Source organism: Quercus lobata, chromosome 8, assembly GCF_001633185.2.
Source record: "Quercus lobata isolate SW786 chromosome 8, ValleyOak3.0 Primary Assembly, whole genome shotgun sequence".
Taxonomy (NCBI): Eukaryota; Viridiplantae; Streptophyta; class Magnoliopsida; order Fagales; family Fagaceae; genus Quercus; species Quercus lobata.
In genome coordinates, this window is record NC_044911.1 from 65247539 (window position 1) to 65384573 (window position 137035).

The 137035-nt window shown below is 37.0% G+C and overlaps 7 protein-coding genes across 32 annotated transcripts; 3 read left to right on the top strand and 4 right to left on the bottom strand.

Annotated features, from left to right (window-relative positions):
- The first annotated feature begins 19980 nt into the window (after positions 1–19980).
- On the top strand, positions 19981–25263 carry LOC115957709 (autophagy-related protein 18c). Its single transcript, XM_031076023.1, has 5 exons — positions 19981–20300; positions 21181–21973; positions 22638–22896; positions 23635–23758; positions 24952–25263. Exons 2-5 carry the CDS (start codon positions 21215–21217, stop codon positions 25061–25063), a joined length of 1254 nt encoding a protein of 417 aa, XP_030931883.1. The 5' UTR covers positions 19981–20300; positions 21181–21214; the 3' UTR covers positions 25064–25263.
- A 2141-nt stretch (positions 25264–27404) lies between these two features.
- Positions 27405–30067, bottom strand: LOC115957862 (quinone oxidoreductase-like protein 2 homolog). Its single transcript, XM_031076202.1, has 3 exons — positions 29197–30067; positions 28905–29048; positions 27405–28048 (listed from the first exon to the last, which is right to left on the bottom strand). Exons 1-3 carry the CDS (start codon positions 30004–30006, stop codon positions 27953–27955), a joined length of 1050 nt encoding a protein of 349 aa, XP_030932062.1. The 5' UTR covers positions 30007–30067; the 3' UTR covers positions 27405–27952.
- Positions 30068–51441: 21374 nt separating this feature from the next.
- Positions 51442–55874, top strand: LOC115955690. The gene is made up of 6 exons (XM_031073938.1): positions 51442–51722; positions 51939–52395; positions 52899–53238; positions 54353–54451; positions 54570–54690; positions 55392–55874. Exons 1-6 carry the CDS (start codon positions 51524–51526, stop codon positions 55604–55606), a joined length of 1431 nt encoding a protein of 476 aa, XP_030929798.1. The 5' UTR covers positions 51442–51523; the 3' UTR covers positions 55607–55874.
- Positions 55875–57287: 1413 nt separating this feature from the next.
- Positions 57288–59833, top strand: LOC115955691 (GABA transporter 1-like). Its single transcript, XM_031073939.1, has 4 exons — positions 57288–57569; positions 57695–57825; positions 58383–58598; positions 59310–59833. Exons 1-4 carry the CDS (start codon positions 57437–57439, stop codon positions 59553–59555), a joined length of 726 nt encoding a protein of 241 aa, XP_030929799.1. The 5' UTR covers positions 57288–57436; the 3' UTR covers positions 59556–59833.
- An 11068-nt stretch (positions 59834–70901) lies between these two features.
- Positions 70902–80406, bottom strand: LOC115955338 (actin cytoskeleton-regulatory complex protein PAN1). Of its 22 annotated transcripts, XR_004084115.1 has the most exons (5): positions 79963–80361; positions 79504–79569; positions 78107–78161; positions 76679–76744; positions 76052–76442 (listed from the first exon to the last, which is right to left on the bottom strand). XR_004084115.1 is itself a non-coding variant. In XM_031073436.1 (4 exons), exons 3-4 carry the CDS (start codon positions 72127–72129, stop codon positions 71040–71042), a joined length of 981 nt encoding a protein of 326 aa, XP_030929296.1. In that variant the 5' UTR covers positions 72130–72216; positions 79504–79569; positions 79963–80366; the 3' UTR covers positions 70902–71039. The 22 variants fall into 22 exon arrangements, 3 of the variants coding, with proteins under 3 accessions (XP_030929296.1, XP_030929297.1, XP_030929298.1); XM_031073436.1 differs by lacking the exons at positions 76052–76442; positions 76679–76744; positions 78107–78161 and adding exons at positions 70902–71533; positions 71643–72216 and having other exon boundaries at positions 79963–80366; XM_031073437.1 differs by lacking the exons at positions 76052–76442; positions 76679–76744; positions 78107–78161 and adding exons at positions 70902–71533; positions 71643–72198 and having other exon boundaries at positions 79963–80365.
- Positions 80407–96887: 16481 nt separating this feature from the next.
- On the bottom strand, positions 96888–100554 carry LOC115958031. Its single transcript, XM_031076394.1, has 4 exons — positions 99917–100554; positions 98813–98871; positions 98395–98451; positions 96888–97397 (listed from the first exon to the last, which is right to left on the bottom strand). Exons 1-4 carry the CDS (start codon positions 100490–100492, stop codon positions 97217–97219), a joined length of 873 nt encoding a protein of 290 aa, XP_030932254.1. The 5' UTR covers positions 100493–100554; the 3' UTR covers positions 96888–97216.
- Positions 100555–115239: 14685 nt separating this feature from the next.
- On the bottom strand, positions 115240–119441 carry LOC115955018 (cytochrome P450 714A1-like). 5 transcript variants are annotated; one of them, XM_031073043.1, is made up of 6 exons: positions 119027–119441; positions 117656–117721; positions 117328–117554; positions 116675–116925; positions 116033–116390; positions 115240–115873 (listed from the first exon to the last, which is right to left on the bottom strand). In XM_031073043.1, the coding sequence occupies exons 1-6, from the start codon at positions 119343–119345 to the stop codon at positions 115448–115450; spliced, it is 1647 nt and encodes a 548-aa protein (XP_030928903.1). In that variant the 5' UTR covers positions 119346–119441; the 3' UTR covers positions 115240–115447. The 5 variants fall into 5 exon arrangements, with proteins under 5 accessions (XP_030928903.1, XP_030928901.1, XP_030928902.1 ...); XM_031073041.1 differs by having other exon boundaries at positions 116006–116390; positions 119027–119439; XM_031073042.1 differs by having other exon boundaries at positions 116006–116384; positions 119027–119437.
- Between the last annotated feature and the right edge of the window lie 17594 nt (positions 119442–137035).

A 137035-nucleotide genomic window follows, 5' to 3' on the forward strand; every position in this document is an offset into this window, starting at 1 on the left:
GTCATTTTTTCTTTTTTTGGGGTAAGCACTATAAAAAAAGGTTTTTTTTTTTTTTGAGTGAAAGTTTTAACTTATAACGTTCGCTCTTGATAATAACATTTTATCATCAGACCAAAAAATCAATTTGTTTTTGGTTTAAGCAAAGATAAAATTCCAAATCTCTTATTCATTCATCAAATATTTTACCCGTTAAGATCAAAAAGATTAATTTAGTTGGCATAACAATCAAGGTATTGATTTTCACCCATATGAAACTAATCTACCCCTATCAAATAAGTGTGTGAATTGTAATTGTTTTTTTAATCCAAAAAAAAAAGTGTGTGATTGATATAAGCTTATTTTGGTGAGATAAAAATAAATTGAGTGGGACAATATTATAACTAAAAAAAAAAAGACTTTAAAAAATTATACCTAAACAAATAAGTGGACTTCCTAATTTATAACTCAAGTAGAAATTAGAAAGCATTAAAAAGACATTTATTAGCACACCCATGAGTTTATGTTCTCTACTAATCCTTACTCATTTACCAGAAAGAACATTTATTAATGGTCAAAGTTAACTTAACCCACACCACATAGCTAGCACATCCAACATTATTTACCTTCTGTGTCAGCTGGTGTGAAAGTGAGAACCGCTGTTAGTGTTTCCCAGTCTCATTTTTCTTTGCATCGTCATCATCTGCTGACACAAAAGCAAAACCTCCATCTCTGTCCCCACGCCACACTCTCTCTCTTTCTCTCTCTCCCCCCTTTGTTAGATTTGCTGAGATCTCAGAGTCGTTTTCTCTCTCTGATTCTCATGGCAACAATGACTCATCAATCTTCCTCTCCATAACCCAAAAGAAAAGAAAAAAAAAAAGAAAAAGAAAAGTCCCTCTCCCTCCCTCATTCTGTGCAAGTACCTTTGCTTCTTTACTAATATCAAATCGTATTTTTCTTCCACACGTCGGTTCTTTCCGTTTCACAGGGCAATGAAGTGATTGTTAGGGTTTAAACAAGAGATTTAGGGTTTTAAGTTATACATGGAGGAGGCACCGGATCGCTTGTAGTACATATGAATCTTTGCAAGTTTGCAGCTAAGTTGAATCATCATTCTTTCTATATATATATATATATATATTTCTTCCAATTATTTATGTTGGGTGGGGAGCCAGGGGAATTCACGGATATTTTCCTCTTTTTTTTCCTTTTTAATATTTTATTTATTTATTACTTGTTGGATATCTTCTTCCTGATGTAATTGATTGATCTGGGTTCAACAGAAAATGGGTGGGTTTCTATATTTGTTAAAGAATCACAAACTCCCTCCCCCCCCCCCCCCTCTAATATTGTTTCTCCTTTTTCTTCGGATATTTGAACCAGTAGGTGTGCTTAGAGAGATTAGTATTCTTTGGATTTTTTTTTTTTTTTTTTTTTTTTTTTTTGAGAAAGTTCTTTGGATGTTTTAATTATAGTGCCTGTTGAGGTTAGTATCTTATAATAGATACATAGATAAAGAAGATTTTGTGGATGTTTGAATTTTCTATGCTTAAATTAATTAAGATTTTAATCTCTCTGCCGATTATTATAAATAAATTGAAAAATTATTTTAACCTAAGAATTTACCATCGAAAAATAAAATGTTGATATTGTGTGTCTGTTGAGCTATTCTGATGTAATAAACAAGTTATTAATTTAAAAATATTCTATTTTCTAGTCGGTCTAAGATTTGTAACATGTAATAACTCTAACACTAAGTTCTATTATTAGTTTCTAATTAAGTAAATGCAATTGATTATGACGAAATCTTTTGAAAATGATTAGGTTCCATAGGTACGGCTCAACCTGGATGAGGATCATATATTTACAATAATTTTTCCTTTCTTTTCTTAATTTTCTGTGTGTGTGTTTACAATGCAAGAGTAGTTATTTTTCTCAGTCTGAACTAATTCTCAAGAAACTTTTAGATAGTCAAAAGCTTCAATTAACGAAATGTAGCTAATAATTTAATATCTTTTTTCAATGAAAATTTGAAAATTTACTTTGGTTTTGGCAGTTTATTTGTAGGGGACTGGTGGCCTGCAGTTGAATGAGTGCGTGGATATGATAATGATATTGTTGTTAGAATTAGAAAGAGCTTCAATTAGTATTACTACTCCTAGTCCTAGTCCTATATATAAAAATATGCATGGAGAAAGTGAGCGAGAAGGAGCTTCCTTCAGCCCACTCATGGATGGGATTAAGGGGTCGTTAAAATAACTGCCGTCTCATTCATTCAAACACTCAGTAGAAAAAAAGCTCGATTTGTGTTTCTACTGTGATTGCGTGAATGATGCGGGAGATATTTTGAATCCCTCCTTCTCTGTGCTTGGACTGAAGGGAGCTCCTTTTCCTCCATTTATTTATGTTACACAAAGCAATATCCTTTACTGTATAATAATATTGGTCTACTTGCTTTTTTTGGACATAATAATGTTTGTCGTAGTAATTATAAGTATACAGCTGCATAATATTGTAAGTATTAAAGAGACATCTACTTTTTCAGTTTCATGTCATCATCAACTTCCTCAGGTTTTTTCTCAAGGGTCAACTTCCTCAGGGGTTTAGCCATATTAATATTATTGTTATTGTTGTATAGTAGTATTAACTGAATAACTCTTTGCCACTTGACTTTCAATGGATGAGCTAGTACTTTCATCTTTGACATGCATGTGTACTTGCTTGCTGGTTACCCTCTTGGTACTTTTTGCTTCATAGGAAATTAAAAACATAAAATCGAACATGGTGTATGGGCATTGGAAAATTTCTCTCATCCATGATAAAAAATATCTGACAATGTCATTTTACATTTGCTGCGTTTTTAATTAAAAAAAAAAATGGTGAACCTTTTATGCAGCAGTTGATAATGACGGTGGAGGGGGTTCTCATCGAGTGAATGCTTCTCTCTCTGGAATCTGGATTGTCCCGTTCAGTCTTTGACAGGCTCTCCTTCTCTTTTACCTAACAAGGAAAAGTAAAGTAGCAAACTGTTTGACAGGCAGGCTCTCCCTCTCCTTTCATTTTACCTGACAGGGAAAAGTAAAACTCTTTGATTATGATAGCTAGCTAGGTCCCTGTCCTCTTATTTTACCTGATAAATAAGCAAAAGTGAACTTTGTATTGGGCTTCCGCATTTTATGCAGTTCTTCTAAGTCATCTCTTTAACTTTCTTTCTCAGTCTTAGTTTTCTTTTCGAAATAAGCTTTTTCTCTGATGCGAGTATTACTAACACTAAAAACTACAAATAAGTACAGAGTTACTGCCTGCATTTTGAACGCATACCCCGTGTGTTTTAGCGTTTTCTTATTGCTTAATAACATTGCAATTTATTTGCCACACTATTTTTTATACACCCAAAAAAGTAGTGTTTTGCATATCCCATAATCCATATATTGCAATAAGGATGCAGCATATTAATTAATTTAAGCACCATGCATATATACGCCATGCCCATGCACCTAGCTTAGCTAGCTAGGTCCAAGTTTGATAGAATGGTGCATAAACGTAGTAGTGTTATTGGTGGACTCAAGCGAGAATGACATTGTTTTATTCATAACTTTTATTATCATTGTGAAAAATGTTTTTGTCCCTCTACTATTGTTCATATTTTAAAATGAAAGTACAGTGAGGAGAGTGACAGCAGGGAGGTGCTCGTTATATATTAGACTGCCACTCATGTCATCGATCACCGCCGATCCCCTTTTTGAGATGAACATATATATCTATATATATATATATATATATATATATGAAGGAGCAGATGTAGTGTTATTAAACAACAGCAAAGTATAACACTACTTAAGCATAGGGCTGCTAACAAACAACTCAACGACACTCACTCTCCACCTATATTTTCTAATTTTAAATTTTCTGTTCTTGATACGGTAAAATTGCTGCTAACTACTTTTAAAATGAAGTACTTGCAACTTGCAACCTGCAACATGTGTGAGTATATATATGTCTGCTAGTACACGTACATGTGTGCTTTATAATGTTTATTTTTAGATCTCGCATCCTTTTTGTGTTCATCAAGAGAGCGAGTACGGTTGAGTACATATTTTATTTCATTTGGAAATTGTGCCAATTGACTGATTAAAAAATTTCACTTAATTGATAAACTCATAAAAGTTCTCGTTCCCTTTGAACTTGATAATAAATTATCTTTATCACACTATCATGGTACAGGTATGTGTTGAACCTTTGAAACTGGGCGGTGAGGGTGGTTGGTGTTATTAATTGGTCATGCTAAATATAGGAAGAGGGGACCTCCTCCTCCTCCTCGGTTGAGTTTTCCTGTTTTGGAAATAAGGATAAATTGTTTGAATAATTGAATGAATGGAGAAGAAAGAAAGAAACAAGAAACTATAGGGGACTGTGACTGTGACTGTGACTGTATGCTCAAAATTATATGGGACTGGGATCTTAATTTCCTTGGTATGCTATCTATCTATATATGCACTGTGGTCCCCTTTGGAAACCAGATCAAATGACGCCAGTTGCTGTTATTTGTTTATCCACATCACACACTACATTGAGTTTTCTCCTACAATAACTACTAGCTTTGATTGTGTCAAATGGACAGTACTCTTTGTTTTTGTTTGTTTGTTTTTTTATTTTTATAAAATATTTATACACTCTTTTCGTTTTTTCTCTTTTCATCACATGACACCTTATAAGAACATTAAAATTATTAATATTATTTTATCCAAGTAAAATTTTATCATCAAAATTTCGATAAATTATTAAATTAAAATACAAAATGCACTCCTTAAATTTGAGATAATTTTTAATTTAAAATCTAAAGATTCGAATTTTTATTTATTTTGCTCTTTAATGTTTGTATCCGTTTTTAATATCATCGTTCTATTCCTGTTAATGCCATGGCTATTAATGCTAGGTTCAAGGGGAGAATCCTGCCCGCCGGGGGGATTATCAGAATCAAATCATTATGGTACTGAATTGATTTAAGGGCTTGCACGATCTATTGGCTTGGCTACCAATGTTATAACTATAAGTGATAGACTTTCACTTTGTTTACAACTACAACTTCATTCTGTTGAAATAGAACTACATGCTTCTCTCATCGTAATTTTTCTTACTCAATATATGCTTTAGCCACTCTAATTCCTTATCTCCTATTTTTGATGATTGCAAGGATCTACTCTGCAGGATCCCTCAAACAAGGGCGAAGCATTACTTCAGGGAGGCTAACTAATAGTTGAACAATTGCTTTGTCAACTGGCAAGGAGAGGAACGAAACTTAAGGAAGACTTTGTTCTTTTTTATTACCCTCATTTCAATGTTCTTTTGCTTTTAAAACAAGATGCCATGGGTGTTGTATAATCTGTAGGCATTACTCTAGCCATGCCAATACTCCAATTTCCTTGCTTACTTTTCTATACAATAATGGTGGAGCCACATGTAGACCCCCGTCCCCCTCAAACACATTTTTGTTAAACCATGAACAGTATCTATAAAGACACATAGACTCATGAATCTATACATTTCGATCGGAAAATAATTAATAGAAAAATATCTCTTGGCCCCCTCAATTTATATATATATCATAAATAATTAAATTCTTGTTACTGTAAGCATATTTATAGATAATACCCAAACAAATTAAGTCATAATTCTCCGAAAATATAAATATATGTCAATTGATTATATAGATAGCATAAGTGCTTTTTTTTTTTTTTTTTTTTTAATGTAAAATATAATAATATCCTCCGAGGCTCCAATTATCCACTTCTTATATCATTTAGTTTTCAATTGTTTTGATAATGTGTCTATGATTTATAATTAAGTTAAGCACAATCTTATCCACTGTACATTAGAAAGTTGTTTTAAAAAAGTGTCATGATATTCATGTGGCTTATAAATCATAAAATACATGACATGTGATTCGAGGATATATATATATATATATATATATGTAAAATAATTTGAAGATTTTTTTTTTTTTTTTGTTTTTTTGTTTTGAGGATACAAGAATTGTTTATATGTTTTATGTTTATGATTTGAAAATTTTTAGATGTAAAAGAATATTATAAATGCAAGTGTGTGTGTGTATATATATATATATATATAGAGAGAGAGAGAGAGAGAGAGAGAGGTTTATAACCTCACTTTACAATATACCCAATATCAAATATTCTATTTTTTTATCACTTAATTTAAAATAATATAAACAATTCATTAAAATAATAAAGGAAGAGAGAGAATTTGAGTTTTTTAATTGAAAGAAGAGATATAATTTAAAAAAAAAATATTGTATTATATTTTTAACAACTTGCTACAGTCACCTGTTATTGATACTAGTTTACTGTAGTTATAAAAAATTTAGTTTTAACTTCTTCAATAACACATGATTTTTTGGTTCTTTAGTGGTAAAATAGTTTTTTTTTTTTTTTTGTTGCTAAAATACAATCACTATTGTAAATGTTTTTATTATTTTTGTTAAGTTTTTGACTTGGATAATTGCTATTTGGGTGATAGTAGATACAATTATCGAGGAAAAGAAAGACCTAAAATTTTGAAAAGAGGGCCCAACTAAAAAATAAAATATCTAATAACTAAAAAATAAATATATTTGGACTTAGTGGAGGCCCGGGCCCCACCTGGGTTCGTCCCTGCCTAATATACGATGAATGACTAAATATTTCATATTAATTTCAACTTTCAATGACTAATATTTCATATTAGTTTCAACTTTCGAGTATTACACAAAAACGCCACAATGTATCTCAAAAAAAAAAAAAAAAAAAAAAAAAAAAAAAAAAAAAAAAAACAATGTGTACATACACACATATGTTTGAGTGCATGTGCATACATGTGTAAATTGTCTCATTGTTGCCAAGTTCTAGCTTTGCTACTGGCTACATTAATTGGCACCCTGACCAAGCGGTACACGGGAAAACCTTACTAACTAAGATGCTAACTTGCCTACCTACACTAATCACCAAATGAGATGACGGTATCTCAAACCATTTCTTTCTTCATGACCTTCCTTTGTTCCAGTTCGGAGTTGTGGGTAATATTTCATTACATATGCCCACCATGCAAACATCTTTATCCTACTCATTGATTTCATCTTCCATATTGCCTGGAACAGATTCTTCATCACTTCATTGTTGAAGCTCTTAGCCTAACTTTTCCATTTTTCGCCCATTGCCATCTTGTAGGCATTCTTGACTGTGAAGGTACCACATATGTTCACAATCCATATCAGTTTGTCCCCTGGAAAGTGTTGGGCATACTGTTACGTTTTCTATGAGCTCAACCTTATGGGGGAAGAAGGTGGTGTCAATGAGATTCTATCCCAACTGCTATCATCCTCAATGATTGGGTCTTCTACACAGGCTTCAACCTCCAAGTAGTGGTGGAACCAAAAATTTCATAACTTCTTTTGCCCCACAACTTATTAAAGCGGTAAATTGTGATTATTACAATATGACCACTTTTACATTAGTTAGTTGTCAAGTTTGTAAAACTATTTAGTAAACTAGCATCTAGAGGCTTAGGAACTTGAGTTCAACTATGAAACTCGGGCCTTAGAGACTCAAGTTCTCTCTTCTTCAGATCCATGTTTCAGTTCTCTCTCTTCTTCCTGCTTCTTCAGATCCACGTCTCCTTCTTCATCTTCTTCCTTCAAATCCATGTTCCGGCTTCTTCTTCTTCTTCTTCTTGTACCTACCTTGGAACTCAAGTCTTAAAAGCTCGAGTTTTGTCATTGAACTTGATTCTCAAAGACTTGAGATGCTAGTTTACAAAATTATTTCAAAAACTTAACAACTAATGAAATTGTTAGAAAATTGATACTAAATGCCAAAAAAACTCAAAAAAAAAAAAAAAGTAGCGTCTTTGATGAAAACTAATGTGATTTTATCAATTAAGAAATTGTGGAAAAAATTTATAAATCAGGGTTTTGAAAATACACATGCAATTGAACCTATATAATACTAATGATTAAATTTGCTTCAAATGACCTAGCCAAAAAAAAAAAAAAAATTTAAGGCTTTGTTTGGGAGTTCATAAGGGAATGAAATGGAATCGAATGGAATAATCATAAGGGAATGGAGTAGAATGTATTTAAGCAAGGGAAATGAATGAAATGAAATTAAGTAACCTTGATTGAATGTTTTAAAATAAAAGAATGGAAATAAATGAAAATGAATGAATTATACGTAATCTTATTTTGGAGTAACATAGAGAAAATGTAATGCTTGCCTTATAAGCATTGAGCCTAAGGAAGGGTGTACCAATCATGTGGACACCCGATGTGGGATTGAACAAATCCGTGAGGGTCACTCCTAAACCCAAAGCAGACAATTCTTTCTTGGGGTAGATTCGTTCCTTACACAATTACTATTAGACCACTATTTAAAAATAAATGGTTGAATATATAGGGGTATTTTAGGAGTTTTAGTAAAATATTCATTAAATCTAATTTCATTCCCTTCCATTCCTTCCAATTTTGGGGAATGAAAATTTGAGATTTTAAGAAAATAGAAATGAATGAGTATTCCTTTATAGGGAATGGACTTTTCATTTTTTCCATTAAAACTCCTAAACAAGAGAAGGGAAGAATATTCTAAAATTATTATTTTTATTCATTTCTGTGGGGACTAGGGTCCAAAATAGTGTATTGGGCCTTGGGCCTTGTCCGAGGACACTAATAAGTCCGAGGAGGGAAACATGGCTTAGATGATCTACGTTACAAATCTCATCAATGGGAGACAAAGGGAAGAAGGTCCGAGGAGGAACTCCTCCTCGGACACGACAAACGCAGACCAAGTGTATACTCAAGCAGTTGAAGTGCACCCCCTAAACACGTGAGAGGGAAGAAAATTCAAAATATCTAAGGAAAAGCTGCCACCACCACATTAAATGCACTGCAGCTACTTTTCTGGCCGCATTAATGTGGAGAAGACCCCTGAACAATGTTGTCTTGGCTGCCGCAATTCACAAAAGGCTGAAAGGAGTGTCTGATGGGGTGGGTACTCAAGTGGGGATTCAGGTGATCAACAAGTGTAAGGTCCAGATAATCAGGAAGAACCTATATAATGTGGAAGAGCCCCCATGAAGCAAGGGGGAGAAAGAGAGTGAGAGAGAATACTGTAGTATGCTAAACAATCCTAATATCGTGATTTATATATGTACGTCAAATTCTGGTCTCCTCAAACAGAAGGTTTTCAGGTCATAATAGCTTTTATTTGTATTTGATTGACTCTTAACTCCATGCTAGTCATTGTCCAACTCATCTAGACCTTGTTCTTTGACCCATACTCTACAAAATTCATTGTATTGGGCTTATTGGACCAGGATTCCACATGTTTGGGCTTGGGCTCCAAACTTTGTCCCTACAATTGGCGCCATCTGTGGAAAAGAACTCGTGTGTTAGTGAGTACGACGGTTAAACATGGTAGGGTCAGGTCCACACGAAGAAAACCCATGCCAAACAGATCCCCAGTGAACATAACCCATAGGGCCTCAACGGTAGAGTAATCTTCTTGACCCTAAGCAAAATCGGGGCAATGAAAGGAATCGAGAAGGGAGTGTGCATACTACCCAGACGAACCAAAGCCATTCCCAAGTAGGCAGTCGCATATCCCAAAGACAAAATAACCGTCAGGCCATGCAACGAGAGATAGACGACTTGAAAAAGAGATTGTGCCATGCACAGCAAAGGCGGTCCCCTTCCAGCTCCGACATATCCTCTAATGAGGAGAAGGACGTCAGTTACAGGCGGAGATCAAGAACTCCCCCAAGCAAAACCTTCTCTTATGAAGAAGAGCAGCGTTGTGGACGGAGACACAAGAGCCCATCTGGTAAGGGCCTGGGTAATGATGCCATGAATAAAGCTTTGGATCAGTTTCTAAGTCACCCTTCACACACAAGATAGAAGGGGCTAGACTACCTCGGCGTTTCCACCAACCTACATTCGCCATTTATAATGGCCGAACGGACCCTGTGGAGCATGTGAGCCAGTTTAACCAAAGAATGGCCATCCATTCTCGAAACGAGACTTTAATGTGCAAGGTTTTCCCATCTAGCCTAGGACCCGTGGTGATGAGGTGGTTCAACAGTTTGAAAACGGACTCCATAGATTCCTACAAGCAGCTCACCCAAGCTTTTGGCTCTCGTTTCATTACGAACAGTAGGGTTCCTCTGCCTCTGAGTTCTTTGTTGTCACTATCCATATGCAAAGGAGAAACTTTAAAAGCATACTTGGACAGATATTGGGAAATGTACAACGAGATGGACGGTAACTATGACGACGTCGCCATCAGTACGTTTAAAAGTGGTCTCCCTACCGAGCATGATTTGAGGAAATCCCTGACTGGTAAGCCTGTTACTAGCGTTCGTTAACTTATGGACTGGATTGACAAATACAAAAGGATGGAAGAGGACCAACTACAAGGGAAAGGAAAGGAGAAGATCATCCCTCACAAGAGGAATGATTTTAGGTCAGAACGATACAACAATAACCATCCGAGGAGAGATTTCGCAAGGCAATCTGGATCAGCCAACACACAGATGGTTAATGCCATATTCAGAGAATCGGTACAACAGGTTTTGGAGAAAGTCTAGAATGAGCCATTCTTCAAGTGGCTGAATAAGATGGCCGGAGACTCCTTAAAGCGCAACCAGAGTTTGTATTATCAGTACCACTAAGACCACGGACATACTACCGAAGATTGCAGGAACCTATGGAACCACCTGGATCAGTTGGTTCGAGAAGGGAAATTGCGGCACCTTTTACATCCTTCCAGTGGTCATCTAGGTTAGACAAACCAAGAACCCCAGAGAGACATATCTTTAAGACCTCCCATGGGCACGATAAATGTCATACTTGCCGCTCCAAGAAGAACCATCTCTTTTCCCTCTAGAGTAATGTTTGTGGTTTGGCTCTCCACCAAGGACAACGATCGAAAATCCAAAAGGTCTAAGAAGGGAGCCTCACCTGTGCTGGGATTCTCGGACGAGGATAAGATTGGAACCATCCAACCCCACGACGATGCTCTAGTAGTTACACTCAGAATTGGGGGGGTTTGACGTGAAGAAAGTACTGGTAGATCAAAGCAGTGCTGTGGAAGTAATGTACCTTGATCTATATAGGGGGCTGAACCTAAAGCCTGAAGACCTAACGACGTATGATTCCCCTTTGGTGAGTTTCGAAGGGAAAATTGTTACACCAAGGGGATAGATCAGACTGCCCATACAAACCGGTTCAGACGTGGTGGAGGTGGATTTCATTATGGTCGATGCCTATTCGCCGTACACAGCCATAGTGGCTAGACCTTGGCTCCACGCCTTGGGAGCCATTTCTTCTACACTTCACCAGAAGGTGAAATACCCATCGGAGGGCTGAGTTGAGGAGATTGTAGGAAATCAGGCCATGGCTAGACAATGCATGGTGGCTGCCATCTCATGCCAATCCAATGTAGAGTCCTCAGCCTCTATAAGAAAGAACTTATAGCAATCAACCACCTCGACAATACCCGTTGGTGAGCCAGCTGAGGAAGTGAAATGCGAAAGTTTAGAAAGGGTTATTGTTGACGACGATCCAGAGAAATTCTTTCAAGTTGGCTTAGAACTACCCCTCCTAGAGAAAGAAGAATTGATTGGGTTTCTTAGAGAAAATGTTGACGTGTTTGCATGGGACGCCTACGAGGCCCCAGGGGTTGATCCGAGTTTCATTTTGCACTACCTGAACGTTAACCCATCCTCCATTCTCAAAAAGCAACCACCCCGACGCCCGTCAAAAGAGCATGCCAACACTATTAGGGACGAAGTAAGAAAGGTAAAAAAGGCAGGGGCTATCAAAGAAGTCTTCTACCCCGAATGGTTGGTGAATACAGTGGTAGTAAAAAAGAAGAGTGGGAAGTGGTGAGTTTGCGTAGATTTCACAGATTTGAACAAGGCATGCCCAAAAGACCCGTTCCTAATACCTCAGATAGACCAATTGGTAGATGCAACTGTAGGCTATCCTCGAATGAGTTTCTTGGATGCCTTTCAAGGTTATCATCAAATACTACTAGCCCCGGGAGATCAAGAAAAAATAGCATTCATGACTCCTATTGGAAACTACCACTATAAAGTGATGCCTTTCGATTTGAAGAATGCAGGGTCTACCTACCAGAGGATGATGACTAGAATGTTTGAACTACAACTGGGTAAGAGTATTGAAGTCTACATAGACGACATGGTAGTAAAGAGTAAAGTGGTGTCCGAGCATGTGAGAGATCTCGGAGTCATTTTTGGCATCTTAAGAAAACACAAACTGCGTCTCAATGCCTCTTAGTGCTTATTTGGTGTCGGGTTTGGCAAATTTTTGGACTATATGGTAACTCACAGGGGAATTGAGGTGAACCCAGATTAGATCAAAGTGATTCACAATTTATAAGCTCCTCGGAACCCAAAAGAAATCCAGAAACTCACTGGAATGATCGTGGCTTTGAATCGGTTTATTTCCAGATTTGCGGATCGATGCCGGCCTTTCTACCTCCTAATGAACAAATGGAAAGGATTTGAGTGGTTCGAGGACTGCGCCGTAGCCTTCTAGCAATTTAAAGAGTACCTGTCGCGACCACCCATCATGTCTAGCCCTGAGGCCGACGAAGTTTTGTTCGCCTTCATCGCTGTGGCCCCTCACGTTGTGAGCTTGGTGTTAATACGGATTGACGATGGCATACGACGGCATACAACGGCCAGTTTACTATGTAAGTAAATTGTTACATGAGGCCGAGGTGCATTACTTACCATTGGAGAAGGCGATTCTGGCAGTAGTGCATGCTACATAGAAACTCCTTCACTACTTCCAGGCACACATGGTCGTTGTTCTAACTCAGCTTCCTCTCAGGTCGGTACTCTAGAGTGCCGATTACACAGGAAGAATTGCCATGTGGAGCATGCTTCTAGGGGCTTTCGATATTAAATACATGCCTCGGACCTCTGTCAAGGGCCAAGTCCTCGTCGATTTAATAGCCGAATTTGCTGAACCCCTAATAGAAGCAATAGCAAAGGAGGAAAAAATAGATGGAAAATTGGTTGGCACAATCTCTGCACAAGGAGCCTCACGTTGGAAAGTGTACGTTGATGGCGCGGCAAACCAAAGGGGATCCGGGGTAGGGTTGGTTCTAATATCCCCTGAGAAGATTACCATAGAAAAGTCATTGAGACTAGGATTCTCGGCTACAAACAATGAAGCCGAGTATGAAGCTTTATTGCAAGGAATGGCCACGGTGCAGAAAATGGGAGGGAAGGCATTAGAAGTGTTCTCGGATTCTAGATTGGTTGTAGGCCAGGTGAAGGGTGAGTTGGAAGCCAGAGATGTGAGAATGCAAGAATACGTTAGTCAAGTCAAGCGCTTGCAATCAGACTTTGAATTCTTCAACTTGACGCACGTCTCTAGAAGTGAGAACACACATGCGGATTCATTAGCCACTCTTGCCATGTCCTCGGAGCAGGGTTTACCTCGAATCATCCTCATTAAGGATTTGTACAAGGCAGACATAATCAAAAAGGACATGGTTCGAATCCATCAAGTCAGAGTGAGTCCAAGCTGGATGGATCCCATAGTGAGTTTTCTTAAGGATGATGTACTACCTAAAGAGAAATCAGAGGTCGAGAAAATACGAAGAAAAGCCCCTCGGTTCTGGCTGTCAGAGAATCACAAGCTGTACAAGCGCTCCTATTCTGGGCCATACCTACTACGCGTACACCCCGAAGCATCAGAGCTGTTACTTGAAGAATTGCATGAGGGAATTTGCGAAAGTCACATAGGAGGAAGATCGCTGGCACACAGAGCCCTCACTCAAGGATATTGGTGGCCGGGTATGCAGAAAGAGGCCTAAGAATATGTCAAGAAGTGCGACCAATGCCAGAGGTTTGCTCCAAATATCCATCAACCGGGAGGGGTCCTTAATCCCATCTCTAGTCCTTGGCCATTTGCTCAATGGGGCCTGGATATTGTAGGCCCTTTCCCTAAAACAGTAGGAAACAAGAGATACCTGATGGTCGGTACAGACTACTTCACCAAATGGGTCGAAGCTGAGCCCATGGCCAACATCAGGAACGTGGATGCAAAGAAATTCATCTGGAAGAACATCATTACATAATTCAGAATTCCTCATGCCCTTATCTTGGACAATGACCTTCAATTTGATAGTAAGACCTTTAGGAGATACTGCTGCGACCTGGGAATTATGAACTGATATTCCACTCCGGCCTACCCTCAAGGAAACGGGCAAGCCGAGACTGTAAATAAGGTCATAGTTAATGGGTTAAAGAAGAGATTGGATGATGTAAAGGGAAGATGGATGGAAGAGTTGCCACACGTCCTATGGACCTATCAGACTATGCCACGACGATCAATGGGAGAAACTCCCTTCTCTATGACTTACGGGGCCGAAGTTGTACTCCACCTGGAGACTAACTTTCCGACGTTGAAAACGGGCACCTTCACCCTAAGTAATAATGACGATCTGTTAGGAAGAAGTCTGGATTTAATTGAAGAAAAAAGAGAAAAGGCAATGATTCAATTGGCCTATTACCACCAGAAACTCAAATAGGGTATGATTCCAATGTAAAACTATGGCCACTAGTGCTAGGGGACCTGGTGCTAAGGAAAATTATGGGTAACGCCAAGAACCCATCTTGGGGGAAATTGGGACCCAACTGGGAAGGCCCATATCGCATCACTTCAGTAGCAGGAATATGTGCATATTATTTGGAAGACTTAGATGAGAAAGCTGTACCTCGCCCATGGAATGTAATTAACCTAAGAAGGTATTATTATTAATGAAAGCAGTTTTGCTTGCACTATATTTCATGGTAATTGTGCGTCGTACGATTCCCCACTATCTAAGTTTTAAACAGAACCTAAGTCCTGCATGGCTCTTCGGACCACAGGCTTAGACGAAATTAATAACTTATGGCATCTATCCAAGTTTTAAACAGAACCTAAGTCCTGCATGGCTCCTCGGACTACAGGCTTAGGGGAAATTAATAATTTATGGCATCTATCCAAGTTTTAAACAGAACCTAAGTCCTGCATGGTTCCTCGAACCACAGACTTAGGGGAAATTAATAACTTATAGCATCTATCCAAGTTTTAAACAGAACCTAAATCATGCATGGTTCCTCGGACCACAGATTTAGGGGAAATTAATAACTTATGGCATTTATCCAAGTTTTAAACAGAACCTAAGTCCTGCATGGCTTCTCGGACCGCATGCTTAGGGGAAATTAATAACTTATGGCATCTAAGTCCTGCATATCCACCTTCACTTCCTAAGATTCATTGCACAGTCCTACTCCTAACACTTAGTTATATTGGCAAAATGTTATTGTAAACTTTAACTGAAGGCACAATTACATTTACTCAGAACAATGCAATAAAATCCAAACAACATCAAGCAAAAGAACAAAGAATGAGAGAAAGAGCGCATTCAGATTAAGAAATGAAGATAATACAATACTATCGGATGAGAAGTCTTTGAAAACAAAAATAAAATACAACTCCTCTTCAAATTGATACAAAAAGAAAAAAGAGAAAAATCCTAGGGGCTAAGCCTCAGCAAGAGGATCTTCTTTTTGCTCTGGTTGAGAAAGAGGAACGTCCTTGGCTTTTGGGTCAACCCCATGACCCTCGGCCTCAGTAACTTTCTCCTTGGAGGGATCCTTTGATTTGGAAGAGGGTTTTTTCCCTTTGCCCTTGCCTTTGCCCTTCTCTCCCTCGGCATCCTCACCTTGGTCGGTGACCTGGCTAGAGCCCTTAGTAATTTCGGTTATTGGGATAGTATCAGGGATAGCCGCAGGTTGCTCAAAAGTTTCAGGGACATCAGCAGGGACCTCTCGGATCTCTGGAGGGTAGAAGACGTTCTTAGGTAGCCTTCAAGCAGAATCTGCAGGAACACCCGCAACGTTGAGAGCCTTATCCCACATAATGCTGCAGTAGTCCCTGCATAGTTCTGACAGTTCCTCGACAAGCCTTACTTGCGTCTCCTCCACTCCAAGTTGATAAGCAGCCCTCTTCTCGGCCTCGACTGCTTCCTTGGCTAGCTGGGCTTCCTCCTTAGCCTTTTGCAATGCGGCTTTGAGATCTAGGATGGCTTGCTTCTCGGTGGCAAGGTTGATCTCAGTCATGTGCAGCTTTTGGCGTTGGTCCTCAGCTTGTTTCTCAGCATTTTTCAGGCTAGCCTCAGCGCTCTTACGGCCTGATTTTGCCTCCTTAAACTTCTCAATCAACTCATGCTGTTCCTGCTTGATGGCCCCTAGCGTGTTCTCTATCTCGGCGCGAGAGAGAGTTTTAGCGTCGGCCAGCTTGCGAGCATCGCGATACCACTCCTCGACCATAAAAACCTGTTGAGTAATCTACCCAAAGATCACAAAACGACGTGAGTTAGAATAAAGTATGATTCAATAATTATGCCTGTAAAGGGATAAGTTGCCTTACCATCACAAGGTCCCTCTTCAGGGACAGGAAGAGTTCATTCTGCGAAAAACGCCTTTAAGCGTCCATGTCCCTAGGAAGGAGCATGGGCTGCTCCAAGGCTTCAGCAATGCTCGGCCTCTTTGGTATTCCCAGACCGAGGCATTCCAGGGAATTGGTGCCCCATCCACCTCGAGCCGAGGGCTCTAAGTACGCTGTGGCACACGCACTTCAGCCCTTTCCAGCTCATCGCGGCTCTCCACTGACGGGGCCCTTTTGTCCAAGGCTCTCATGTCACTTTTTGTTGTTTCGCACCATGGCGAGGACACACCTCGCCTTCCTTAAGCAAATCGACCGGCCTCTTCTTCTTCAAGTCAGGATTAGCTTTCAAACCGAGGTCGGTGGGGACCTATGGAGGGGCAGGAGGAAGGTTGGAGGGAGCTTGGGACTTAGTGGGCGCCTTTGCGATTGACCTTTTACCCCGAGCAGCCATAAGCTCCCTTAAGCTCTTGTTGCCCTTGTTCGAAGCCATGTTGTCTACCTTTTCGTCAGAGGAATCGTCTGGGCAGGCAATAACGAAGGGAGAAATGCAAATGGCAGAGTTTCTGTCTGGCTCACCCTCAGCGTCCGAGAGTTCAATCAGAGGAGCTTTTGGATTATCTTCTTCAAAATAGAACTCGTCTATCTCCTCCTCTAATGAAAGGCGAGATGACTCAATCCCCTCTTCAATAGATACTGCGGCTCTGGGATGGTCTTGTGGAGGCAGTTGTGCGGCTGGTGGGAGATTCTGGAGAATGGGCAAGGTAACCGGCGGAAGGTCCCTTCGAGCCAAGAATCCCGGCTTAGACACGTCAATCTGGGATAACCTTGAACTACCAGCTCTTATTAATTGGCCAACGTCTAGAAAAGCGTGGGATAGGGGCTCGTAACCCAAGATCAGGTGAGCGGCACACAATTGTCCGTCCTCATGGACAAAAATCTCTAATCTCAGGAGGTAGTTAAGGGCTTGAACGTTGGTGTGATTGAGCCGAGAAGTAACGTGGGCTTTTTTTGCAAAATAGTCGAGAAGGGAGTTATGGTCAGATCGCTAAAAAGATATTTTCTACAAAAAAAAAAAAAGAAAAAGAAAAATGAAAAATGAAATTCGAAATAAAAGGAGTAAAGCTAAAAGGTTAAATTCCCTTCCCAAGGGATTGATCCTAAAGATACCACACCTGGATCCCCTGCTCGAGTTGGACAATGAAGATCGTCGCTTCATTCCCCTGAGGCAATCAGGTAGTCATTCTTCATACCCTTATTAGACTTGGGAAGACAGGATATTAGCCTAACGACCTCGGATCGAGATTTAAGGTAGTACCCCGCGCTGGCAAGCTTGTGGCACTCGTACATGTGAACCACATCGTGCCATGTGAGACCTAAGCCCATTTGCTTATTCAGGGCATCTACGCAGCCCAAGACCCTAAATAGGTTGGGGGCACACTGATAAGGTGTTAACCTATGGTTAAGTAAGTAATCTCAGGTAATCCTATGCATGAGAAGCGTCATTCTTCCCTCTATGAAAGCGATCATGGGAATGACAACTTGACCCACATCTCTATCGGTCAGTACTCGGTTCGGAAGGCAATATTCTAAAACCACCCCCTGCGAAATACGGTACCTAGCTCTAAAAGCCTCCATAACGGCTGGTGTATCTACTAAACGCTTGAATTTACCCACCTAGATGAACTGAAGGGCCAAGGAGGAAGTTCGAGATGAAAATAGGGTAATATAAAGGAATGAGAACTTACGGGTATTCGTACAATAATCTTTGAAGCTTTCAGAGATCTTATCAAAGAAAAACTTCTTATAGGAAATGACTAAGAAACTCAAGAGGCTGGTGCGTTTTATGAAGACTGGGCACTGGAGTTCTCTGAAGTTCTTGGATATTCATAAAAAAGAAAGGCAAAAAGGGTTCCTTCAAGGCTTTATATAGCAGGAGAGGATGGAAAAGATTGCTCCTGCTCAAAATACTAGGAGGAATGCCAGCCGTTGGATCTGCACTTTGTTGTTGGATGTGGGGAACACAAAGCCGCCTAGAGCAATTAATAGCGCCTCGTAATCTACAACGCGTCAGAAGTAACCACTCCCACACATGTGAACCAAACTTAATTGGTCCTGTCTCTTAAAAAAAAATAATAATAAAACCCCGCTTTTCTCCTCGGATGGAAGGGAAAAATGGGAGTTTTGAGGGGCTATTGTGGGGGCTAGGGTCCAAATTAGTGTATTGGACCTTGGGCCTTATCCGAGGACACTAACAAGTCCGAGGAGGGAAACATGGCTTAGATGATCTACGTTACAAATCTCATCAATGGGAGACAAAGGGAAGAAGGTCCGAGGAGGAACTCCTCCTCAGACACGACAAACGCAGACCAAGTGTATACTCAAGCAGTTGAAGTGCACCCCCTGAACATATGAGAGGGAAGAAAACTCAAAATATCTTAGGAAAAGCTACTACCACCACAATTAAATGCACTGCAGCTACTTTTCTAACAGCATTAATGTGGAAAAGACTCCTGAACAGTGCTGCCTTAACTGCCACAACTCACAAAAGGTTGAAAGGGATGTTTGATGGGATGGGTACTCAAATGGGGATCCAGATGATCAACAAGTGTAAGGTCCAGATAATCGAGAATGACCTATATAATGTGGAAGAGCCCCCATGAAGCAAGGGGGAGAAAGAGAGTGAGAGAGAATAATGTAACATGCTAAACAATCCTAATATCGTGATTTATATATGTACGTCAAATTTTGGTCTCCTCGGATGGAAGGTTTTCAGGTCATAATAGCTTTTATTCGTGTTTGATTGACTCTTAACTCCATGCTAATCGTTGTCCAACTCATTTAGACCTAGTTTTTTGACCCATATTTTATAAAATTTATTGTATTGGGCTTACTAGATTAGGATTCCACATGTTTGGACTTGGGCTCCAAACTTTGTCTCTACAATTTCCATTCCATTTCATTCCCAAACAAGGGCTAAGTGGAAGGTAGGAGTTTTGATCCAAAATTTGATATTTAAGTAATGGGTGATAGCTATCCCAGAGAAATAATCTGTAAATACTACTAATATTAGAGTCCATATCTTCTATCTCACATTTTCTGCTCCACTATATACTCCACAAATAAAAACATGCTACATGTCCATCTAATTTATTAAATGCTAAATTTATGCCTTCTATTATTTCAATTTCCTAAAATAAATAAATAAATAACCCATCATATTTAGGTAATTGAAATAATAAAAGGCATAAATTTAGCATTTAATAAATTAGATGGACATGTGGCATATTTTTATTTGTGGAGTATATAGTGGAGCAGAAAGTGTGGGATAGAAGATTTGGACTCCTAATATTAATATATATATATATATATTTTTTGTGTGTGGAGAAAGAAGTATTTTTTTTAAAAAGGAAATATTATTTAGTAATGTAATGTAATATTCGGGGGGGGGGGGGGGAGAATGGAAAAGAAAAGGCAATACATAGTGCTAAAGGTGGGTTAGTTTAAAAAAAGAAAAGAGAGAGAGAGAGAGAGAGAGATTGGGTATCGTGTGGGAAGGAAGGAAGGAGAGAATTCAGTGGGAACAGGTGCATAATAAGAAAAAAAAGAAAAGAAAAGGCGGTCTCTGGTCTCTGAATCTGAATCTAATTGTAATTGAGATTTGAGAAGACGACAAGACAAGTGGTGCGGCGTCTCTCCCTCAAACTCAAACTCAAACTTAAAAGTATTTGTTTTTATTTTGTGTAATAATCTTCTTCAATCGGAGACGGAGAGGGATCGATCTGATCAGAAACGAAGGAAAAAAGGTATTTCCATTTCCTTTATTTAGAAAAAAAATTCATAACAATCAACACCACTTATTATTATTCCCTAATTTGCCTTCTCTTTCTAATGACTGTGAATCACTTCTTCATTCTTTATGGTATTTACGATCATTTGACTTTTTAACAATTTGGATCGCAATTAATTTTGAATAGGAGGATGATCTTTCTTCATTAGTTTTAGTGTCGCTGTGCTGTGTTTCTCTCATTTTCTTAATTCGATTCTTCGTATTTCTTCTTTCTTTGTATTCAATATCAGTATCAACTCAAACCCACATCTTCATTACTGCATTTGACTTATATGCATTTAATCTCTTCTTTTCGTTTGATATGATATCCCAAAAGCTGCTACCATTATTGTAGTAATTGTAATGTCAAGTTATCCAATTCCAGACCCACCTATGCTCTACTAAACAGACCAGTTTTTGTAGCATCTCTATTCGGGAGAGGGAGGGAGGATTTGTAATTTAATGATCCCAACAATGTGAATTAGACTCTGATTAAAAAGCATCCCATTGATGTTCACTATAGTCTATAGTTGATAATCAACAAGAACAATTTTACATAACAAATTAAAGGGATTGGGGCTTCACCAACCACGACTAAAAAAAGGTGATTCCGTTCATTTGTTGTCGTTACCTTTCATTGGTGGTAGTGGTAGGTTGCTTCAGATTTCATGTTTCTCCTCTTCACTTCTACTGCATGTTCTGATTATATACACACATCAATAGCATTGTGTACATTATAGCTTCTTTTTTTGTAACTTGTCTGATATTGCCAAGCCTGAGGGTTTCCCTCTTCCTATTCAGTTCCATAATCATTCAAGGCTTTGATTATCCATGGTTTCCTGCATTTATTCATTGCAGCTAGTACTTTGATAACTGTCCCTTCGTTGCACATGAGTTCAACAGTTTCAACATCTCGAGGATTACTTCCACCGGCAAGGATTGGCACCTGTGAAACCCCAAACGCCGGGCCTTCTGGATCTTTCAGCCAGCCTGAACTGGAGTTCAATCACACTGATGACACTGAGTTACTCTCTGTATCTTGGAATCAGGACTATGGTTGCTTTGCTGCTGGCACAAGCCGTGGTTTTCGTATCTATAACTGTGACCCTTTCAAGGAAACTTTTAGACGTGATTTGAAAAGCGGGGGTTTTAAAATTGTTGAGATGCTCTTCAGGTGCAACATTCTGGCACTTGTTGGTGGTGGAGCTAATTCCCAGTATCCACCAAATAAAGTTATGATTTGGGATGATCATCAGAGCCGGTGCATTGGTGAATTTGCATTTAGGTCTGAGGTTCGTGCTGTGAAATTAAGACGGGATCGGATCGTTGTTGTTCTTGAGCACAAGATTTATGTATACAACTTTATGGATCTGAAGCTTCTTCATCAGATTGAGACTCTGGCAAATCCTAGGGGTTTGTGCTGCCTCTCACACCATTCGAATGCATTTGTGTTGGCTTGCCCAGGTCTTCAAAGAGGACAGGTTCGAATTGAACATTTTGGGCTGAATATGACAAAATTAATTCAAGCTCATGATTCTCAGATTGCATGCCTCACCTTGACAATGGATGGGCTGCTTCTTGCAACTGCTAGTACAAAAGGCACTTTGATAAGACTATTTAACACAATGGATGGGAGTCGCTTACAAGAGGTAGCTTACCTGCTTATTGATTTTTGTATCATATATATATATATATATATATATATATATTTTTTTTTTAATTATTCTCTCAAGCTTATGCTACATGGTTTTAGGATGCAATCTTCAAACTTAATTTTTAACACCTCAGCATGGTATTGAATACTCAATAATTTGAAGGAAAAAAATTATTATTCATACTGTTCCTATATTCTGTCCCTAAATTAATGATTCTTGTGACTGATCATCGGGTTCATATTTAATTCCTTTTTTGCTCTAATTCTTTATAGTTTCTCATTCAGCATTTTCTCATAATCTCACTTTGAGCCATAATTTTTTAATTTCTTTTTGAACCGCTTACATCTTGCCATGGTGGCAATTAAAAAAATTAAATTAAATTTTGAGACCTAATAGATCAATGCCTGATTACCATGTAGTTCCAAAAAGGTGTAATGGCTTTTTTTGAGGATGTCTTCAGAAAGAGAGAGATTTTTTGAAACTCATTTATCTTGTTTATTACATTAGGCATTCTTGCATTGGTTACAGAATCTATAGGTCTTTACCTCACCTTTTTTATTAGTATAATTTATTTTATGTGTGGAAGATACAGTGCCCACTTTTGTTGGTCTTTCTTACATCCAATGCTTGCATGGTCTCATTTACTTCTTGCATGTAGGTACGTAGAGGAGGCAACAGAGCAGAAATTTATAGTATTGCGCTCTCTCCAAATGTCCAATGGTTGGCAGCATCAAGCGACAAAGGTACTGTTCATATATTTAGCCTCAGAGTTAGAGTGGTTGGGGAGGACTCATCTGCTCAGTCAAATGCTGCTCAAGGGCTAGCAATGTTGCAGCAGAATTCTTCAACTGCCCTAGATGCTCTTATTTCTCCAAATACTGGTGCCAACCCTGGGTCATCATTATCTTTTATGAGAGGTAAAGGAGGCTTCTCAATCAATAATCCAAAGACTTGGAATGTCTGCAATTAATCTTCCTGGAAATTTGCAACTTTTCACTAAGGATTTATGTGAGACAGAGTTGATTGTGAAAATTTTTATATACTCTTTGAGATAACTTGAACTTATCTGCTCTGAAATGTTAACATTTAGTGAAACATGAATATTATTATTAACTCTTATGGTTACTTTTTCATATGAAGTGCGTATTCTGAGCATGGCTTGGCTGAGCCTGTTATATGGTTACTCTTTTTGTATGAAACTCTTATGTTTAATTTTGTTTTCACAATGAAATGGTTACACTTCAAATATTAAACTAATAGTTCTGAATTTGTATCATCTCAAACTCAAATAATTCATGAAAACATTGTTTGAATATATAATGAAGAAATACTAAACAAAATAAAGTGTTAGGCTGTGCTAGGCCAGTCCATGCCAATGTACATCATGCCCAAGGCTAGCCCAAAACTTGACCAGCCTTTAAAAATGAGCCCAGCTCATCCTACAGGTCTCTTGGCCCAAGGGCTAATATTTCTGCCTGCACTGGGAGGCTTACCTTTGGGATCAGCTAAATACTGTGCTAGAAATTTAACCCACCCCAACTCATATCTCTGAACTTTTCTTGAGTGGTTTTCCTTGACATTGTGGAGTGGGAATGGTCTTATGGTGTTTTCTTCCTATACATCTAACCTATCTAAATTTTCTGATACTTTTCCAGGGGTTTTACCAAAATATTTCAGCTCAGAATGGTCATTTGCTCAGTTCCACTTGCCAGAAGACACACAATTCATTTCAGCGTTTGGATCTCAGAACACTGTTGTTATAGTTGGTATGGATGGGAGGTATGTAACTGTACTATTTGTTTATTTTTATATTGGGAATTTATACTTCTTTTTTGTGTGTAGAATTAGAGAGCATAATTCTAGTCTGATTTATTTAAGTGAATGAAATTTATATTTAAAATAATTTTTTTTTTTAAAAACCCATAAAACTGCCATTGAGCTCTTTGTTCAAATGACATCTGCTCCCTTTGTAAGAGCAAGGTGGAGAGTGAGGCCATGGGTTCAAGACCCCCAAGATCTGTGTGAATTACTAATGAAAAAGATTCTTAAAACTGATTCCTGTTTGGTCCTGATTTCTGGAGTTGTTTTGGATTAATTAGTTTTTATAGATTCAAAGATAAAGCAATATATCCAGCACTAAATCTTCTCTCAGCTCACCTGACTACTTCCTACTGTTTATGCTGATTGGGGAGGTAACCTTTTGTTGGAACTATTGACAAGTTATATTGTTGTCATTTTGTAGTAAATCTCTGACCTCTGTACCTAATTGCTTGTGTCTCATGATTCTCAACTAGTTCATTTTGTTTTTTATGTGGAGAAGCTCTTTCAGACGCTTAAAATTAATTCTTTCTAATGATGAGTCCTACATTTTTTTGATAAATTAATGACGAGTACTGCTTTTATTAGTAGCATGTAGCTCTGTGTATTTTGTTTGGAAATTGGAATATCTAGTCACCTATATAGTATACCATTTGGTTGGTGGATTTGGTATCAGCTCTATCCCTCAAAGTAGGGGACTAATGCAGCTTGAAGCAAGTGGCAGTGACCTTATGTAGTGATTGGGTGGCTGTGTATGTGGACTTGACTGTTTTTTTGTGTGTGTGTGTGTGTGTGTGTGTGTGTGTGGAACTTACTGCACATCCTCATGAAGCAAGCCAGTAATGTGTTGTCAAGTAAGAAGACTAATTAAGCATTTGCTTAGAACACATTTGAGTTATCATGTGCTTGATCATGCAAACCTCTCAATGTTCATTTGGATCTCTTGTGTCTGCAACCCCTAATGATATGCTTGAAAGGTCTGAAGTGAGCTACATGCCAATGAAAATTAATCCCTTGCAGATACCCATAGCCTAGGCTAAGATAAATCTGATATCGGGTAGCAATATCAGCAAAAATCGTACAGTAGTATTATTAATATGCTTCTCTCAGATTTGGACTATTAGTCTCTCTTACCCTTTTTCCCGCACTATCAGCTTCTACAGATGCAGCTTCGACCCAGTGCATGGAGGGGAGATGCTACAGCAGGAATATGTACGCTTTCTAAAAACTGAAAGAGGCCTGGATAGGGATGTACTGATAGCATGAGCAGTAAATTCTTCTCATCATGTGTAAAAATGAAGCTCGAATGTCTTGCTGTGTAAATTCATCTTAAGGCTATAGTGGTCTTCTTCACGGATGATGTATATATAGGTCTTATTACCGAGTGTCATGAAGATACAAATTCAGAAATATTGAAGTGTTCAATTATGAGCTAAAAGGGAAAAAAAATGTATTTGTCAATAATTAATTGGTCCTCACAAATTCATGTTGTATTTGATCTTGGTGTTTATGTACAATTTGATTTTGTTTTTTTAAATAGGGTAAAAAAATAAAATCAAAAAATTATTTGAGAACAATTTCAAATATATGCTTACATGCCCAATTAGGATGGTAAATATGTTGGTTCCGCATAGGGTTGTAAGCCAACCAAGTATGAAAAGTTCTAAATTGTTCATCAATAGATTAAATTATATATTCAAACTTGATTCATTTTCTTGTCAAACAAGTTCAAGCATAATCATGAGCTACTTGATTAATTTAATTTTTTTTCCCACTTATAATAAATATCACAATTAAAATTCTTTTACTCCTTTTCAAATTTATGCTAATAATTAAAAATTAAAGTATAGTTAAAATTATATTATTGAGTTTTTTTTTTTTTGGATAAAATTATTGAGTTAATTAGATGAAATGATTTTTATTTTATGAACTTATGAAAATCGCCATTTCTATATTGTTAAAATTTATATATATAGTCTTTACTACGATATGGAATATCTATATTATCAATAAATTATAAGTAATTATTTGATTTTTTTATGAACTTGTTTACAAATCGACACAGTATCAAGTTTATCTAAGTATATTTTCATATATATTTATAAATATATAATATTATATATTCTTAAATCAAACCTTGTGCTAGTGAGTTTGACTCATTTATTGGTAAAGCCTAAATTTGAGCTTGATGTTTAGGGGAATGGTTTTATGGTGTTTTCTTCCCATTATCCCACATATCTATTTCAGCTCAGAATGGCCATTTGCTCAATTCCACTTGCCAGAAGACAAAACCTTTTTGGATCTCAAAAAACAGGTTATTATAGTTGGTATGGATGGGAGGCATGTAACTATACTATCTACAGGTTATTATAGTTCGAGTTTACCTGTTACCCACACATCCGGTTAAGGCTTCCCACCCCTCTGGGGTGGATCTATAACCCAATTTTTACTTATCAAAAAAAAACTATACCATCTATTTATTCTTAAATTGACAATGTATATGTGGGGGCTCAAGAATGCAAAAGCTAAAAAGAACTAGTATGAGTCCTAATTTGCATAACTAATATATGGAGAATACGAGACGGAAATCCACAATAGAAGAATCAGATAAATGATCAAGGATAAAAGAGTTGAGTCATCACTAAAAACTAACAAGAACGGTGCTCCCGAGGGAGTTACAAGAATAAAACAAAGCTGAACTCTCCTAAAGAGCTCTTCTTACTTTCTCTCTCCTAGTTTTTATCTCAATATTTCTAGATCCCTTTCCCTGTTGATCCTCTCCCCCTTTTATAGCACCTCTCCTCCTCTAGTTGTCCTGTTCTCTAGCTAGATTTCTGGGGAGTGGCTTGTCCCATCAACACACCTTTCTGCCATTTTATGATCATTAGGGTAGGTTTTAGGGTTGTCCTCCTTGCTCAGGCCAATTAATCAGCAATTAATGCAGTTGATATTAGGTGAGGAGGGTCTTAAATGCAGAGGTGATGGATGCGTTGGGTTCTACGTTTTTCCTTACATGTTCTCATGGTAATTTGATGAAGTGAGACTATTTCGGTTAGACGGCAAGGTGTTCCTTGGTAGGGTTGTGCCTCTTAAGAACACGGGCTCCATCGGTGTCCAAGGCTTGGTCCTCATTTTGATCCTGTCAGACCCCAAGTTCCTTTAATTTCCCTCGGGCTTTAGGGTAGGTGTCCTACCGTGTAAGGAGCGCCATAACTTGACCTCTTGAGGTCAATGTCTTCGAGGTGTGCCTGCGTGCGTCCCCCACCAGTATACTTTTGTTTCTATGTAACAAAAGAGAACATAATTTTAGTATTGATTTATGTAAGTCAATTTTTGCCAACGACTTATTAGCAGTAGTGAATGAAATTGATGTAAAAAAAACAAAATTCTTAAAACTACAAATGAGCTATAATTCAAATGGCATCTCCTCCTCTTGTATGGGCAAGGTGGAGGGCAAGGCTAACCCTTGAGATCCATGTGCAAATACTAATGGAAAAAAAAAATTTAAATTGATTCCTATTTGATTGTGATTTTTGGAGTTGTTTTGGGCTAATTATATTCTATCATCACCCTTCAAATATAAGTAAACCCATCACTTATATTACAAAAAATAAAAATAAAAATAAAAATACAAGTCTTTAATAACATAAGAAAAATGTAATCTTGCGCTGATAATGTGACATAATTAATAATGAGACAACTTCTCTTTCTACACAAACCTCTCATCCCAGAGCATCACTGAGTGGACCGAACATGATCGATCAGACCAAAATGCTATGTTGATGTAAGTCAACAGAAGTGTAGCAACAATCAATACTTATATAGATTTCACACATTACCCCCACATTACCCCTCTATTTGCGCAATCACCAATTGGTTTGGAATGATTAGAAACCCAACTGAAGATGACTTTCCTATTTATAATATAATATTAAAAAAAAAAAAAAAAAAAAACGTAAGCCATTTATTTGCCCAAGACTTGCATGTTTATATTGATTTATATATTGTCAATAGGCCTTGGGTTTGTTTCTTCACGAAATTACAAAAGACACCATGTATTATTGGTCATAAGTTATGAAAAGGTAGAGTTTCTGACATTCAAGTGCCAAGGATAGCTCTCCATCTCCACACCATCCCTGCTGAATCTTGATCAAGTTAAAGCTTAGATCTGACATTACTCTTGTCATCAAGAACAAGCATCACCTTCCCAACCACTTTCCTATCTTTGATAGCAGAAAAGGCGAGGTTGGCCTGTAATGAACAAGAAATTTAGTTGATCAGAAGTTCAATCAACCAGTATACATTAATCGAAAATTAGATTGTCTAAACTTAACCAAGTGGATCCTTTTAAGCAATATATGCTAGCATGTTGCAGGATACAGCAGCTTGTTCAACTAAGCTGCTGAAGAGCTACTCCAAGGATGTGAAATCTAATTTTACTCCTTTTTGTTTTTTATTTTTTTTGGATTCATTTTAAGTGGGATGGGGGGATTCAAACCCATCGCCATTACTAAGAAGAAGAAGAAAGAAAGAAAGACAAGTATTATTGTATCATGATAATTTTATGAATTTGAAGCAACTGGTAAATTATGCTTGCAATAGGAAATGACTTTGTTCCAACTATTGAATCCTTCTCATGACACCCATTCTATACTTCTATGTGTTCACAATTTGGCCCTGGTTCCAAGGAAAGTTCATGAAATTGTATCGCACACACTTCAAGGATAACAACCAAGACAAAGGTTGAACATTTCAAAAAGCATTTCTTCTCTGTTCAGAATTGAAAAGAGAATCCAATTCACAGGATAAGCTCTAGAATAATATTAAATCAAAGGACACTTAATTAAAAGAGATCATAAGTGAATGAAAAATATTCCATCCTGAACCAAGTTATCTGGCCCAACGAATCTAATGAGGCTTGGTAAGGCAACCCACTCAACTGTAAAGCTTTGAGTTGATTAGCAACCTGATAGGCGAACCACACCTAAATTGGAGCTCTAAGTCCTAAAATGAATTTTAAGTTGTATTCATTTTTGGCCAACTCAACTCTACTCTACTCCCCCTCCCTCCCCTCTCAATCCAAACAGGCCATTAAGGATTTACTGACCTCAGACAGGTTGTAAGTATGAGAAATGTGGATGGTAATCAAGCCTCTTGCCATCCATGAGAGTAGCTCCCTAACAGAATCTTCAAGAACACGCGGTCGATGAATTTTGTAGCTACCCCAGTAAAGTCCATGCACTGTCCAATTCTGGTAGTTTAAGCAGGATGATGCATTATAAAATTTGATAATGAAACTATATATACATAAAATGCAGAGAATCCTTAAGCACTGAACAGAAATCAGAGCTATGGATAGGTGGAGATTAAAAACTAGTATTTAATTAATGGTTTGATACCTTGACGAGGGCGATGTTAGCAGGGATGACAGGGACCTCACCGCTAGCAAAGCCAATGACAAGAATGTGGGCACCCCAATTCAAAAGCCTCATGGTTTCTTTAGCAAGCTTGCCTCCCACTGGATCGTACAAAACATCAACCCCTTTGAGGTTTCTGGACTTGAGGAAGTCCTTCACACTTTGGGTAACCGTAACGTTTTGAGAGCTCAAGTCAACGACATGATCAGCAACACCCAATGACTTCAAGAAACGGACCTTTTCAGTACCCCTAGCGACGGCAATAACAATGGCTCCGCAAACCTTTCCAATCTGAAGAGCAGCAAGACCAACCCCTCCAGCGGCCCCAAGAACCAACAAGACCTGACCAGAGGAGAGCTGAGCCCTGTGGACAAGAGCCACATGTGAGGTTCCAAAGGCTACAGGAAGTGCACCAGCTCCCACCAAATCACACCCATCTGGAACGCGAAACAGTTGTGACTCCTCGGTAACGATGAACTGAGCATAGGAGCCAAGAGCCGCAAAGGAACAAACCGGGTCTCCCACTTTGAATTGGGAAACCTTGGGACCAACAGCATCGACTACTCCAGAATAATCGGATCCAGGGATGAAGGGCAGAGGAGGCTTCTCCTGATACATACCCTGTATCTGAAGGTAATTCGCATAGTTCAAGCTCGTCGCTTTCACCCTCACCCTCACCGCCGTTGGAGACTCAAATGCTGGGATTGCCTCCTCCTTGCTCAATACTATGGGCGATGATTCCCAATCTTTTGTCGTCGGATCACCCAATTTCCTCACCACTAGTGCTTCCATTTTTTCTTCTTCTTTCTTTCTCAAAAAATTCTCCTCTTTTTTCTTTGGCTTTTATTCATAAACAAAAAGATTAGATGACCCTTTTTTAGGTAACTCCAGCTGGAGTTCCTAAAATTCTATTTTCTATTTTCTATTTTCTATTTTCTAGGTTTTTATTTTTATTTCCTTCTCAAAAAAAAAAAATAAAAAAAGTTTTATTTTTTATTTTTTATTTTTTTGAAAATTATTTTCTAGATATTAGTTTTTTTTTTTTTTTTTTTTTTTTTTTCAAGGCGAAGAATTTAATCATTCATTGATATGTAAAGAGTCATAGTACAAAGCATCCGCAGTAGGCGTTGAAGTATCTTCAATCCAATACGTATCCTCAAATAAATTCCCAACATGTTTCGCTAATGGGTGAGCCACTATGTTTCCACATCTTTTTACCCAATTGAAGGACAATACTTGCATTCCTCTAAGGTTGCACTTGGTGTCATCATAAATATGGCCAAGCAGTGATCTGTTCTTCGTAGGAGCAGATAGAGCTCTCATAACATTCAGACGATCTCTTTCAATGATCAACCTAGAGAATTCAAAAGCTCTTCGACACGCCATGACCTTAGCCTCTTCACTACTGTGCGCATAGGGACCCTTAGCTGACATTCCCGCCATAACCTCACCATTTTAGTTCCTAATAATTGTTCCAAAACTCGAGCATTGCAGGTCTAAGAAAACAACAGCATCAAAATTTAGTTTATACTCCTCTAAAGGCGGAGCTCACCATACACATCTACTTCCTGGTGTGTTCGTAATCATTAGAGTATCTTGCGCTTTCTTATACTTATCAAGGAATTCTTTAGGCTCTCCTATTCAGCCAGCCCGGTTCCTTCAATTGTCCACCATGTACCATTGCATTTCTTTGGTTCCATATAATCCACGCTTGCACAAGAAAATGCTCTAGCTCTTCCCTCGGTAATCTGTTCATCAAGCACTTAAATAAATGCCTGAAATCAAGGCAATTCGTAGACCATTTTTGCAGCGAAGTTATGCTTCCAGCCCAGACATCCTGCGCAGCTCCGCATTCCCAAATAGTATGGATGGCAGTCTCGGCAATTCTTTTGTAGCAGTGGCACCTGTCATCAGCTAGTATTTTTCATTTTGCCAAGTTCACCTTGGTCGGAAGGATTTCATGGCAAGCTCTCCAACCAAAAACCTTTAACTTTCTAGGAACTTTCAATCTCCATAGTGCTTTCCACGTCTGCTACCCCTTTGCACTTCTTGAACTTTTTGCCCAATTCTTAGTTGTCACCACTTTCCTAGCAATGTGATAGCCTAATCAAATCGAATATGCACCATTTTTAGTGTGCAACTAGACCACTGAATCTGCTACCCTCCTTCAGCTTAATGGAATTCTGCAAATAGCATTTGCATCATCTCTATGAAAGCTCGCCATGATTATGTCTCGCCTCCAACAATGTAAATCTGGGTCTATAAGTTATGAAACCACCCATTCCTCCCCTTCCTCAGCCACCAGGTGCAGCACTTTATTAGGGGGATAATTTGGGATCCATTTATCCTTCCTTACCCGAATATCTTCACCATTCCCACTCTCCAACAACAACCACTCTTTAAAATTGGCATGGCAGCCATGATACTCCTCCATACAAAGGAACTGTTGGGAGGAATAGTTGCATCTAGCAATTGGCATCGAGGGATATACTTAAAAAATATACATTAAGATATATAGGATAATTTAAATATATATATGAGAAATGATATATTGAAATTTATTTTCTAGATATTAGTTTAGTTTTAGCGTCTCATTCTCATTTTATACATGAATATACTTAAATATTATTAATAGTCATTCTTATATATATTTTTTAGCTCTTTAAAAAGTCTTGTAAAAATATTATTAGGTAGAAAATATAAAATTGTCTATTTTTTAATTTTAAACTCTTTGGTTTTTGTACACCATAACTCACTTGGATGGATATTTATGATGTGGTCTCACATTTTGACTCTAAAATCTATATATATAATAATAGGTGAAGCTGAGAGAAACTTAAATTAAAATTTCAAATTAGAGTTCCAATTTTGTACCATGTGTCCTAAATTAATTATTTTTAAAGAGTTTTATTTCTTAATTTTAGAATCAAATGTGGGACCATATCATAAATAGTCATCCAAAATGTCTATTTTGGTTTTTGTACACCATAACTCACTTGGATGGATATTTATGATGTGGTCCCACATTTAACTCTAAAATCTATATGTATATGTGTAAATATATATATATATATATATATATATATTTATATATAATAGGTGAAACTGAGAGAAACTCAAATTAGAATTTCAAATTAGAGTTCCAATTTTGCGCCATGTATCCTAAATTACTTATTCTTAATGTATTTTATTTCTTAATTTTAGAATCAAATGTGAGACCATATCATAAATATTCATCCAAGTGAGTTATTAAGTAAAAAAACCAAAGAGTCTAGAATAAATGAATCATAAAAAAAAAGTGCTTCACAATAATTTAAAAAAAATGGACAATTTACATTTTATACCTAATACAAATTTTTTTAAAGAGTTAACAAAATATAAATATGACTATTAATAGTATTTAAATTATATATATAAGAATTATTGTTGAGGACCCTTTTTTTGCCCCACATGGCACTACTTTATTGGCAACCTACGCCACATCAACATATCATTGATTTTTTTGGTAAATCTCTTTAAAACCCAAAATAAGCTTATTTTAATGGATTAGACTCACATGGCCTACAAGATCCTTATTTCAAGAGGTAGATTCATGGTCCATATTTTCTCTTCATCAATTGGGATCATAACCCCACAACATCATCAACATCAACATATGGATTTGGCTCAAGCAATAAATCAAAGCTCACAGCCCATATTACCTCTCTTACGCTCATGGCAAGCGGCTTCTTCAACAAAAGCTCATATTTACGCCAAATAACAACAAAACCCAAGGTACATCATCTCATCTTTGGCTTATGATCCAAGCTCATGAGCCTCTTTGAGGAAATTTTGGGAGTCATGGTTTAGAGGGCCAAGAGGTATATTCAGTAAAGCTCCAACGGTTTAAAGTTAATAAAAGAAATATGTTGTTTGGCGTGTCTTCTCCAACTCCCTGAACTTTGATGAGTTCGTGTGTAGCGGGTGACATATGGTAAGCATCTCTTATCACATAACACTTAAAATAATAAAACTCCTCATTGCTCTTTTCCTAAAACTTAATATTCATCATATGACAAATACTCAATATCTCCAGTCATCTAAATGCTGAACAAATAACTATTCATTCAACCTTCAGATGTTCCTATACAAATTTAGAAACTTCATTATATTATTCTACATAAATCTATATTACTACTTTCAGCTAAAATCCAACTCAAACACATGGCCTAATTTGATTGGCTATCTTTAATCTCCATATATATATATATACAAAATATTCATGATATCTCTAATATCCAGTTGCTGTTTGCCACAATCAAACCATATATTTCTGCTAGCTGCTAGAGCAGAGTATTAAATGCTCTTCTTGCTCACCAAGATTAAGTCACAACACAATGAGACCTTAACTAAATCTCTAAAACTTCATTAACTTTCAACCAATCATTCTATTACTTACTAAAAATGTGTTGTAATAAAATCTTGGACCAAAAACACAAATACCGAAAAAAGGAAACATTTCCAGCAGGACTCCAGCAATGTGTTCAATACTTGACACCTGGCTGGAAGTGACATCATACTTTCATTTTCTCCTACTCTTTCTCCAGTAGCTCTTACCCAAAATAGTAAGAATACCTTAAAGCTAAACATACCTTTTTTGGCCAAATCTTAAGATGGATTTTATGAAGATTCTTTGCTGATTGGGACAGATTTTGGCTGAGATTCTTTGCTAAAATACCCCCTTAAACTCAGTTATAAATAGAACCCTTCATCAACACCCCAAGGGGACACCAATGGAGAAGAACTCTCTCATAAACTTCCCTATTCTTTCTCCCTCTAATTATTTTCTTAAACTCTTAATGAATTTTGAGCTTCTGAGTTTTTAGTTTCTAAATTAGGAACTAAACTCTTTAGCCCTTAGCTCATAAATGCCTTCATAAGCCCTCATCCATCCTCTAGCAGAAAATCCCAGCAGCATTACTAAACACACTACAACACCATTACTCTTCTCATACTTATTCTCTCACTCTCCATGTTCAGAAAATACATCTATCTTACTGCTCCTATCTCCAAATACCTAAACCCATCTCCATACTCTTCTTTTACAAAATCTTTTCTCTTGGAAAGCAACCTCTACAACTTTTCCAGCAGTTATAATCTTATATTTTTACTATCTTTAACCACCATACCTCTCATACTTCCATATATCATACATATTAGAAATACTAAATCTCACAAAACATCTATATCTTTTACCATCTCCACACTTCTCAAGAGGTATCAAACACTCATACTAAAAGCTCTTCTTATGGAAGGCATAAACTTCTTACTAAAGCCCTTCTCCTAGAAGGCACCAAGATCTTATATCAAAGCCTTTCTCATGGGAGACATAGATCTATCTTACATAAAGCCCTTCTCTTAGAAGGCACAAATCCATCTTACATAAAGCTCTTCTTTTAGAAGGCACAAATACTCCATACAAAAGCCCTTCTCATGGTAGACAACACTATTCATAACTTCACAACAACTAAAAGAGCATTGTCAAGGGGGAAACTCATTTAGTGCATGATAAGAGGGGCAAGCTTAACCAGCCCCTATACACAGCTGGACATAATCTCTCTCCCTCCAGTTACACCTATTTTTCTCCTTTAATCTTGAAGTAATCATGGCAAACTGTCTCTCTACCGCTAGAGTCATTCTACTGGAATTCTATCAAATCACTAATGCTACATAGTTGGAGCTACAAACCATACAAAGATAAGTGACTCTGCTTTCATATCTTTAAATTTACATCATTGAGTACATGATTACTTCACTTTTAAATACATATTACTTTATTTCAACTACTATTACAACTATTAATCAAAGCTATTATATCAAACACATATTACATATTTATTCAACCATTATCATGATTCTTAGATTTTGGCTTTAATGGTTTGGTAGGCTTAAAAGTACGTCGGTAGCCATTGGACCACATGACCCAATATTGAGTTCTGGACGCAACTCCCCAAACAAACCTGGGTCTAGCAAGGTTACCCCTCCAATGGACAACATGTGACCGATCAATTAAAAAAAGGCCTCCAAACAATTATATTATGCATCTTATTGTATATCTTTAAGTGTATCCATGCATATGCATGGGGTTACAAGCTAGTTAAGAAATAAAACTTTCTCTAAAAATTAATAATTTAGGACACATGACGCAAAATTGGATTTTAATTATACACACACACACACAAAAGAAGGGAGTCACCTAATACTAGATCCTTTGCAAACTGTAGACTAGCCAATAGTTTGTAATTCTATCATTTAGTATATAAAGAAAATAGCTCTTGTAATGTAATCTTATTCAATTAGCTTAATACAGAATTAGTTTTTCCACATTTTCTCTTAAAGTTTGTTACTATTTAAACTTGTTTCATAAGATAATTATCTCAACATGAGATAAAAGATCAAAGGACCTGGATAGTAGGTTGATTTTACACATTGTGATTGTGGGTCCATAACATATCGTGTCGAAGTAGGATAATGTTTCCTTTTAATTGTGTTGAGTCAATGTGCTATTGAAGTTTGTTATTTTAACATTTGTGTTTGAGTAATAAGAGTGTTTGTAGTTCTTGGTAGTAGTTTAGGAGAAGATTATGTGTGTTAGGTTCTAAGACTTTAGGAACTAATGTATTAGAATTTCAATTTGTAATGTGTTGGCAAACCATGATCAAAACATAGAGTCTAGGTTTAGGTTTTCTCAAAGTGTGTTTACTTGTAAAATTGGAATCGAGTGATTGCAGAAATTATTGGACTAAATCTGCAAGGCTCGATCGATCGAACCATGTGCAGATTTATTTTTATGCAGAAATTCCAATTCAGCCTAAGCCTGTTTGACGTGTAGGATTTTGTGTTTTACTCCAAGTATAAAAGAAAAAACCCTAACTATGTTTTAGAAGTCTTTTGAGAGTTGTGTGTTGAATCTTTTGTGAGATCTAGAAGTGTTTACCTTCGTACACACACATAGAGGTGTCAAGATCAAGATTCGTGTCAAGAACTTGATGATCTCTTCAGTTGCTGCACAAAGAACTTTAAAGAAGATCTGAAACCTTTGAGTGGAGTCTCAAAGTCACAAGTAGGAGAACTTGTGGTTGCAGTGGATCAAAGAAAGAAGTAGTCCGTGGACTCGGAGTTGTCTCGTGGTCGTGGTAGTAAGTTTTTTACTCGAGGTAGCAATAGAATGTTAGTGGTCTAAGTTCTATTATACAAATTTCAATTCTTTCATAGTGGATTTGCTTTTTACCTTGAGGATAGTTAGGTTAAATCCTCCTCAGGTTTTTTACCAGATTGGTTTTTTTGGGTCATCATATTATTATGTTCTTTATATTTTTCGCTGTTTTACATGATATGATTGTTATTGTTTTAACCTAGATTTGAATAATAAACCTAAATATTCACTCGGTTAATTAATTAGGTTAAACAATCTAGTTTACAGGGGTCTAAAAACATACAATGTGAAATGTGAGTCCTATGATTAGTAGTTGTTGAATGTAAGTGATTAGAGGCTCTTTTAATTTTTTTTGGGTAAAGTTTAATAATTTGTATCTATTATAATTTTAAATTTTTTTTTTATTTTTCAAAAAAATAAAAATGATAAACTTTAGAGATAAGCAGTAACTATAATTTCTTTTTTAAACGTGAAGGAAAAAAATCCTAAATTTTAGGAGTTTTCTTTTTGAATTCAAAATAAAAATTTGTTATTTGACATTTATGATCCTATTTCTAAATGAAGTTACCCTTCATCATCACACACGCAAAGTGCGTGCGATGAAGTTTTTTTTTTTTTTTGGTTTAGTGTCATAATTTTCTTTTCTTTTTTTAAAAATGAATAAATTTGTTTTAAAGATATGAATTAGTAGTAGAGTATTCTATTTTGTAGGCATTTTAAGTAGAGTTTGAGATATATTTTTATCGGGTTGTCCTCAAATTTTTTCCTTGTTAAACGTAAGGTTTAGGGGTATTTTTAAACCACATAAAAGTCCAGTCCAAAGATGGGAACTCTCTTATAAATAGTACTAACCTCTAAGCATGCGCATCTTCTCTTCTTCTTCTTCTTCTTCTTCTTCTTCTTTTTTTGTAAAGGTTAATAATTTGTATCTATTATAATTTAGAAATATATTTTTTTAATTTAAAAAAAAATGATAAACTTTAGAGTTAAGCAGTAATTGTAATTTCTTATAGAGGAGAGGAGATCAAGAAGCTGATGGACTTGGACAATTGCATGTGGAATCAGCGTTCTAAGACAGAGTGGTTGAGAAATGGCGATCAAAACATGAAGTATTTCCATTGCAGAGCAACAGAGAAAAATAAAAGAAAATTCATTTCAGGCCTAGAGAATAAACAAGGAGTTTGGATTGAGGAGGAACATTAGCTTGGGGATTTGTTGGTTAATTACTACACTTCCCTTTTCACCACGGTCTCTCCCACAGTTTTTGATGCAATGCTTAGTGGGGTGAAAATAAGAGTTACAGTAGCAATGAATGATGAGTTGATGAGACCCTTTGAAGCAGGGGAAGTACAGTTTGCTCTCAAGCAAATGGATGCAGAAACAGCTTCAGGCTCAAATGGTTTCCTTCCATTGTTCTATAAACAATATTGGGATAAGGTCGAAATGGAAGTCTTAGAGGCAGTGCTTACAGCTCTTAATTCAGGTACCATCCTTGCAAACCTCAACCATACTTTTCTAAATCTCATTCCAAAAGTACAGAGCCCACAACGAGTCACTGATTTTAGACCTATTAGCTTGAGCAATGTGCTGTATAAATTGATAGCAAAGGTTCTAGCAAATCGCTTGAAACCACTTCTTCCAAATCTGATCTCCGAGACCTAGAGTGCATTCATGTCAGAGAGACTTATCATTGACAACATTCTCATTGCTCATGAAACTCTGCACTAATTGAAATAAAAAAGATTGGGTAAGATGGGGTATATAGCTTTGAAGCTTGACATGAACAAAGTGTATGATCGCGTTGAATGGATTTACTTGGGGAAGATTATGCTTAAGATGGGCTTTAACCAGAGGTGGATTAACCTTATTTCTACCTGTATTCAATCAGTTACCTATGATCATACTAAATGGTCAACTTCATGGTTTCATCTCCCCCACTCGAGGTTTGCACCAAGGTGACCTTTTGTCGCCCTACTTATTCCTATTGGTCACAAAGGGGCTGCATGCTCCATTCTAGAGAGCTAAAGAAGATGGAGATATAAGGGGAGTTTCTCTATGTCCAGTTGGTCCACAGATCTCTTACTTGTTATTTGCCGACGATAGTTTGGTATTTTGCAAAGCCACCATTTCGGAGTGTGTGAAGATCCAAACAATCCTCCATTGTTATGAACAAGCTTTAGGTTAAAGAATCAATAGGGGAAAGACTAATCTTTTTTTCAGCTCAAATACACATGCTCAAACTCAAGCAGCTATTCAAAATTTTCTAGGCATCCCAGCAATTCAAAGGTACGAGCATTATTTGGGTCTTCCATCTCTGGTGGGTTAGGAAAAAAAGAAGTTTTTCAGTATCATAAAAGAGAGAATTTGGAAAAAGTTAAAGGGTTGGAAGGAAAAGCTTTTATCACAAGTTGGCCAGGAGATTCTAATCCAGGTAGTAGTTCAAGCAATTCCTACATACACCATGTCGTACTTTAAGCTACCAAAAGGGCTTATACATGACTTTGAAACACTTATTAGGAAATTCTGGTGGGGGTACAAAGGGGAACAAAGAAGAATTCATTGGGTTAGTTGGGAGAAACTATGCCTTCCCAAAGGTGAAGGAGGAATGGGTTTTCAAGAGTTGGGAAAATTTAATGATTCTTTGCTAGCAAAGCAAATCTGGAGGCTTAAAAACAATGAGGAATCTCTCTTTCACAAGGTTTTCAAAGCCAAGTTCTTTCTTGATTGTTCTATTTTGGATTGTGAAGCATACAACAAAGGGTCATACGCATGGAAAAGCCTTCTCCAGGCTAAACATGTTGTCAAATTGGGGGCAGTTTGGAGGGTGGGAAATGGTCAGGCTATTAAGATCAAGGGGGATAAATGACTTCCTAAGGTCTCAGGTTCTAGGATTGTATTTCCAGTTTCAGTTTTGCATCTTGATTCAAAGGTATGCGATTTGATTGATCATGAAAATCATACTTGGAAAAGAGAGCTGATTGCTTAGGAATTTCTGCCTCATGAAGCAAAAACCATTGTTGGACTACCTCTGAGTATTCAGGATGTATCTAATAAATTAGTGTGGTTACACTCTACTTAAGGGGACTATACATCTAGATCAACCTACCAACTGATGGCGAAGACGGAGAGAAGCTAGCAACCGAGTTGTTCATTAGGGGTGAGAAGTGGCAAGATGTGGAAGGGAATCTGGAATTTATAGGTCCCCCAAAAAGTTAAACACATGCTTTGGAGAGCAACAAATGAGGTCATCCCTACTCTTTATAATTTGATGTGTAGAAATGTCGTAAAATCTACGTATTGTCCAAATTGTAAAGATGCCTGTGAAGACACCATTCATGCTCTATGGGGTTGCCAGATGCTTGTTGTGATTTGGGGATCAAATGAGGAGTTGAAGAGATTGATCAAGTATAAATTTCATGCATTTGCAGATTTTTTGGAGTTGGTTTTTTTGATGAAGGACCGTATCGATGTTAATCTCCTAGCCATCACTCTTTGGCTTATCTGGAATAAAAGGACCAATGACAGAGTAGGCTCAACATTTTTGGACTTTCATTTGATCCAGGCAAAAGCTGAAATCCTCTTTCAAGATTTCCAATTTGCTCAAGAGAAAAAGAACAGAGTCTTCATAACCAATGGCAAAGTTGTTAGATGGATTCCTCCCATCTCCCTTTATTATAAACTCAACTTCGATGGGGCAGTTTTCAATGAGCAGGGAGTTGTAGGATTAGGTGTCATGATTCGAGATTGTTTTGGTTGTGTGATTGGAGCCTTATCAGAGCAAATTCCCATCCTAGTTTCTGCTGCTACAGTTGCAAGGGAGGTTAGTGTTTTCGATATTGAAATGGAAGGAGATGCAGAGGTCATTCTAAAAGTGCTCTTGGCAAGTGATGTGAGTCACCTTAAATATGGTCATGTCCTAAGTGATATCCTTGTATTAGTTGGTGAGTTTTGTTTTAGTTGTTTTTCACATATTAAGCGTGTTGGCAACTCAGTTGCCCATTTCCTTGCCAAAAATTCTAAATTTGGCAAATAAGCTGCAAGTGTGGATGAAATCTGTCCTTGAAGATATAGATCCACTTGTAATAAGGGATCATGTGTAATCTGTCCCATATTTTTTCAATAAATTTCTTTGGCCGACTAGGCCGGATTCTCCCAAAAAAAAAAAAAAAAAAAGATATCTAGAGTTACCGTTAGCTTAATTAATAGAATTTATTGTCTACAAATAAGAGAATAAATTGAAATTCTATGATATCTAAAAATGATAATAAGAAGGCTAAAATGTAAATTACACATTCTAAATTTGATTAAAATTCATTTTAGCTTTCTGACTTTACTTTTATTCAATTGAGTTCCTTAAATTTCAAATTTATTCAATTCAAGAGACATGGTACTTGTGATCTTCTATTTTTTTCTCCTTCATGTAGGAGTTTTCCTTCTCACGTAGTGTGAGCCTTACTTCCTATCTTTTTCTTCCTAAAATGTGGGAAGTCCAAGATTGTGACCACTCGAGAGTTTGCTTGACTAGATTGCAAGGAGACAGGCGCTAGCTTTCACCATGGAATCAGAGGTTCTCGAACGTATACAAAACATGAAGCTCACTACAGATGAAAACGTGGCTAAATCTCCGTAATCTTCGGGCTAGCATTAAAGTTTTCCTGATTCGACGATATTTCAGTTTCGAAATCCCATAACGCATTAGTTACGTCACCACAATTGGACACAGTTTATGTAGCGATTTCAAAATCAAAACCACATCAATCAAACACCATAACACCCTAGCCCCATAACGTCCCAATAATACAGCCACACCTAAACTTCCCAAATGCGCTAGTTTCAATCCAAAAACAATCAAAGAACCCAATAACTATCACTGAAAATCAATGCAACAACTTATTCTCGACTCCAATTAGCTATGACGCAAACCAAACACATCCCCAAACCCTAGACCCACCCTCATGTGACCAACCTAAAAAAAAAAAAAAAACACACACACACACACACGCGCGCGCGAAAAAAAATGACGCATTCCCCAACCACACCTAAAACTGAGTCCTCACAGGCTAGCATATTGAAACTGGGCACGAAGAGACAGAATGAGACCTACGATCATGGGAATGATGAAGAAAAGCGGTTTAAGATCATGGACAGCAAGATACAAACTGGATTATCAACAGTAGAGGCTGATGCTCAGCCCTGCTAAGCACAATGACCGTCCTAAGTTGGAACTGCTGGGGGCTTGGGAACTGCCGAGCGGTTGAAGTCGTTTCCGAATTGGTAAGGAAAAAACTCCCACAATTTTTTTCCTTATGGAAACAAAATTGTCTATTCTAGAGATGGAACTGATTAAAATGGAGTTGGGCTTTTTATGGTATGCTAGCTGTGTCTTGTGAAGGGTATAGGGGATATCACTACTTTGGAAGGCAGATGTGACTGTAGACACACAAACCTATTCACCAAACTATATTGATGTGAGCGTACAAGCACAGAACTCATCTCTATGGAGATTAACAGGGATGTATGGCCACCCTGACTTCAAATAAATCTTGTCCTCTGATGAAAAAAATGGGCGCAACATGAGACCAATGGCTCCAATGGTTGAATTCCGACACACTCTCCTCCATTGTGGATTGATTGACATGGGATTCAATGGCTATCGGATTCAATGCCTATTTGAGACTAAACAAGAAGAACTTACCACACTCATGGAATTAGGGTATGGGTAGAATGTGGAGAGGGTTCATGGAGTGAAAAAGGAGATAAATGAGGTTTTACACCATGAGGAGGTATTTTGGAGACAAAGGTTGAGATCCATATGGCTACTGGTGGGGGATAAAAATACAAAAATTTTCCACCAATGGGTGATCCAGCAGAGAAGAAAAAACAACATTGTGGGGTTATATGACAGGGACGGAGAGTGGCACACCGATGATGATAAAATAACCAGCATATCTGAGGAGTATTACAAGCAACTCTTTACATCTTCCACTCCATTGGATATGGATGACGTGATTGAATCAGTGTATCGGGTGGTGACGGAGGGTATGACACAATCTTTGACCTGCCCTTATATGGAGGAAGAAGTGAAAACCGCTCTTTTTCAGATGCACCCATCTAAATCACCGAGGCCTGATGGTATGTTGCCTTTTTTTAAAAAAAAAAATTGGCATATTTTTGGACATGATGTTACTACTGCTGTATTTTTTGTTTTACACTCATGGAGATACCTAAGAAAAATGAACTATACACATATTGTTCTTATCCCAAAAAAAAAAAAGATCCAGAATATATTATGGAATTTCGTCCAGTAGTTTGGAAAATGTTGTATCTCGAATTATTCCTAAGGTCCTTGCAAATAGGATAAAGCCCATCTTACCCAATGTAATATCTGACTCACAAAGTGCTTTCATGCCTGAATTATAAAAAATAGTACTACAGTGGCTTTTGAAATGATCTATCGTATGAGAAACAATAGAAAATGAAAGAAAGGCCACATGGCGGTCAAACTCGACATCAGCAAGGCATATGACAAAGTGGAGTGGGAGTTCCTCCAAAAGATAATGCTAAAAATTGGCCTACTCAAGCAATGGGCCAACCTAGCCATGGAAACTATGCGCATTGCATCATACTCGACCCTTATCAATGGAGAACCCAAAGGATTCATCACATCGACTTGTGGCATAAAACAAGGAGACCCTTTGTCTCCTTACCTATTCCTATTATGTGCAGAGGGTCTCTCCTCTCTCATCCATAGAGCCATGGAAAACCAACATTTGAAAGGTGTGTTGCCTTGTAATGGTGGGGTTAAGCTCTCACACTTATTATTTGTAGATGACAGCTTACTATTTTGTGAGGCAGCAACTACTAAATGCTGAACCACACTCTTTTTCAGCCCAAACACAAGACCACAGGTGAAGCTAGCCATTCAAAACATGCTGAGAGCACAAATCATGACCGATTGTGAGAGGTATCTTGGGTTACCTATGGTGGGAGGCAAATCAAAGGTGAGCACCTTCAGGCAGGCATAGGAGCGGGTAACAAAAAGAGTGATGGGATGGAAAGAAAAAAAAAATCTCAAAGGTAGGAAGAGAGGTGTTAATCAAGATGGTAGCACAAGCAATCCCAACCTACTCCATGAGCATGTTCAAAATATCGAAGAAGATTTGTGAAGACATAAACTTGGCATTAGAAAAACATCGGTGGGGTCAAACACAAGATGAGAAGAAAATTCATTAGATTAAATGGAGCAAGTTGTGTAATCTGAAGGATAGAGGAGGAATGGGATTTAAAGATGTCCATGCATTTAATCTCGCTATGCTAGCCAAACAAGCATGGCGACTGATCCAAGAAAACTACTTTTTTTTTTTTCTTAAGAATATACAAGGTGCGTTACTTTCATAATTGCTCATTTATGGAGGCAGATCTGGGGCACAACCCCTCATTTATGTGGAGAAGTTTGCTTGAGACTAAGGACCTGATTTGGGTAGCCATAGTTTGGAAGGTGGGTGATGGAAGGAGTATCAAGATTGATGACCATAGGTGGTTACCACACCCCCCACAATTCAGACCTGATGTAGATAAAAATATGAGGGTATGCGACCTCTTCAACCCAAACATAAGGCAGTGGCACTTGCAAATACTCCTCGATACCTTCAGGCCTACCACTGTGGCGAATATTCAACTTATCAATCTCGGTACAACAACTAGCTGTGATAAACTAGTATGGAAGGAGAATAAGAAGGGCCTCTTCTCAATCAAAACAGCGTATCAAGTAGCAAGCCGCATGAAGCAAGTAGAACAGGTGAAGCATTCTTCAGCACGGGTGGACAAGATGTGGAACCGTATATGGCAGCTACATGTACCTCCAAAGGTCAGGAACTTTGTCTGGCGAGCGTGCTTTGATATACTCCCAACCCACACGAACCTATGCTGAAGGAAGGTCCCACTGGACCCAACCTGTGAAGTATGCCAGTAGCACGACGAGACAACGACTCATGCTCTTTGGGGATGCCCTATGTCCATGAATGTAGGGGCAATAGTGGTGGGGAAACTACAGAAACAAAGCTCATCTGTAGAGGATATTTATATCTTGGTGTGAGAACTGATGACTGTGCTTTTGACAAAAGAACTAGAAGTGTGGGCTATAGTATCCTGGTCTATCTGGAATGCACGAAATAGGTACCACTTCGACAAAAAACAAACCCACCCTAGCGACATTCTATGAGGAGCAATGAATTTGCTGTAAGTAGGGTTGTCCACGGGTCGGGTCGGGTCGGGTTTGGGCCTGACTCGGACTCGGCCCGACTGGATCGGGTTACCAAAATTGCAACTCGCAACTGACCCGATATATGGGTCAGACCTGGCGGTTCTGGTCATTGGTTAATTGGGTCAGATTGGTCGGTTTGGCGGGTTTGGGCTTCGATTTGGGCTGAATTTGTGATTTTGCATAAATTTTTTTTAACTCAATTTTTGACAAGCCTTTTGGGCCCAAATTAATGGGCTTACTTTTAATAATATTTATATATTTTTGAACCATTATATATATCATATAGGCCTCTTTTCACATCCTTTATTTCAAATTGGGCCTTCAAGCTCAGCTTGTATGCCATTAAACAACTTTTAATCTTTTGGGCCTCCAAGCCTTATCAGTAAAAATTTAATGTTTCTAGCTCACATCTAATGACAACAAATACAGTAAATAACACAAAAAAACTTGGGCAATTAGCAAGCACATAAAAACACATAATCTCTTTCTAACCACCTGTTAAAACCACACAATACAAGAAAGAAATTTTTTTCAAAATGCCCTTAGCATTAAGACCTGGGCAGTAACTTAAAAATCCAAAAACAAATCAAGAAAGTCTAATAAGCACAAAAGCACATCTCAACCTATTAAACCTGCCAAGTTATGCCAACCATTCCATACATGTAACACAACTTACACAAACCAGCAAACAAATTCTAACAAATAATTCAATCACAACCCCACCACAAGTATGGCAACAAAAGATAACAAGAGCATCTTGCAATATTTCCATAGAGCCAGAGAAGACAGAAAGTTAGTTACTGCAAGTGTTAAGGCAGTAAACTACCAAGGCAGTAGCTAGTTATAATTAGTTACAATTATGAAATACCTAAGTATTTCCAAAAAAATAGCTTTTCTAAAGCATTAAAGAGCAACTACTCTATAGTTTTGTCCATGAATAATAAAAAAGAAAACCTATAAACTTAATAAGACTTCTTTCCTATAAGCAAGAGTTAACAAGTTAGAAAAGCACTATTGTCCAAAAGAACTTCCAATATGTATCCAAAAATCTGCCTCCTATACAAAAAGTGTCCTTCCTCTTACAAGAAAAAGGGCAAAAAGAGATTTATCAACAAAAATATAAGGACAAGACCAAAAAATACAGAATAGTAATAACCAAAAAAAATAGAGAGGGCAGAACCAAACTCAATAGAAACAACAGTAAGGGCAGAAACTTACCCAGTTAGTGATTAGTCATCAACACTAATTGGGATACCTTTGCTTGAGCTTGAACTTCCACCACCTGCTGCTGCTTGACGTATAACTAGAAAAGAGAAAGAAATGAAGGCTATTAGATTAAATTTCATTTGCATGACACATTTAATAGCACTTAATAGACAAAAAGTTTGGAAGTTAACATATTACCTAAATCATGAAATTCATCTTCCAAGACCTCTACCTCATCCTTTGATTTGCGAAAAAAAATTGGAACCAAGGCTTGAAGCCAATCTTGTGCACAAACAAGATTTTGAACCATGAGTGGAGAAAGTGAACTCCAAAATGGATCAAGTATGCGTCCTTCGGTACTAAACCCTGACTCAGAAGCAACAGTAGAAACAGGTACAGCTAGCACATCCCTAGCCAATTTGGACAGCACTTGATACCTATTTGAATTGGCCTTCCACCACCCCAATATCTCAAATTTCACATCCCCCCTTCTACTTTCACAATTTTCATCCAAATATTTGTCAATCTCATTGCTACACTCTATGGACTGCTCAGCCTCTAAGAAACAGTCAAACCTAGAATTAACCAACGCATATGGATCGCTACAGCCAATTGACTCACCTTCTATGTGTGTCCTCTCACTCCCACTAGGTACTTGTACATTTGGTGAATCAACACGAGAGTAATAATCATACAACTTGACCAAGGAACCCCTCACCAATTCAACCATCACATCAGCCACTTCATTCCCATAAATTTCAAAAAAACAAAACTTCAAAAACCTCAACTTCTTTCTTGGATCAAGAACCACATCCACATACAAGAGATGATTCATTTTATCCCCTTTCCCCCAATACTTATCAAACTTAGATTCCATTTTAATTGCCATGTTTTTCAAGAGGTGGTTTTGAGATTTACTTAAATGGGAAATATTCTCTTGAATGACAAACATCTCATCAAAAAATGTGTTTGCAGTAACATACAAAGAACCTGAAAATTTTTTCGTTGCATTGTAAAAAAGTTTCAAAAAACCCACAAATGTCCTACAATTTTGGAAATCAATACCACTAGGAGATCCCATACCACCACTATTCTCCTTGTTCATAAAGTATGAAGAATAACTATCATCCTCATAGTCCATTCGTATGAACACTTTCTCAATTTTTGTGCGGTTTCTAACATGAGGTAGGTAGAGTTCCACCTAGTTAGTACATCTAGACAAAGAAGAGACTTAGACTCAATACCTAATCTCTCCACAAAACCCACAAAAGTTTGATTCCTATTTGGTGAGGACTTCACATACCTCACAACTTCACGCACCTTAGCAATGGATGCATCAATTTCTCTCATACCATCCCCTACAATCAGAATTAGGATATGTGCACAACACCTCATGTGTAAGAACTCATGTTCTAAAATAGTCCCCTCCCAATCTTTAGTTACATTTTCCAAAAACTTAATGGTGGCACCATTTGAGCTAGCATTGTCCACTGTTAAAGTGAATATGCCATTAATACCCCACTCACGCAAACACATCTCAATCTTTCTCCCTATAGTCTCCCCCTTATGGTCTTCAACTTGACAAAAATTCAAAATTCTCTTATGCAACTTCCAATCATCATCAATAAAATGTCCTGTAAGGGACATATAACACAGATTTTGAATACTAATCCATGTGTCCGTAGTAAGACACATACTACGACCCTTCAAGGCCCCTCTTAGTTTTCTCTCTCAACACCATAAATGCCAATCACATCCCTAGCCACAGTTTGACGAGATGGGATATCCCTAATTTGCAACTTAGGTTGTAAGGTTGTCGAATATCTTTGAAACCCATACCCTTCAACAAACCTAAAAGGCAACTCATCTATTATAACCATTTCAACGAGTGCCTTCCTAGAAGCCTCAACAGTAAAGGCTGTTGATACAAGCTGAAACCCTTCCTCCCCATCCTTTTTAGGTTCAAACGCTAAAGTTCGTTGCCCTTTAAGTGTAACTCTATTGGGGTTCTTAACACAAACTGGCGTATGATTCAATAAATTAGCAGTACTATGCCCTTTACTATCAGCTAGATAAGTTTTTTGACAATAATTGCAAACAGCCTTAAAATGACCCTTACCAATATCTACTTTTTCAAAATTTTCCCAAGCAATAAACTTTTTCCTATTATTACACACCTTGCCTTTATCTTTAGGTGGAAGTGGGGGAACCTCAGCATTAGTTGGAGTGGCAGTAGGTACAGCTTGGGCAACAGGTTCAGCTTGGGCAGTAGGTGTTGTTTGAGAAGGGGGTGCATCACTAGAGGGTTCCATAACCTAAAGGCATCAAATTTATGCATTAGCAAACAACCATAAAAAACCTAATCCTAAGAAAGATCATTGTAGTTGACCTCTTAGAAGGCAAAGTCACATACACTGGAGCTTTGTAGAATAAGAAATATCATTGTGCATAAGAATTGACTTCACAAGTACTGATTGGAATGTATCCTCAATCAACTAACAAGATTGACCAAAAAATTTAGAAGAGAATGTGCAAGAATATATCAAATTATCAAGTCTAGTGAAAGGGTGCATCATATCTGAATCTCTATCTAATTGTCAAAGGATTCATATGAGTATCAAACTTACAATTAAGAATGACCTTTTCTATAATTTAAAAAGACAAAAGTAGGACTTCTAAACTCTCGGTTGATGAGAAGATAACATAATCCTATTTAGTATGATAACTCTGATCAAGACATGAAGCAATGGGTTGATATAACATTTTACATGTAAATAAACACTACATAGATTGGGTGGCCTAACAGCTCTAATGAGAAAGAGTAAATAAAAGCCTCAAAAAGAAATTACAAAGACATATCATTGTCAATTTGCAAACACAATTATTGCAGTCAGATATTCCTCAAACAATGACAAAACTCACAAGTAACTCAAATAATAACAAGAAGTTAAAAGAGATACAACAGAAGAGAAATGATACCTCAGAGAACTCTTAGCTGTTAGGGATTCAACCTTGCAAAGGAAGCAAAAAGCCTACTTGAACAACTTTCAACTCCTGTATAAAATTAGGATTTCAAATTTTTAAGTTAGGAAAGCAAAATGAATCAAACAAATGAGCAATAAAATACAATCAGATAAGAAAATAAGAATGTGTTTGGATTTCATCTTTTTAAAATAGGGGTTCATCTTTTCTTTTTCTTTTTTTCTTTTTTTTTTTTTTTTTTTTTTTTTTTTTTTTTTTTTTTTGAAGATACAAGTGATATTATCATATTGGTAAAAAAAAAAAAAAAAAAAAAACAAGGAATAAAAAGGGGATAAAAATAAAAAAGTGTTTGGATTTTATCTTTTTAAAACAAGGATTCATATTTCTTTTACAGTGAAGATACAAGTATATTGATCATTAAAAAAAAAAAAAAAAAAAAAAACAAGGAATAAAACAGGGCAGATACAAATCACACTCAGAGTCAGAGCACACTAGAATAATGAATCAAACTAACTATAATGATACAAACAAACACACTCAAGGGTTCCATCTTTGAAAAGTGATAAATCAAGTCTTTGACCAACAAATCAAATTTAAAAAATTAGGGTTTCATCTTTGAATCCAATCTATTGTTCAGTTTTGGTCCCTAATCTTTAAGTGTTAAATCATTTGAACAAGATCCCTTAAGTTGCTTTTCATATGATTCTTATTATATATCAAAAAATAAATCATTTGAACAAAATGATAAACCCATATCACAAACACAAAATACCGAAAAAGAGGGATGAAAAGGAAATTTTTTTTACCTGATCTGAGACTAGGAAGCCGAGACTAAGAGGCTGAGAAGACCCATGGAGTGAAGATGACGACGTCAGGTGGGCTGTGAGGCGGCGGCAATAGCAACCAGCCACCCGTTTTGCTGTAAAGGAGTATTTGTTTCAAAATAAAAAGGAGAGATTTTGAAATCACTAGAGAGCAGATAGAACAGAGAACACTCAGAAAAGACCAATTTGTAAGAAAGAGAGATGAGGGTTTTGAGTCTAAGCCGAGTAAGGAGGGGCATGGAAAATCTGATTTTGATTTTGAAAAGTGTAGTTGAGTACCTACTTGAAACCCTAAACCGAAACCATGATTCATGACCAGAGCTAGAGGCATGGGAAAGTGAAAATCTGAGTTTGATTTGAAGGGTAGCCGACTAGCTGTTGGGGCGGGTAGAGAGAAAGAGAGAGAGAGAGTGAAGTGAAGACTGAAGTGAAGTGAATGGAGGTGTTCTAAATCTGATTTTCTTTTGTGTGGAAGCTGTGAAATTTCAGCTTTTAGTCCCATCCTCTTGCAGCCTTGCCTGTAGCATTAAGCAAATTTGCTTTTAGTCCAATCAAGTAGACTCCTCTCTTCAGAGTTCAGACTTCACGTGATATGAGATAACCCACATATTTTTTTTTTAATCTTAAACCAACGGTCGGGTCGGGTTCTACGGGTTTTTAACCCAGTAACTCGCCACCCAAACCGATTATTCGAGTTTTATTAGAGATAGACCCGAATTTGACCCGCCATGGACTTCGGGTCCACCCATTGGGCCTCGGGTCGGTCGGATTCGGGCGGGTTGGTCGGGTCTTCTACCTGCTGGACACCCCCTAACTGCAAGACTACCAGCGGCTCTGCCAATGAATATATGGCAGTGTTGTTTAGCAATGTTTTATCTGCACATACAAACTTGTGCCTAGCCAAGTATTCATATGATGTATTAAGTTGGCCTGGCGTTGTTTTGTACCTCTCTATTTGTATCAATAAAATTCTATCTTTATTGTAAAAAAAAAAAAAAAAAAAAAATCAATTCAAGCATTTTTGTCCAATTTCATTAAAAAATTACAGTCAAATATGCAATTAACTAATAAAAAAATATTTTTAAAAAAAACAAATTTATCACATAAAAAATTAAATTCTTTTTTAAAAATTTTATAGTTATTCTTTTTGAGAAAAAATTATTAAATTTTTTTTTAATTAAATTAGACAAAAGACTTGAATTAAATAAGTTTGAAACTTAAGAAACTCAATTGAATGTAAGTAAAATTAGAGGACTGAAATAAATTTCAGTCAAACCTAAGGATGCAATTTACATTTGAGCCTAATAATAATTTCTACCAAATAATAATAATAATAATACGAAGGTTGTTTTTAGTTTTTATGTAAATTTTCCGAAATTTGAAATATATGGACTTGTTAAGATAGGGAAAAAATTGCCAAACAGACTATTCTTGGAAAAAAATTAGACGCGTGGCACATGTTCAAAGTTATTTAGTAAGTTAGACTGTTTTTGAAAGTTGAGTTTGGCAAACTCGACTTTGGGCTGGAAAATAGACACTATAGTGGCGTTTTTTTAGTGGCTATAGCAGCGTTTATAGAAAACGCCACTATAGGGAATCTATAGTGGCGTTTCTAACAAACGCCACTAAAAAAAACGTCACTATTGTGTCTTTATTCCAGCCCAAAGTCGAGTTTGCCAAACTCGACTTTCAAAAATAGTCTAACTAACTAAATAAGTTTGAACGCGTACTGTCCAGCTAAAATTTTTCAGAATTTTCACTTTTTGGCAAATTTTGCCTTAAGATAGGATTGGGGAAGTGTGAAGTAGTGTATGAAATAGCAGAGAGAAGTGAAAAGAAATGAGGAGCGGGGGAGTGGGGTTGTCCCGGTTTGAGGGCAAATTGAATTTGGTGTTGTCTCCTCATTTTCCCCAATATCGTTGTTCGCAGAAGAAGGAGTTGAATTTGAAGATTCAGGGTTCTCGACTGCTTAAATCTCAGCCTCATGCTGCTTCTTCTTCTTCTCCTCTCACTTCCTCCTCCGGTGCCCAATACTCTGGTATCTTTTATTATTATTTATATTTCATTCACTACGCTGAATCCACACAAGCTGGATTTGGTTCTCAATGGGAACAAAAGGAAAACCTTTAAAATTGATTATCCCTTCTTCGCTTTTCTTGATTCTATTACCAATAATTTTTCAAATGAACGATTAATATGTTGCAGTTTAAAGGCTAATTCTAAGACTACTTTCTGTTTACCTTCAAATATCCAGAGCCATTGTTGGATACAAATACAAATAGAAAGAAGAGAATAGCTGGCATTGATCAAGATGAATTATTGGATCCATCACTTCTTGCTGATCCGGATAGTCGTTTTTGTGAATTTCAAGGTGTGCAGATACACCACAAGATATATGAATTCCAAGCTCCTAACTCTTTACAGAAGAATCACACACTTTCTCAACTTCCGTTGATTTTACTTCATGGCTTCGGAGCCTCTGTGTTCTCATGGAATCGAGTTATGAAGCCTTTGGCAGAGCTTATCGGTTCCAAAGTTCTTGCTTTTGATAGACCAGCCTTTGGCTTGACATCAAGGCTAAATTTCTCCTCTCATTCATCTCCTGCTACTGAGAATAGAAGACCTCTGAATCCATACTCCATGGCATTTTCAGTGCTAGCAACCTTGTACTTCATTGATTTCTTAGCGGCTGAGAAGGCAATTTTGGTGGGGTATGTACATGTCTCATCTTTCTTTTTTCTTTTTTTTTTTGGTTAATTGCATCAATTTCGGTTGGAGCAGCCTATGTTAGGATGCAAATTCCGGCACATAGTCTAGCTGGTTTTTGAATTGGATAGGTTGGTATATGGTTACGGTATACGTATATCCCACTTTTTGCTCAAAGATAGACCAATAAACACATCCATAATTAAACTTTTATGTCCTGTTTGGATGGAGGGGGAAAGGAGGGGGAGTAGAGGAGAGTAGAGTAGAGTAAAGTTAGCTAAAAATAACTTAATTTTGTGCTAAATCTACTCTACTCCCCTCAATCCAAACGGACCATTAACTTTTTGCCATATGGATGGTACCCTAGCCTCCAATTTGGGCTTTTGGATTTTAGGTACAAGCTGCATCTGCACTTCTTATATGTATAGTTCTTAGGCTATCCTTATTGTCTAGCAGATCAGTAATTACATTGCATCTCTCTGAACCTGTTGAAAGAATGACATGGCAGGCATTCAGCCGGTTCCCTTACAGCAGTTAATTCTTACTTTGAAGCACCAGAACGTGTTGCTGCTCTGATCCTTGTTGCCCCAGCAATTTTGGCCCCACTTATTGTGCATAAGGCTGTTGAAGGAAACCAGTTGGGAAGAGAGAACCGGATGGAAAAAGACAGCTCTGATTCAAGCAGTCTCAGGAATCCATATCTGAAGCTTTCCAAGATTTTGCTGAAGTTTGCTAAGCATGTTGCACAGGCAATTATGCAAATGGTGAAGGGGATGGCAGTTATGCTGAATTCTCTGTATAAAAAACTATTGTCAGCTATTTTGCGCTCCGCCTTTGCTGTGATGCTGGTAATGGATTTCTTTGCAGATGATTTAACACTGTACTTGGTTAATTTTTTTTTCCTCTCCATGTTGATTCAATTTGTTCTTTATGTCAGCCAAACCAAAATATCAAACGACTCTCTCTAAAATGTTCCAAGTTCTGGCTTTACATCTTTAGACATCACAAGTCACCCTGCCTAATCTTTAAATACTGCATGATAAAATAAAATTTTAACTCAAACTCATTATTGTCTCTCCACCCCAATTTATTTTCACCAGTTTCAGGATCCATGGTGCCCATAATAGTAATCTTGTGCAGTATGTAAGATCAAATCTGATTAATCAGATATTTTCTTTTCTTTTTTTCTTTTTGGGAGGGGGGGTGGGGTGGGCACTGAAACTAAAGTTAGGGATGGCTAAATAAACCCACCCTGCTAGCAAATGGGGTGTTGATGGGTGTTAACTCCTTCTCCCGAACCTGCCTGTTTATATTTATAAATTTAGAAAAATTTTAAAAAACTTTTTATAATATTTTAATAGTTCTTTTAAAAAATATATATATAATAAGGCATATATATATGTTCTTTAATCTTTAAACTTCAATTTATGATATATTTTGTTGTTGTATTATTGAATTTATATTTTAATGTTTAAGATTTAAATTATTGTATTGTTATGTTTGAATTGTTTTTTAATACTTGAATTATTGTATTTTTATGCTTTTAGAAGGTTTTGTAATGTTACAAGTTACAACATAATCTTTGTGTTTGAACTTATAAAAAAAAACATAATCTTTGTGTTTGATTAGTTTTAGTTTAATCTATGATATATTTTAAATCAAATTTTAATAAATTATGAAACAAAAGGTTGACTGGGACGGGGTGGGGCAGGTACCTGCTAGAACTGTGTGGGAAAAAAAAAACCTACACATAGTGAGGTGGGGTGGGGAATAGAAAACCCACACCATACCTGCCCAGTTGCCCTTCCAACCCCGCGTGTGGGGGTGGAAGAGGGGGTTGTTGACTATTGTCTGTTTTTGCCTATGTCAGATACTTTGTTTTTGGAATTTAACTGATAATGAAACATTTGGGAGCTACCCCGGATGGCCTATTTGATGTTGAAATGCCCTCATTATTTTCAGGTAAGGATGGTAATTGATAAATTTGGTATAGCTGCAATAAGGAATGCATGGTATAACTCAAGTCAGGTTACTGAACATATCCTATATGGTTATACTAAGGTAATTATATTAATATCTCCCTCTCTCTCTCTCTCTCTCTCCCCCCCCCCCCCCCCCCAAAAAAAAAAAAAAAAATTGGAATGGTTATTGCTCACTTGGATGTTAATATCAAATGCAGCCCTTGAGAACAAAGGGTTGGGACAGGGCACTGGTTGAATATACAGCAGCAATGCTTACAGATACAGAGACGGAGTCAAAGCCACCACTGGAAAAAAGACTCCACGAAATCTCATGTCCTGGTAATGCTGCCAACTTTATTGGTTATCCACTTGATGCTGTCCACGGTGGGACTAATGTCATATATCCTTAACTGAAACTACTCTATTGGATAGACAAGGGTGTTGAAATTTAGCCTGTGAGATGAAAGTCAGGAAAGGAATTGGCCATACTAAATAAGATGGGTAGTCTAGATTAAGACAAAATTTGGATCACTAACACAGTTACAAGTGAAGTTGGAACAGGTGTTGATTTTTGCATAACACTTTTTTTTTTTCTTTTTCTTTTTTGTGCTCATTAGTTCTCTCTCTCTCTCTAGGGTGCTGGCTAAATCATTGATCCAATACATATGTCTAAGTCATGTATCCAATAAAATTTTGTGTTAAATTACCAATTCTCTCAAAAGCTTAAGTTGGGAAATGGTAAATTTAATCATTTAAACACATAAATCTAACATTCCCTCTCACATGTGGGCTCAAACTACCTTTTAATAAGTGAGACTCAAAATGTGGAATTTTAAATGGAAGATAAAGTGAAGACAGGAATGGAACTCATGACTTTTTGCTCTAATACAATGTTAAATTACTAATTGGATTGGTAATTTAAAATTTTTGAACATCATGGTTTTCACTTGTTGTTACTTGTTATTCCATGGCATGTCCTATTATTAAGTTGAATAGTAAGAATGTAATATTAATATTGGCATTGTTATCATGAAATGCAGTTTTGATTGTCACGGGTGATAGCGACCGAATTGTCCCCTCTTGGAATGCTCAGAGACTTGCACAAGCTATACCTGGATCCCACCTCGAAGTAATTAAGCATTGTGGGCATTTGCCCCATGAAGAAAAAGTGGAAGAGTTTGTTTCAGTTGTTGAAAAGTTTGTGCAAAGAGTTTTTGGTGAACCAGAGAAGCAATGTCTGGAAGCTGTAACATGAAATATGTCTCATATACTTTGGAATTTTTCTTTCAAAATGCAGATTAGTGAGTTTGAATTGCAAGACCTAAAATTAGTCATATGTAAAAGTTACTGCTCTTAAACCCCATAATATCATCCATTAGGATACGGAAACATGGCTCAGCCAAGCAATTAAAAGATGCTCATAACGTTACTTCGATGTACAAGATAAGTTGCAATTTCGCATTATACTATAATATTGTTATTGTTGATGATAATGATAATGATAATGATAATTTTACTATCTATCCTATTAATTCCTAGGCCTTACAATGATAATCATCATACTCCATACATCTAACTTAATTCGGGTTAATATGTATGAATATATATTTTAAGTTGTCTATATTAATGCTTTAAATTATACTACTAATTTTAGTTTTCTTGTCTAATTTTAATTATTTGGTTACTCTCTATTTTATCTTTTACTCCCTTTTTTTTTTTTTAATGATTTTTATCTTTTTATGAAATTTATTTTAGCTTTTACCTAAAAAAAAAAAAAAAAAAAACAACAACAACAACAACTTTTATTGTGGATATGTTGTTACAAGTTGCAACTCCCTCTGTCCAGGTGTGACTAGTTTAGTGAGCGGAACATTGGCAACTTGGTATTCTAGCCTTCTGATTGCATCATTATGGAAATGGAATGGAAAGAAGCACATTACATATAGAGAACTTGCTGGGAGCATCTTTGATTGGTATTTTCTAATATCAATTCCACTTTTTAATGTTAATATTAATATAAGAAAAGAAACAACTGTGAGTGAGTGACATCAACAACAAGAATATTATAAAGAAAAGATAAAACCTTAAAATTGATTCAAGGTCAGCTTTATGTTTATGATAGACCACTACATAAATTTGTTGATTAGGAGAACTCAGATCAGATATCCAAGAATTGAGAAATCTAGAAAAAGAAGGAATTCAGACTTAATTTTTCCCATTTCAGCTGCAATTTAGAATGGCATAACTGACTGGTTTGAGCTTATCATACTTGTACTTGCTTGTTAGATGTCTGCTATTGTAGCTTGAAAGTTTTCTTGTCTTTGATTGTTAGATGCCTACTATTGTCACAATATCTGAGAAAACTATTATTAATTATCTTCTAGTGGCTACTTGTACAATGTTACAATTCAAGTCCATTGCCATGGACATGTATATAGGGTGAAGATAAAGTTACTCCTGATGAAAATTGTATACTCCTTTGTCCTTCTAATTCTTCTATATAGAACCTTTGTATTAAAGCTTTGTTGGGTACATTTCTGAGCATTAGAACATTACCACTTGATTCCAAATCCTATTCCCTACCTGAAACGTAAGGCACAACTTGTTTGAACTTGATACCTACCATTTCTCACTTGATGAGCTATAGTGCTTGTGGTCATTTGTTTTAAATTATGGCAATTATTTTCCTGAGTTACATGTGATGCACTTGTTTTTCCAACTACAGTGCTTACATACAGTTAAAATATCTTGGTATTTAGAATCCGAAACTGTGTTTTAAGTTGGATCTTTTAACTGTTTTAGCTTGTATTGCTTTCTCACCATATGTATTTCTGCTTATTTGACTGGAATTTTTCCCTGATTCTTGAAGGATTCTGGGGTTATTGGTCTGTTGCACTTTTTCAGCAGGTGCCAGTCTTAAAATGATAGATTAATTATGATATGCGTTCCTCCTTATTTCTTATTGTTTATTTCTTTCATTTTTTTTTTGGGGGTGGGGGGTGAGGGTGTTCTGTTCCATCTATATACGCAGGCAGTTTACAAATACTTTCTTGAGGATGGTTCCTTAACCTTGCAGCATTTCATTATGTTCTTTAGAGCCTTTGAACTTGTTCTCTCTCAGCTTCCTGATATCCACTCATTGAGATGGGTAAATGCATTGTGCAATTTCAGCATGATTGGATTTGCAGCTACAACCATTGGTGTGACAATTTATGATGGTGGGCTTGTGATGTTTTCCTTTGCCTGCTGCATCATAGCTTTATTGCTTGAACCAGTATTTTCCATAAAATTTAGTCTCTTCATAGCTTCATCTCTGGCTTTATTTGACTTCATGTCCTTCTAGGTAAGAAGACTGACAGAAACTCAATAAGTTACAGTTTGCAAGGAAGCTCCTCTCGTAAGACCTTTAGAGCCTTTAATGCTCTTGGGATAAATGCGTTTTCTTTTGGAGATGCAATGCTTCCTGAAATACAGGTCACATGTCATAAAAGGTATTTTATAAATTCAGGGGTTTTCATTCTTATTCTTATGTTGATTTTTTTTTTCCATCTATTAAAAGTCAATTTCTATTTTGGGTAAAATGCAAAACTGACCCTCTAAGTTTCTTCAGATTTCATTTCAATTCTCTAACTTTGTTTTTGTTCATTTCAGTCCTCTAACTTTCAAGTTTATTCAATTAAGGCTTTTCCATCAACTTTTGTTATATGTTGTGGTTAATTTTTCAATTTTATAAATTTTTCTTCAAATTTTTTAAATTAAAAAAATTCAATTAATGATTGACAAATATTTTCCATATTTTTTTTTTCAAAAATTTTTAACAAAGGTTAATGAAAAGGCCTTAATTGAAAAAGTCTAAAACTTAGAGGATTGAAATGAAATTTGAAAAAAGTTAGAGGGTCAGTTTTGCATTTTAGCCTTTTATTTTTGTTTGGCTTTTGTGTACTGGTAGATGAACTAAGAGATAATATTTTTGAACAATACACATTCATAACAATCAATATGGTGACTATAGACAACCATTTGCTTTCCAGAATACCATGAGAGAACCTGCAAGGAAGAATATGTATAAGGGTGTATCAGCAGCATACAGTGTCATTATCCTGAGTTACTGGCAACTGGCCTCCTGTGGATACTGGGCTTTTGGATCAGAAGTTCAGCCTTACATATTATCTTCTCTAAGCGTTCCTGAATGGACAATTGTTATGGCAAATCTCTTTGCTGTGATACAAATATCTGGATGCTATCAGGTACTCTTTTTAAGGTTTTATAAATAAAGAGTTGCATTTAATGTAACACACTTGGCCATTATAGGTTTACATGATAGGTCTTTGTTTCTTGCTCTCTTTCTTCTTCTTTGTTATTTTTTTCTTGTATTATTTTTATTCTCAGGACAGAAATATGATTTAATTTTAGCTATAAAACGAAAAGAAGGGTGTGTTATAGATTTCAGAATACACTTGATGCAAACATCTGAAAACTTCATTAACACCAATGCAATGTGACAAATCTTTCTCAGTATTAAGTATCTATAAATAAATCCCTAAAAATGAGAAATTTAATAACCAAATATTCTTTGATTTTACACCATAGAAATCAGCAATTTGTGAAGTACAGATCAAATTGCAAAAATAGGAAAATGGAGAATAGCCATATGATCATTCAAATACATGCAGTCTTGAAAAAAGTGAGCAGTCAACAGAACACAAACTTTCTCAATCATGACTTCTTGTACTCTCTCATTTATTCTTTAATGGTCTTTTCTTAAGTGATGCATCACCATTACATCATAATTTGAATTTCAAACTTCTTTCTTTGTCAAGCAAAATTCTTGCAATGTCATGTTTTTATACTGGCATCTTCCCACGTTTTTATGATTACTTCCTCTCTTGGTTCTGCATTAGTCATGTTTTTAACGATCATGAATTCAATGCCTCTTTTGATTGAATTTTTTCTTTTAGATATATTGCAGGCCAACGTATGCCTACTTTGAGGAAAAAAAATGCTGTCCAGCAAAGCTACTGGCCATTTCCCCCCTGAGAAAATACCTTGTCCGACTTATTTTCACTTCCATTTACATGGCTCTTATTACCCTTATTGCTGCGGCTGTGCCCTTTTTTGGGGACTTTGTGTCCATCTGTGGCGCAATTGGGTTCACTCCACCGGATTTTGTCTTCCCTTCTGTGGTATATTTGAAAGTGGGATGAATGCCCAAGGATGCCAAATGTCGCCTTTCAATGCAGCTCCTTAATTTTGCAATAGCTACCTGGTTCTCTGTCATTGCAGTGTTTGGTTGCATTGGTGCAGTCCAGTTTATCATAGAAGATATCAAAACCTACAAGTTCTTTCATGATATGTAAGCATTTACATTGTTATAATTTATAATTGCTTTGTAATCATTGTATTCTCTTACATTGTTGTATCTCTAGATGTTTTATGTTTCAATGAGTTATGTAAGTCAAAATAAATATCATAATTTCAAGAATTAACAGTAGAAGAGGAGGGGGAGAGGGGGTGTTTGACATTTTGAATTTCACCACAGTAGCGGAATATGTCTCACTTAGACAAAATACAAATAAAGGGAAAAGAACATTTCCCACTATTCATGCAGTTAAAGACCATGGTAAGTGTTCTTTTCAATTTCAAAAGATCCTTATGAATTATTACTTTCATAGTCCAAAGTAGGATGATTTGACTCTGCAAACACAATAAACACTGACATAGGCACGGCGCGGGTGACCTACGCCACACAACCATCCTTTGGGAAACAAAACAAAGTACAACCGCTCCTAAATGATCACACAACAGCCTATTCTATCTCTCTTTCAATAGAAAAGAAAAAAAAAAATATTCCATCTGCTACATAAAATTCTATTACAAAGAGGGTTAGAGACAATTTTGCAGCTACCAGCATGATGTCTTACATTACATCATTCTTGATCTGCTACGGCATAGCCTACTCTGATAATACTTAGCCACCAAACAGTAAGCACTCTTGCATTTCTCAAAATGAGGAGTTGCATTTGGGATGTTGCAATGAAGTACTAAATTGATCAACCGATCTGCCTCCTTAGGTCAAATACTAATTCCGTTGTTGCATACTTCTATGGAAATTGTAGTCATGAACCATCAATTCTATAAAAACCCTGTAATTTAATTGATTAAAGTACCCTCTTCATTACAGTTTAGGCTACGGTCTACTGAGGTTTGAGCTCTTATAATTTGCACATAAACAGACATGGAATCCTTTATGAATGTATAACTAATGTCTCATATAGGATAATGAGCTTCAAATGAACTGTGTAAATTGGGTTTAAATGAATGGTTACTTCATATTTGTGACGAGATGAGGTTGAAACCACATATCATAATGCTCTAATTTCTAGCAAAGCAAGGTGTGATTGTTAACGTTGCTTTTCCGAATATTGATGCTCTATTACTTTTTTGATTAGCTGATGCTCTAATACTTTAATTTTCCTTTTCATGTGAAACCTCATTTATTTTGTGCACGCACTCTGCTTATTACCTGGACAAATTTGATTGATATCCATATTCTGTTCCAACTAAAATCTGAAAAAATTAATAATAATTATAATAATATAGTGATGTAAGAACACAATCTATGATAAGTAATGTATTCAATAAGGTAGAAGTGGTTTGTTGTTGAAGTAACATTAATCAAATTTGTTGTTACATCAATATTTTAACTAAATTATTATGTATGGTGGGTTCCAGTTAGCTCAACTGGTAAAATTTTTAATAGTTGAATGAGAGCTATGTGGTTCAATCTCTGCCTACATTAAAAATAGATTGATGTCTTGTCTGATGTTAAAGAGCACATGGTTCTCTAAGAGCGGAACTGAGTCCTTCAACCTGATCTTGAATATTACATTAGCATACAGATATGAATATAATGGTGGAATTAGATTTTTTGTTTTGGGTGAATTTAAATTAAAAATAAATAAATTGTGTCTTTGCCTAAGATGTTTGTATTACATATAATTTCTATTATAAATTACATTTAGGTTCAAGAATGTATAAAGTCATGGTAGTAAAAAGTAACGGCCATATCATGATTGATAAGTTATAATTAGTTTTGAGAATAAGACACAATGCACTATTATAGATTAACATTTTACATTTTATTATAGGTCTAATTTAGTATTAGAGTCATGCACGTAACACATTTGCTAAGGAGAAAACTGAATAGCATATGTAAAAAAATGCAATAAAATTCAAACCCTTTAATAATACTTAGTAGTATTATATTTCTTAGTAAATACATATAATAAAAATTACTTAAGGTGTCTAAAGACATATTGATAAATTAAAAATAAGGAATAACTAGTAAAGAGAAAATTTAAATATTATTTATGAGGTAGTTGAAGCTCATTAATCATATTCATTGCTACAATATTTTGTAATGAAACTTGTAAATTGCAGATAAAACTCATAAATTTCGTTCACATTCCTTATGAGTTCTCACTTAGTATAACCAATCATTGAAATACTAATTTTCAAAATCATGGAAGATGTGCCTGAACCCTGAAACCATTGGTGAAAGTGGATATCCCAGCCTACAAAGCAACATTGTGTAGGTTCACATTACCTTTGATCTATTTGCAAAAGCATGATTCTTAAGAATTCGGATATAATGCAGAGCAAGCAAAAAGAATCAACAAATAGACATAAGAAAAACGTGCACACAATTTCTGAACTTACCATCCAACCAGTGACATAGGATCTAAAGAATAAATGATAAAACTACTAGACAATGTCGAGCATAGAGAAATTTAACGTTGAAAGATGAAATAAATTAGAAACAAAGATGATAAACCCTAGCTAGGCAATCACATTGACAAAGGAGGAAGCAATCACACCCACAAAACTTGAGATGAGAGTAGTTGCTAGAATGTATTTTGTTTCACTCTAAATTTTGAAACGTTACATAAACACAATTATATAAGCTACTCCTAATCCTTTCCACCAAAGTCAATATCCCACACAAAAGACTGGACATAGTAGGAAATAGACTTAAAACAAAGTAGAAAACAAACTCTAAAAGATGTGTTAATTAAACTCATAGGTTTTTTTTTTTTTTTTTTTTTTTTTTTTTTTTTTTGAGAAATAATTACAAAATGCTGCTAACCCTGCAACTCGAATCCTTTCCCCTAGACCCCCAAGCACTTTGTGCATGAGGAGGTGTCAATTCAGCTATAAGGCCTTTGGCAAACTCATAGGTTTATAGAGTAGCAAAAATGAGATTGCATCATCATTACAATAATATAATATAGAGCCATAAATACACCAAAAAACCTAATAAGATGGGCGGGGACTTATTCAAGAGAAACCAAAGCCTCTATTGCCACTACCACCAAGACCGAGGGCATACTACGGAGGATTGTAGAACCCTACAGGATTACCTGGGCCAATTGTGAAGGTTGGGAAGCTCAACCGGTTTCTACATCAGCCTCCCGGACAGTTTGGTCACTCAGCAACTAAGTTTCACAGGGATAGCGTTCCTCGGCCAGCATTGGGTACTATCAACGTGATCTTTACCAAGCCAGGGAATAATGGGAGCTCGGGTGTTGGGGTTATGTCTGTGAATAGGGGTTGTGACTTGGAGGCCGGTGATTGGGCTCCCAAAAGGGCTAGGCTGGTGGTCACCCTTACCCTGGGTTTTTCAAGGGAGGATAAGGAGGGAACCATCTAACCACATGATGACGCTCTGGTGGTTACCATTAGGATTGGGGGCTATGATGTAAAGAGGGTGCTAGTTGATCAGGGAAGCGAAGCAGAGATTATGTACCTTGATTTGTACAAAGGACTAAATCTGAAGCCTAAGGATCTAGAAAGGTACGACTCACTGTTGATGGGCTTTGATGGTAGGATGGTGGTTCCCCGAGGAATGATAAGGTTACCTGTACGAGCCGGGGATGAGGAAATGCAGGTTGACTTCATTGTGGTAGAGGCGTTTTCCCCCTACACAACTATCTTGGCCAGACCTTAGCTTCACGCTATGGGTTCTGTATCCTTAACCCAACATTTGAAGGTTAAATATTCTACTTAGGGGAGAGTGGGAGAGTTGATGGGCAGTCAGGCTACAGTTAGGCAGTGTTTGGTGTCAGCGATCACGCGACAGCCTTCAAATCCTATTGCAGTGATGAAAGATCTAGCCCTATAGCAACTAAAGGGCCCCATAGGGGGCAACAGATCGAGTCATCGAAAGAGTTGTATGAAGGGCTGGAAAAAGTGATAATAGGACGAGATTAGAAGTAATATTTCCAAGTGGGATCCCAGTTGCCACCCTTGGAAAAATCAGAGTTGGTGAGGTTTTTGGAGGCTAACCTTGATGTCTTCGCATGGAGTACTTATGATGTTCCTAGGATTGATCCGGGGTTTATATGTCACCAACTGAATGTTAATCTCGGGGCTTTTCCACGTAAACAGCCTCCTCGGCGATCATCCAAAGATCATGCCGAGGCAGTAAGGATAGAGGTAAACAAGTTGAAGCAAGCTGGAGCCATTAAAGAGATCTTCAATCCTAAGTGGTTGGCCAACACCGTGGTGGTTAAGAAGAAGAGTGGGAAGTGGCGAGTCTACATGTACTTCACAGATTTAAATAAATCTTGCCTAAAAGACCCCTTGCCCATTCCTAGAATTGATCAGCTGGTGGATGCCACGATGGGACACCCTCGGATGAGTTTCTTGGACGCCTTTCAGGGTTACCATCAGATACCCTAATCATTACCTGATCAGGAAAAGATGGCCTTTTATGCCCCTAATGGGAATTATCATTATTGGGTCATGCCCTCTAGCCTAAAAAATGCAAGATCCACATACCAGCGAATGGTGACATGAATGTTCGAGTCACAGATTAGGAGGAATATGGAGGCCTACATTGATGACATGGTAATAAGGAGCAGGCAGGTGGAGGAGCATTTGGCCGACTTGGGGGAGACATTCTCAGTCCTGAGAAAGCATAAGCTACACCTTAACGCTGCTAAGTGTTCTTTTGGTGTGAGCTTGGGAAAATTTCTGGGTTACATGATCACTCACCGCAGGATTAAGGTCAACCCCGAGCAGATTAAGGCTATTAATAGCTTGCACCCTCCTCGAAACCCCAAGGAGGTGCATAAACTAACTGGAATGGCTGCAGCTTTGAACAAGTTCATCTTTCAGTCTGCGGACAGGTGTCATCCCTTTTTCCAACTCCTCCACAAGTGGAAAGATTTTCATTGGACCTAAGAGTGTGTAACAGCTTTTAAGGACCTTAAACAATATTTGTCCAATCCACCAATACTTTCCAAGCCTAAAAAGGAGGAAGTGTTGTATGCATACCTAGCAGTCATGGACTACACTGTTAGCCTCATCCTGGTCAGAAACGAGGACGGAATACAGAGGCCCGTCTACTATGTTAGCAAATCCTTACAAGAGGCTGAGACACGCTATCTGCCTTTGGAGAAGGCAGTGTTGGCCATAGTGCATGCCATTAGGAAGCTTCCTCATTACTTTCAAGCCCACATTGTAGTGGTGCTCACCCAGCTCCCTTTGCAAGCTCTATTAAGGAAATCGAATTATACTAGCAGGATTGCTAAATGGGGAACTAAGCTGGGAGCCTATGATATTAAGTACATGCCATGGACCACCATAAAAGAACAAATCCTAACAGACTTTGTAGCAGAGTTCACCGAGGGTATCCCCAAGAAAGAGGAGGCAGTTATGGAGATATTGATCATGTCGGCCACTGTTGTTCCCCCGTGGGAAGTTTATATAGATGGAGCTTCTAACTGAAAAGGAGTAGGAATAGGGATTGTGTTGGTCACTCTTGAGAAGCTGATAGTGGAGAAATCATTACGACTGGGATTCTTAGCCACTAATAATGAAGCCAAGTACGAGGCCTTGTTAGCAAAAGTAGCCATGGTCAAACAATTAGGTGGAGAGGTGGTGGAGTTGTACTCTGATTCTAGACTGGTCGTGGGCCGCCAAGTCTTTATTGACTTTAAAGCTCGGGATGAGAGGATGCAGGGGTATCTGGCTAAGGTACAGAGTGCCCGGGCCCAATTCAAGGGATTTGTATTGAAGCAAATCCCCAAGGGACAGAACTCTCATGCAGACTCTCTGGTAATATTGGCCACTTCGCTAGAGTCAAGTCTTCCTCGGGTTGTTATTGTTGAGGATATAGACAGCTCAAGTCTTACAAGGGTACCTTTGGTAGGGGTGTACAACCTCCATGTGGGGCCGAGCTAGATGGACCCCATAGTAACTTTTTTGAAGTAGGGATTGTTGCCTAAAGACAAGTGTGAGGCAGATAAGGTACGTAGAAGTGCCCTTCGCTACTAGCTATCTGAGGAGCAGAAGTTGTACAAGTGCTTTTACTCAGGACCATATTTATTGTGCGTACTTTTAGAAGCGGTGGAGCCCTTGTTGGAAGAGTTACATTAAGGCATATGTGGGAGTCATACAGAAGGAAGGTCTTTAGCGCATAGGGCCCTCACCCAGGGGTACTGGTGGCCTAGCATGCGAAAAACCTCTCAGGATTATGTGAAGAAGTGTGACCAATGTCAGAGGTATGCCCCAAATATTCATCAGTCAGGGGGAATACTAAATCCATTGTCTAGCCCTTGGCCATTCACTCAGTGGGGCTTAGATATAGTAGGACCTTTTCCCCAAGCTATAGGGAACCGAAGATGTCTCATCGTCGGCACAGACTACTTTACCAAGTGGGTGGAAGCCGAGCTCCTTGCCAATATCAAGGACATGGATGCTAAGAGGTTCATCTGGAGGAACATTGTCACCAGCTTTGGAGTTCCTCACACTCTAATCTTAGATAATGGTCTTCAATTTGACAGTAAAGTCTTCCAAAGATATTGCGGGGAGTTAGGGATTAGGAACGACTATTCTACGCCTGCTTATCCTCAAGGGAACGGGTAGGCTGAGGCCACCAATAAGGTTATAGAGTCTGGGCTGAAGAAAAGGTTGGATGAAACTAAAGGAAAATGGATGGATGAACTGCCCCACGTGTTGTGGACCTATCATACCACACCCCAAAGATCAACAGGGGAGACCCCTTTTTAATGACTTATGGGGTAGAGGCAGTAATTGCCCTTGAATCTGGATTCCCAACTCTAAGAACTAATTAGTTCAATGTTGAAGGAAACAACTGTTTTCTCCTAGATAGCCTGGATGTGGCCGAGGAGAGAAAAGAAGTGGCAACGGTAAAGATGGCATATTACCAACAGAAACTTAAGCAAATGTATGATAAGGGAGTGAAATCCAGGCCATTGGCTCCAAGAGACCTGGTCTTGAGGAAAGTGGTGGGGACGACCAAGAACCTTACTTGGGGCAAGTTGGGCCCTAACTGGGAAGGGCCATATAGGATCACTTCCATTGCTGGCATTGGGGTCTACTACTTGGAAGATTTGGATGTAAATGTAATTCCTCGCCCTTGGAATGTAAAAAATCTACGACATTATTATTATTAATAATTTTTGTTGCCATTCATATCTTGCTTGGTTATATCTTGTTGTGGATGTGTTTTCTGAGACAGTTGGTCTGTTAAATATTCTAAGTGTTAAACAGAATCTAGGCCTTGTCTGGCTCCTCGGGTCATAAGCCTAGAGTAAATTAACATTGCAGTAAATATTCTAAGTATTAAATAGAACCTAGGTCTTTTCTGGCTCCTCGAGTCACATGCCTAGAGTAAATTAACATTGTAGTAAATATTCTAAGTGTTAAATAGAACCTAGGCCTTGTCTGGCTCCTCGAGTCACAAGCCTAGGGTAAATTAACATTGCAGAAAATGCTCTAAGTGTCAAATAAAACCTAGGTCTTGTATGGCTCCTCGGGTCACAAGCCTAGGGTAAATTAACATTTTTTGGGAAACGTTCTAAGTGTTGAGCAAAATTAAGTCTTAAGTATCTCCTCGTTTTTGGTACCCTTGCTAATGGTTTCGCTGTGGGATTTCAGGTCCAAGTTAAAGTAAGTATTAGTTGAAATTCTTCCTAAAGTTCTATGAATCAGTCTCTTAATTGTAGTTCAAATCATTCCAGATTATATAGAGGGATACAGAGATTCCCCAAATAACTCATAAGTTAGTATGTTGATATTGCTATTAAGAAAAGGCAGTCACGTAAGATATAAATTGACAAGTATGAATTGACTAATTAAAGAAATAGTAAATAAATTCTAAATCCTCTTCATTAATTTGCAAAGAATTAAGTACAAAATGGGAGGCATCTGATGCACTTGAGCCTATTACAAAATTGATTATGTATTTCCTAGTCTAAGGCTAAGCTATGCAGAGGGCTCCTTTTCCTTCGCTCCCTTTTTCTCCTATTCCCTCTCCCTCTTCTTCCTCTTCAGTTGTGACACTTCGGCCATTTCTTCTTCGGTCTCCACATCCAGTGCCTCGGTTGGAGGTGGCAGTTCTTTTTCTTATTCTTTGCCCTTAGTTGGAGTGGAAGAGGGAATGGAGGCAAGCTGTTTCGAGGAGACGGGGGGAGTAGAGCTGGGATCTGCTGGAGGCTGTTGGAAGTGGGTGCCAAACGCAGTGCCGGGGGGTAGTAAACCTTATCTAGAGCCTTGAGCTCAGATTTGGTACTGACCCCAGCAGCATTCAGAGCTTGGCCCCACACCTCCAGGTAGAAGACTCGAGCAACATCCGTGAATTAGGCAGTCAGACTTTCAGCTGTCTTAGTTATGCCTGCATTATAGGCTGCCTGCTCGGCCTTGGCCATTTCAGCCGCTTTATCATCCAGCTTCTTCTTTGTTTGCTTGAGCTTCACCACCGTCAAATCCATTTTATTTTCGGCCTTCTTCTAGGCCTCCAAGGCATCAGCCACTTGTTTCTCGTAGTCCTTAAGGGTGGACTCAGCATTCCTGTGAGCCTTCTACACTTCAGTTAGCTGGGCAAGAGTCTCCTTGAACTTCTTGTCTGCATCCGCGTGGGCCTTCTCGATAGCCTCCAACTTATTCTTAGCATCCCTAGCCATGTCCAGGGAATGGTCCACCCATTCCTCAGCCATGAAGGTAGCTTGGACAGACTACAAAAAAAAAAAAAAAAAAAAAAAAAAATACTGCATAAGTGTTATACAATGCATATAAGGTCGTATGAAGCAATCAAATGGGAGCAGTCATGTACCTTGGCCAGATCTTGTTTTAGGGCGGGGAAGACTTCACACTTCCTGGAGGATCTTAGCTCCGCCATATCTTTTGGTAGACATAATGCCTTTTCCAGAAACTCAGCCACCAGACCTGAGCTACCCTTTTTGGTGTCCTTCAAGTTGGCATCATCCAATATTGGATTACCTGAGCTCAGGGTAAAAATGGGCCTCCAGATGGAGGCCTTCTTCGATTGGTCCCCCTCAACCTCCTTAAAAGTCTCAATGGAGGCGGACTTCTTTGGCTGCCCCTTTTCAGTCCGGGCTTCTTTAGTTGAGGGCTGGTGGGAGGATTGTGTAACCTCCCCTTCCTCAGCACCCTCGGCACTCTTGCCTCCCTGGGCCCTCTTCCTTTTCTTATCCCTGGCGTCAGCGGAAGATGTGTGCATAACGTCTAGGGTGGGTGGTTGGGGCACCACCACCACGGCTGTGGAAGAGCCCCCAGTATGGGCGTAAGTAGGGCAAGCAAGTCTGGGGTCTTCTCTTTGAGACCCATGTCTTCTGAGGTACGAGCTTGTGATGAGCTATGAGCATCTTTGTGGTAGAAAACCTCGAAGTCTTTGTCTATCACTTCTTGAACAGACTCGGGCGTGGACTTCTTGTCTTCGTTGTCCGATGGGAGAGTCGACTTTTAGGAGTAAAGGAGTCTGGCAGCTAGGGGGCTGGAATCTGGGCGTCCTGAGTCCCTTCCGGAAAAGGAAAGCCGCCCGAGGAAAGGAAGAAGTGAGTCAAGGTACTCTAGGGCATTCTAAGTGGGAGCTAGAATCTGAAGAGAGAGAGAGTCAGTGGATATCAAGGAAGTTTCTGGTCTAGTATAGCCTATTGCATCCGCATTAAATGGTGGGCAACCTCTTTATTAGCCGCATTGATGAGGAAATGACTTGAACAGTGTAAGTCACAGCTAAGTAGATTCCTTCCATCATCTTCTTCAGATGTTAAAAGCGACAAGTGTCATGTGAGGAGGGAGGTTAGGTGAGAATGGATGGTTGAGATATGATAGAGGTAGAAGTATATAAGGAAAAGAAGGTGCATTGAGAAATGGGGGCAGACACAAGTATCAAAAAAGAGAAAAGAGATAAGAAGAACACAGAGAGGAGAGAGTGAATAGTGCCATTTTTCTGTATAGCATTGACCTCCTCGGGCTAACTTAGAGGAGGAGATTAGCTCATCTATTCAATAATATAAGCCATTTCCCCCTTATTTTCATCCTCAGACAGAGCCCCCCCTTGTTGTCTGTTTCCCTCTCTTGAAAATTTATTGATTTGGGCCAAGGCTGGACTGTACAACTCACTACTCAAAGTGGGCTTGGGCCATTGGATCTTTTGATCCTTACACCTACTTATAAAAAAAAATAATAATAAAAAAATAAAAAAAACTATAGAATATAGGGACATATTACTATACAACTACAAAAGTAAGCTCTATATACCATTTTCAATAGAAAATTATTGAAGGAATCGTTCATAATTCCACATTTGAAGCATTCTCTAGAAGCAAAAGAGGTAGATTTCTAAATGTTAGATTCATTAAACAACTCCAACTAGGGTTCATAACATTAATCAAGGGAAAGGCAGAGTACCAACATCCACATATAAGAACCAATTCAGTCAATTGGCTCATACCAAGCAAGCATTGCCTTATAATAAAAGAGTAGGAAGAATAAAAAAAGAAAAAAAGAAAAAACTGGTTATATAATTAAATACAAGGATTACGAGACCAAAAATATTAAACATTAAATATCCAATAATGGATTGTTAATCATTCCTTCATGAGGACCAGGGACACCTAGAATCCACCTGCTCTTCATGCTCTGGTTCCCACCTCGAAGTAATTAAGCATTGTGGGCATTTGCCCCACGAAGAAAAAGTGGAAGAGTTTGTTTCTTTCTTCTTCTTCTTCTTTTTTTTTTTTTTTTTGATACCTAAGAGTTTGTTTCAGTTGTTGAAAAGTTTGTGCAAAGAGTTTTTCGTGAACCAGAGAAGCAATGTCTGGAATCTGTAACATGAAATATGTCTCATATACTTTGGAATTTTTCTTTCAAAATGCAGATTAGTGAGTTTGAAATGCAAGACTTAAAATTAGTCATATGTAAAATTTACTGCTCTTAAACCCCATAATATCACCCATTAGGATACGGAAACATGGCTTAGCCAAGCAATTAAAAGATGCTCATAAGTCATAACATTACTTCGATGTACAAGATAAGTTGGATATTCAAGGGTTGTAATTCACTTATACTAATAAATCTGACCCATGCAATTAGTGTCTCTTCAGGGATATTTGATTAAATTGGGACTATTGTAGTTTTTTCCAGAGGAGTGCAATATTTAGATAGAATATGATAGGCAGTGAGATGTTTCATGTGTTCTGAGATGTGTTTTCACAGGCTAATGAACCAAAACATATAGAATCATTCTGTGTTATTGGGAGAAACCTTTCACCAATAAATAAAGTAGTTGAACAATACAGAACAGAAGAATTAAATCACTGCATTTGAAGTTTTAAACATATTACAGAAGTTTCTGCTTGTCAGAACGGAGGATCGGTTGATATAATAAGACTAGCATCTTGGAAACCTCCTCCAGGAACATCAAATCCTGACATAAAGTCATCGCCAAAGATCACGGCACCTGCTGCCAGTGCTCCTGCACCTAGGCCCATTCCAAAACCAGGTCCCCCACCACGACCACGACCAGATGGTGGCATATTTATGTAAGACTGATCAGTTCTAGGGAGAAAAGTGGGTATGTAACCAACATTAGAAGGTGGGGGAGGCGGTGGAGGAGTTCTAGGTGGTCGGTAGCTTGGTCCAACTGCTGGTGGTGGATAGCTTGGTCCCTCTACAGATACATATGAATTGGAATAGTTTGGAGGAAATGGCATTGGATTTGGATGGGTGTATGGGAAATTTGTCTGTAAATGATTTCCTGGTCGATGGGATGGAACTATAGCTGGTTTCGGTCTATCTTCAGTAGCCAAGGTGATATTGTTGTGATCTGTGAGCATAAATCCTTCCTCATTACCTACCCAAAAGAAAAAAAGATATTTGAAATCAACCATGAGATACTAAAAATTCAATTAAATCCATTATATTTATTTTTATATATATAATGATTAATGAATATACCTTACCTATATATGAACTTGAACTTGGCTCTTCCCTTTCCTCAGAAATACGAATTGAAATATCAACAAATCCTTGAGGTTTGCTGGAATTCTTTTTCCGCAATTGATAGCTCCCTACTTCTTCTTGTTCTACAGTTACTGACATTGAAGTTGAACCCTCCCCACGATTAATATTATTCTTGGCTTGCTTAGCCAAAAATTCTTTCAAGACGACGCTTGCTGTGCCCTGAAGCCTTTCTCTAAGGAAAATGGGCTCTCTACTGTAAACTTCAACGTGCAAGGTGGGCTGTGACTGTGACTGTGAGTCATCGACCAAGACAGCAAACTTGGTTTTCCAGACGGGATTTGCATTGCCGGAAGCATCGATCTTGGTGCAATATTTATTATTAGGATCAATCCACCCAACAGCAAACCATTGGAGCTTCCACAGTGAAGAAGAACGCCGGAGACCCCTAGCAGATATCAGGCAGACTTCAACCCAATATTTCCCCATAATACTACACTATTCAACTGATGAGATGAATAAGGGAGATGGTGATGCTGAGTGATATTTGTCTACCATCTGAAAGAAAGTCTATCCCTGTTTAAATTGGAAATGGGAAAGAAGGAAAAAGGTAAAAGAAGCTGTTAAGCATTATCTATGACTATGATTGTAAGGCTACTTTACTTTTGATAGAAGATAATTCTTATACCTCAGCACCATTTGAGGGTCATCTATTGCCAACTTTTCCCCACTAAAGTGCATCACAGAATGGTAGGAATCTCATCTGCCTGGCCAAAGTCTCAAAATCCCAAAACTAGGCTTCCTAATTCTCGTCTATCTATAATTTTATATCTATATAATATCCAAAAGTCAAAATGTAGTATTTAGTGTTATTATGCCACTTTTAAGTCACATCATCGGCCAATAACTTTCTTTTCTTTTATTGATTTGTTCCTCTAATTTTTTGAAGCAAGAGTGGTGAAAGAAAAAAAAAAAAAAAATTGTGGAAGGAGTTCTTTCAAAATTTAAGTAAATGTATGTGTAAAGGCAAAGTATATGTGAATGGCAAAATATATGTAAAGCCAATCGATTAAAGGAACAAATCAATAAAAAAAAAAATGGTGATATGGCCAATTATTCAGTCCAATTTTGTCCATTTGTTCCTCTTCAGTTCATTTAGTTTGCTTCAATCCTTCAGCCTATTTCAATCCATTATGGTTCAATTCGGTTAATTTGGTCCATTTTAATCCAATATGGTCCATTTTAGTGCACTTAATTAAAAATGAAAAAAGACAAGCTTGGTTTGAGAGTACCTTTCTAAATCCAAAATTATTAAATATATAGCTGATAAAAATTAATATTAGTATTTTTAATTGTTTAATTTAAAATTTGTGGTATTATCTTTCGTTATGTTCTCCTCCCCCCCCCCCCCCTTTTCCTTTAGCTGATATTAGTATTTTAGTTTTTTAGTGAATTATACAATTTATTGTTTTGATATAATATAATTTGAATTTGAAGTCCAACTGAGGATTTTTTTAAATAAAGGGATAATAAATTTAAAGATTTATGATATTAAGTTCATTATCAATTCTTCGATTAGTTTGATACTAATATGAAGTTGCGCCAAATGTAGCCTTTTTAGCCATTGAAAATCCTTGCTGAATGAAAGGTAATATCCAAGCCTATAGATATGGAAAGCATAATATATCAAAGAGAATTGAGCAATTTTTGGACATGTTGGACCAAATTTAGATGTAGGTATAAAAGAAATTATTAAAATAATTAATGAATTTGCAATACAAATGATGAACTAGAAAAAAAAAAAAAAAAATTGTTATTTGTTGCATTACGCAATTTTATTTTAAGTTTGAAAGTTTCCTTTGAAATATTTTGTGTTATGCTTTTCTATTAAGTTGTTTGTGACATTATTGTATTATATGTTGTTTGAGTTTTTATAATTCAATTACTAAACGTATAAAGATATGGATATATGATTTTGTAGCAAGTTTTAAAGGTATTCTATAGTTGCACAAAAAATTTCTTCCCTATATATATGATTAAAAAAAAATTAAAATTATGTTTCATATGAAGGTTGTAGATTGAAATGTTAACTAATATCTATTTGTTAGTGTGGGGGACGAAGAGAGGGCACCCTTGACAAGACCGACCAAGGAGTAATTAGGCCCAATTGGTTACCAAACTAGGCCCAGCCCAATCGAGACAATTGAAGTACCTGACAGATTGGAAGAACCAAGGGTTATAGTTCGACCGAGGAGGTCAAGCAACAGTTGCCCTATGGAAAGGCTAGAAGGAGTCCACAAGAGTTACAAGATTGGAGCCGAAGAGGACTATGGTGGTGTACAGACAAAAGAGGGAAGAAACTTCCAAATAAAGCAACCATCACATTTGCATTAAATGCTCTGCAACAACTTAGCCTACCACATTAATGGCAAAATGACCCCTGAACAATGCTTTCACAGCATGTATCTTACTCTACCACCACCAACAAAGCAATGATGGGACAAGTATCCAAGGAAAGATTAATAGCCCTCCAAGTGGAAGGCTGAGATGTAAATCAGATGGCTATAAAAGGAGGAAGAACCCACCCTCCCCCCCCCCCCTATGGAGGGGGATCGGAAAAAGGAGAGAGAAAAGAAATATGGTCTAGAAGTTGTAACTCTTGTATGAAATCATTCCTTGGTTAGCCCGAGGAGGCATAAACAAGAATCTTTATCCTACTTGACACTTTTTCTTGGCAGAATAAAGGCGATTTGTCCTTTCTTTGTTCTTGATCCAAATTGTATATTTTTAAAGCCCAAAGTGTTGGCCCACACATTCATCTCTACAAATAAGCTGCAATGGGCCCAAGAACTGGTCATCGAGGCCGTTTTTAAGCCCTTACAGTTAGTATTTTTTTTTTTTTCTTACCACAAAGAAATATATAATCATTTTATTTAAATCTTAGGACACAGATATGCCCATAACACTAGAAGAGCCCACAATGAGGTCAAGTCATAAATTCTCCTGTTTTGTTGTTAAACACAACTCATAACAAGGCATAATTTTTTTTGAATGAAAAATATGTTGGATAATACTCAAAGTAACACTAATGATTATGTTCAAAATGCACATCATTTCAATCATATGATACAATCTCTACAAAACATGCATTTCATCTAAATAAATTTACTTATCTTTAATGGAACAATTAGAAATGCAAAAGTGACATGCAATCATAAAATAGAATGTAGAATATTATTGCAAACTAAATTTTTATGATTTTATTTTTATTTGGTTGTCTATAACCCTATAGCCCTTTGCATATCTTTTTTCCCCTATAGAATTCATCCTCCTACAAACTCAATGGTTAATATCTTCACATTTGAGCAACTTACTTTATATGGTGGAAAAAGAATTTCTATCTTGATGAAATTTTGTAGTGGCTAATATTATTCATTTTACTTTAGTTTTATTTTAACTAGCGTATAACCCGCACAATGTGCGGGATACTTTTATTTATTACAAAAGACATATGGTTACTGAAAATTTAAACATTTTATATTAAGATAATACAAAAAAGGCAAATAATTACTTGCAAGAAAAATAAAAAACTAAATTCAAGGAGTTTTTTTTTTATAGAGATTTCAAAATCTAATCTTGAAATTTGTGCCCGCTTCAACAAAATTTTAAATAGATCTCTTAGAAAAAAAAATATAATATTCCTTTACCACTACACTCAAGTAAAAAGAAAGTGTTTTTTTACTCCAAGAATTTATTATTCAAGAAAAATAATAGGTCTTTTTTTTTTTTTTTTTGGTAGACGCTTATATAAGTAACTTCAACAAACAATAATTCATAATTAGAATAAGTAACTAAGTTTATGATAACTAAGTTTGAATATTATGAGTTTATCTAATTTTTATGACGTGGTAAAACATTTACTTAATTAGGTTCACTTATCTTATATTTACTTAATGATATGTATGTGTTGCATAGGTGAATTCACGATTATTTAATTATTTTTGTTAAGTTATATGCACAATTATTAATTTCACATCCTTTGAAAGAGAGCGAGCATGTAATTGGATTGGTTTGTGAGTATTAAACTAAATCCTTTTTTTTTTCTAGAAGAAACATAACTCCTATATGGCAATAAATGGTTTGAGAAATAGATACCAAAACTAAATATTTCATCAACATGAGGCAAACAAATCACCCTTAAATTTCCAAATCATTATGAAGTACATTCCTCAAAGTAATTATTGAATATTATCAGCTAGCTACAACAAAGATACTAATTGTCAAGGAGCTACATGGTATTGATGTTTTAACAAATATACCCAACGGTGCTCCTAAGAGTAGTAAAGTCTTGCATGCAAACCACCAAATTATGCCCAGCGCATAATTTTCCAATCATTGTATCACTATGGAATAGAGTTTAGAAGGAAGATATTTTTGCTTAACCACAAACATCTTTATAAAGAGAATGAAAGGGTGATGTCTCACCATTGTTCAACTTATTAACAAAAGTGTAATAATTCATTTATAGTGAGTTCTCATCATCCTTGAAGCTTCTAATATACATTTTCTTTGGCCAAACACACTGAGAAATATATTCTTTGGCACCAAGACCTAGTCTTCTACTTGGAACTCTCATTATGTATTTCTCTAGAATTCATTGAATTCCTGCCAAGAACTAATACCCTAAAAATGTCCCACATAAGGGACATTTTTGTCACCATGAATTTTTAATCCAAGTGTTGCAAATACATCATCAATTATTGAAGCATTGCCTTTGTAGTAATCAAACGCCATAGTAAAGCCTGAAAGAAAATTTTAAAAAGGAGACTGAATTTTCATTCATAAATCAACTTTATTGCAATCATGATTCATGTTGGAGGACAAATAAATTCATAAAAAATTTCATATTAGTCAAGAAAAGTAATGGTAGTGACAAAATTTGGTAGTAATTTTTTCAAAAATATTCAAAGAATGTTATATGCTAATAATCCTAATTTTTTAGGCTGCTTGACAAAACTTAAGAGGATAAAATACTAACCTTGATAACCTTCAATGGATAGGCATGCCAACCTTCCATCTTGAGAAACACTTGATGCACAATTGACTAAAGTGAGATAAGTGCCGAAAATGTGATTATTGGAAATTTCTTCAAGTCTTTGAGGACCATTATCCAACCAAGGTGATATTAAATAATTAAAAAAAAAAGTTCAAAGATTGATAATTTTCTGTTCTAGTTATATAAGAGCTTGGCAGATGAAAATTTTGAGAAGGGAAGAGAAGAGGCAGTAAAAAATAGATAAAAGGCAAAAAACAAAAGGAATTTGTTTTTTTCTTATGTCAAAGAGCTCCAGAAATTTGGCCAGAGGTGAAATTTCTTTACTTAAAGGAGGCAACTGTTGGGTTACACTTCTTGCAAAATTATGACCAACTGTTAATACACTACTTAACCTCACCTACTGTAGCCATACATAATAGAAGCTTGACACTTAGGTTTTTTTTTTTTTTTTTTGGTGGCAGTTATGGTGCATATAGTTATATATGATTGTGTAGTATTAGTTTTTACTCTATTGCCATTCATAGTGATTATAGAGTTCTGCAACTCTGGGAATTGATTGTTCTTGGTCTGGAGATTACTGACTATGTATATTAGGTCCATAAAGGTATTCTATCCAAGAAAGCCACTTTAAGAAGATCTGAAGTATGATAACTCATTCATTTGATTTGTGGGATTTCGCTGAACCACCAATTATAAATTTACCCTTATTAATTGCCATCTGCAATTAGAGAGAAGTATAGGGGAAATGTTGGTGGTTGATCTATTTGTATTAGTAAATGTGTGTGTCATTATAAGCACTAATTTCAGGACATGGACCGGAATATATCCATCATGCATAACAAAGTTAATTTTGGACTCTCCAAATGTTAAGCCCAAGATGGAAAGCTACTTGTATCTACATAGGAAATCATGTAGCTTCTTTTAACATCCAGCAAAAGTCATGAACACATATGCCTCTGCACATGGATTAAACACACTACCCTAGACTTCTAGTTATGTCCCTACACATTTTACCTGACTAATGTTAGGGACTCAAGATCACTGCCAATTACCTAGAGATTTGGACAACTCCACCTGCACCAAAAAAATCAACTTAAGCCTTTACTTTCTTCATGACACTTAAGCATTTGTTCCTCAAATTTTATGTCACGAGCAGATTGTGTGTTTGGCTTCAATCCTAGATCTGTGGGATCCATTTGTATTTACATAGATCTGGATATGGATTAACAAATTAACCGAAATTGTGTTTCTTTGTGTCAAAAATAAATTCTTACTGATTTTTTTTATAAAGAATCTAACTACACAATAATAAATTTATAAAATAAAAATCCCAAACAGTATTTTTTAAGAATTTAACTACACCATAAAAAATTTATAAATTAAAAACCCAAATGCAGGTTCTCTTATTACCTTGACAGGTCGACCGTTTGACTTAACGCTGATCTTCTAGGTCAGTCCTATATTCCTAGAATCATTCCAAACTTTAAAAGACCACATAGAAACCCAAAATTCAAATTCATTTAATTTTGAAATTTGCAGCAAAAATCTCTAAGATGCTACTTTCTATGGAAACAAAAAAGGGAATTCAACAAAACCTCATGCGCTAAAAAAGCATCCCATGCAGAGTCCCTGAGATTCTCAAAGAAGCTAATAATCTGTTTTTTTTTTTCTTTTTTAAAAGGAGAATGAGAAAGAGAAAGAGAGAGCACAACAATTCAGTTTTAGAGAAACAAAGAAAAAGAGAGAGATTTAGTGACCTGATGAAGTCGATGCCAAGCATGGAGAACCCAAATACCTGAATCAAAACCAAATCTAACCCAAATGCCTAATCCAACCAAATACCCAAGCATAAATCATACTTAACGCTCAATTTCAATGGTTGGAGACCAACTGTGGTGGTGGTCTAAGATTTATATCTATGCCATTCCCTTTGTGCCTAACTACCATCTCTCTCTCTCTCTCTCATTACTTTTTCTGTGGGTTTTTGTATTTATAAACTCTAAACTGCATAAAGAGTACTTAATAAACTGCATAGAGAGTATTTCAAGAAGAAAAACAATTGAAGAATAAGCATCATATTTTAAGTTAAAATATAGATATATTGAAGATGCTAATTCGAATAGGAGAAGAAACAGTGAGATGATGCAAACCTTCCATATATGTTGCAAAGAGGAGATGGGTGCAGAGCATGAACCCATATATTAAAACAGGTTTGTTTAACTCTTCTTTTGGCTTAAAATTGTGCCGCAATACACTGCCATCTTTCATTTAAACAGCCAATTTTGAGAAATTCATCTAACGCTTCTCAAATTTATGTGAAAAAATAACTGTTATAAAGTCCTCTAAAAGTTGGTTATTGAAAAAAAAAAAAAAAAAAGTCCTCTAGAAGTGCACAATTACCGCAATAAAGATGAAGCAAACATCAGACACCAATGCTTTCAAGATTTCTAAACCTTGATTATCCAAAACCAATTATAAATACCCTAAAACTAAACCAAAATCAAACACAAAATTAATTGAATCCAAATACTCACAAAAGTTTTTAGTATATTGAGAAACTAAAACGAATCAAAACCTAATGTAACTCAAAGACATCAAACAAACATATAGTAAAAGACAAATAGTAACAATGAATGCAAATATTAATTACGTTACAATTCAAAATCTATTTTTTCTTATTTAAACATGATAAGTCACAATCCAAATTAAGTCATGTGAGTTCAAATGTAAAGAGAACACTTCAATCTTCGCATTCATTAAGGATCTTAATTCTAGCAAGAACCAAAGAAATTAAAATCTAACTGTACCTTTTAATTCTTTCATTGCAGAAGTCCCAATGTCTTTATCCGGCACAGGGAAACGGTATTCTGCAACTGGAGGGAGAAAAAAAAAAAAAAACAATTCAGAAATTAATTTCAGTGGCAAACGAAGATAAAAAAAAAACTGTCAAACACGAACAAAATTCTAACCAAAAAAACAATAACCGACAAAACAAAACCCAAGAAATTGAAAAAATAAATGGGAACGGAGAACTCTCTCCTTCTCTCTTATTTCTCTGTTTTTGCCCTTTCCAAACCTAAATCATATATAACCCCAAATTTCAAAAAATCAAATCAAAACCTAATGTTACCCAAGTACCTAAATAAAAATCAATCCAACCAAATTTCTCAAAACCAATTCATATTTTAAACCCATACCCAGATCTAAGAAAATAAAAATTTAAAATTTAAAATTTTAAAAAAAAAAAAAAAAAAAAAAAAACTTACCGGTGGTAGTTCTCTCAATATCTGTCTCCTTCTCATCTCTGTATCGCAAAGTAGGCGCCCTTACAATGATGGCAGAAGATTTGTTGGCACCCTTCTCTCTATCTCTGCCTCTCTATTTCTCTGTCTCTCTTTTCTCTCGATAGCTCTTTCTCCTTTCTCCGTGAAGCAATCTTTCAATGGGCTTCTGTTTTTTCTTTTTCATCGGTAGGGAAAATCTTTTCTTTTGGCCGTTTGTGTTAACAAATAGAAAGAATGGATGATTGTGTGTTTTGGGTTTCAGTTTTTAGAGAGTGCAGTTTTTGATCTCTCGATCTCTCTCTCCTCCGTTCTCTGCTTCTCTATTTCTCTATCTCTCTTTTCTCTCGGTCTCTCACTCTCTCTTTCTCCGTTTTTTTATCCGTGTAGCAATCTTTCTTTTTTGCCTTCAGCAGCTAGTTTCCTTTTATACCGAGAGGACTCTAATGAGCGGGTTGGTGTTTGAAAGTGAGTCTTTCAGACGCACCGTACGAATTTTTTAAAAGAATTACCCTCCACATGTCAGTTTTTGAAGGGGCCATTTTCCCTAACGTGTCAACACCTGGTTAAAAGCTTCTGCTTTTATATATTGTATTAGATTAGATGTATTAGATTAGATTAGATAAGATAAGATATAGATTAGCAAAAAAAAAAAGATAAGATATAGATAAACATGATCAATCAAATGAAACTCTGCAAGGTTTTAAAACGATAATGTTAGCATCCGCATGCCAATTAAGAGATAAAGATGGACATTTATGTCACGGAGATTTCAATCGTAGCAACAACCAAAAAAAAAATCCAAATAAACAACTAACTACTTGATAATTTACTTTGCTTAATATCAGTAAATAGTAAGTAGGCACAAAAGTTTAGTAACGTCTGTAGGGGGCTATGGGTTTAATGGGGGGAGTACGCCTCGGCCAAGTGGATCGTGGCGGAGAAGAAAATGGAGTCGTTGCCTAGATTAGGTCTAGGAATCATATATGTAGTGTCTTTCATGGAAGGACTGATCTTACTACTAGAGCACGTGTCCAAAGTTTAGGTATGGGGATGGGAAGGTGTTAGGCACCCAACCCCACTTGACCCGTGGGTCAGCTTCCACTCATTATGTTTTACGTCTTAATCTCATTACAGGCTTATTCAATATTGTTATTCTAGACTCACACACACACTAGCATACATCTAGTAATCAACATGACATTTTCATCCCGTAATCAACATGACATTTTCATCCCAAAACCCTAACATACATCTATCATGTATTCATCACATCTCAAACCCTAGCATGCTCTTATCACACATCTCATCACATATGGCATCATATCATGGTCAAGGCAGAACATAGACATGACAGAAATCAAACATGGGTTATAGGCATCTAGACATTAAGAACTCATCATTCAACCAAGCATGTCCACATTTATCATTGAAAACATGTTCCAAACAAATGCATGTTCATATGAATGCATGACTTACTTTACTTACCTTACTGCACCACAGCACCTATGCATCAATGCATGGCTATATCATATGCATGCTCATGGCATATCAATCAAAGATAAGAAAAGAAACCCTAATCTAACATGTGAAGGACAAACAACAAACAAACATGGAAGGCAGAGACTTATAGGCATGAAAACAGGGCAAAACAGAAGCATATTGTGTAAAAAAAAAAATAAAGAAATAGAAGCAAAACGGGTCGGATTAAGATTTCTGGGCATGAGTATGCGTGCGCATACATAGGCTTGCATGCGCAATCCAACTGTATGCGTACGCATACTTCAAGTATGCACGTGCATGCAGAAAGCATGCGTACACATACATGCCCTAACCCTAACCCAGAAAACAAGAACGCAGCAAACAAAAACTCTAAATCTAACAACCTACCATGCTTAAAACAATAAAATAAAGAAAACCAAAACTAAACAAACATGATATAACATAAACAAACAAGAAAAACAAAAGAAACAGAAGGATTAAAGCAAGGAAAGAAAGGAAAAGGACTTAAAACATATACCTCAAAACATAAAGCTCATTTACTTCATTTTGATCGTTTCCCTCAGTCAAATCTATTCACAATCAAACAAGGAAGTGATTAGTAATCTTAAAACTCCAAGATCAAGGCCAAAAAAGGCCTCAATCAGAAAAATATTAACTTGAGGATGTTTTGTGAAAAACTCCCTCTTTGATTCACTATTTCTAGTAAATATTATGTTTTCCCTTAGGATTTTCTATGTGTTTTGAAAATTACTGTGTATGGCTTTTTATAATTCTAAAATAGGGGGTTTGGAACGGTTCCTAGATGATGTAGGATTTGTTCCAAAACTCAAACATTAATGCAGAAAACTTGTCTTTCATAGTTTCTAAAACCCTAACATGCGTATGCATACCCGTGTATGCGTACACATGCATGAAGCATGCGTACCCAGAGCTTGAGCATGCATGCGCATACTTGTGTATGCATACAAATGCCCTAGGGTTTTCGTGGTTTTTATTTTCCAAAAATAGCTTATTTTATTTATAAAAAGAGTTACATTTTTCCTAAAACATTTTCCTCAAGTCAATTTTAATCTGATTAGGCCCGAGATGAACCTTGGGAAACGGGGGCCCAAGTCGTAAAATGTATAAAATGCGGTGTTTACAAGGGTCCTTTTGTGTTAATGGGCTAAGGCCTGTTCTGCTATGCTCAGGCCCGTTGGGTTATGGATCGGAGAGCTGGGGCTAGCCTAATACCTTAGCAGGACCATGCTATAGGCTAGTTTATGCACAAGTCGAGCGTTCCCAATATGCAAACAAAGCAAAAAGCACTACAGCAAACCAGGTGTCGTAGCAAATGCAACAAATGTACGGCAGAACCACTGCCACTGCAAAAACAAATAATACAACAAATATGAAAGATACCACAACAGAAACAATTGATAAAGCAAATATGAAAGATACCATAGCAGAAACAATTGATACCGCAAATAACTGATACAACAGATATAATAAAGGATGTCACAACAAAAGCAAATATAAATAAAAGATGCTACAGAAGAACAACTAATACAGTAATAATAAATAAAAGATGCCACGACAAAATAGTGATTGCAATTTCTAGCAAATGAGATTACTTGTATTCACGATCAAGATCATGGGTCAAATCTTTCAGCAGAAAATGAACCAAGAAGAAACCCAAACCCCAACTTAAACAACCTTATCATAGGCTTCTGCCATCAAAGTTATGCATTTTGGAGAGAGGGCCTAAATGGCTATTTCGTTACAACTTGTGAGATTCTAGAGAATAGGTTTGTCAAGAATGAGGGAAAAGATGGTCTATTAATGCATGCCTTTTCCTACTGTGTTTTTCATCTTCTTTTTTTGTCTCTTCTTTCTTTCTTTTTCTTAGTCTTTTTTTCTTTCTTAGTCTTTTCTTGCTATTATCTCACCTTCCTCCCCTTTCATTTATGGCTGCTACCCCTCTTTATAGTGGGGTAATTTCATGGAATTTCTCCCTTTTATCCTTGGGACTTCACCAACTGTTTTTGGTTTATTATGGGCATCCCTTCAAGACTGTCTATCAACCCATTGGTTGACCGGCCATTACCACCATTGGACAAGCCCTGTGCATTCTCTTTCTTCCACTACCCATCCCATGAAAAAATCTTTGTTTGTTTGTTCTTACTATAAGCCTCTCCCTCTTTGCCTGAATGGATAAGGACTTGGATCTCTCTCTACCTACCTCTATGACATGCATTAGGTGGTCCAGCCGTTTGCTACTTCTTTTGGGCAAAATGCCATCCTAGCAAGGCATTTTCCATAAAAGGAGTTACAGTTAGAAACCCAAAATAAACTCTTTTCCCCCCACCACCAAACCACACCCTCTAAATCCCTTAACCGTAGGCCTGCCTCTCCTGTATTGGATGAGTACAAATGGGTGGGGCTCCGGCCCTTTGTTCCACTATTCTTTGTATTTGTTTTCTTTCGTTCCCACATCATTTCTGCCATGTCTCATTTTGCTGTGTGTCTCTTTTGTTTGTGCTTATCTTCCATAAAGCGAAGGGCATAGACTTCTTGGCTTGTATTATTTCTTCTTATTCCATCATGGACTTACATAATGGATTGATATAAGTTCTTGCCCAACCAACTTGTTGGACTTTTGTCCTTTTTTCTTATTTCCTCGAGCTCACTGGCCCATTTTCTCTTCTTTTGTGTCTATGGGCCTGCTGGCTGTTATTTCCTACCACTTTAGCCCATGGGGTGTTTACCTCTCTTATTGGACTTTCATGACCTATTTACTTTACCTTTTACCTTTTATTGTACCCATGGACCTACTAGTTGCTACTCCTGCCACATTAGCCCCGTTAGGTTTTTTACCTTTTTTCTTAGGCTTTCATAGCCCATTTACCTTACTTTTACCTCTTGTTATGCCAATAGGCCTGCTGGCTGCTATTTCTGCCATGTTGGTCCATTGGGCTTTTTTACTTCTTTCTTTGGGCTTTCATAGCCTGTTTACTTTACTTTTACCTTTTGTTGTGCCCATGGGCCTACTGGTTGCTATTCCTACTATGTTGGCTCGTTTGGTCCTTTTACCTCTTTTCTTGGGCTTTCATAGCCTATTTGCTTTCATCATGTTTCTTCCATTCTTTTCATCTTTCATCTTTCTTCACTATTGGGCTTTTTTGCTATTGGGCTCTTTGTCAAAAATGGATATCAACAATGTCTTTTAGATTGTTCCAACTGTAAGGTTCTAAGACTTTAGGAACAAAATGTATTAGAACTTCATTATGTATTATGTTGGCAAACCATGATCAAAATATAGAGTCTAGGTTTAGGCTTGCTCAAAGTGCGTTTATTTGTAAAAGTTGGAATCGAGTGATTGCAAGATTTATTGGTCTAAATCTGCAAGAGTCAATCGATTGAAAATTAGACTCGATCGATCGAACCTCATGTAGATTAATTTTTCTACAAAATTTTCCAACTCAACCCAAGCCCAGTTTGACGTGTAAGGTTTTATGTTTTACTCCAAGTATAACAAGAAAAACTCTAGTTACATTTTAGAGATCTTTGATGTGCTGTGTGTTGATTCGCTTGTGAGATTTAGAGGTGTTTACCTTCATACACACTTAGGGTTATCAAGATCAAGATTCATGTCAAGAACTAGGTGATCGTTTCAGTTGCTGCATAAAGAACTTAAAGAAGATCTAAAACCGTGAGTGGAGTCTCAAAGTCACAAGTGGGAGTACTTGTGGTTGCAGTGGATCAAGGAAAGAAGTAGTCCGTGGACTCGGAACTGTCACATGGTTGTGGTAGTAAGTTTTCTACTCAAGATAGCAATAGAATGTTAGTGGTATAAGTTCTATTGTAAAAACTTCAATTCTTTCATAGTAGATCTGTTTTACCTTGAGAATAGCTAGGTTAAATCCTCCCCAGGTTTTTTACCGGTTTGGTTTTCCTGGGTTATCATATCGTGTGTTCTTTATATTTCCGCATTATTTACATGATATGATTTGAATGTGTTAACCTAGACCTGAATAATTTATCTAAATAATCACTTGGCTAAATAACTAGGTTAAAACAACTTGTGTTTTAAGGGGTCTAAAATGTACAAGTGGTATTAGAGCAGGTTAGCTCTTGTATTTTAGATCTTTTAATCTAAGAGTTGATCCTTGACCCCTGTTGTCATGGAACACGGTCACTCTCTTGTAATCCCACCTTACTTTGATGGGAACAACTATGCCTACTGGTAAGTAAGGATGAAAGCATTCCTAAAATCTATTGATGAGAGAGTTTGGAATTCCGTTGAATACGGAATAGGTATTACACTAAATCCTATTTTTTTAGAATGCGTTGTGGGTGTAGGCATTATTGGTCAAGATGAAGTAAAAAATTGGGGTTTATCAGGACCAACACTGCGAGCTTCTGGAATATAATGGGATATTCGTAAAGTTGATCATTATGAGTGTTACAACGAATTGGATTGGGAAGTCTAATGGCAAAAAGAAGGGGATTCATTAGCTCGTTATTTAGTCCGAATTGGTGAAATGATAGAATCCATAAAAATTATTCAACAGGCTCTAGAAGGAATTCTGGGAGGGCCCGATTTTCTCTTAGTGATTGGAAAGGAGGGTGCCTGGGTATGTTATAGAAATGGTCCCTCTCTCTTTCTTAGCCTAGCTCTAAACCATCAACAACGTCAAACAACTGGAAGAATCTCTAATGTTGAGGTTGCTCATACTGCATGAAATATTCTCCAAACTGTGCATGAAGGCACAAAGCCAGTTAAGATTAATAAACTGCAGCAGTTAACTACCAGATTTGAAAGTATTAGAATGTCTGATGATTTTGATGAATTCTATGCTAAACTGAATGATATTGTTAACTCTGCTTATAATTTGGGTGAAATTTATGATCAACCTAAGATTTTTAGGAAGATATTAAGATCCTTGACTGGGGACTTTAGACCCAAAATGACTGCTATTATTGAAAGCAAGGATGTGGACTCCATCCCTGTTGATGAGCTTGTAGGATTTCTCCAATCCTATAAGCTAGACCTACCTAAGACAAACAAATCCAAATCAATGGCTCTTAAGTCAGTTGATGATGTTGATAGTAATGGATTTGATGTTGAACTCTCTTCTACAGAAATTGCATATCTTGCCTAGAACTTTAGAAACTTTCTTAGGAATAACAACAGAATCGCAAGAGGTAAAAAAAATGCTAAACCTAGAAATTTTAAGAGGAATGAACCCACTAAAGTGAAAAATACTGATAAATCTAAAGAGAAAGTAGGTTAAACCTCTAATAATTCTTTGGGTCAACAATATTTTGGTTGTCAAGAGTATGGTCATGTGAAATCAGAATGTCCTACATTCTTAAGATTAAAGGGTAAGGCCATGGTTGTAACCCTTATTAATGATGAAGTTTCTGATCATGAGTCTGGTAGTGATGAGGATGGAAACTTTATCGGTTTCACAGTTACTGCTATAGTTGATGAAAGTGTTGTCGTTGATGAGAATCTTTTTGATGAGGAACTCTCTGAGAGTACTGATTTGCAAAAAGCTTATAATAAGCTTTGCAAGGTTGCCGCAAAGGATACTACGAATGTTGACTTAAGTTTGAAGAAAATTGCTTCTCTTAAGCTTGATAAGAAAATTTTGTTGTTGAAATTGTTTGATGCTAATGAATCGATTGATAAGGTGAAGACTGAAAACATGTTGTTGCTTGATAAGGTTAAGAACTTGGAAATAGAATTATCTGTTGCTAGAGAACAAACAAATAGGTCTACTAGTTCTAAACTTGATCACATGTTGAGTATTCAGAACTCTCCCTTAGACAAAACTGGAGATAGCATCTTTGTGTCTGAAACTCATTCCACAAACTTTGTCACTTCTTTTGAGCCCCCTAAGAGTGAGATTGTCAAACTAGTAGAAGTTACACCACCTCCTAGGAAGATTAGGGTTGATCTTAAAGAGTTTAAGCCTGAGAATCCTACCCTCCCTAAGGATAAGGTGCATGATAGACCTTTACGGATTTGTCATTTTTGTGGAAAGACTGGGCATATTCACCCAAACTGTTTCAAGTTGCAAGCTGCAAAGCAAGCAAATAAGGCAAAAGTACTTGTACCTTAAGCACAAGATCCTATGGTACTTATTGGTGAGTTGGTAAAGGCATTAAACCTTTATACCAATCCCGGAGTTGCTTATCATTCTAATATGAGTAATAACTCCAATGCAAGAGTTGCATCTAAAAAGTTTTGGATGCAAAAGACTCAATTTTCTGACATGGTCCTTGTGCTTCATCTCAATACTCTTTGTGACTATTCTTCTTTGCTGTTGTTTTTGTTTTTAGGACTTGCATTGCATAATATTCATGCATTTCATGATAGGTTGTTTTTGTTATTCCTTTTAAAAATAAAAATAATAAAAAAATAAAAAGGGAAAGAAGGAAAAATGTGTTTTGCTTTATTTTTCTTGGACTTGTAATCAAGGCTAGCCATATTATCTTTACATAACATGCTTGTGTACCTTGTTTAGTATGGATGGGCTTATTTTACTGCACTTTGCTAGTTTTAGCTAGGTAGTGCATGTTGTGTGGAAGTTGTTTATAGTTTTTGATCACTTGATCTTGATTTTGAAGTCACATGCTTTTGATTGTTAGGACTTGAACTTAATGAGAAAGACATAAATAACCATTTCACCACTATTTACTAGCCAATCATGAACACCTTGTTAGGACTTTACATAAGATTTTGTACTCGAGAAAGTGTAGCACATGCACAAAAAGAAAATAAGGTGTTGCCTTGGATTAATGCTAAAATTGGTGTGTACATTATTGGGCTAAAATAAATTCACAATGAAATAAAATTAGTGTGTACATTATCTGGCTAATCAAACATTTTCACATTGAAATAAAATTGGTGTGTACGTTATGAGGCAAAACAGGAAACTTTCATGATTGTAAGCTTGTTTTCTAGTAGATGTGAGAGTTATATGATGTAACTTTTTAGGTGATAGTTTCTTTCAAACTTATGTGATGAATTTTATAGAAATTGTGATTGATTACTATTTACATATCACCTCACATCTATCTCAAGCTATTGCTAGTTGCACACACTACACAGGTTATTCTTTGGTAAATTTAGTACATGATATTGTGTGTGATCTTGTTGTGTCCATCCAAGATTAAATGTTCCTTGATTTTAATGTAAAATATGTTCAGTGTTTGAGTTTTGAGGACAAATTGATTGAAAAACTTGTTTTTGGAAAATCTAGGTCAAATTTAAGTGTTTTTGAAAAACTTTTAATCTCATACTCATACATTTTATTCATGAAACACTGTGCTTTGAGGAGCTTTTGCATAAAATTGCTTTGTTTTTCAAAAATTTGAGTTTTCCAAATTGATCGAATTTGTCTTTCGATCGATCGAAAATGCGATAAAAACTTAGGTTACAATCTGCCTGGCTGGATTGGTGCTCGATTGATCGAATTTAATTTTCGATCGATTGAAGCTAATTTTCGACCAATCGAAATTCAAAAGTTGAGTTTTATAAAAAGCTTCTTCTCACATGTTCTTCACTATTATCAAAAAGTTTTTTCAAACTTTTCCTCATTTTTTCTCCTCAACCAATCCAATCTAAAAATTTTTGTCATTTTCTTCCTCAAATCTTCAAGGGTTTTTGTCCTCAAGTGAGGGTAAGACCTAAATACCCTTCTTTTTCATTAAAATCACATTTTTCATGCATTTTACTTAGGATTTTCGAACATAAATTTTTTGGGGATTTTGATGGTTGAGTTGTTTTTATTCAATTTCAATCACTGGGTTTTTGTTCCTAGATCATATACATGTGATTTCCATGGATTAATTTGATTAATTTTGTGATTTGGGAAAATTTTGAAATTCTAGGGCTTCAAACTTTGAGAAATTGGGGATTTTGTTCAATTGGGCTAAAATTGATGAAATTGACTTTTGTTATTGATTGATTATGACATTATATGATGTTGTTTAACTAGTGTAATGATTAATTGTTCAATTTGGTTTAATTTTTGAAAAAGTGTTTTTCAAAATTTGGGGTTTTTTGCTCTAAAACTCTGTGTTCAAGTCAATTGATGGTTTATGAAGTAAAATTGAACAACTTTCAATGCATTAGAGCATGCATCATATGTGCATTCATTACATGCATCATATAGATTGTTATTTATTGAGTTTTTTGTGCTCTAACCCTCTCTAATGGAATCTGCCCTTATGTTTCTTTCTTTGTTTCTGTTTTCCTTTTATTCTTGTTTCTTAGCATCATGGTTAGGAAAACTAGAGCAAACAAGAAAACCACCACCCCCTCTACCCCTGTGTTTGAGAGTGATAGGTTTCAAACCGAGAAAAACCAAGAAACCTATGAGAAGCTAAACATTTATAGGTCAGTTTGGGCTAAGCGTAAGGTGATTCTAGATGAGCTTAATGGGGAGATTAGGAGGAACTTTGAGAGTAAGGGTTGGTTATCTCTTTTAGATGTAAAGCATCCTCCTGCTGCTGCTTTGATTAGAGAGTTCTATTCGAACCTCTCTGTCCACTCCGATGATTCCAACACTCAGTATGTAAGGAGTTGGATAAGGGGTGAAGAGTATGTCATTACTCCTTCTGTAGTGGTCACTGCTCTTGGTGTATTTTTGGTATAGCAGCCTGTGTACCTTTACACTAAGACCCCTCCACTTGATGACATTATGTCCTTACTCACCAGTAATTCCATTAGATGGGGTACTGATCCTTGGATCACCTCTCATGAGCTTACTGAGCTCAATTATCTGTTTTTTCAGATTTCTTGTCATTCCATTTGGCCTATCTCTCATTTACACACTATTCCTCTCGAGAGATGTGCGTTTTTGCATGTTCTTATCACTGATGCTCCTATCAATTTTCCTTCTTTTTTTTTTATTAGCTCTTTAGTTGAGGTTCATAGGAGTAGTGCAAAATCTCATGGTTTTTTCTTTCCAGTTTTTATTCATAGGATTTTGTTACACTTAGGTTTAGAGGATTTTCCTGCATCCGAGCCTGTTTATATTATAGCTCCCATAAGTGCCACCTTCCTTTGGCAAAGAGCAACTCAGATGAAAGTTAGCTCTAAACGCCCTAGGGTTGAGTCTTTTACAGGTGCATCTAGGCCTCCTACATCTGGTGACCCCACTACTGAGGAGTTTGTGGATCCTATAGTTGCTGTTAAGCCTCCTACATCTTCATTGAGCGATGATTCTCCACGGAGTATGTTGGACACTGTCATGACCGTTCAAGTGGCGTATGGTCAACTCCTTTTGGATGTGCTCACTGAGCTTTAGGCTTTACGAGCAGATTTGGCAGAGGATCTACTCTGCAACCACCACTTTTTGATGATGAGTCATGATTGGCCTTTGGCAATTCATCACAAAAAGGGGGAGTACATATGCATGTTGATAGGGGGAGTTTTTTGTTTTGGAGCTAGATTGTATTTAGGAGCTTGAGCTTGATGTATTTTGTTCTAGCTTTTGATGTATTTATCATTTATGGGTTGTATATGTTAGGGGGAGACACACTATGTTTTATGTTTCTTTTATTGTTTCTTGTTTCACATATGATACATTGGTTGTTGATTTATATTATGAGGTTATTCATGGTATATGTCTTATTTTATGTTTTGTGAAATCAAGAATTTATTTTGTTTTACTTGTATTTTCCTCACATGTGTTTATGTGTTTGTTGAGTGTTTTAGGAAAATACAGGTTAATTCAGTCGTGCTGCTGTCTACACTAGTAACTGATAGATAGTAGTTAGGTTGAATTGTTTTTGGGCATTTTAAATTTGAATGGGCTGTTTGTAACTTTGAGCATTTCATTTTTGTGATGTGTTTTGTCACGGATTGCCAAAGGGGGAGTTTGTTAGGTTCTAAGACTTTAGGGAAAAAATGTATTAGAACTTCATTATATATTATGTTGGCAAACCATGATCAAAACATAGAGTCTAGGTTTAGGCTTGCTCAAAGTGTGTTTATTTGTAAAAGTTGGAATCGAGTGATTGCAAGATTTATTGGTCTAAATCTGCAAGGCTCGACTGATCGAAAATTAGACTCGATCAATCAAACCTCATGCAGATTAATTTTTTTGTAGAATTTTCCAACTCAGCCTAAGCCTAGTTTGACGTGTAGGGTTTTATGTTTTACTCCAAGTATAACAAGAAAAACCCTAGCTACGTTTTAGAGGTCTTTGATGCTGTGTGTTGAATCTCTTATGAGATCTAGAGGTGTTTACCTTCATACACATTTAGGGTTATCAAGATCAAGATTCATGTCAAGAACCTGGTGATCGTTTCAGTTGTTTCATAAAGAACTTAAAGAAGATTTGAAACCTTTGAGTGGAGTCTCAAAGTCACAAGTGGGAGTACTTGTGATTATAGTGGATCAAGGAAAGAAGTAGTCCGTGGACTCGAAGCTGTCACGTGGTCGTAGTAGTAAGTTTTCTACTCGAGGTAGCAATAGGATGTTAGTGGTCTAAGTTCTATTGTACAAACTTCAATTCTTTCATAGTGGATTTGTTTTACCTTGAGGATAGCTAGGTTAAATCCTCCCCAAGTTTTTTACCAGTTTGGTTTTCCTGGGTAATCATATTATGTGTTCTTTATATTTCCGCATTATTTACATGATATGATTTGAATGTGTTAACCTAGACCTGAATAATTTATCTAAGTAATCACTTGGCTAAATAACTAGGTTAAAACAACTTGTATTTTAAGGGGTGTAAAAACGTACACCAACAAGTGATGATAATAGGTTTTAAAATCATACAATGTATCTTTTTATACACGATATAACTAAAAATATTTTCTTCATATAAAAAATGTAAGTTTCATATAATTGTGAAATAAAGAATATGAGAAACAAATTTATAAGATGATTTGCATACTTGAATACATGGATTTCCCAAAATTTTGAAGCTCCTAGTTTTATTTAACTAAACATCATTTTAATTTCACGTCTTTCACAATTTCAGCCAATGATTCATTAATTGGCTTCTTAGAATGGGTAAACAAGTTTAACTTAAATAAAAATTACAAGGTTGCTATAACTATGATTTTCTTAAACTTTTAAATAATTCACCTGAGCAAATGAAAGCTTTTTTCTATTGACATGTGAAGCTCATCTTGAAATGTATAAGTTGTTCAACATACCATGGTAGCAATTCCTTTATAATTAAATAAATTTATTGTCCTCTCTATTCTCTAATAAAAGTGATCCTATTTATTTTAGTACAAGCACTCAAAATAGTTAATACAACAAAACAGGGTTGTACGAAGCAAGTTTTTTATGTTAATGACTCTGTTGTGTGGATGGAAGAAGTACCAAACGTTTTACTGAACAAAAATAAATATCGACACAAAAAATTCTAATTATCCCACACATTGCATAAGCTTGCGACTAGTAATATCTAAAGCAGAAGCGTAAAATTTATTGTTGTTATATTCCTATTGAACCACATTAGTATAACATTTCAGTCCAATTCAATCTATTTGGTCCTGTTCAGTCCATTTCAGTGATGCTTTGGGAGTAGAAAATAGAGTTGCTTCATTAACAATTATGTCACATTTTCAGCATAATGTTAGTAGGTTCTTAATAAAATGAAATTGTTCTTTAAAGTCTTGTATTTTTTTTCTAATAAGTAATGAATTTACTTATATCTGCTTCCTCTTTAGGTCATTCAAGACGTATTGGAGAATCAACCATTTGTAAGGAGTATTATAAATAAATTTCAACCACACATTATATTATTTACAAAATATCTTGCATTATATAATAATTGAATGCAAAATGCATTATGTTTCCGTGAAAAAAACTAACAAAATTTAAAACATTTTCAAATAACAAATATAGATAACTTAATTTAGAAAATTTAATATATTGGATCAACTATAATTTTTTTAAAAAAATAATCACATAATTTTAAGAAGGGTTTGGAATTAATACTTATAAGACTTATCTACTATCTTCATTTTTCACTTAACCAAAAAACAAATCATCAAATTTTTCTGCGCATCGCACATGTTTGCAACTAGTAATATCTAAAAGTTAAAGCACAGCATTTATTATTGCTATGCTTCTATTAAGTCACATTAACGCAATATTTCAATCCATCCAATCTGCTTAGTCCAGTTCGGTAGTGCTTTTGGTGGAGGTTTATATAGAAAGATTAATATCTAAAAGTTAAAGCGTAGTATTTATTGTTGCTATGCTCCTATTGAGTCACATCAACACAGTATTTTGGTCCATCCAGTCCGCTTGGTCCAATTTGGTGGTGCTTTTGGAGGAGAGGTTTATATAGAAAGATGAGTGGTTTATGTGGTGTTGAGGCACATTTTTTACAAAAGGCCCAATGGCAGAAGAAGCCCAACAATAAGGAAAAGGAGAGAAAATGAGTAAAGGTAAGGTAAATGGGCCAAGGAAGCCCAAGGATAGAGGTAGTAAACCTAATGGACCAACATGGTAGAAATGGCGACCAACAGGCCTATGGGATTAATAAGAGGTAGAGGTAAAGGTAAAGTAAATGGGCCAGGGAAGCCTAAGAATTGAGGTAGTAAACCCAATGGGCCAACATGACAGGAATGGTAGCTAGCAAGCCCATGAGATTAATAAGAGGTAAAGCTAAAGTAAATGAGTCGGGGAAGCCCAAGAATAGAGGTAGTAAACCTAATGGGCTAACATGGCAAGAATGGCAGCCAGCAGGCCCATGGGATTAATAAGATGTAAAGGTAAAGTTAACAGGCTAGGAAAGCCTAAGGAAAGAGGTAGTAAACCCTATGGGCTAACGTGGCAAAAATGATAGCCAGCAAGCCCATAAGCATGGAGAGGAATAGCAGAAATAGAAGTCCAGTAGGCTAGATGGGCAGGAATTTCTACCCAAACAGTACCAGCCCATAAGGGAATGAAGGGAGGCAATGTAAGCCCCAAAGCCCACACATCCTCCATGTCGTGAAAGATAGGCACAAACCCAGTACACACAATAGAACAAGACAATGCAAGAATGGCAGGAACGGCATGGAAGTAAAAGAAGACAAACCAAAGGGTAGTGGAACTCACACAAAGGCCAGGACACCACCTACTTGTACTCAGCCAATACAAGAGAGGTAGGCCCTTGGTCAAGGGATTCAGAGGATCTGGTTTGGCGGTGGGGAGAAAAGAGGTCTATTATGAGGTTCCTGCCGAGGCTTCTTTTGGAGAAATGCCTTGCTGGGATGGTATTTCGCCCAAAAGAGATAAGCATGGCCGGGGCCACTTGATACATGCCATGGGGGTAGGTATAGAGAGAGCCTCCAATCCTTATCCATGGGAGGTAAGGCAAAAATTAGGAGAGGGGAGAAACAAAACAAGAAATTTTGTCTCAGAATGGAGAGTGGTGCAGCAAGCACACTCTGAGTAGAGGTAATGGCCAAGCAACCAATGGGTTAGTGGGCAAGCTTGGAGAGATTCCCACAAGGAACCAAAAATGGTTGGTGAAGCCCTAAGGACAAAAGGGAGAAATCTCATAGAATTAAGAGGTATAAAAATGAGGAGAGGTAGCCAAGAAGGGACAACAACAGAGAGAGGAGACAGAGAGAAGAGTAAGGAAGAAACTAAGAACTAGAGAACAAAAAGAAAACTAAGTGGTAAAAAAAAGAAGGAAGAGAGAAAACATGGCAGAAATAGAGGCATGCATCAGTAGACCACCTTTTCTCTCCTTCATGACATTCCAACCCTCTGAGACTCTATGAATCGGAACCTAAAACCAATTAAGCCCTTTCTCCAACATGGGTAACTTCAATGGCAAAAGTCTGTAACGATGTTATCTGTATTGGGGTTTGGTTCCCTTTTTGGACCCGTTCCTACTAAACGAATTAGCCCAGTACTGGGAAAGCAAGCCATTTCCATTACAGTTACTTAGAACCATTGTTACTACTCGACGGTGGTGACTTTTAGTTTCTTTAACACTTTCATTGTTATTCTTTTCCTTTTTTTGTCGTAGAGTTTTATATTATTAACCATTTTGCTATGATATCTTTTGCTCATTCTGTTGTATCAGTTGCTCTGTTGTAACCCTCTTTTATTTAATCTACGGTATTAGTTATTCTACTGTACTAGTTATTTTATCTGCGGTATTAGTTATTTTCTGTTGTATAAGATATTCTGCTATAATCCTTTCACTCAGCATATTTTATTGTAGAAGTCATTCTGCTGTAGAATCCCTCGCTGTGCCAAATAATTACTCTATCATGACCATATCTGCCGTGCCCAACGTGTCACACCTTTCCCAAGCTGTTTCAACATTGGGCATGCTTGGCTTGCGCACAAGCTGGCCTGCGGTATAACTCCCAAGGGGCCAGTCCCGACTCCCATACCCATCAACTCACAAGCCTTGGTGCAGTAAACGGGCCCAAGCCCATCAACGTAGAAAGGCCCCCACATGCGGAAAGAGGAGTCATTTTGTTGGCAATTATGTCATATTTTCAGTGTAATGTTGATATATTTTTATAAAATTACATTGTTCTTATGTTATTAAAATCTTGTATTTTCTTTTTTCTCTCTAATATAAGTGATGAATTTACTTATATATCCTTCATCTTTAGGTTATTTAAGACATATAGAGAATAAACCATTTGTGAGGATCACTAGAAACAAATTGCATTCACACACTACATTATTTACAAAATATCTCACCTTATATAATAATTAAATGTAAAATGCATTATATTTCCTAAAAATAAATAAATAAATAAACCTTACAAAATTTAAAACAATTTTTGATAACAAATACTTTTTTTTTTTTTTTTGAGAATCTTTTGATAACAAATACAAATAGCTTAATTTAGAAAATAATCAAAATATAATATATTGTACCAAATATACTTTGTTAGAAAATAATGACATCATTTGAGAAGGATTTGGGATTAACACTAATTAGAAAATAATCACATCATATGATAAGTCTAGTATGCTATTCCCCAACTCCCAGGCACATTAGGAAAAAGAATACTTGCTCATTCTCGAGTTCTAGTAGTCATAATAATAGAAATGAATACAATTTGATACAAATTCCCGAGTACTTTAATTTGATAACATGAACTTGATTTTTAACAAATATACTTTGTTAGAAAATAATCACATCATATAATAAGTCTAGTCTGCTATTTTTTAACATGAACTTGATTGTATCAAATATACTTTGTTTTTTTTTTTGAGAGAATCAAATATACTTTGTTAGAAAATAATCATATCATATAATAAGTCTAGTCTACTATTTTTATTTTTTTATAGGATACTATTTTCATTTTTTACTTAACCAAAAAAAAATCCTTAAATTTTGTGTACATCATCCAGGCCTGCGACCAGTGTAATTAATTTTTATGGAAGCCCCAACTCCCAAGCACATTAAGAAAAAGAATACTTGCTCATTCTCAAGTTCTAGTAGTCATAACAATAGAAATGAATACAATTCGATACAAATTCCCGAGTACTTTAATTTGATAACATGAACTTGATTTTTAACAATCTGACACATGAACTTTGTTTCAACAATTTCATGCACGAGTTTAATTTCTAACAAATATTTTGTTTGACTTTGTGAATTTGACTAGGCAGATCTCTCAAGTCTAAATTAACAAACAGAACATTCACATTCAGACTCTTTCAATATTTCTAATATATCCGACCGACAAAACTCGTCATCTATTCGTACTAATGCATGAACTGAGGCTAGAGTGTGGCTCGACTTCATGAATTCTTAACCTTCAGAGATGCAGAGGTTTCTTTAAGCGCTGGAGCTAACAGGAGCTTTCGACCAGCACGTATAACTAGTTGATCGCCTTCATCATAAGTTGAAACCTTCCTTGAATACATCATTGTAGTGGAGCCCAAAATGTCATCTCCAAATCCACATGCTTTGAAAAACATCCTAACAAAAAATTTCGGGAAATCACCAACACCAGCCAAATGTTTTTAAGTTCTATGTCAAAGTAGAACTATGTAATATCATGTGCATTTTTATTCCTTTCTTAACTTCTATACAGCACATTCCCAGTGGCATTATGGATATGGAAGTGACCTACAGCCTGAGAGGGATACTGCCCAAGTTCAACATGACATGGTAACCTCACCATTTCCTATGTTAACTTAATTTTTCTAACTTTCAAGATATGACGAATTTTCTAAATACCTTTTTTTTTGGATAAGTCAATTTTCTAACTACTTACTGCTTGGAGTAGGTAACAAGCGGCAAGATTGACATAGATAACTAAAATACTTCCAATTATTGCACTGGTGAGAAATTATGATTTAATTATAGTTAACAATGGGAATGAATATATGTCAATAGTCCTAATTAGTTGATGAGATCCATAGTCGACCCAAATTTAATCAGGATTTAGGCTTAATTGAGTCAACCTGATTAAATAACCCAAATGCTTAAATCAATGTCAAAATTTGAGGATGGTCGTAACCTTCACACTTGGGTTTTTATTAATTTTTTTCCCTCCATCCAAGAGAGAGAGAGGGTGGAGAAGAGAGAAAAATAAGGAAAGGTTTTTTGTTGATAATTTGATAGTTGGGGGAGAAGGGATTCAAACCCTAAATGTCTTTATTGTAAACATAAGGAAATATCAATTCAGCTACAAGGCACTTGGCAAAAAAAAAAAAAAAAAATGAAGGCCATAATTAAAAAGAAATTTCTACTTTCATCAATTAATCTTGCAAATTATTTATAACAAACTTCTCTAATTTATTTGGGTAAGCGTGGATAAGTCAGAGAATCTAAAAGATAAAAATTGATAAGATTTCTAAAGGACAGTATGATATTCAATCCGATATTAAGGGGAAGTTTATAAAATTAAAAAGAATAAATTTTGACCCAAGCCTTGAGATCTTAAAATTCAAGCAGAGTAGTATATAAGTACCTCTCTTTCTCTGAGCAAACCGCTGCTATGTCATATATGTCTCTACTTGCAAGCATCCTAGAAGAAGGTGAATGTTACACTTAGATATTATATTTTATAAATAAAGATCATACAATTATATGAATTGGATCCTCCAGCAATCACTGGTATTAAGATCACCAAAAATTGGATGAACTGGATTAAAGTAACTTACCAAATAAATGATTAGGAAGGAAAGAAAAGAAACTCACAAGAGATCAAAATTCCTCCTTTTTATTTTTTTTTTAAAATAATATCACAAGAGTTCAAAGTACTATTAACTCAATGTGAGAAGTGTGATATCAAATGAAGCAAATCAGAATGTTTACTAACCCCAAATTTGCCGGTTAGTAGGCTACCTTAAAACTATGATCAGTTATGGGAAATTGTACTGACTAACCTTACAATTCTTTTAAGAATCATTCTGCCTATTCCCATTCCTCGTAATGAAGGGATAACCTGGGAAACACTGAAGCACAATTATAAATATATATACATGCTCACTATCTAGTTAAGGTAAAAATGATAATTGAAAAGCATAGAAGAATAATATCTTCGTAACTAAAACAAAAAGAAACTGATAGTTATATTTTTTCAGTTCAGTAGAGATGTAATGACCATCCTGAAAGATACTGACACAGCATTTCAGTAGCTTAACCAGTTAACCCCATGTAGTCATTGTGGAAATTGAATAAAATCAGACAAAAAACATGTGCATGCAATGTGACTTTTAAGTTTTAACACTTGAATTATACGAGCCTAGAAAATTCATGTTTCACAGAAATCCAAGGACTATGACAATCTTGTCCCTTGCACTTTGCAGACGACCGGTGGACCAATTTCCCAAGTGTGGGTCTTATTGTGTGTACCAAAGCAAATGGAACTAACAAAAAATGAAAAAAAATATCCATGACTGAAAAACAAAGGCCTAGAATTATCTCCAGAAAAGACAGGATTTGAGGTAGAGCATTCCAGTCCAGTGAGCATGATTGGAAAAAGCATGATGAGGAAGTAAGTAAATTCAATTTTGAACATCTTAATATGTGACATTGGTTACTAAACTTGGAAGATCCTCAGAGTGGAATGCATCATCACTCTGGTTTAGTAATTGAATCCACCGACATATGGATGGAGAGATGCAGTTGTTGGTCCTAATGACTAGCAATTCTAAGCTATTAAAAATAAAATTGAATCATTTAATTTATGTAATCTTGTTAAAGTAGACATTAAATTAATCCATCTATATTCATTATTAAAAAAATTCCATCAATAATAAGATGGGGCAATTCAAGAAAGGCATCCGTCATCACAAAAATGTTTGGAAGGCAATCTGCCACACCCCTGCACGTACACGTACACGTACACCACATAATAATACCAAAGAACAATAATTCAAAGATGAGGGAAGGATATGCAAATTATTAAAAAGGTACTGACATAATAGATGATATGAAACAGTAGAAATGGATAGAGTAGAGTGTGGTGGATGAGGATATACGTATACCATGACATCGTAGATGGAAGCAGTCAATCCAAAATCGGAAACGGCGCGGCCAAAACCCACCAACTGGGCGTTGAATGGCGTGACAGGCATGAGTTGCTGGAACAAATCTTTAAGACCCAGACCCAGACCCTGAATCTGAATCTGAATATTCTCATTACTAGTAGTATTAATCTCTGATGAAGATTTAGTGGTAAATAATAAAACATCAGTGGGTTTGCAGAAGACGGAGACGACAAGAGAGCTGTGGGAGAGAGCAGTGCGGAGCTTGTGAATATCGACCGCTTCCACAACATCAGTATCACAGCCCAGATACTTAGGGAATCGGTGGCAAGAGTGATTGCAGGCACTATAGAGGTCTCTCAGCTCCTCGGAATTTATGTGGGATGGGTTTGTGGATACGTATATTGGCACTTTTTCTTTTTTATTCTTTACCGACACTCTCTTTTCCTTGTCCCCTTTGGCTTTGCTTCTAATATTTCTGCTTACCCATCTTAATTCCATGCACTTCCCTGGATAAACCCCTAGAATCTGTCGCGTGCTACCGCCAACAACAGCAACCTCCATCTCTCTCTGCATAGTCCATCCTTGTAGATAAATTAAAATATATAAATAGTAATAATAATAATAATAATAAACAGAGGAAAGGCAGGATTCTCAATTCTCTGTGTCGTAAACACTTTTTTTTTTTCTTTTCTTAAAAAAAATGGCAATTTCTAATTAAACCAATTATTCATCAATCATGACACATCAACAATTATATATATATATGACAAAAAAAAAAAATTCATAAAAAGTTTCGTGTCAAACACAAACCTATTGATTTATTTTTAAAAAGAGAAAGTTAAAAACGTCACGTGACAACTAAAACAAAAAATCAAAATAAGTTAAAAATGGCTAAATAATAAAAGAGAAAAAAAAGGGAAATTATAATTATTAAATAATAAATGCTAGGAATATAACTTTTGACACGGCTTTGTCACAACTTGTCCATGTGACAAGTTATGAATATTGAAATTGTGGTCCTAGCATTTTTATTATTAAATTAATACTAATTCATTCAATATTCAAAGTTGAGCTTGAATAGTTGGAGAGTTGAGGTATTTTAAAAATAAAATAATAAAAATACATTATCGGCCCTTAAATTAAAGTTTGCATACTAAATATTTTTGGTTCTTAAAGTTTGTTATAAGGGAAATAGGCATCAACGTGCTTACTAGTGGAGGTCAAGGAGATTTAAATCCAAGACGGAAGTCTTGTCAACCCAAGACTTGGCCACTAGACCACTTGCCATGTCGACTGGTTCTTGAAGTTTCAACTTCAAAAAAAGTGTTATTAATCCTTAAAGTTTAGAAAATGAAGCATTGTTAAAGGCCTTGCAGCTGAATTGACACCTCCCCATGTACAAAGCGTTGGGGGGTCTAGGGGAAAAAGAATTCGAACTGCGGGGTTAGCAGCATGTTGTAATTATTTCTCCAAAAAAAAAAAAAAATGAAGCATTGATGTGACAACTTTCTTATTATTAAAAAATTACACAATATATTTTACACATTTTGAGTTTTTCCCCAAATCAAATTTGTGGAGAATATATACCGCATATTAAGCATATGTATTAATTCTCTCATAAGATAAGTGCGTATATATCACGGAGTCCACATATTTTAGGAGATAAATTTTATATACTGAAGAGGATAAAATATGGCTTGACAGGCCTAATTTAATGGGCCTGATGGATTCGGGTTCGTGGGCCAACGAAGAGCTAACCCAACTTGCGCCAAGGCCCATCGTGGATAGATACAGCAAAAACCCTGGATGAAGAGTACTTGCTGCCTACACTTGAATCATCCTAGAATCCCAAAGAAAATAGGAATCCTAGAGCAAAAGGAATTCCGGAAGATACGCACGCTGAAGGAAGATCTTCTCTACAAGGAAAGATCTTGCTCACCACGTTTGGAACTATTCAAGTAGAGTCCTATAAGGAAAAGACTTCAACACCAAGGAAGAGGTGCCAGCTTTCTACTACTATAAAAGCCCCAATATTCTCACAAATCAAGGTACGCATAATTTACCCCCTCTAGCACTCTAAAATTGTGAGAATAGTTCTAACTTGGCCTTCAGAGGGTTTTTGGCCGACACCACACCGGTGCTCTCTGTTAGGTCTTCTCTTTTTGTTGTGCATGTGCTACTTCGAGCGCGCGAGTACTATGTGACCTATTGGTGATTTTTTCGGCATCATCAGTTGACGCTGTCTGTGGGAAGCGTTTCACGGATTGTAAGCCATAATATCGCTTCCCGGACAAAAGAGTTGCATGGTGCTCACTCGCTCAATGGCAACCACTAACGACGTTCAAGAAGAAGAACCACCCACAACCGCACCCAAAAAACAGGTTAAAACTCTCGTCATTACCGTGGAGCGTCTCACCAAACAAAATCGCGACCTGGAAGAGCAGCTGAACCAGAAAAACGCAGCACTGAATAACCAAGGAGCGGATCAAGAAGGAACCAGCGCTGAAAGAAGCAATCAAGAGGGACCACAGGCCAGTAATGCCCTAAGTAGACCGGAGCGACAAAACGTGAGCCTTCCCTCCCTCACGGATATGGCTCCGCCACCTATTATCGCAAAGATGCAGGCAATGAAGGAGCAGATGGAAGTTATGATGAACGCTCTCAAGGGACGATTATCCAGCGATCTTGACGACCTTGTTAGTCGAAATGACTCACCATTCACCGCCTCCGTCAACTCCTTCCCCCTACCGAGTAAGTTCCGCATGCCACAGATAAATAGTTATGACGGGGTCAAGGACCCTCTAGATCACCTGGAGACCTTTAAAACCTTGATGCACCTTCAAAGAGTAATAGATGCAATCATGTGTAAGGCCTTCCCTACAACGCTGAAAGGAGCGGCAAGAATTTGGTTCAGTAGGTTGACGCCTAACTCTATCAGCACCTTTAAGGAGCTAAGCGCACAATTTATTGCGCACAATTTACTGCGCACTTCATCAGGGGACATAGATACAAGAAGTCTACGGCTTGCTTGATAAGCATCAAACAGCGAGAGGAGGAGACACTGAGATCCTACATATCCCGTTTCAATAAGGAGGCACTCTCGATCGACGAAACCGACGATAAGATGCTTGTAGCAGCATTCACTAATGGGCTGAAGAAGGGTAAGTTTTTGTTCTCTTTGTACAAAAATGACCTAAAGACCATGTCAGAAGTGCTTTACAGGGCCACCAAGTATATGAACGCTGAAGACGCGCTGCTGGCCCGAAAAGAAAGACCCAAGAAAAGAGAGAGGCAAGAAGACACACACTAGGATCAAGGCCGGAAGAAGGCAAGGACAAGAGACAGGAGGGATGAAAGACGCCCTAAGCCCCTGGGAGGAAGATTCACAAGCTTCACTCCATTGACCGCCCGTATAGATCAAGTCCTAATGCAAATCAAGGACGAAGGGGCTCTGACGTTCCTTGGAAAGCTGAAGGGTGATCCCAACAAACGATCTAGGGATAAATATTGCCGCTTCCACCGTGACCATGGTCATGACACGACCGATTGCTATGACCTAAAGTAGCAGATTGAGGCCCTTATCAGACAAGGAAAACTGCAGAAGTTCGTCAGTAAAGAGAGAATAGATCCACCCCCAGAAGACCAGCACCCCCAGCGGGAGAATGAGCGACCGAGACCCCCCATAAGGGATATAAGGATGATAGTGGGAGGAACAGCTGCCACTAAGTCGTCAAAAAAGGCTCACAAAACCTACTTTAGGATGGTACAAAATGTTCAGCTGACGGGAACCGTGCCAAAGATAGCACGAAAAGAAGGCCCCGTTATCGGATTCTCAAAAGAAGATGCGCGACGTCTTCACCACCCACATGACGATGCGCTCATCGTCAGCATACGGGTAGAAGACTACAACATGCACCAGGTGTTGGTCGACAACGGCAGCTCAACAGATGAGGATCGACAAGAAACGATTGATTCTGACAAATGCCCCGCTCGTTGGTTTTGGAGGGAGCCGGGTATTCCTCCTGGGCACGGTCACATTGTCTGTTGTGGTAGGCGATTACCCCCAGCAAATCATCAAGGACGTAACATTCCTAGTGGTCGATTGCTCGTCTACCTACAACGCTATCCTCGGACGATCCACACTCAATTCGTGGAAGGCTGTAACTTCAACCTACCACCTAATGATTAAGTTCCCTACCGAATATGGAGTGGGAGAGCTGTGCAGAAGTTAGGTGGTCGCACGTGAATGCTATGTAGCCATGATGGAAATGGAGGATCAAGTCCAGGCCATGAATATAGAAGAGCACCAGACAGTGAGGGAGCCGGTAGAGAAACTTGAAGAGATACCCCTTAACAATTTCGATCCTGACCGAACGACCAAAATTGGAACCCTTGCTAATCTCGCAATCCGTCAAGAGCTCATAACCTTTCTTAGAAGCAATTGAGACGTATTTGCCTAGAGCCATGAAGACATGCTAGGAATAGACCCTTCGATCATGGTACACAGATTGAATGTATCGCCCTCCCTTCCACCCGTCCGACAGAAGAAGCGAGTGTTTGCCCCCGAGTGAGATCAGGCCATAGTGGAAGAAGTCCACAAACTACAAGAGGCGAGCTGCATTAAGGAGGTTTATTATCCTGACTGGCTGGCAAACATGGTGATGGTTAAGAAAGCTAGCAGGAAGTGGAGAATGTGCATGGATTTCACTAACTTGAACAAAGCCTGCCCCAAAGACAGTTATCCTCTCCCACGGGTCGACGTTCTTATGGACTCTACGGCTCAGCATCAGCTGTTAAGCTTTATGGACGCTTTCTTAAGTTACAACCAAATCCAAATGCACGAAGATGATCAGGAAAAAACTTCATTCGTAACCAGCTAAGGCCTCTTCTGTTATAAGGTGATGCCATTCGGCCTAAAAAATGCAGGCGCAGCGTATCAGAGGCTTATGAACAAGATGTTCGCACAGAAAATCGGGAGAAATGTCTAAGTCTATGTTGATGACATGCTAGTAAAAAGCCGAAGGGAGGAAGATCACTTGGAAGACCTCAAAGAAACATTCAACACCCTTGGCTCCTACAACATAAAGCTCAATCTGGGAAAGTGAGCCTTCGGAGTGACGGCGGGAAAATTCCTAGGGTTTATGGTGTCTCAAAGGGGCATCGAAGCCAACCCAGACAAGATCCGGGCCATAATGGAGACGGCGCCCCCAAGAAATGTGAAAGAGGTACAAAGCCTAACGGCAAAATAACAGCATTGAATAGATTCGTGTCAAGAGCAACAGACAAGTGCTTACCCTTCTTTCACACATTGAAGAAATCTTTCGAATGGACTACCAAGTGTCAGCAAGCATTCGAGGAGTTAAAAGCTTATCTATCTTCCCCACCGCTGCTAAGTCCCTCGCAGCCAGGTGAAGAGCTTTTTCTCTACCTGGCCGTCTCCCCCCTGCCGTCAGCACCGCCTTGATTAGAGAAAAGGATAGGGTGCAGAAGCCTGTATACTACGCTAGCTGGGCACTTCGCGGAGCTGAAGAAAGATACCCGCCCATAGAAAAACTCGCTTTCGCATTAATCACGGCAACCCGTAAGCTTAAACCATACTTTCAAGCCCACATGGTGATCGTCCTAACCGATAAGCCCTTAAGACGGGCAATGAGTAGTCCTAAACCGCTGGTTGATTGGCATTATGGGCCATAAAGCTGAGCAAGTTTGACATCCAGTATCGACCACGAACCGTTATCAAGGGACAGATTGTTGCGGACTTTATAGCAGAATTTTCGAGCGATGAGGGCGAGGGGGCAGATGAGGTTCCCTAGTGGAGCATACATATGGACGGATCATCCAACAGACAGGCCAAAGGGGCCGGCATCGTACTACTATCACCCGAGGGGGACATGGTTGAGTGTATGGTCCATCTAGACTTCCCCACTACCAATAATGAAGCGGAATATGAAGCGCTCGTGGTGGGGCTCGATCTTGCCAAAGCAGCAGGGGCCGAGAGTGCGGTCATTTATTGCGACTCTCAGGTCTATGAGTGCAAGAACAAGAGGATGCGGAGGTATCTTGATCAAGTAAGAAAAAGAGTAAGCGACTTGAAAGCCAAAGTCATCCAGATCCCCAGAGGAGAAAATGAGCAAGCCGACCGCCTTGCCAAAGCCGCTTCAGGAGAACATATGATCACCCTCGGTAATGTACTCTCTTTTATTCAATTCTATCCATTAATAGATCCCCAAGATGTACAAGAGATTGGCTCCGAGAGTAATTGGACCACACCATTGGTTTCATACTTAAACAACGGCGTCCTGCCAGACGAGAAGGAAGCCGCAAGAAAACTGAAGGTCCAGGTAGCAAGATTTGTCTTGATAAAAGATGTCCTGTATAAAAGAGGTTTCTCCCGTCCATATCTGAGATGCTTAGGTGCGGAAGAAGTGGACTACGCCATGAGAGAAATCCATGAGGGTATCTGCGAAAACCACTCAAAGGCACGGTCGTTAGTACACAAGTTGATCCGAGCTGGATACTACTGGCCTACAATGCTAAAGGACGCATAAGCTTATGTCAAATCCTGCAACAAGTGTCAGAGGTTTAGCAACTTCATTAAGCAACCGTCCGAAGAGCTGACCCCGATGATGACACCTTGGTCGTTCGCTCAATGAGGACTAGACATCATGGGCCCATTCCCAACAGCGGTCAGGCAGCTAAAGTTTCTGGTAGTTGGCATAGACTACTTCACTAAGTGGGTAGAAGCAGAGGCCTTAGCCACTATCACAGAGAAAAACATCCGAAGTTTTGTCTGGAGAAATATCATATGCAGGTATGGGATACCTAGAGTACTGGTCTCTGACAACGGTAAGCAATTCGACAACAACGTGTTCAGAGATTTCTGTTCGGAGCTAGGGATCAAGAACCACTACTCATCACCCGCGCACCCACAAGCTAATGGGTAGGTCGAAGTCACGAACCGGTCCTTGCTCAAGATAATCAAGACTCGGCTCGAGGAGGTAAAGGGTATCTGGCCAGACGAGTTACCAAGCGTTTTGTGGGCATACTGGACTATAGTAAGAACACCCACTGCAGAAACGCCATTTCGTCTAGCATACGAAAGTAAAGCTGTCATTCCCGCAGAAGTGGGGCTTGCAAGCTATCAGGTGGAGAACTACGACAAGGATGAGAACGAGAAGGCCATGCGCCTTCAGCTCGACCTGGTGGACGAAGTCAGAGCGGCAACAGAGCAAAGGTTGGTGCGTTATCAGAATCTCATGGCGAAACACTACAACTCCAACGTCAGGCATAGAGACTTTCAGGTCGGTGATCTTTTACTAAGAAGGTAATGGGTGCCACTAGAGATCATTCGCAGGGGAAGCTCGGCCCCAATTGGGAAGGACCCTACAGGATCGCATCATGGCAGAGGAAGGGCACCTACCACCTGGAAACGCTGGATGGAAAAAAGCTACAGCACCCATGGAACGCGAAGCACCTACGAAAATACTACCAATAGAAATAATATGAAGAATAACAATGATCCCTAATTTCCCAGTTTATTTAATCTTTAGCTACAATTACTAGTTTTTCTTGAACAATTTTTACTACAATCTTTATGTGCCTTTTTAAGCCCAAGGGGGCAGGTACTTTTTTCTACAAACACATTTTCTTTTAAGAGGAATATTCAGATACAACTATGGTTTTCCACATGAATTTTTATTATGAATGGATAGGTATAAACACAGGATCCACAGAGTGGATGAATCATCCAAGTGGGTGAAAATTACATGTCCAAAATGGATGAATATGAACAAAGGTCCAAAGAGTGGACGGATCATCCCAGGAGGATGAAAATTTGAAGTTTGAAATGGACGGATATAAACCAAAGTCCACAAAGTGGACGGATCATCCCAGTAGGATGAAAATTTGAAGTCCGACATGGACGGATATAAACCAAAGTTCACAAAGTGGACGAATCATCCCAGGAGGATGAAAATTTGAAGTCCAAAATAAACGGATATAAACCAAAGTCCACAAAGTGGACTAATCATCCCAGGAGGATGAAAATTTGAAGTCCGACATGGACGGATATAAACCAAAGTCCACAAAATGGACGGATCATCCTAGGAGGATGAAAATTTGAAGTTCGACATGGACGGATATAGACCAAAGTCCACAAAGTGGACGGAGTATCTCTGGAAGATGAAAATTATAATCAAGTCCAAAAAGTGGACGGATAAAATCTAAACGCCCACAAACATGACGGATTGTAAAAGATTCTTCAGATCAAGTGGACGGATAAAATCTAAACACCCACAAACATGACGGGTCGTAAAAAAATTCTTCAAAACAAGTGGACGAATAAAATCTAAACGCCCACAAACATGACGGATCGTAAAAGATTCTTCATATCAAGTGGACGGATAAAGTCTAAACGCCCACAAACATGACGGATCGTAAAAAATTCTTCAGATCAAAGAATGAACGAGTAGAAACAACATCCTCAAGGTGGATGGGTCATCCAAAGAGGGTGAAAATTTTAAAAAGAAACCCAATAAATGGACGGATGCAAACAAGGTCAGCAATCCGGACAGACATGAATAATATGGACGAACCGCCCTTAATATGGACAGCTCGAAAATATCAGAATGCAAGGTGCAAATCTAAAAATCCAAAAAACTAAAATACTCAGCAGGACGACTATCACAAGTAGAACAAAATAAATGGATGCATTCAACAGAAACAACAAAACTGAATAATGTTAAGCCCTTAAAAGGAAATGTTTACATATTATCCACAACGGATGAAAATTGTTATCCAAATATATATATATATATAAAATAAAAAAAATTATTATCTAACTACAGCAACTGTCGGACTTGAGTATCAACCGTCTGCTCTACAAAGTTGTCTGGATAAGGGGCTGCATCAGCGACGGATTGATGGGCTACCTCCGCGACAGGCTGTACTTGTGCATTCTAGGCTTGTGTTGACTCCCCGTCACCAAGAACTTCATCATCAGCAAAGAGGTCGTCAGTGTCCTCTGAGGCAACGGGCCTGACGGAGATTTGAGCTTGGTCCTCAACCTTGATGTTTGAAACGTCCAAGTTTGGGTAGGCCTTCTTAATTTGATGGATGGCGTCATCGAAGCCTTGAAGGAATGAGTCTCCTAGCTCTGAAATCAGGGCGTCGGAGTCACAGTACTCACGTATCGCAGCCTCCCGAGCCTGTTGGACCTCATCCTTCAGGTCTTGTATCTCCTTGTCCTTACCTTCGAAGGCCTTCTTTGCCTCCTCCGTACTCTGCTCAAGACTTTTTCTCACCTTTTCTGAAAGTTCAAGCTTTTTCTCCATCTTGGGTTTCCAATTTCGCAGTTGGTTCAACTCATCCTTCGTCTGCTCTGCCTTCGCCCGTACTCGTTCCAGGGTTGTCTCATGGCTGAGACATCGTCCCATCAGCCCTTTCATCATAACCATTCTTTTGGAAGCAAAAGTAAAGGACGATGATAAAGGTGACGGGTTGGGTTACTTGAGTAATTGCAAAAAGGCCCGTCTCCCCCATGGCCTCAGTAGAGTGATTCCCCAAGTCCTTGTAGTCCTCCGATGAGATAATGGACGAAATCTGCTCCAAGGCATGTTTAGAATCCTCCCGAAGGAGGACGGGCAGCTTCTCTTGGTTGGTCGACGGACCCTTCATGAGGCCTTTGCTGACCCCGTGTTTCGCTGGGGTGGATGTCTTCATAGCCTCAACCATAAGCCCTACGATGGGTTCTAAGGGGACTTTGGCCTTTTTGGTAGGACTGTCCCCCTTAGCTAGCGGTTTCCTCTTTACAGATGGGATACTCGGGCTCGTCCCAATGGGAGCCACGTCACCTGTTTCTTTTTTCTTTGCAGCCTTAGACCTAATCAACGCTCTCCTCTTAGCATCGTCCATTTCTGAAAAGGAGAACGGGCAATGTTAGCTACCAAAATGAAAATAAAGACCGTTCAAATAAGAATAAAGACGACAGACTTACGTCTTTGAATTTTTTCCTCGTACTTGACGGCTACTGGCGTTGGCTCTAGTCCATCGTAATACCAATGGATGGTGTTAAGTGTAACCAATTTTGCCCAAGTCCTTTCTTCCGGCTGCGTCTTAGAAAAAAAAAAATTCGAAGAAGGCAAACTCCTTAATATCAACTTGGGGGCGTCGTCTAACTGCAAAAGAAGAAGAACGGTTAAAATTTTCAAATAAGATATGAAATGAACGGTTAAAAATTTTTTTATATACACTAGGACGGGTGCATACTGGACGGGTGCAATATGCCCCAAGTCATGTCGATGGGCATGTGCTCCATGTCCCCTGGGCGACACATTCAACTGTCACCTTCCAGGAAGAAGTAACGGCTCTTCCAATCCCTATTTAAGTCTGGTGTGTCGTAAATAACCTTCAACAACGGACTCCTGGGTACAAAACTATACATCCCCCTCGACCTGTCAATCTCATTCGGACAGTAGCTGTGATGCCCCAATTTGATTGATTGTATGATGTGTGTGGGTGTGTGATGAGTCCCACATTGAGTATTTACTGGGTTGAACTGGGCTTTATTAACAACTACAAAGAGCCTCAATTATGACTAGTTCTTTTAAGGTATAGCGCAGATATGGCTAGCACTTTTCCTTGGATCGTTACATATGGTATCAGAGCCGGCCCGGTAACCCCGTGTGGGCTCAAAGACACTACCCCACAAAGTGGGCCCTAACGAGGACGTTAGGGATTTAAGTGAGGGAGATTGTGATGCCCCAATTTGATTGATTGTGTGATGTGTGTGGGTATGTAACGAGTCTCACATCGGGTATTTACTGGGTAGATCTGGGTTTTATTAACAACTACAAGGAGCCTCAATTGTGACTAGTCCTTTTGAGGTATAGCGCAAATGTGGCTAGCGTTTTTCCTTAGGTCATTACAGTTGAACAAGAAGAGGCTTCTGTTGACAGTGAGGAACAGATAGTAAGATCCGTCATAGGTGCTGATGGACTTAGGGAGTTCATCATGCTACCAGAATGGACGGTGAATAACTTCGTGTCCACCATCAAGGAAAACAACTTCAAAACATTTAGAGATAACTACCAAATTCCGAATAGCATCCCCATTCGTCTGCCTTATTAGTCCGAGAAATGCTACTACGACGGAGTCGAGGGTGTCGGAGTATATGAGCAGATACTGAAGGCAGGACTTAGATTTCCGCTAAGTTCCCTTCACCGTGAGCTCCTTAAATACCTAGGACTATCCGTCAACCAAGTTTCCCCCAATGCCTGGAGGGTCTTCATAGCAATGGAGGTCCTGTATGGTGCCATGACCGACGGTGCCAGAAGGCTGACGGTGAGGGAGTTCCTTCATTGCTACTGTAACGACCTAAGGAAAAGCGCTAGCCACATTTGCGCTATACCTCAAAAGGACTAGTCACAATTGAGACTCCTTATAGTTGTTAATAAAACTCAATTCAACCTAGTAAATATCCGATGTGGGACTCATCACACACCTACACACATCACACAATCAATCAAATTGGGGCATCACAATCTCCCCCACTTAAATCCCTAACATCCTCGTTAAGGCCCACTTTGTGGAGTAGTGTCTCTGAGCCCACATGGGATTACCGGGCCGGCTCTAATACCATATGTAACGACCCAAGGAAAAGCGTTAGCCACATCTGCGCTATACCTCAAAAGGACTAGTCACAATTGAGGCTCCTTGTAGTTGTTAATAAAACCCAGTTGAACCCAATAAATACCCGATGTGGGACTCATCACACACCCACACACATCACACAATCAATCAAATTGGGGCATCACAATCTCCCCCACTTAAATCCCTAACGTCCTTGTTAGGCCCTACTTTGTGGGGTAGTGTCTCTAAGCCCACATGGGATTACCGGGCCGGCTCTGATACCATATGTAACGACCCAAGGAAAAGCGCTAGTCAAATCTGCGTTATACCTCAAAAAAACTAGTCACAATTGAGGCTCCTTGTAGTTGTTAATAAAGCCTAGTTCAACCCAGTAAATAGTCGATGTGGGACTTATCACACACTCACACACATCAGACAATCAATCAAATTGGGGCATCACAATCTCCTCATAATCCATCCCGTCACGAATAACTAATTGATTACTAGACGCACTAGACATTTCCTACATGTGACGACAAAACCTAAGACTATCTAGGAATTATGACGGGTGTATAAAATTTAGAAGAATGAATTAAAATAAAAGGGGCCAAAAGTATATCTGTAGGATTTATGGGAAGGAAGCACTTACCAATCGTGTGAATGAACAGAGGAAGTATGGCGATGACGGACGTAACGACTAGACGAGGTTGTCTCTGACAAGTATGATGGGTGCGCTCTAACAAGTGTGTTTTAGCTAAAAATGGAGAAATGAGAAAGGAAGACTTTGTTATTTATAGAGGAGGTGCATAGAAGACGAAGCGACGCTTCGATCCAAGATAAAATCCAATCAAAGGGCGATGTGTGTCATGCTTCATAATGACTTCCAAATAGCTTGTCAGATGTTGGCGCAATTCACGGTGCCCGCGTTCACACCATCATCTCTTTAGCATTACTCCGTCATCTCTTTAGCTTCACACCGTCATCCCTTTGGTATCACCCCATCATCCCTTTAAGCCAAACCATCATCCCCCGAGCTTGGGATCGTCACCCCATGAGTCCTTCCACTCATCTATGACGGACCCATAGGGTGAAGGGGGCAACTGAAGGGGATAAAATATGACTTGACGGGCCTAATTTAATGGGCCTGAAGGATCCAGGTTCGTGGGCCGATGAAGAGCTAACCCAACTTGCGCCAAGGCCCATCGTGGATAGATACAGCAAAAACTCTGGATGAAGAGTACTTGCTGCCTATACTTGAATCATCCTAGAATCCCAAAGAAAATAGGAATCCTAGCGCAAAAGGAATTCCAGAAGATATGCGCGTCAAAGGAAGATCTTCTCTACAAGGAAAGATCTTGCTCACCACGTTTGGAACTATTCAAGTAGAGTCCTATAAGGAAAAGACTTCATCGCCAAGGAAGAGGTGCCAACCTTCTACTACTATAAAAGCCCCAATGCTCTCACAAATCAAGGTACGCATAATTTACCCCCTCTAGCACTCTAGAGTTATGAGAATAGTTCTAAGTTGACCTTTGGAGGGTTTTTTGCCGGCACCACACCGGTACTCTCTGTTATGTCTTCTCTTTTTGTTGTGCAGGTGCTACTTCGAGCGCGCAAGTACTGTGTGACCTATTGGTGATTTTTTCGGCATCATCATATACATTAGATATAAAAGATAATTATTAGAGCAGTTGTTAATAGTAATTACTCACTATCAAACAATTTTAATTTTTAAACGAAAAAATAGTCGTATCATTTTTTTTTTCTCTACAAGCTCTTGGCAACCTAGTTGATGAATATCAAATTCCCATTATAGTTTTCTAGTCATATTTATATTTACACCATGGTTATTTGAGTTTGGGTCTTATTATAATATGAGATAGGTGGTAGGGATTTAATATGTGATCCATAATGAGTAGCTATTGCTAGGAAATTTTAAATTCTTATTGTGAAATTTAATTGGATTTTCCTATTGATGAAAGAAAAATTCATTTGATTAAGCTTTAGGAATTTTTCTTATAAAATAAGTAATTAGGATTCCTAGTCAAAAAAAAAAAAAATGCATTTCTTGCTCAAAAAGAAATACAAAAATTAAGGTTTTATAAATAAATTGTGTTGCAAAAGATTTGATGGCTTTGGCCCAGGGGCCTCCCCTGAGGGGAGAAGAGAAGAATTTCAAAATTAAGGGTGATACCAAGAGAGAAAAATAAAGGAATTTTCTTTAGAAAAACAAGGTACAATACGTGTATGTGTGTGTGTGTGTGTGTGTGTGAGTATAAAAAAGCAAGGGGTATTTTCTTCTCATAAGGAAACTAAAAATAGGGTTTTATCTAGGAAGAGGTCGTTTGGGTGCTACTACCACAAAGAGTTATTATGAATTCCTAGAAAGAAAATATTATTATAGTTGGTATGAATGTTAAGTTAGACACAAACTTGAGAAAGTATCATGATTGATTTAATAATATTGGATTTAACATCAAATTCAACAATGGTTGAGTAGTACCCCAATATCTGAAATGATTATACCACTAAAATTTCTGAAATACCCCAATATCTACATTCATACATTTCTAAGAGTTGAGTATGGTGATCGATATGATTTTTCAGTGTTAACTCATAACTGAAGGTAGGGTTGGCAATTCATGTTCGCAGGTCGGGTTCGTGTTGTGTCAAGCCATGAGTATTCGACTAAATGGTTTGACTCAAACCCGACCTGTTTAGTAAACGTGTTAGGAATCCTCAACCTGAACACAACCTATTTATTAAACAAGTCGACCCGACTCGACACGTTTAACTCGTTTAATTGACAAGTCATATAAAAGTCAATACAAATAACTCGTTTAATAAACTATTTGTTTAATAGGTCATACCTAACCTATATAAATATAGTAATAAACATATAAAAACAACCATAAATTAAGCAATAATATAAAAAAAATAAAAAATAAAAAAACTAATAACTTAATAAGCTAAACAGGTCAGATGGGTTCATATGTTGAACATGAACCCAACCCGTTTATTAAACTGGTTAGCTATGTCAACTCGAATATGACCCAAATCCGTTTTGCCTCAACCCATGACCTGTTTATAAACAGGTTAGTCGTGTCGGGTTCGTAGGTCATGTCAGATTTTGCCACCCCTAACTGAAGATAACTTATAAAAGAGAGCATATATCTTGTTGGATTGGAGGTTATGTAATGCGGCAACTCATAAGGCTACTAAATTTGCACTACTCTCCCATTAGTCTTTTTTTTTTTTTTTTTTAATAATGGTAATCTCACACCAGTGTAAGGCAAATTACCCTCCCTGTGTTCTCTTTGTTGTTTAATGTCATTGCAGCTTATCAAAAAATAAATAAAAATAAAAGAGAACATCTTAATTGTTTAATTGTCAATTTGTTTTCAAAATAATGGCTCAAAAGGGCTACATAATACTCAACATGTTTTGCAAATTGAGCTAATGACTTCATCTATCCATCTCTCTCTCCGTAATTACTAAGATTTTTTTTTTTTTTTTTTCATCTCTTAATGAATCACTGTGTCTCTAGTATCGCAATTTTTCCTCTTTTTTTTTTTTTTTATATATATTTTATATTTTTATTTATTTATAAGTTAATCATTTATACATACAAGCATTAGAAGAAGGATTAGCACTGTCTTTGTGTAAGACGAGACTCCCAAACCCGAAGAATATGAGAAAAAGTAAATACTAAATAGATGAAAGAAGTACAGATTGGGAATATGTACAAATACATCGATCCATTGCGTGCACTAGAAAGTAGAAACAGCAAGAGTTTCACTTTGCCTAGCTAGTACTATTAGAAAGGAAAGTTGTTAAAATTGAAGGAGGAAAAGAAGAGAAAGGCGAGGCCTATATATAAGTGTTATTCATTGGCGGAAGTTATATCCTTTTGATGAGGATATGAACACCGTTTCCGGGCTCTACAATCATTTTATAAGCAGGAGAATGTTGGTACGTGGGAGATAGGGAGAAAGCAAAGTTGGAGACAATGAGAGAGAGGAGAACCTTCAATTGAACCATAGCAAAGTTTTTCCCCAAGCACAAGCGAGGACCCAGTCCAAAGGGGATATAGGCTTGGGGAAATTTGCAAGCCTTGGAGACACCGTCGGTGAATCTGTCTGGTCTGAAATCGTTGACGTCTGGTCCCCAAATATTGGGATCCCTGTGCAGTGTTGGAATGAGAGTCCACAAGCATACACCCTTGGGGATGACAATGTTTCCAACTTGGGTCTCTTCAAGGGCCTCTCTTGACACGAAGGCTGCTGGTGGGTATAAACGCAACACTTCTTGAATCACAATAGTCACCTGTACAGTACGTACGTACGTTGAAATTAAATTTTCCTTATTATAGATATACTTATATAAGCTAGATAGAGAGATTATTATTACTTATTAAACTGTAAACTAATGTGTGTATATATATATATATATATATACCGTCTTCAAGTTCATGACTGAATTTACATCTGGCAGGCCATTTGGGCAAACTTGAGCGACCTCCTTCCTTATACGATCTTGCCACTCTGGATGTATAGCCAGTAGTAGCAAACACCAGGAGGCCGCAACAGCAGTGGATTCGTGCCCGGCAAAGTATATGTTCTTGCAATTATCAACTATGAAGCTCTTGGACTTGGCTGAATCCTTGCCCAGACTTTGATCAGTCATGGCTGCCTCCATTATCAACTGCAATAGATCCTTTTCAGAAGAACATGTCTCTAAGCATTCTTGTTCTCGTTCTTTCACCACCTTCCAGATCAATGACTCGATCTCTCTCTCCAAATTGCTAATCTCCTTTTGCTTCCCCGTTTGAAGAAACCTGCCACTTCATTAATCGTCAAGTGTCTTGCCAAGATCCATTGAATTACAGGTTTTTTTTTTTCCTTAATATTATGAATCTGCATCCATAGATGGGAAAGGAGCCTAAAACTACAAGTCTTATAATTGCATCGTTACAACACATATATTCAATTGTCATATTTTGTTAACTCTTAACTCAAAATCAACTGTACGTACGGATGATAAGCATGTACAAAAGATTTGTGAATAACATATTTTTAATGAATTATTAATAAGAGGACCATATGTATATTCATATTTATAACATACCCGAAACTCGTGACCCCCAAAAGAAAGCCTTGCTGGGAAATAGCTTTCTGAAGGCTTCTAAGCTTTAAGAAAATTTCTTTGCCTTTGAAATAAGAGCTCCCAAAACAAGCCCTTGAGATCACATCTGCTGATACACTCTTTAAATCCTCATCCACTTGAATGTCTGCTGTCACACCACCTTGATCTTCGATGTAGTCTTCCCATTTTCTTAACAATGGTTGTGCCGATTCAAGCATTAGCCCCACCATACCCTGCCAATATTTAATGTTATCACTTGTCCTAAAAGTTATGATGGTGGTACTGGGAATTCGAACAGTTGTACATCTTTTATTACAAATTAAAATTTTCATGAAATGGATCGCGCTTGTTAAAAGAGAAATTTGGTCTCATTAAAAGTAAAGAGAGTGTTAGAATAATGGTAAAATGATCGATCAACCTTTTAGAACTGGCAATGATTTATCATTATACATCATAAATGTACATACGGGAAAATTATATTTTGTGCTGACTCAACTCTCTCAAGCGTTATTTAGCCCCACCATTCCCTACGGCCAGTAAATATCAATTAACGATCCCGACTAGATCCTATTAGATTAATTTAAATTTAAAGTATGGAGAAACCCCACATAAATTGAGAGATCTTGTTCCACTACCTTAACTTTGTCCATGAAGAACTCTGGTGCAACAATTTTCCTTTGTTGTGCCCAAATAAGGCCGTTGGACCTCAAAATGCCATTGCCGAGCATGGGTGCAAGTCGCTTTGTCACATAATAAGGCTTACCTAAGGCCAAAGTGATACACTGGTTCATTTCCTTCACTAGCTCCGGCTGGTTTACATACAAGTGTTGCCTCATACCCGTCGAATAAGTATATATCAGACCTGCATGCACCGTAAATATATAACAAATTAAATTTGATGATAGGCAAAGGCCACCAATTGAAGCGAGTGGCAATAAATCAAGAATCCAAAATTTAACAGACCACAACCAATTCTTCTAGTTTTGGACTTCAGCCCAATCATTGCCAGCTCCATACCAGGCCCACTTTCTATAAAAATTATAATATTAAAAAAAAATACAGCATATTTCGTTTGGGTTTTTAATTATATGACTTATAATTCAAACCCTTCATGCACAAAATATTTAGTAGTTCAAGGAAGAAAGAATTCGAGTTTTGGGTTAGCAACATATTATAATCATCTAAAAAAAATTTTAAGATCATATTCAAGGATTTTAATTGCTACTATTTTATTATGATATTTATTCTGATATATATTATATAATGATTATTGATCTTTGACCTAAAAAGGAAAACAAGTATTGATCTTTCAATAAACTACTAAGTTGTTATAAAAAAAATAATAATAATAAACTACTACATTTATTGTGTTACACAATATTATAGTTGAAAAATATAGATTAAAAATATTAGTCATTGTCTTAGTCTATTAAAAAAATTACTATAAGAGAATTCCGGTGCAAATTGCCGACTTTAATTAATATAATATTTGAAATCACTGGGGGTGAGGATGAGGATGTACCCAAAATCGTTGCTTTTGCTAATGGTAATTGTCGAACTCGACAAGTCGATGGCATCTGCATTCTAAATCTAAAATAAAAAAATAAATTTTGTATTTCGAATGATAATGGCCCGTTTCGTCGGGGGTCGGTGCCTAGAGGCTAGAAGTTAGAAGTGAGCTGGGGAGGGCCAGGCCAGCCAGAGTGAACTTCCCCCTCAAAATCTGATTCTGATAGATGGTAAACAAAACTGAACTTCAACAAATTTATAAAAGTTGGAATCAGCACCAAACTAGTTCCAGATACAACAAAAACAGTTAATTTTATTCTTCTGTCAAGATCTTAGAAAAAATAAATAAAATAAAAGCACCAAACTACACTTCAACTGGCTGGAACTGGAACACGTTAATTGTTTTTGTTGGGTTTTGACTTTTGACTTGGAACTGTATCCTCTTTAGCATTTCAATTTCACAAGGACTATCAAAAATGAAAAGGAAATAAAAGCGAAGAATGGCATTTGCCCTTTTACAGGGAATGCTTAATTTACTAATCAATTACCTTTAATTACCTGTGCTGAGCTGAGATATATACATATACAGGTAAAATTATAGTGAAACCAATTAACAAACTGATTAGTATCATATATGGATTTAAACTTTAAACGACAGTGTAAAGAACACAAATCAAGTGAGCTTTCGATATGTCTTAAGCTAGTATATCAATAATATATCATGCCATGAATCATGAATGGTATTATATATAATTTATTACAGAGGTGGACCGACGGAAAGAAAATTAGAAAGTGGAAAAGAAAGAAGTACATATTTATTCATACCGTATTCTTTTCTCCAATGTTCAAAATATGGGAAGAGGGTAGAAGTGTAGTCGTGGGCTAGAATCTGATCAGCATGATTTGAGGCTCCTTTGGTGGCCTGGAATTGGATCTTGTGCATCTCAGTAAGATTCCCATGTAAGAAAGAAGGTGGAGGCCCTTTGATACCTTGCATTTGTAGCTTCTTCCTGATCTTTTTAGACTCAAGCCACACACGGTTGAAAAGATGAAATAACAAGCCAGACAATCCCATAAGAGCTACCCAAAAAATGGTCCTCAAAACAAGGGGAACGACCTTCATCATCTCCTCCATTCTTTCCATTCGATCACACTCCTCTCTCTTCGACTTATTATTATTGTGTGGATGCCACTTGCAACTATATGTGCATATATATATATTGGTAAGAGAGGCCCCAGGTGATGACATACGAACTATTTGGGAAAGAGAGAGAAAAAAACCCCAGGTGATGGATAGAAATATATATAATTAAGAATATCAGTTTTTTAGGTTAATTATAAACTGCCCACTATATTTTATGGAGTCATTTATAATGTTCATTTCAAACAATTAAATTTTGAATTAAACATCATAATTCAAGTTAAATGACCATGGCTTCTGAGTGGAATTGTAATGTGCCTTTGTATTAGAACCATTTTCCTCTCTCTCTTATGTGTGTGTTTGTTTCTAGAAAAAAAAAAGTTGAGTGTGTAATGTTTCTCAACCAACAAAAAAAATAAATAAATAAATGTGTAATGTGCATCTCACCAAATACCCCAATTAGTAATTAGAGTCAAAATTAACAAATTAGTAGAGGTAGGATGGCGTTAAAATTATTTACTAAGGGGGAAAAAAAAGGATGGAGTGAGTCAGTGAACATATATTCAACATTGTAAATTAATATGAATATGCATCAATCTTTTAATATTGACATATCAATGCATCCCACTGCCGAATGTACCATTTGATTTGTTAATGTTGACATTAATTTAGACGGTGCAAATTAATCTCGAATTACACTTTAGATTCCACATATTTATATTCTAAAGAGGACATTACAAATGACGTCATAGTTTCTACCGAACATGCAATTAACCTATATGTTGGTTGTTTCTCAAAAAAAAAAAAAAACCCTATATGTTGGTGATGGTGGGGCATCTTCAATTTTCCTGTATATAATTTGTAATAAGATAAACAGCACCCACACATCAAAAAAAAAAAAAAAAAAAAAAAACTGCACCCACACCCTCTATGGTTTAATATAATTTTTGTGCTCATAAAAAAAATAAAATATATATATATATATATATATATATATAATATTTGTGACAGAATGCTTAATACAATTTTTAGGATAAATTACAAAGTATTCTCCTAAAGTTTGGAATTGTTTGAATTTTATACACTCAAGTTTACATATGTTAGCAAAAGTAACATCTCCATTAGTGGACTCGCCTACATGATGGCCGTTAAGCGACATGCTGGTGTCTGATGTATAATTTTTTTGCCATGTACGCAGGGTACTTTTGCTAGTAGAGGTAAACTTTAAGATGTAAAATCCAAGCAAACTCAAACTTTAGGCCTCATTTGGGAGGAGGGAATGAAATGGAATGAGAAGAATAATTTTAGAATATTAATCCATTCTCTTGTTTGAGAGTTGTAATAGAGAGAATGGAAAGTTTATTCCCTCATTTGGGAGTTTAAGTGGAAGGGAATGGAATAGGTAAGAGAGAACACTCTTTCCTTTCTATTCCCTTAAAATCTAAAATTTTCATTCCCCTTAAAATTAGGAGGAATGGGAGGGAATAGAATTAAATTTAATAAATTTTTTACTAAAACTCCTAAAATACCCCTATATAGTCAACCATTTATTTTAAAATAAAGGTCTAATAGTAATATTTTCATAAAATGATTCCATTCCATTTCCTCCATGTTACTCCTAAATAAGATTACTTACATTCCATTCATTTTCATTCATTTCCATTCTTTTATTTTAAAACATCCAATCAAGGTTACTTAATTTCATTCTATTACATTATTTTCCATTCATTTCCCTTACTTAAATACATTCCATTCCATTCCATTCTCTTATGATTATTCCATTTTATTTCCTTATAAACTCCCAAACAAATTAGGGATATACTTTGCAACTTACCATTTAGGGTCCGTTTGGATACAACTTATTTTTGCTGAAACTGAAAACTAAAAACTGAAAACACTGCAGCAAAATAATTTTTAAATGTGTGAATAGTGCCGTGAGACCCATTTTTAATATTTTTAACCCGTGAACAGTGCTAAACAGTGCATGAACAGTACTAAACAGTGCATAGACAGTACTCTTGTCCCCTAAAGCAGGAACGTGTGTAGGGAAAAAAAAAAAAAAAAAAAAAAAAAAAAGGAAAAACACAAAATGCAAAACGTGCATTTCATCTGGATCCAAACACTCATTTAAAGTACAAAAAACTTGAAATTACACATGAGATAAATATTGATATTTGATAGTATTAAAATTTTGCATGCATGAAAAGTATAAGGAGAGAATGTAATTCTATATTGAATTTTTCAAAAAAAAAAAAAAAATTTATTGAGCTATGTAATGTTGCAAAAAATTAACCCAGGTATAACTTAAATTTCATGTTGATTTGTTGAAATATTCCTTAAAAGAAAAAAAAAAAAAAAAAAAAAAAAAAGAATGATGTAACATTAACACATAAAAGATTAGATAACTTAAATTTATCATTTTTCCCATAAAGTGTAAATTACAAAGTACACTCCTAAAGTTTGAGACTATTTGGATTTTACACCCTAAAATTTGACTCCGTTTGTAAAAACAACCCCTCCGTTAGTGGACTCGCTTACATGGTCATCAAGTGACACGCTAGCTTCTAAAGTGTCTTTATTTTTTCTTTTTTGCCATGTAGGTGAGTCCACTAGCGAAAAGGGTTGCTTTTGCTAATGGAGGTAGCACAAAATGTACACCCTTTATGTTTTAATGCAATTATAACAAGATAGCGGTAGAAGCTATAACCCCTTCTTCTCTCCCCTAATTGTTTTGTTTCTATAAAAAAAAATAAATAAATAAAAAATAAAAAAAGATCTCCTTGCTTTTAAAATTTCTAATTACCAACGCACACCCTTGGTGCAATAGTCACTCCACAAATATAAGTGCTTGTGGGGTGTGGGGGGCAAAAATCGAGGTTCAAGTCTCTAAGAGGGAACTTCACACACATATACACTTAAATTAAGTTAGAGTAGAATTTCTATCTTATATTGAAAAAAAATATATATAATTAAACTCTTTATTGTATCTGATTGTCATAAACAATTACTTCTATCCACTTTCAATTTGAATCATTAATAAAATTTAAGTCACATTAGAGCATTCTCATTTGATTTTTCATATCTCATCAAAATACAAAATAGATGATACTTTTCACTAAAATTGCATTAAAAAAAACTCCCCACATCCAGTGTGGCCTTTTACACAATCAAAATAGCAACATATATATATATATATATATATATGTTTCTCTTTTATCTCTCTCTCTCTCTCTCTCTCTCTCTCTCTCTCTCTCTCTCTCTCTCTCTCTCTCTCTCTCTCTCTCTCTCTCTCTCTCTCTCTCTCTCTCTCTCTCTCTCTCTCTCAGGTTGTAGCGTGTTGGTTGTGGGTTGCAATGGTCACAAATCGATGTGTTGGTTGTGGGCCTCGTTGTTGTTGGTGGCAATTATGTATCGTACTAGGACGATTGAGTTTTGTGATATTAGTGGTGGTTGAGTGGCTAGTTTTGGCCGTTGAATTTGGTGGTTGTTGTGGCCGGATTTTGGCCGTGGGTTTTGGTAATGTGGGTTTAATAGATTATTTTAATGGGGTATGTGAAAGTTATTGTGTGATTGTGTGTGATGATTGAATGATGAACAGAAGCATGAAAGAGAGAGCACATATAAAGGTTTACATGGTTCGACCTACATCCACTATGAGAAAGCCCTTGACGTTTACATATTATATTAATAATTGTGTTACAATTTACCCAATATAAAGTTTATATACTAGAGAATATTTTACTAACCCTAGACTAACCTAAGGTTAATATGCTTATGATTCAAAATTACATGAGCCTATAATTGGTTTGGGCCACTTTGGCCATAATTTGTCTAACATGATGAATTGTAAAATAAAGGTTGGGATGTGGGGTGTATTCTCAAGTGGGAATGTAAAAATAAATAAATAAATAAATAAAAAATAAATAAATAATAATAAATAAATAAATTAGGGAGTTAAATAGTGTTTTGAGGAGGCGAAATGTATATTTTTTGCATTCATGGATGGGAATGCTCTAAGGTACTCTTAAATTGAACATATGAAGTCAACATTTAGTGGTAAGAATCACTATTAGTTTGGAGTGATGCACAAGTATGGGATTCAAAAGGGGTTAGCTTAGTGATTCCTAAAACTTCATGGTATTTATAAAATATTGGATTTGAAATCTCTTGACAGCATCTTAAGGCTACCCTCGAGAAATTTCTCCCTGTAATAATATGGTGTATATGGGACAAAGGGACTGTATACACTTAGGTTGAATAGTCAAATACTTGAAAAGATCTAAATACCCTTATTTTAAAAAAATTGATTAAAAAAACACTTGTATCCCTGTTGAACTGCCCTAGTAAAAGGTGTTCATAAAAAATTAGAATTAATAAATCCTTATTCTTTTATCATTAAGAAAAAAAAAAACTGTTCAATAATAAATGTTTGTTATTTATTATTAGAATTAATTTTAATTATCAACCAATGATAATCTTTTTTTTTTTTTTTTAGAATACTAAGTATTTTTAACACACACACAGAGGGAGAGAGGAGAAGGTTTTTTAAATAAACTTACAGTGGTGTATATCTAAAAATGCCTAACTCTTGGATACACAACATATGCTTTAAACCTCTTTTACTCACACTCATTTTCCAATGTGGGATTGGTGGGTTGGTGGGATAGGGCACTGGCAGAACGCAATTCACGTCTCATGAATTTACCATGGAGGTGAGGTGATGGCTCCCTATTTTAAACAAGATGGAGAGAGGGAGCAAGTTGATGATAAGAAAGTGAATTTGGAATGAAAAATAAATACCATTCATTAGAGCATGTCAATAGAATAGCAATGTATCATTTTATCTAAATTTTGGAGAGTGACACCCTAAAATTCATCCCCAACATATTAACATATTAAGGGTACGTTTGGTTCACTGAATGTAAATTATATTAAGAATAATAATCTTTATTATTAGGAATAAAAGACATTGTAATGGAATAACTATTACTATCCATAAGTTTAGTTGTTACATATGGAAATCTTATAAAAGATGATGTATAAAGAAATATTATATTTTGGAAATATATTAATTTCAAAACCTATTATATGCACTAAAATTCATCCCCAACATATTAACATATTAAGGGTACATTTCGTTTACTGAATGTAAATTATACTAAGAATAATAATCTTTATTATTGGGAATAAAAAATATTGTAATGGAATAACTATTACTATCCATAAATTTAGTTATTACATATAGAAATAATATAAAAGATGATGTATAAAGAAATATTATATTTTGGAAATATATTAATTTTAAAACCTATTATATGCACTAATGAATAGCTGTTACATTCATTTTGAAGAGGAATAGCTATTCTTCAATTTAAAGAATAGTTATTCCAATGTAATAACTAATTCATGTAATAAAAATACAACTAAATGACTAAATTGTTATTACACATAAATAACTATTTTAGTACAGGAGCTATTACAGCATACCTAACATACCCTAAGTATATGTTTGAGATTTGCTTTAAATTTTTTGTTTTTAGTTTCTGTCTTAGGTATTTTGCAAATAATATAATTTTTAGTTTTTTTTGTGATAAAAGTTTTGTTTTTTCCTTTCACTCTAAATAAATTAATTTTTAGTTTTTTTTTTTTTTTATATAAACTAATTTTTAGGTTTCTGTATCAAAATTAACATAAAAATTACCATAAAATATATATTTTGATAAACACTGTGCAATAAACTACAAAAAATAAGCAAAAGTAAACAACCCTAAGTATTCTATTTGGGTTTTATAGATTGGACGGGGTGTGAGCAAAGAGAGAGAAAGAGAGAGAGATGCGAAAATGAGTTTACTAATAACTAAATATTTTATCAAGTTGTCTCAATTATTTATTTGGACAAAATTTTATGCTCATCTAATTGACAAAATTATATTCACAGGACTCTTCACACCTAGAATGTCACTTAGATGAGCACTAAATTTTGTCCAAATAAATAATTGAGACAACTTGATAAAATATTTAGTTATTAGTAAACTCATTTTCGCATCTCTCTCTCTCTATCATATATATATATATATATATATATATATATTCGTAGGACTCTTCACACCTAGAATGTCACTTAGATGAGCATTAAATTTTGTCCAAATAAATAATTGAGACAACTTGATAAAATATTTAGTTATTAGTAAACTCATTTTCGCATCTCTCTCTCTCTCTCTCTCTCTCTCTCTCATATATATATATATATATATATTCATAGGACTCTTCACACCTAGAATGTCACTTAGATGAGCCTTAAATTTTGTCCAAATAAATAATTGAGACAACTTGATAAAATATTTAGTTATTAGTAAACTCATTTTCGCATCTCTCTCTCTCTCTCTCTCTCTCACCCCATCCAATCTACTGTTCACACTCGGCCCTAAACAAACCTTTATTTGCTACTCTTGTCTCCTCAATCCTCACCATTCAATATAATGTATTTAAGCTCTCGTGACTTTCTTAATAGGTCTCTATTCGACTCAACCACCAGTATGAGTCGCGTATGCTAACAATTTTTGAGAACCTATCTGCTTGAGATTCGCAAGCATATTTGAGAAAGGCAATGTCTAAGCAGTACATTTTAGTGTATTTAGTGTGCGTTTGACTTCAAATTAAAAAACTAGCTTAATTTACTATTCAACTTATTTTTTCTACTATTTATAGACCCCACTGTACTTTTTGGTACTATTAATTGGTCCTCATGTACTATTTCAGCTAACTTTTATCTTTATTTACAGTACTTTTAGCAAAAAGTTTTCAGTTTTAAAAAAATAAGCGAATCCCAAACTGACCCTTATATATATATATATATATATATATATATATCAATTAAGTACTATTTATTCAACTAAGTATATTATATTTTTTTTCGGGTTCATAAACTGTTGGTTTTGTTTTTTGATATGCAAAATTGCTTATTAAATTTTTGCATTTATATTTAATTAACATCTCTTTAATAGGTTGTTAGAAAAATTCAATGTCAACGATTATTTGGCATACTTATAATTTTTTTTTTAATTAAATTGTTCATGATTTCAATTGGCTTGGATTTCTTAACTCAATATTTTAGGAACATTTTTAAAGGTGGGGGAAAGAATGAAAAACCTCTCTATATATATATATATATATATATATATATATATATATTTTTCTTTTAAAATAATTAATTATCATTTTACGATTTGGAAAATTTTTGTATGATTTTGGGGGCCTTGGGACCCTTCGTAAATTTTATGGACATGTGAGGCCTTAGGCCTAGGCCTAGAGATGGCCATGGAGAAAAAAGAACCTCTTTTGGTGTTTGACCATTGGATAGATAGAATAAAGAGTGAACGAATAAAGAATATTTAAATAGAATAGACAAAGAATTGAGAGTCTATGAAAAATAATATATATATATATATATATATATATTTTATGAACTAAAAAATGGGTAGAGAGTGGCAACTTGAGTTGGCGTCTTCCACCTGAGCATGACTATAGTGACACTTTACCTGTTAGGTCCGGGCCTGCAGGAGCAGGGAATCCAGGTGAGAATTTAGAAGCTTAGGTAGATAAAAAGTGTGATTTTAAAAGCTTAGGTATATTTATTTAAAGCTTAGGTAGATAGAAAGTTTGATTTTAGATAAAATTCGAGTGAGAATTTGGAGATGTTGTAAGAAAAATCCATGTAAAGCATATACATCTCACTCTATAAATCATCATTTTAGTTAAGTTACAATTAGTCACATCCAAAATTGCTTCTACAGCTAGTCACTCTTTCAATCTCTTTTTTTTTCCCCACTAATATTCTACCTCAGCTCTACCCAACAGATTTAAACAAAAACAAAAACAAAAAAACAAAAACAAAAACAAACAAACAAACGAACAAAGAAAACGACACCAACAACAACACAATTACTAATTTAAAAAATCCTCTCCCCATCTCTACTTCTCTCTTCGTCTTATCTTCATCTCAACTCCAATAAGTTCTTAAACGCTCAAAACAACATCATAGCAATGGAGCTCATGGTAGCTTGGATGATAGAATTGCGAGCGAGTCTAAAGTCCAAAATAAAGTAATTTCTAATTTTTCTAAAGTAGTCAATAAAATTAAAAAGCAAAACAAAAAATTTACTTTATGTCGGCTTAAAATATTTAAATTATAAAATAGACATTTATCCCTAATTAATGTGACAAATTTTATTTACTAAGCTAAGGCAAAAGGGGAGGGTATTTGGTGTATAATCTCTTTAAAAAATCTAGGCTCACATAGAATTTTGTAAAATTTTAAATATATTATCATACTCTTAATATTTCTTTTTTTTTTTCTCTCTCTCATTTTACTCTTGAGTTATATATCTTCTTATAATAATAATAATAATAATAATATATTTACTTGTTTACTTGTTTGAAACATATGTAATTAGTAACTCAAAATTATGAAGTATTTTGAGCATAACAATAATTATATTAAATTTCAATTCTAACACTATGCACCAAAAATTATATTAATAGTTATAATATACATTCATATTATATTGTGGGGCCAAAGAATTTGACAACCCCGACCCACTTTATACTGGGCCCAAGACCCGTATCGAGGAGGGAGAAACGGCCCAGGACGGACAAAGAAAGCCCAAATGGCCTAGAAACGTTGCCGAGGACGATTCTGCTCTCGACATCCCAAATCCCAATAGGAGAGAACAGCACACCGGCAAAGGCAGCCTCCCAGAATGCCCCCAAGAGAAGGACAAGTACAGTAGAATACCCATGGGCGTATGGTGCAAGAGCAATCCAAGGAGAAATTGTCACCTCCACATTGAATGCACCCAACTAACGTTCTAGCCGCATTAATAAGGAAATGACCCCTGAACAGTGCGGTCTTGGTTGCCGCAACTCATAGAGGGTTTGGGAAGGTGGCTGATGGGACGAGCACTCGAGTAATGACCTGCATGATCAACATGTGGAGGGTCAAGATTGACTAGAAAGAAGTATATAATGTGAGAGACTCTCTAAGAATGGGGGATCATGGAAAAAAGAGAGGAAGAAAAAAAAAGGAGGAGACAGTAGTAGCTTGCATGGTCTTGGAAACCTCTGTAACCTAATACTGAAGGAAGAAGAAGGATACTAAGTTCCTCGGACGAAATGCCCGAGGACCAAATTTCATGCTTTAATCCATATCCTTGTTACTCAGCTCATTTGTAACCGTGTCTAGTTGTTATAATCCAAACTAAGACCTAGTTCTTAAACTCATTCTCTACAAATTTATTGTATTGGGCTAGTTGGGCTTGAGACCATTCATCCAACAGGAGAAGTGCTCGAACCCAATCCCTACATATATTTTCTATGTCAATTTTTTTTATTTTTTACTTGCAGCACAATCTATTTTTTAATTAATTTTGTCATCAATTTTTTTTTTTTCAATTTTTTGCCTTGAACTAAAATTCGTTTTTGTCTTTCATGTTAGTCTCCACGGGTAATCACTCTCTTACCCTTTTATTAATAAAAGGATATATTGATTAACAAAATAATATTCCTAAAAAAGGAGAATAATAAAAACTAGTACTTAATATATAAAATAATATATCTCAAAAAAGAAAATATATAAAAAATAAAACTTGTACCTAAAATTAAAATAAATAAATAAATAAAACTCTTAAAACAAGTCAAAATGAACACAGTTATAAGATAAATAAAAACATACACATCTGTTAACCAAAAAAAAATAAAAATAAAAACCAAAACATACATATCTATGCTAAGTAATAGTGGAGTGCAGAAGTCTTCCACATGGGAATTGGTAACTCAATGCCGACAAGTCGGGTCAAAAGTCTTTTAGGTGATGTCAGTTTTAACGGGATCGGCCGATTGGTTTTTTCTCTCTTTCTCTCTCACATGAATTTAGGAGTGGTCCCTGGCCTCCTGGCCTAGAGAAGCACAGTAAAAAAGAAAATTAAAAAAAAAAAAAAAAAAAAAAAAGGAAAGGAAAGATGCTGGGATGAGACCCTCTGAGTCTGGGGTGAGTCAATAATAAAAGATTTAAAAATGGCAAGCTGGCGTGGCTAGTTGTTAAATTAAGGAGTGAGGACCACCTCTATGTTCCTCCCTCTCAAGAAGAAAAGGATAGCTAGCTGTTTTTGAACTGTCAGGATATATGATGAGTTTGGGCTGGGCGCGACCATGGGCCATGGGTGTGGACTGGTGAGCATAAGATCAAAGTACGGAGGAGTTGAAGACCACCGAAAACATATCAAATACTTTGTAGCAAATCAAATAAAGTTTTTTTTTTTTTTGATAAAGTTTAGACCGAGTACACTTCTAGCTAGCTCTCTCTCTCTCGGTAGCCCTATCATGCTTCCTGCTAAACACAACAAACTATGCTCATATAATTGGGTGTACCACAAAAGTGACCGCGCCGTCCTTTAGCCATACCACACCCGCGTGCTTCTTTTAAGTTTTCTTTACATAATGCAACCCAAGAATCCCTTTTGTCATTAGCTGTGTACAGCTTTTAAAGCCTCGCCTTTTCAATGTATAGCCTTTTTTTTTTTTTTTTTTTTTAGCAAATCTTCTACCAACAATTATTATTAGTAACAAGTCAATTAATTGGTGCCAAACGGCTTGCTTTAAGTTTGAAATTCCAAGTTTTAGTGTCAAAACTCTTAAATGAATTATTTCAATGGCTGGTGGGGTATTAAATTTAGGTCCAGTAACTTAGATGTAGTACATTAAACTTTTTAATTAAAGTCAAGAATTTTTGAACTGAACTCCCTCCCCTAACTATCAATTTATCCACAAAGAAAAAAAAAAGCACTTCAAATACTTTATTGTATTAACCAATAAAACACAAATATTATTATTTTTTTCAATGACAATTAAATTCAAAATAATTAATTGTTTATAAATTCAATTGAGAAATCCTATGTATTGCATTTACCCGTTAATAAAACAACATAAATGTGCTTGTTTAATTTTCAAAATAACACCTAAATGAGTGAAATAGAGAGAGTGTGTAATAATAATAACAAAAATAACACAACTATTGATCATTAATTAAATTAATTAGATTCTTTTCTTTTTTTTGTTTTTAATTTGATAGTTGGGGATGAAATGTTTTGAGCCCTAACTGTTTCTACTGAAAACATTAGAAGACACCAATCAATTGAGGTATAAAGTTTTTCTCAAAAAAAAAAAAAAAAGTGAGCTATAAAACACTTGAAAATTAAATTAATTAGATTCAATTATGAAAAGTATGAAACATTTTTATTAGGTCATATTTTGTCATCCCTTGTGTTGGGGTACGAGGATCTAAAGCAGTAATAAAGTGGGCAAAGTCGTTTCCGAGGAGGGGAATTTCATGAGGAGTCTTTGGAGAAGTACTATTTTTCTAATAAAGGAGTTCGGGATATTGCCGTTGAGAAAAAATACCGAGGATCGAGGACTCCATATTAACCTCGGAAGGTCGAGAATCAGGCATGCAGGGAGCATGGTGCAATCCCATGGGAGATAAAGGTAACTTGATATAAAACAAGGAAGAGAAGAAAAAAGAATGACAAGGCAGCCATTCCCTCCACATTAAATGCACTACAACCACTTAGCTGACCACATTAATGGGGAAATGACCCTGAATAGTGTCCCACACAGCTCATGTTCTAGTTTAAAAACCTTCTAGCAAGGCCTTAATGAGACAATCGTCAGGAGAGTTTAATCATAGCCCTCCAAATCTAAGATCCAGATGCATTCTTGCTGAGTTATATAAAGCCAAGAAGTGCCTGGATCAAAGGGGGTGAGTAAGATTTTAGTAGAAGAAAAAAAGGAGAGAGAATAGCCATTGTATCTTCTTCCTCAGACAAAACCTGAGGACTAACACTTAGTCAATTCTCAATCTATTTAGTTAATTGTCAAGCTCCAAGATTGTCATCTTTTGTTACAAAAAAGGGTATTTAACGTTGACCTTGCATCCCATCTCTAAAAATTTATTGTGTGGGTAGGATAGTTGCCTTTTTCTCTTTTTCTGCCTGCCACAATTGGCACCGTCTGTGGAAATCGCCTTCTAAAGTACCTTTACAAATATCATAGCTATGGCTAGTTCTAGACGTACTAGATCATTGGAGTCTGTTGGTTCTTAGTGCAGAGATCATTTCGTTAACCTTGAACATAGGACAGATAGAGATGTGGCTCACACTCATAGTCAAGGAGCACCTTCCTTTCATTCTGAACAAATCGGGCAACATGAGGAGAGCAATCATTCACTCGATGAGGAGGTCCATAGCTTAGAGAAAAAAGTGGAGCGGTTACATCGACATCTTCATCGCCGAACTCAAATAAGGGAAGATAGAACCCCTTCTTTAGACCAATATTCAAGTACTGGAAGTGATAAGAGTTACCGGCCTAGGAGCAGGACTCCACCAAGTGAATCGTTTACATCGTCATCACGTCATTCTTTGAGGTAAGACCGTTATCATAAGAAGTCTAGAACACCACCAAGGAGAGGCCAGGGGCATGACGCTATGGGAAAGGCTCTCCTTCAAATTTCTCGTTCTCTGTTTTCTCAACGTATTGAGCAGGCCGAGCTCCCTCGTCGCTTTAACCAACCCACCTTCACCATCTATAATGGTAAAACCGACCTAGTAAAGCACTTGAGTCATTTTAATTAGAGGATGACTATTCACTCAAAAAATAAAGCCTTAATGTGTAAGGTTTTCCCTTCAAGCCTTAGGCCGGTTGCCATGAGGTGGTTTGACAGTCTTGAAGAAGGATCAATACATTCTTATGAGGAGCTAACTAAGGCCTTTGGGGCAAGATTTATGACTTGTAGCCGAGTCCCTAAACCCTTAGATTCTTCACTCTCAATGTCTATGAGAGAATGTAAGACCTTGAAGAATTATTTTGATAGATACTAGGAGATCTATAATGAAATTGATGGGGATTTTAAGGACGTCGCCATACGAACCTTCAAAGTGGGTCTTCTTACACATTTCGACCTATAGATATCATTTACCATGAAACCGCCTCGAGGCGTGCATCAACTCATGGACCGTATTGAGGAGCATAAAAGGGTCGAGGACAATCAGAGTATTAGCAAGGGTAAAGCTAAGGCTTTCATACTTGATCGAAGGGATAACTCGACAGGCCGATTGACATCTTCCCAGCCGAGGAGGGAGTTTTACAATCAAACATCCCATACTGTCGCTGGTCCTCAGGCGGTGAACTCAATGTTTAAGGAGTCGATATATCAAGTGTTAGAAAAAATTAAGCACGAGCCCTATTTCAAATGGCCAAATAAGATGGGTGGAGACCCAACTAAGAGAAATCAAAATTTGTATTATCAATATCATCAGGACCGAGGTCATACAACCGAGGAATGTAGAACTTTGCAGGCTTTTCTTGATTAGTTGATTAAAGCTAATAAATTGAAGCAGTTTTTGCAACAACCTGATAGTCAAGGAAATCAGCTCGCAATGGGACCCCTAAGAAGCGGGGCACCTCAGTCATCATAGGGAACAATAAATGTCATTTTTGCAATCCCGAGAAGAGAGTTTCACCCATTTAGCAGAGTGATGTTAGTATCACCACAAATGGCAGGGTCTGAAGAGGAGGCACCATGTAAGAAGGCCAGAGTTTTGGAGCAACCTATTATAGGATTTTTCGAGGAAGACAAGTTGCAAATGATTCAGCCACACAATGAAGCCTTGGTGGTAACCTTGCGTATAGTAGGATTTGATGTCAAAAGAGTAATGGTTGATCAAGGCAATGGGGCAGAGATTATGTACTCCAACTTGTTTAAAAGCCTAGGTCTCAAACTTGAGGATTTGGACCAGTATGATGCTCTGTTGATAGGGTTCGATGGAAACACTACTATCCCGAAGGGGATGATTTGATTACCAGTACAGACTAGGGATAGGGTGGTAAGCATAAATTTTATAGTGATAGATTCTTTTTCACCATTACTGCCATCTTAGCCAGACCATGGCTCCATGCCATGGGGCGGTCTCATCAACGTTGCATGTTAAAGTGAAATATCCTACTAATGAGGGAGTGGTCGAGTTGGTGGGATGCTAGTTGATGGCTAGGCAATGCATGAGGGTGGAAATTAATCATTGTGTTGCTCAAATCGGCTCTTCAAAAGTGGCGTCAACGTTATAGCAACCACAGCTTGGGCAACCTATATCCTCGGATGGTCCAGTATCTTGTGAGGAGTTGGAAAGGGTTGTCATCGGTGAGGACATAGATAAATACTTTCAAGTTGGGATTCAACTCCCAATTGAGGATAAAAAGCAACTGGTGGACTTTTTGAAGGGAAACGTGGATGTTTTTCCGTGGAGTGCATACGAAGCACCCAGGGTTAACCTCGAGTTCATCAGCCACCACTTGAATGTTAGCCCCATGGTTATCCCGAAGAAACAACTACCTCGACATTCGTCTAAAGAACATGTTGAGGCTGTAAAAGATGAAGTCTGTAAGCTTAAATAGGCTGGGGCAATTAAAGAGGTTTTCTACCCAAAATGGTTGGCTAATATTGTGGTGGTGAGGAAAAAATCGGGGAAATGGAGAGTGTGCGTGGATTTTATAGATCTTAATAAAGCCTGTCCTAAAGATCTGTTTCCTATCCCAAGAATAGATCAATTAGTTGATGCAATGTATGGACACCCTAGGATGAGTTTCCTAGACACTTTTTAAGGCTACCATCAAATTCCGCTGGCATTGCCCGATTAAGAGAAAACAGACTTCCTTACCCCGACAGGAAATTATCACTATAGAGTAATGTCATTTGGACTAAAGAATGCAGGGTCCATATATCAAAGAATGGTGACTAGAATGTTTGAGAACCATTTGGGAAAGAATGTAGAGGCGTACATCAATGATATGGTAGTTAAGAGTAAAGAAGAATCCCGGCATTTGTCTGATCTTGATAAAGTTTTTGCAATTTTACGAAAGTATAAGCTGCGCTTAAACACTTCCAAGTGTTCTTTTGGAGTGGGGTTGGGAAAGGTTTTAGGCTACATGATCACCCATCGAGGGATTGAAGTTAATCCCGACCAGATTTAGGCTATCCACAGGTTGCATCCACCTCGGAATCCAAAGGAAGTTTAACGTCTTACTGGAATGACAGCAGCTTTGAACCGTTTCATATCAAGGTTTGCAGAGCGATGTAAACTGTTCTTCAACTATTGCATAAATGGAAAGATTTTTCCTGGTCTGAGGAATGTGATAGGGCTTTTGACGAATTGAAGTTGTATTTAGCTCATCCATCGGTCTTATCTAGGCCAGAGAAAGAGGAGGTTCTGTATGCATATGTGGCTGTTACCCAACATGCAGTGAGTTTGGTTCTGATAAGGGTGGATTAAGGAATTCAGAAATTGGTGTATTACGTTAGCAAATCCCCCCAGGAGGCCGAGGTCAAGTATCTTTCCTTGGAGAAGGCAATTCTTGCTATCATCCATGCCACTAAGAAGTTGCCTTATTATTTCCAAGCCCATACCGTGATCGTATTAACCCAATTGCCTTTGCAAGCATTGCTTCGAAAGTCAGATTATACAGGAAGAATAGCAAAATGGGGAACTATGCTCGGTGCTTTTGATATTAAGTATTTGCCTCGAACAACTATAAAAGGCCAGGTTCTAGCAGACTTGATAGCAGAATTTACTGAAGAGTTAGGTGACTCAAAGGAGGGAACAAAGCTCGAGGAAACATTGAGAATGAATTCAGTGGAAAGTCAGCAAGTGTGGCAATTATTTGTGGATAGCTTGGCCAACCAGAGAGGATCAGGGAAAGGAATCGTGATGATCTCACCAGATGGAATTACTTTGGAAAAGTCCCTAAGGCTTGGATTTTTAGCAACAAATAACAAAGCAAAATATGAGGCTTTACTGGCTGGGATAACTACTATGCAGAAACTTGGAGGTAGGGTTGTCAGGGCATACTGTGATTCAAGACTCATAGTGGGACAAGTTTGGGGTGATTTTGAGGCTAAAGACCCGAGGATGATCTAGTACTTGAATTAGGTTAAGCGCTTGTTATGGGGCTTTCTTTCTTTTACGCTTGAACAGGTTTCCCAAAGCAAAAATTCTCACGCTGATTTGCTTGTAACTCTCACTACTACGAGTAGGGAGAGTCTTCCCAAGATTATACTTGTGGAAGATTATAAATTACCTGCTTACAACGTACCGGCTCCTGTGGGAGTTCACTTTACACAAGTGGGCCCTGGTTGGATGGATCCATTGTTTACATTCCTTAGGAATGGAATATTGCCCGAGGACAAGACCAAGGCAGAGAAAATTCGTAGGAAGGCGTCGAGGTTTTGGTTATCCAAGGATTAGAAACCATACAAATGCTCATACTCGGGACCATATCTCCTATGTATCCATCTTGAGGCAATGGAAATATTGTTGGAGGAGTTGCATGAGAGAATTTGTGGTAGTCATACGGGGGGAAGGTCACTTGCCCATAGGGCTTTAACACAAAGTTATTGGTGGCCGAGCATGCAGAAATCCTCCCAGGAATATGTTAAGAAATGATCAGTGTCAGAGATATGCTCCTAATATCCATCAACCAGGGGGGGTGCTGAACCCATTAAGTAGCCCCTAGCCTTTTGCACAATGGGGGCTAGATATCATGGGGCCTTTTCCCAAGGCTACAGGGAATTAAAGATACCTCCTCGTTGCTATTGATTATTTCACCAAGTGGGTTGAGGCTAAACCATTAGCTAACATCCGAGATCAAGATGTCAAAAGATTTGTCTGGCGAAATATTGTGACGAGGTTTGGGGTTCCGAACACCCTCATCTTAGATAATGGGCTCCAATTTGACAGCAAGGCATTTCAGAGACATTGTTGTGACTTAGGGATAAAGAACAAGTATTCCACTCCATCGTACCTGCAGAGTAATGGACCAGCTAAGGCCACAATTAAAGTCATTCTGGATGGTCTAAAGAAAAGATTGGAAGAAGCCAAGGGAAAGTGGATAGACGAACTACCCCATGTTTTGTGAACATATCGCACAACTCCTAGGAGGTCTTCCATGACTTATAGATCTGAAGTAGTTATCCCTACGGAAACAGGCTTCCCAACATTAAGGTCCAGCCAACTCCTCGGAGGTAGCAATGACCAACTACTATCCCTGGACCTCGACTTAGCTGAAGAACGAAGGGAAATAGTTATGGTCAGATTAACGTAATACCAACAAAAGCTTAGGCAAGGATTTGATAAAGGGATAAAAGTCAGAATATTCATTCCAGGAGATCTTGTTCTGCGAAGGGTGGTCGAGAGTATGAAAAATCCCTCTTGGGGAAAGCTAGGTCCTAATTGGGAGGGACCATATCAGGTGACTTCTGTAGCTGGAATAGGGGCCTATCGGTTGGGAGATTTAAATGGGGTTGTAGTTCCCCAACCATGGAATGTGAATAATTTACGGAAATATTGTTTCTAATTTAAAATTATGTAAATGATTATCTGTTTATATGTAATCGAATGTATTAATCAACTTTGTTGTTGTCATTTTGATTAAAAGTGCACCTAACTTAATATCATGGGTTAAATAGAACCTCGGCCAGGTTAGATTCCTTGGGTCATCTGCCTTAGGTATATTATCGTTTACCTTGTTATACGAGGTCTAGGTAAATGAAATTCCTAAGACCTACTACTTGGTATAAAATGACACGTAGTTTC

Coding starts and splice junctions, on each gene's coding strand:
- LOC115957709 (XM_031076023.1), top strand. CDS start 21,215: ATGAGTTCAACAGTTTCAACATCTCGAGGATTACTTCCACCGGCAAGG. Junction 21,974..22,637: donor ATGGGAGTCGCTTACAAGAG/GTAGCTTACCTG, acceptor TCTTGCATGTAG/GTACGTAGAGGAGGCAACAG. Junction 23,759..24,951: donor ATAGTTGGTATGGATGGGAG/GTATGTAACTGT, acceptor CCGCACTATCAG/CTTCTACAGATGCAGCTTCG.
- LOC115957862 (XM_031076202.1), bottom strand. CDS start 30,006: ATGGAAGCACTAGTGGTGAGGAAATTGGGTGATCCGACGACAAAAGAT. Junction 29,049..29,196: donor CTAACATCGCCCTCGTCAAG/GTATCAAACCAT, acceptor TTAAACTACCAG/AATTGGACAGTGCATGGACT. Junction 28,049..28,904: donor ATACTTACAACCTGTCTGAG/GTCAGTAAATCC, acceptor TGTTCATTACAG/GCCAACCTCGCCTTTTCTGC.
- LOC115955690 (XM_031073938.1), top strand. CDS start 51,524: ATGAGGAGCGGGGGAGTGGGGTTGTCCCGGTTTGAGGGCAAATTGAAT. Junction 53,239..54,352: donor CCGCCTTTGCTGTGATGCTG/GTAATGGATTTC, acceptor CATTATTTTCAG/GTAAGGATGGTAATTGATAA. Junction 54,452..54,569: donor TCCTATATGGTTATACTAAG/GTAATTATATTA, acceptor TATCAAATGCAG/CCCTTGAGAACAAAGGGTTG.
- LOC115955691 (XM_031073939.1), top strand. CDS start 57,437: ATGTTCTTTAGAGCCTTTGAACTTGTTCTCTCTCAGCTTCCTGATATC. Junction 57,826..58,382: donor CAATGCTTCCTGAAATACAG/GTCACATGTCAT, acceptor TTTGCTTTCCAG/AATACCATGAGAGAACCTGC. Junction 58,599..59,309: donor AAATATCTGGATGCTATCAG/GTACTCTTTTTA, acceptor TTTTTCTTTTAG/ATATATTGCAGGCCAACGTA.
- LOC115955338 (XM_031073436.1), bottom strand. CDS start 72,129: ATGGGGAAATATTGGGTTGAAGTCTGCCTGATATCTGCTAGGGGTCTC. Junction 71,534..71,642: donor AAGTTCAAGTTCATATATAG/GTAAGGTATATT, acceptor TCTTTTGGGTAG/GTAATGAGGAAGGATTTATG.
- LOC115958031 (XM_031076394.1), bottom strand. CDS start 100,492: ATGCAGAGAGAGATGGAGGTTGCTGTTGTTGGCGGTAGCACGCGACAG. Junction 98,872..99,916: donor CTTCCATCTACGATGTCATG/GTATACGTATAT, acceptor AGTGTTTCCCAG/GTTATCCCTTCATTACGAGG. Junction 98,452..98,812: donor ATTCTTAAAAGAATTGTAAG/GTTAGTCAGTAC, acceptor ACCTTCTTCTAG/GATGCTTGCAAGTAGAGACA.
- LOC115955018 (XM_031073041.1), bottom strand. CDS start 119,345: ATGGAAAGAATGGAGGAGATGATGAAGGTCGTTCCCCTTGTTTTGAGG. Junction 116,926..117,327: donor TCTTCATGGACAAAGTTAAG/GTAGTGGAACAA, acceptor AAATATTGGCAG/GGTATGGTGGGGCTAATGCT. Junction 115,874..116,005: donor CAGTCATGAACTTGAAGACG/GTATATATATAT, acceptor CGTACTGTACAG/GTGACTATTGTGATTCAAGA.